This window comes from Pongo abelii, chromosome 13 (genome assembly GCF_028885655.2).
Source record: "Pongo abelii isolate AG06213 chromosome 13, NHGRI_mPonAbe1-v2.0_pri, whole genome shotgun sequence".
NCBI classification, from domain to species: domain Eukaryota; kingdom Metazoa; phylum Chordata; class Mammalia; order Primates; family Hominidae; genus Pongo; species Pongo abelii.
In genome coordinates, this window is record NC_071998.2 from 72,372,218 (window position 1) to 72,516,396 (window position 144,179).

Below are 144,179 nucleotides of genomic sequence, written 5' to 3' on the forward strand. Positions count from 1 at the left end.
AACAGATTTTAAGAGGGGGATAGGAAAAAAAAACTATGAAGACATTGATGCTAAGAGTGGAAAGGAAAAGTTACCTAAGAGGTGATAGAGTACCAAAAATAGCTTTTCATTACTTCTCAAATTTGTCAGCATTTAATGAACAAAGTGAATATTCTTAACCATACAACTACTTTAATTTTAATATTAGGGCATACTTTTTACTTTAATAAATTACATATTAATATTGTGTAAACTAGAAGCATTATGAATGTAGAGAATTTATTCATTATGGCTCTAATATTTACTACTGTCTGATTTAGAGAAGTCACTTACCCTCTCTGGGCTTTGGTTTCATTCATTGATAGAATAGGCACATGAGGTCAAGGGCAGAGCCCGTGGCTTACAGATGCTTGTGTCTCCTAGTTTCCAGCAGTAAATATTTATGAGATGAAACTTGGCTGAGTCTGCATATAAAAGAGAGGAGGAAAGGGCATCTCTTGGCAGATTTTATCCTCAAAGCAGGTTACCTGCTCCTGCATAAATGAAAGGAGACCTGGCCTGGCTTGAAGGCTGTCTTAACGTTTCAAAAGAGATCAGTAAGAGTGGTGGCCCGTGGGTAACAGTGGTGACCCATGGGTGTCTAATAAAGAGCTTTATAGTATAAAAGGAAACTTCAGACAAATTAAACTTAAAGGAGTATAACTGGGCAATGAAAGATTTGCGAATTAGACAGCCCCCAGAATCACAGCTGATTCTCAGAGACTCCAGGCGTGCCTCGTGGTTAGAACAAATTTATGGACAAAAAAGGCAAAGTGACGTACATGAATCAGAAGTGAGGTACAGAAAGAGTGAGATTGATTACGAGTTGGCGTTTGCCTTATTTGAACATGGTTTGAACATTCAGCAGTTTATGAGTGGTTGAATTATGGCCTCCGGGACTGGCCAACACTCAGCTATTGTTACAGGTGCATACTGTTGAGTTAGGTTTTCAATTTGTCTAACTATTAGGCTAGGTTACAATTCATCTGCAAGGACTCAAATATAGAAGCATGGAGTCCTCCTCAGGCCCTATTTGTTTGCTTTAACAATAGTTTAAGAAAGACATGAGAAGTTAAGAGCCAGTTCAGAAGACAGCTGTCATGATAAAGAGTTTAGAAAAGAATGTGTAGGAAGATGGGTTAGGGGTGGAGGATACTGGGATCATTTAAACCTGACAAGAGAACTTTCAGACCTCCCCTTTCCTTCCAGCAATCAACTATTAATTCCAGAGGCCACTCCCTAAACCTTTTCTAATAAAATGACCACATGAAAGCCAGCACAGGCGACAGGTTTGAGCTGGACTCCTGTCTCCTTGTTGGTTAATTTACAATAAAAACCTTCCTTTCCCCAAAAAACCAAATTGGGCAGTGAGATCCTTTTCCTTGATAACATTAGTTGTAATCATTTGAGTCAGTCCCTCTGATTGGAAATAGTAAAAACTGACTTCAAAACAAAAAATTTAATGTTCAACATTCACAAAACGAAGCAAGTATAAAGGAAGTTTAAGTTTTATATCTGCATTTATGTAAGGCAAAAACATTCTCTAGATAAGATGGATTTGAGGACATATGTGATCCTGAGAGTAGCAAAGCCTGGGTATAACAAATATTCCAGGAAGTATTTCAGGTTTTCAAGGCAGTGTAGTTGGTGGGGTCCAAGTTAAGGGCTCCAAACAGCAATGCAGGACTTGGGTAATGCCTGGTTTACTGTTGGAACAAAAAAAAATTCCACTAAGATGAATATATTACATGAAAAAGGATGGAGTTGGGGAATGGAGTGTCAGGGCAGGGCAGAGGGACCTAGAGGGCCCAGGAGAGTCGGCTGGGCTGGTGGGGTTGGGGCTGTGGACACATCTTCCTCCTGTTGCTCCCTCCACCCTCAGAAACCCTCTGTGACTCTTCCATGCTCTGTGATGCTGGTCTGGGCTTATAGTTAAGCCTGGGCACCCTCAGTGATCAGTTGCTTCAGGCAGCTGAGCTATTCAGACCATGGAGAATATCCTCTGTTTTCTGAACAGCTATACTGAGACAGGGCTGAGCCCTAACTCACATTGCTTGGATATTGACCCCAACTTCATCTGCTTGAGTAGGTTGGGGTTGTTTATACTGTACTTGTTCTACATGGCATTGACCCTGTATTCATCACCCACCGAAAAAAATAATGACATCCAAAAGTTAAGGAACTGTGGGTGAACACCCAAGAGAGATGCCCTGTTGTTTCTGAATCCTATTCCCACATTTCTAAAAAAGTTTGGTTGGTACAGAGACATGTCTTAGATGGGAAGTCTGAAGAGAGGATAGAACTTCACTCTTCTATGGAAGAGGTTGGGCAGACGTAGGGGTTCAGGAGGACTAAGGTTTCCATCTGTAGCTCATAGACTACCTATCTGGCTGTGGTGGAGAGTTCCAGGATAAAATCCCAAACACAGTAATTCTGTGGTCCCAGATGGGATTATTTAGAGAGTGTGGGCTCTGAAGGAGAATAGTCTCTGCTGAAATTTGATCATGAGTCAGATTCTCATGTCACCTGTCATTCAACAAAGCCTTCCTTCTTTTTGGGCTAAACAAGGGAGTGATGCTGAAAGTCTCTGAGCAGGGGCTGGAGCCAGAGTTCTGTCTCTGGGATACTTGTCCTGTGAGGGAGCACAGATGTGACTGTTGACCTCTGAGTCTGTGCCCTGGATGAGGACTTCAAATTGAGCACATCAAGTGAGGCTCTCACAGAAGAAATTCTCTTTCAGCTTTTCAGAGAAGGGAAAATGGGAAATATTTTATCACCTTCAAAAATTGACAACAGGAACATATTTCTATTAATAATAGTGTCATATCGTTCTTGTATAATGAATGAATGAATGAGCTTCATAGAGAGTGAGAGAAGTGAGTCCCAGCCTGTCATTATCTTTCTTTTATTCTCAGCATCAGGGCAGAACCAAGAGGAGAAGGAAAGGTGGGACATTTAAAGATAATGTCAACCTGCTCTATCTGAGCTTCAGGGTGACCCTTCCTGTTTCTTTCATGAGGACTCAGTCCCATGATTTCTTAGAATGTCAGTTACTAGATAGTCTCAGAAAACAGAGCCCTCAGAAGACAGGCTCATGGGAAAGCAATCAGACCTGAGACACTGCTCATGGGCCCTGCTCTGCCCATTCATGCGCATGACAAAGTGTGGACCTGAGTAATGGGTGTTGCCCAATTGGTGGCCAACTGAGATATCGAGGAAGGACTACTGGTTGGCTTGGAGTCAGAGCTTCTGTCTCACAACTTTGCATAAGTACTTTGACTTACTTGATGCTCTAATTACTCCTGGAGGTAACCGCTGATGTCTGTATTTCACGTGGTGGTTTTGAGCATCACATGGGGTAATGTATATGAAAAGACTTTACTAATGATGCCACATACACATGTGAACTTGTGAATATTATCAATGACTCTTTGCCCTTTTCTACTGATTCTTGGGACTATCAGAGTTTAATATCTCAAGGGTCTTCCACTTCTGTATGAGCCCTGTGCCTCTATCTTCATTGCATATAACATACTGTTCTGGTTTCCCAGACTGGAAAAGTTTCCAGAAGGAAGCAGAAGAGGAAAGGAAGCTACATTCTATTCTGAAAAAGTGATTAATCATTCCCCTTCTGTCCTGTTCCCACCCACCTCCTTTTTTTTTTTTTTTTTTTTGGAAGGTTCTATTCATTTCAGGGATTCCTTGTAGGCTGCTGTAGTTTTGGGAGTGGGTAGCCATGGGAATGGGTATGTGAATGAATGCTTTGGGGAGAGGTTATAGTGAGGTCATGTGACCTCATATATGGTGAGGTCATGGGTGGGGGGCAATGTGAAGTGGGTAGCAGCATTCAGGGGACCCACCCCTGCCAGGCTAACAGATCCTCATTTCCTTGTTCTGGTCCTGGCTGCAGGTTTCGACCTCTTGTTTCCTGCAGTCCCCTGGGCCAGCATCATGATACCACCTGCTTTCGTTGACTGTTATGCCCAGACCCCGTCTGTCAGGTGTGTAACAGAGCAACTGCTGATATCCAGCGACTGCTGTCTTGCGAGTCCCTGAAAGATGCTGCTCCCTCTGTGTCCCCTTTGGCTTCTTCAGCTTCTGCGACTGAGTCATCGTTCACTCTGGCTTCCACCCCCTCAGCAACCCCTCCAGAAGAGCTAATATTGTCCCCTGGGCCTAAGCCCTCTCCACCACCCCCCTTAGTTCTCTCACATGACTTGATCACCCCCTTAGCTGACTTATTTTCACCGCCCCCCCCCCCCCCCACTGAGGCACCCTCTGCCACCACAGCCTGTTTCTCCCTTGGATTCCAAGTTTGTCATAGACCATTCCCCACCCCAACAGCTTCCCTTTCGTCTTCTCCCACCACATCACATGCAGAGAGTGCAGCCCAGTCTCCAACCTGAGGCCAGTTTGTCTCTGAACACCGTGTTTTCATTTGACCCCACCTTATCCCAATATATAAACCCGTTACCAAATGTTTCCCAGGCCATGACTCCCACTGATCCATGTGCTCATCATCGAGCACCACCAACCCCATCTGCTTTTCCACTGGAAGATTGCACTGTGACTCGGTCTTAATCAAGTCTCACCATCTTGAAGACTTTTCCAGAGATGTTATCTCTAGGTGGCTTTGGTGGGTCATCCACCCGTGCTCCAACAATCAAAGGCATTGACCATTCATGCCCTGCATCTTCAGAATTCTCCTGGTGGCAGCCTCATGCCAAGGACTCTTTTTCCTTCAATTTTGTACCATCTGATTTTATGGAGGAGATTCTTACCCTTCATTCTTCCTCTGAGGCCTCTTTAGGGGGGCACTCTGTAGGCAACATCATACAGCCTGTTAACATCTCTTTTCTCAGCCATGACATTCCGGCACTCCTGGAAAGACAAGTCAAAAAAAGGGGTGATTTCCTAATGTGGAAAGAAAATGGAAAGAAACCAGGATCATTCCCAACACAACTTAGGCCAAACTACCAACTAAATTCTTCACAGAAAATGTCAACCTCAATTGCTGATAAGCATGACTTGGCAGCCTCCCTTCCTTTTTGGGCCAGTAAAATCAAACTAGAATGGCAGCACATCAATCAGCAGCCCCCATATTTTAAGTGCTTTGAGGACCACTTAGAGCAAAAATATGTCCAGCTCTTCTGGGGTCTCCCATCTTTGCACAGCGAGTCTCTGCATCCTACTATTCTTGTCCAAAGTGGCCGTTCCTCCATGTTTGTATTCTTCAATGGCATTACAAATACAACTATATCCCATGAATCCCCAGTACTTCCCCCTCCCCAACCTCTGTTCTTGCCTAGTACCCAACCTATACCCTTGCCTCAAACCCTGCCCCGAGGTCAGTCCCCACATCTCACTCAGGTCCAGTCCCAGGCTCAATATCAATCTCCACTCCCAGCCCTACTACCTAGTCCTCTATTCCTGATTAGGGTGTGTGGAGTGTGTTTTCATAGACCCCAGAATGAGGCACAGTCTCTTATGCCATCTGAAATTAGCCATCTGGGTGGAATGTGTTGCAGAAAGTGCAGGAAAGTGTGTGGGGTTTACCCTCTGTGGTTCAAAAATCCCAGGAAAACTTTTGTCCTCCAGCTCCCAATCCTGTATTGGTCAGAAAGTCCTTCAAGGTCCATGTTCCCATCTCCATCATTCCTGTAGATTTTCCACTCAGCTCTGAGGTAAGGAAGAAACTAGGGCAACACATTCGAAAGAGGCTCATCCAGCGCAGATGGGGCCTGCCCTGCAGAATCCATGAGTCTCTGTCATTGCTATGTCCTCAGAGGAAAATTTTGGAGATATCTGTGTCAGAGAGCAATCATGGACCCTTACATAGCTCTTTGGTTGAGGGTCAGAGCCGCCATGTTCTAAAGAAGTCTGGATCAAGCATTCCTAGAAGCTTCCACGAGAGGACCTCAAATATGCTTTCCCTGGAGAATTATCAGGGATACATCCAAGAGACTGTCCCAAAAAATCATCTCTTGCATAATCCGGGGACATCTTCAGATGAGGATCTGAGGTCTAACTCTGAGAGAGACCTAGAAACTCATATGATGCATCTGTCAGGAAATGATTCAGGGGTGAGACTAGGTCAGAAACAACTTGAAAATGCCCTGACAGTACATTTGAGCAAGAAATTTGAGGAAATCAATGAGGGTCGAATGTCTGGGACTGTGCATAGTTCATGGCACTCAGTCAAGCAGACAATGTCTCTTCCTGAGAAATCCCAAAGCCAAGTTAAACATCGAAATCTGGTAGTGTTGGTGAGTGAGGACCACTGCGTTGATACTTCCCAGGAGATTTCCTTCCTTAGTTCCAACAAACAAAAGATGTTGGAAGCCCATATTAAATCTTTCCGTATGAGGATGCTGTGGGGCCTTCCCCGCAAGGTCCTTGAATCCATAGAAATCTTCAAATCGAAAGAGGATCTTTCCAATTGCTTTTCCCATTTCGACCTTCCCTCCTCAGCCAGCTTTATTTCTCAGGGAGATTCCAAAGATGTGGTCTCTAAGTCTCATAGACGAAGCACTTTTCAAGGAGAAAAGTTGGGAACAACAAGCTCAGTCCCTCTCCTTAATCATTCTCAGCCTGTGTCCTCACCTATTGGCAAAGAAGGGCAGGCGACCCTAAGAAGACAATTTTCTGATACTAACCATGACCTTATAGAGACAGATTCCAAAGATGGTGCCTCCACTCCCCTTAGAAGAGGCACTACAGATTTTCAAGGAGAAAAGTTAGAAACAACAAGCTCATTCTCCATCCTGGGTCACCCTCACCTCGTCACCTCACCTGTTGATCAAGAAAAGCAGGGAACCCTTAGAAGAGAATTCGCTGATACTGACAAGGATCTTACAGAAAGTGTCCGGACAACTGAGGATGGCAGACAGACTTTTCTGCCCCCTACACACAGCATCATAGACGAAGTCAGTCAGAAACAGACTGTACTTGCCAGTAGATGCAGTGCAGAGCTGCCCATACTGCAAGCTGGAGTTGGCCGTGATTCAAGGGATAAGAGAGAGAGTGCCAGTAATAATGTTAACAGGCTTCAGGGCAGTAGAAAGACCTTTTCTGTCACCAATGGGTCGAAGGAGATGTTCAAGGAAGAGAAGATCTGTGGTCTTCAATCACAAACTAGGAACAGCTTGACATCCAGCAAGTCAGGAAGTTGCTCAGTGACAAATGTGAAAACAAGCACTTCTCATGAAACTGAAATTTTCCCACCAAGAATACCAGTTCCCCAAGATCCTAAATCATCATATCTTAAAAATCAGATGTTGAGCCAGTTAAAGTTGGTTCAGAGGAAGCACAGCCATCCTCAGAGCCATTTCACTGACATGTCTCTTGCCTTAGATAACTTGAGTTCCAAGGACTTACTGACTCATGCCCAGGGCATCTCAAATCAGGACATGGGAGCTTCCCAGGTGCTGCATGTCCACTTGGAGGGCAGAGGAATCCGTGTGGCACAGCAGCAGGAGCCCAGGGTCCCTATGCATGTCTTACAGAAATGCCAAGTTAAGAATTTTTCACCAGCTACAAAGAGAGTGAGCCCTGTAAGACCCAATGGAAGAGAGGATGGTGGAGGGGATGCAGGGTTGGGGACATCCCAACTCAGGAGAAAGAGCCTCCCTGTTCATAACAAGGCATCAGGAGAGGTGCTTGGGAGCAAATCTTCCCCAACCTTGAAAACACAGCTTCCTCCTGAAAACCTTTTCAGAAAATGGATGAAGACCTTTTTACAGTGGTTTAATAAACCCAGCATAATATATGAAGAACAAGAAAGTTCCTGGGAAAAGGGTAGCTCCCTGTCATCATCTGTGCAGAATAGAGGTTGAGTTAAAAGTAGAGCTGCTTTTACTGGGACTACTGAATTTCAGACAATTAGGAAAGACACTGGGGAGTTCCTAGAAGAGAAGCAGGGGCATAGGCATGGGATAGATATCACCTGTCCCCAAGAACCGTTTTCCTCCCCAGTGGAGCTTGGGAAAGCTCAGCACAACCCAGAAGTGCAGGTCAGAGCAGAGCCTGTCCAGGGCTATCCCTGCAACTACATGGCTCCCTCCTGCAAAGTGACATGTACCAAATCTTGCAGCCAACAAGCTATCTTTGTTGGCCAGAATTATCCTAGAAGGATTAGACAGATCATAGACAAGGACAGACAGCCCCAGGAAGTTGAGGCATTTAAGGGGAAGATATTGTATCAAAGGCATCCCCAATCCATGCCCCACAGGGAGCCTGTGCCACGTCTAAACCCCACTTGTCAGCATCAAGTCACCCTGGTGTGTCCAGCTGTCCCAGCTAGTGCCAAAAGCACTGTGTTCAGTGATGTGCCTTTACTAACTGGACACAAAATGCGTTGGAAGCACTTGCAGGGAGGTAAATCTCCCCCCACAAAATAATTCACTCCTTGTTGAGAATCTTGATTCTCCCTAATAAATGTTCTAATAAGATTGGTGTCTTTTCTGTGTATTGTGTTGGGAGGTATAGGTTTTGGGTAACACAAGCTTGTGCTTAGGGAAAGGTAGGAGTTAGCTCAGCTCTTACCGACTCTCTCTTTTGACTTTTAAAAGGTGACCAATCCCCTGGAACTAGTGTGGAGGAATGAGTATCACGTGCCTCCAAAAGCCCCTTTTCTCCCTGATGAAGTCTGAGGAGATGGGCTCTTTTCTACCTCTTTGCTTTGGACTTACTGATATCGTATGGCAGCCTGCACCTTCCTCCCTATTCACTGCTTCATATCCTTTAGAGCAGTAAGGAAGGCAGGCTTTCCATATTTGAAGAGAGGGTCAAGGACAGATACATTTTTCAGAAATAGTGGGTTAATCACTATTTAAAAAAAGTTGTCACTGAACACAGGATCATATAAGTTGGTGGGAGTGTTTGGGGTATTGCTGGTTGGGGTAGGGTGTCAGGAACACTGTGGATGCTGCTTAGGAGTTTGACACACAGGGCATGCTCATGATTTAGGGAAGCATATTTTGACCTCAAGGTGGAGGTCTTCCTACTAATAAGTCACTTGGGAAAGTAGTTCCCCTCCCTGTGTATTTCTCTATGCTACCTGGATTGATGACATTTTTACAGAGCAAAAAGATCAGCTAGCTGTCTGTGTCAGGAATGTTGAGCAGACAACCACCTACCTCCTAGGGTAAAATATAGCTGAGAGTAAGGAAAAATGCCTTAGAATGAATGAGAAAGTAAGAAAAAAGTGAAGCTAGGAAAGGATGACCATGCTGGTGGAAAAAGGTTTATGCCCCATCATGCCCATATCATGACCCTTTCTCAATCTAGATCTAGGCACCACCCCCTTGAGGTTTACCAGGGCACTGAAGAGCTGACAGATGCCATTTTGGCAGAAGTGTACATGGGGCTGTTCTTTAAGGACTAAAACAGTATCTGCAAGGCTGTTGTCAACATGGCATCCCTCTCTTTAGGGAAGGTGATCTTTGTGTCTTCTTTCTAGCCATGTTGATGGTAACATGCAAGATCTTCCCTTAATGTATACGGTGCACTTATCAGAATGGAGGTGTCACCTCTGCTCTTCATGGGGTTAGTGGAATATAATAAATATTGTGTAGAACACCTGCAGCTCATGATCCAGACGTGAGTCCTTGACTACGCATGAGGGCGAGAGATATCTGGAGGCTCATTATGAATCTTTACAGAATGCTACTTATGGCTAAGAGTGTGCACATACACACCCTTAAAATATTAGAGGTCTGAAGAGAAGGCAACTCCACTTATACAGACTGAGACTAATAAATGAGGTGAGTTTTCTAGAGGTCACTTGAGGTAGGTTTTCCAGAAAAATTTGTGAATGCTTGGTGTCAAAACAAAAGCAAAACAAAACAAATCAGAACAGATGTCCACTGCAGCTCCCTCACTCAACCATCCTTCTCTTTTCCTGTCCATGCCTATGCCACTGACCCTGCAGTGTCTGAAGCTTGGGGTTGCAGAAATAATTCAGATTTCAGGAAGGCTTTAAGAAGGACAAAATTGGGATGAAGCCCAGGGCAAAGAACTTGTGGAGGTGGAGAATCAGTGACCCATGGATGCCTGGGGATTCTCCATGTTCTTCCCTGTAAGCCTGTCCCCTAAGTCTTGTAAGGCTGGCAGCCATGCTAACTGTTTTAAAATGGCTGAAGGGGGCCCAGTATTTGGTTTGATTTGGTTCTAAAATGAAGGCTGAGAGCCTTGAAACGAAGGGACAGAGTTGGAGTCCGCTCCTCTACTCACCCTGTTGATGAAGGTTGTACCTTGGTATCAGACATGAGCCCCCAGTTTGAAGGGGCTACAATATCTGGGGTATATGTCTTGGCGTTCATCATCTTGTGCCAGGAAAATTTAGAACACAGACACACACGAGGAGTTTAGGAGCAGAGGTTTAATAGGCAGAAGATAAGAGAAAGAGAAACAGCTCTCTCTACAGACCAAGAAAAGTCTCCAACTGGAAAAGACTGGCTGGCAGCAAATGCACCAGATTTTATAGCCAGGTTTGAGGAGGCAGTATCTGATTTCCATAGGGCTTACAGATTGGTTCAATCAGGTATGATGTTTACGTAGTGTACGGGCAAGGCTGGTTTCCCCAACCTAATCTTATTACACAAATGGGCTTTCCAGTTGATCGGTGCCATCTTGTCTGCTCCTTACGGTACATGTGGCTGACAGAGAAAAGAAGATGGAGCCACCATCTTGAACATGTCTAGTCTCCTAGTTCCTGCTGGCATTCACTTGTGCAAGCTCCCAGCTTGCTTATCTATGTCTGCAGCTCGAATTTACAGGCTGCTCTTTGTTAGAAAATGATTTGGGGCTGATTCTCATTAAAAAGAGAAGATTTACTAAGGACTCCCATACCCTTATTGTCTGCCTGGGTAATTTCTTCTTAACTACTGTATCAGCAGCATTATAGCCCCAAAGTGAAAGCAACCCAAATGTTCACCAACTAAATCAATAAATAAACAAAATGTGATATAGCCATACAATGGGATGTCATTTGTCCATAAAAAGAAATGAAGTATTTATACATGCTACAACATGAACGGACCTTGAAAACATCATGATAAGAAGCCAGACACAAAAATCCACATATTGTATGATTTCATTTAGATGAAATGTCTAGAAATGAAAAATAGATAGAGACAGAAAGTAGATTACTGGTAACATAGGGAGGAATGCAAGTATTGAGGGGTGAAGGCTAAGTGAAGCAGAGTTCCTTTTTGGGGTGATGAAAATGTTCTAAAATTGATTGTGGTGATGCATGCACAACACTGTGAATATGCTAAAAACTGCTGAATGGTATACTTTTGGTGAGTGAATTGTATAGTAAATAAATTATGTTTCAATAAAGAATTTTTAAAAATGAAAGTGTATATAGTAGCTTTAAGCATAATTGGCAAAATTAGAAGCTACAGAAATGTCTTCCAGTAAGTAAACTTTTTGGTATATCCAAAAATGGAAAATTATATGCCATTGAAAAGAAATAAACTGACAAAACATAAAAAAGGAGGAAAACTAATTGTGTATTATTAAGTGAAAGAATACAATCTGAAAAGGCTGTATGATTCCAACTATATGACATTTGAAAATGGGCAAAACTATGAAGGCAGTAAAAAGGGCAATGGTTGTCAGGGGCTAGTGGGGAGGGAGGGATGAAGAAACAGAGCACAGAGGATTTTTAGGGCAGTGAACTATTCTACATGATAGTACAATAGTGGGTACGGGTCATTATACATTTGTCAAAACCCACAGAATGTACAAAATCAAGAGTGAACGTTAATGCAAACTACGGACTTTGGATAATAGTGATGTGTAACAAATGTACCACTCTAGTACGGGATGTCGACAATTGGGGAAGCTGTGCCTGTGTGGGGATAGATGGTATATAGGAAGTTTCACACTTACTTTTGCTGTCAACATAAAACCTCTGTAAAAAATAAAAGTCAGTTAAAAAAAAGAAGAGGAGGAGGAGGAGGTTGTTTATATCTCACAAGGCCCAACATCAGAGAGTTGGCATCAACTCTCTGAAGTATTCCCTGAACCCTGTTTTCCCTTCCTCCTGGCAGAAGAATTTTACTTCTTTATCTATCTTCCCATTGTGTATTATTTTTGCTTGTCTTACAGCTTTTTGTAGCATATTTTATTATACTTGTTTGCAGGTCTCACTTTCTGTACTATGACCTGTCCAAGGGCAGAGGCAATGTCTTATTTTACTGATATTTTTACAGTAGTAGGAATACTACGTAGTAAAGTTCAATAAATATTTGTTGTGTGAATGTATGAAGAACATCTTATACCTACTGTTTTATTATTTTTATTTTTTTGAGACAGAGTCTCACTCTGTTGCCCAGGCTGTAGTACAGTGGTGTAATCTCGTCTCACTATAACCTACCCTTCTGGGTTCAATCTAATCTCCTGCCTCGGCCTCCCAAGTAACTGGGATTACAGGTGCCTGCCACCACGCCTGGTTAAGTTTTTGTATCTTTAGTAGAGACTGGATTTCACCATGTTGGCCAAGCTGGTCTTGAACTGCTGACCTCGGGTGATCCACCTGCCTTGGTCTCCCCAGGAGCTGGGATAAAACTACTCTTTAAAAATACAATTATAAAGGATTTTGGCTCAGAACCTGTTCTCCTTCAGGCTTTTGGGGATCCTGAAAACAGCTGCCTCCAAGTGACTTATTCCAGGGACAGTGGTCAGGATGTGAGGGTGTGAGCATTGAGGAAACTTCCTAGGAAATTGGGAAAATATGAAAGTCCTAAACTAATAGTTTGTCTATACTGAGCATCCTCAAGTGGTAGCATATTACTCTAAGAGCTTTTGGAAAAGATTCCTCCTTGGAGATAATAAAACCAAGTGCAGTGTGAAATCCAAGACCAGACTTCTGGGTGGCGGTGTAGGTAAAATGGGGAGATGTCATGGGGCCAATGGTGAGACAGTCCATCCTACCAGAAGCCACCTCTGCCACCTCCCAAACCTGCCTAAAATGCTTTGGTAAGAGCTTTTTACAAGGCATGGGGGTAGATATACGTAGAATGTGTGAAATGTTTTCCTGGGAGGGATGACATTTTAAACTTTTATTTTCTACGTTACCGGGAGTCATATGTAGATTTTAAGAGGGGGCTAGGAAAAAAAAAAAAAACGATGAAGACATTGATGCTAAGAGTGGAAAGGAAAAGTTATCTAAGAGGTGATAGAGTACCAAAAATAGCTTTTCCCTTACTTCCCAAATTTGTCAGCTTTTAACGGACAAAGTGAATATTCTTAACCATACACCTACTTTAATATTAGGGCATACTTTTTACTTTAAGAAATTACATATTAATATGTGTAAAGTGGAAGCATTATGAATGTAGAGAATTTATTAATTAGGGCTTTGATATTTACTACTGTCTGATTTAGAGAAGTCACTTACCCTCTCTGGGCTTTGGTTTCATTCATTGATAAAATAGGCACATAAGGTCAAGGGCAGAGCCCGTGGCTTACAGATGCCTGTCTCCTAGTTTACAGCAGCAAATATTTATGAGATGAAAACTTGGCTGAGGCTACATATAAAATAGAGGAGGAAGGGGCATCTCTTGGCAGATTTTATTCTCAAGGCAGGTTACCTGCTCTTGCATAAATGAAAGGAGACCTGGCCTGGCTTGAAGGCTGTGTTATCCTTTCAAAGGAGATCAGTAACACTGGTGGCCCATGGGTAACTGTGGTGGCCCATGGGTGTCTAATAAGGAGCTTTATAGTATTAAAAGAAACTTCAGAGAAATTAAAGGAGTTTAACTGAGCAATGAAAGATTTGTGAATCGTCCAGCCCCCAGAATCACAGCTGATTCACAGAGACTCCAGGGGTGCCTCGTGGTTAGAACAAATTTATAGACAAAAAGGCAAAGTGATGTACATGAATCAGAGGTGAGGTACAGAAAGAGTGAGATTGATTACAACTCGATGTTTGCCTTTTTGAATGCAGTTTGAACATTCAGCAGTCTATGAGTGGTTGAATTATGGCTGCTGGGATTGGCCAACATTCAGCTATTGTTACAGGTGCATACTATTGAGTTAGATTTTCAATTTGTCTAACTATTAGGCTAGGTTACAATTCATCTGCAAGGACTCAAATATAGAAGCATGGAGTCCTTCTCAAGCCATATTTGTTTGCTTTAACAATAGTTTAAGAAAGACATGAGAAGTTAAGAGCCAGTTCAGATGACAGCTGTCATGATAAAGAGTTTAGAAAAGAATGTGTAGGAAGATGGGTTAGGGGTGGAGGATATTGGGATCATTTAAACCTGACAGGAGTCGCCTGAATAAAGTATGACAGGTAGTTGGCATTTGGACACTTGCAGAAATGATTATATAGAATATAATGCAGGTGTTCTCAAGTTTTTTTGGATGCCAAGGCACTCAGGAAAAGATCACATGTACATGGCCCACAGTGTAGTCAGGTGAGGTTGCTTAATGACTACATTCTGCTCTAAGGCTTTGACACACCTAAGTCTCACTCTGCTACCAAACACTGATGGGATCAGTAGTATCATCCAAAAGACCACCAAGATGGCTAAATTGTAGAAAGGAGAGCCTTATTGCTCTCATCAGTTTGCAAGCCAGGAAGGGAAAGCATCCAGTGTGGAATGAAGGCACTCTCTGTTGGAATAGGGGAAGGACAGTTTGGGTTTTATATTCACATTCATACATATTCAACAAGTTTGGGGGAAAAGCTATATATATTTATGCGGGAGCCAAGCACACCATAATGAGTAAACATATGTAACATACATCCCATGTTCACCTTGATTTTAGCACTAAAATGAGGTAGAATTTGGCGCTTTACATCATAAGGTGAACTACAGGACAGAGGCAGTTTGTGTGCCGCCTCTATAATCTGGCAGAAACTGGAAATCTCTAATATTAGTAGCTTATCAGAAAGGAACGTTTGTAAGGTCGGTCCTCTGTCCAATCAGAGCTGATAGCTCATTTGGTTAGAGGGAATTTAGTTATAGAAAGTTAGAAATTTGCCATGCCATAGGTATGGCACGAACCCTTGACCCATAGGTAACTTTGTTTCCTTAACCTAAGGGTCTGTCTTAGTTAGTAAAAGGGCATCTATTTTGGTCTCTTAGATCACAATAGCTTAGGGCACTGTAACCTATCCCTGCTTTAAGGGAGTTGCATACTTGTCACCAAATTGATGTGGAGGGTTGGGCCTGGTTGTGTTTGAGGGAGAGTTAGAAAATGTGGGGTCAAAATGACAAATAAGAGATTAAAATAAAAGGAGGAACTAATTGATTCTGGATTTGAAAATACTGATTGATTTGTCATAGGATGGGTGTGTGGGTGTGTTTGTAAAGAAAAGAACTTTTATCTGAGGCATGTGAGTCCTTTTAAGTTATCAGGCCTAGAGAGACATTAAAATGAGACAGAAATCACAGCCCTATTTCCTCCTTGAGCTACATATTCATCTCTTGAAACTGCTTGCTATTGCCACATGGAGCTATATAGTAACCCAATAATGCCACACCTGACAGTATAACCCACTCCCTATAGCTTAATAATGTATAGCCAATCACTAATCAATGTCACTTCTGTAAACCAATGAGAATCCCTGATTACAACTTTGTATCAGCCGACTCCTTGTCCCCTTTTTTGACTTTAAAAATCCACTCGTAACTACTGGTAATTGGAGCGTATATTTAGGCTGACATGCATCTGTGTTCCCAGGTTGCAATCCTCAAGCTTGACCCACATTAACTCTCTACTTATAATAATTTTCCATCAACTTCTGCCTTTTAGGTTGATGTGTATGTGTGTTTGTGTACAGAGTATGTTCCAAAAGTGCTTGAATAGTTTAAACTTCACTAACTTCAGAAAAATAAGTTCTATAAATTTACCCCTAAGGTCCCTGGAAGTTTCAATTATATACATTTATTGTACACTTATTTTCATTTTGTAGATGTTAAATAATGAATTATTAGTGAAACCATGTCCCAGAGAGTTGAAGAAAACAATGACTAACAAAATTAATCAGTTTACAAGATAGGAGATCAAACAACAACAGTAACTTGCTAAAATGCCGAAACACTTCCTGCTTCTGAGATTTAAAAACTGGCTAAAATGGATTAAAACTATTAAGGCCAACTGGAGTTTGCACAGAATAAGCTGGCTGGTGTCACAGCCCAAATTTCTGCCACATTTTAACCGACTCCCCACAAATGTGCACATGGAATACATGAGGCAGCGTTAAACAAAACTGTGCATGCCGAGGACTTTCAGACCTCCCCTTTCCTTCCAGCAATCAACTATTAATTCTAGAGGCCACTCCCTAAACCTTTTCTAATAAAATGACTGCATGAAAGCCAGCACACAGGACTGATTTGAGCTGGACTCCTGTCTCCTTTTTGGTTAATTTACAATAAAAACCATCTTTTCTCAAAAAAACCAAATTGGGCAGTGAGCTTCTTTTCCTTGATAATGTTAGTTTTAATCATTTGAGTCAGTCCCTCTGATTGGAAATAGTAAAAACTGACTTCAAAACAAAGAATGTAATGTTCAACATTCACAAAATGAAGTAAGTATAAAGGAAGTTTAAGTTTTATATCTGCATTTATGTAAGGCAAAAACATTCTGTAGATAAGACGGATTTGAGGACAAATGTGATCCTGAGAGTAGCAAAGCCTGGGTACAACAAATATTCCAGGCAGTATTTCAGGTTTTCAAGGCAGTGTAGTTGGTGGGGTCCAAGTTAAGGGCTCCAAACAGCAATGCGGGACTTGGGTAATGCCTGGTTTACTGTTGGAACAAACCGAAAATTCAACTAAGATAAATATATGGCTTGAAAAAGGATGGAGTTGGGAAATGGAGTGTCAGGGTAGAATAGAGGGGCCTAGAGGGCCCGGAAAGGTGGAGTCAGCTGGGCTGGTGGGGTGGGGGCTGTGGACACACCCTCCTCTTGTTGCTCCCTCCACCCTCAGAAACCCTCTGTGACTCTTCCATGCTCTGTGATGCAGGCCTGGGCTTATAGTTAAGCCTGGGCACCCTCAGTGCTCAGTTGCTTCAGGCAGCTGAGCTATTCAGACCATGGAGAATATCCTCTGTTTTCTAAACAGCTATACTGAGACAGGGCTGAGCCCTGACTCACATTGTTTGGATATTGACCCCAACTTCATCTGCTTGAGTGGGTTGGGGTTGTTTATACTGTACTTGTTCTACGTGGTATTGACCCTGTATTCGTCACCCACTGAAAAGAATAATGACATCCAAAAGGTAAGGAACTGTGGGTGAACACCCAAGAGAGATGCCCTGTTATTGTTTCTGAATCCTATTCCCACATTTCTAAAAAAGTTTGGTTGGTACAGAGACATGTCTTAGATGGGAAGTCTGAAGAGAGGATAGAACTTCACTCTTCTATGGAAGAGGCTGGGCAGACGTAGGGGTTCAGGAGGACTAAGGTTTCCATCCATAGCTCATAGACTACCTATCTGGCTGTGGTGGAGAGTTCCAGGATAAAATCCCAAACACAGTAATTCTGTGGTCCCAGATGGGATTATTTAGAGAGTGTGGGCTCTCTGAAAGAGAACAGTCTCTGCTGAAATTTGATCATGAATCACATTCCCATGTCACCTGTCATTCAACAAAGCCTTCCTTGTTGTTGGGCTGACCAGGGAAGTAACGCTGAGTCTCTGAGCAGAGACTGGAGCCAGAGCTCTGTCTCTGGGATACTTGTCCTGTGAGGGAGCACAGATGTGACTGTTGACCTCTGAGTCTGTGCCCTGGATGAGGACTTCTAACGGAGCACATCAAGTGTGGCTCTCACAGAAGAAATCCTCTTTCAGCTTTTCAGAGAAGGAAAAATGAGAAATATTTCATCACCTTTAAAAATTGATAACAAGAACATATTTCTATTAATTAGAGAGTCATATCATTCTTGCATAATGAATGAATGAATGAATGAATGAATGAATGAGCTTCATAGAGTGTGAGAGAAGTGAGTCCCAGCCTGTCATTATCTTTGTTTCGTTCTCAGCATCAGGGCAGAGCCAGGAGGAAAAGGAAAAGCGTGACATTTAAAGGTAATGTCAGCCTGCTCTATCTGAGCTTCAGGGTGACCCTTCCTGTCTCTTTCATGAGGACTCAGTCCCATGATTTCTTAGAATGTCAGTTACTAGATAGTCTCAGAAAACAGAGCCCTCAGAAGACAGGCTCATGGGAAATCAATCAGACCTGAGACACTGCTCATGGGCCCTGCTCTGCCCATTCATGGGCATGACAAAGTGATGGACCTGAGTAATGGGTGTTGCCCAATTGGTGGCCAACTGAGATATCAAGGAAGGACTACTGGTTGGCTTGGAGTCAGAGCTTCTGTCTCACTTTGCATAAGTACTTTGACTTCCTTGATGCTTGGATTCCTCCTGGAGGTAACCACTGATGTCTGTGTTTCACGTGGTGGTTTTGAGCATCACATGGGATAATGTATATGAAGGAATTCTACTAATGATTCCACATACACATGTGAACTTGTGAACATTATCAATGAATATTTGCCCTTTTCTACTGATTCTTGGGGCTATCAGAGTTTAATATCCCAAGGGCCTTCCACAGAGTTACTTCTGTATGATCCCTGTGCCTCTACCTTCATTGCATATAACATACTGTTCTGGTTTGCAGACCGGAAAAGGTTGCAGAAGGAAGCAGAAGAGGAAAGGAAGCTACATTCTATTCTGAAAAGGTGATTAATCATTCCCTCTCTGTCCTGTTCCCACCCCCTCCTTTTTTTTTTTTTTTTCGCATATTCATTTCAGGGATTCCTTGTAGCCTGCTGTAGCTTTGGGAGTGGGTAGCCATAGGAATGGGTATGTGAATGAATGCTTTGAGGAGAGGCTATAGTGAGGTCATATGACCTCATATATGGTGAGTTCATATGACCTCATATATGGTGAGTTCATGGGTGGGGGGCAATGTGCAGCAGGATTCAGGGGGCCCCACCCCTGCCAAGCTAACAGATCCTCATTTTCTTGTTCTGGTCCTGGCTGCAGCTTTGGACCTCCTGCTTCCTGCAGTCCCCTGGGCCAGCATCATGATACCACCCGTTTTCGTCGACTGTTATGCCCAGACCCCGTCTGTCAGGTGTGTAACAGAGCAACTGCTGACATCCAGCGACTGCTGTCTTGGGAGTCCCTGAAAGATGCTGCTCCCTCTGTGTCCCCTTTGGCTTCTTCAGCTTCTGCGACTGAGTCATCGTTCACTCTGGCTTCCACCCCCTCAGCAACCCCTCCAGAAGAGCTAATATTGTCCCCTCGGCCTAAGCCCTCTCCACCGCCCCCCTTAATTATCTCACCTGACCTGATCACCACCTTAGCTGACTTATTTTCACCCTCACCACTGAGGGACCCTTTGCCATCACAGCCTCTTTCTCCCTTGGATTCCAAGTTCCCCATAGACCATTCCCCACCCCAACAGCTTCCCTTTCCCCTTTTCCCACCACATCACATTGAGAGAGGGGAGCCCAGCCTCCAACCCGAGGCCAGTTTGTCTCTGAACACCATCTTTTCATTTGACTCCACCCTATGCCAAGATATTTCCCAGGCCGTGAATCCCACTGATTCATGTGCTCATCGTCATGAACCACCAACCCCATCTGCTTTACCACTGGAAGATTGCACTGTGACTCAGTCTAAATCAAATCTCACCGTCTTGAAGACTTTTCCGGAGATGTTATCTCTAGGTGGCTCTGGTGGGTCATCCACCTGTGCCCCAACAATCAAAGGCATTGACCATTCACGCCCTGCATCTTCAGAATTCTCCTGGTGGCAGCCTCATGCCAAGGACTCTTTTTCCTCCAATTTTGTGCCATCTGATTTTATGGAGGAGCTTCTTACCCTTCATTCTTCTGAGGCCTCTTTAGGGGGGCACTCTGTGGCCAACATCATAGAGCCTGTTAACATCTCTTTTCTCAGCCATGACATTCTGGCACTCCTGGAGAGACAAGTCAAAAAAAGCGATGATTTCCTGATGTGGAAAGAAAATGGAAAGAAACCAGGATCTTTCCCAACACAACTTAGGCCAAACTACCAACTAAATTCCTCACGGAATATGTTAACCTCAATTGCTGTTAACCATGACTTGGCAGAATCCTTTCCTTTTTGGGCCAGTAAAGGCAAACTAGAGTGGCAGGACATCCATCAGCAGCCCCCATATTCTAAGTGTTTTCAGGACCATTTAGAGCAAAAATATGTCCAGCTCTTCTGGGGTCTCCCATCTCTGCACAGCGAGTCTCTGCATCCTACTGTTCTTGTCCAACGTGGCCGTTCCTCCATGTTTGTATTCTTCAATGGCATTACAAATACATCTGTATCCCATGAATCCCCAGTACTTCCCCCTCCCCAACCTCTGTTCTTGCCTAGTACCCAACCTCTACCCTTGCCTCAAACCCTGCCCCGAGGTCAGTCCCCACATCTCACTCAGGTCCAGTCCCAGGCTCAACCTCAATCTCCACTCCCAGCCTTACTACCTAGTCCTCTATTCCTGATTAGGGTGTGTGGAGTGTGTTTCCATAGACCCCAGAATGAGGCACAGTGTCTTATGCCATCTGAAATTAACCATCTGGAGTGGAACGTGTTGCAGAAAGTGCAGGAAAGTGTGTGGGGTTTACCCTCTGTGGTTCAAAAATCCCAGGAAGACTTTTGTCCTCCAGCTCCCAAGCCTGCATTGGTCAAAAAGTCCTTCAAGGTCCATGCTCCCATCTCCGTCATTCCTGGAGATTTTCCACTCAGCTCTGAGGTAAGGAAGAAACTAGAGCAACACATTCGAAAGAGGCTCATCCAGCGCAAATGGGGCTTACCCCGCAGAATCCATGAGTCTCTGTCATTGCTATGTCCTCAGAGCAAAATTTCAGAGCTATCTGTGTCAGAGAGCAACCATGGACCGTTAAATATCTCTTCGGTTGAGGGTCAGAGGCACAATGTTCTAAAGAAGTCCGGATCAATCATCCCTAGAAGCTTCCAAGAGAGGAGCTCAAATATGCTTTCCATGGAGAATGTGGGGAATTATCAGGGATACAGCCAGGAGACTGCCCCAAAAAACCATCTCTTGCATGATCCGGAGACATCTTCAGATGAGGATCTGAGGTCTAACTCTGAGAGACACCTAGGAACTCATATGATGCATCCATCAGGGAATGATTCAGGGGAAAGCCTAGGTCAGAAACAACTGTCAAATGCCCTGACAGTACATTTGAGCAAGAAATTTGAGGAAATCAGTGAGGGTCGAATGCCTGGGACTGTGCATAGTTCATGGCACTCAGTCAAGCAGACAAGGTCTCTTCCTGAGAGATCCCACAGCCAAATTAAACATCGAAATTTGGCAGCATTGGTGAGTGAGGACCACCGCGTTGATACATCCAAGGAGATTTCCTTCCTTAGTTCCAACAAACAAAAGATGTTGGAAGCCCATATTAAATCTTTCCATATGAGGATGCTGTGGGGCCTTCCCCGCAAGGTCCTTGAATCCATAGAAATCTTCAAATCGAAAGAGGATCTTTCCAATTCCTTTTCCCATTTTGACCTTCCCTCCTCAGCCAGCTTTATTTCTCGGGGAGATTCCAAAGATGGGGTCTCTAAGTCTCATAGACGAAGCACTTTTCAAGGAGAAAAGTTGGGAACAACAAGTTCAGTCCCTGTCCTTGATGGTCCTTATCCTGTCACCTCACCTGTTGGCAAAGAAAAACCAGGGACCCTGAGAAGACAATTTTCTGATACTGACCGTGACCTTATAGAGACAGATTCCAAAGATGGTGCCTCCACGCCCCTTAGAAGAGGCACTACAGATTTTCAAGGAGAAAAGTTAGAAACAACAAGCTCATTCTCTATCCTGGATCATCCTCACCTCGTCACCTCACCTGTTGACCATGAAAAGCACAGGAATCTGAGAAGAAAATTCTCTGATACTGACAATGATCTTACAGAAAGTGTCCGGACAACTGAGGATGGCAGACAAACTTTTCTGCCCCCCACACACAGCATCATAGATGAAGTTAGTCAGAAACAGACTGTACTTGCCAGTAGATGCAGCACAGAGCTGCCCATACTGCAAGCTGGAGTTGGCCATGAGTCAAGGGATAAGAGAGAATGTACCAGTAATAATGTTAACAGGCTTCAGGGCAGTAGAAAGACCTTTCCTGTCACCAATGGGTCGAAGGAGATGTTCAAAGAAGAGGAGATCTCTGGTCTTCAAACACAAACTAGGAACAGCTTGACATCCAGCAAATCAGGAAGTTGCTCAGTGACAAATGTGAAAACAAGCTCTTCTCATGAAACTGAAATTTTCCCACCAAGAATACCAGTTCCCCAAGATCCTAAATCATCATATCTTAAAAATCAGATGTTGAGCCAGTTAAAGTTGGCCCAGAGGAAGCATAGCCATCCTCAGAGCCATTTCACTGACATGTCTCTTGCCTTAGATAACTTGAGTTCCAAGGACTTACTGACTCATGCCCCGGGCATCTCGAGTCGGGACATGGGAACTTCCCAGGTGCTGCATGTCCACTTGGAGGACAGAGGGATCCCTGTTGCACAGCAGCAGGAGCCCAGGGTCCCTACACATGTATTAAAGAAATGCCAAGTTAAGAATTTTTCACCAGCTACAAAGAGAGTGAGCCCTCTAAGACCCAATGGAGGAGAGCTTGGTGGAGGGGATGCAGGGTTGGGGACATCCCAACTCAGAAGAAAGAGCCATGCTATTCATAACAAGACATCAAGGGAGTTGCTTGGGAGCAAATCTTCCCCAACCTTGAAAACACAGCGTCCTCCTGAAAACCTTTTCAGAAAATTGATGAAGACCTTTTTGCAGCAGTCTAATAAACCCATCACAACATATGAAAAGCAAGAAAGTTCCCGGGAAAAGGGTAGCTCCTTGTCATCATCTGTGCAGAATAGAGGTCGAGTTAAAAGTAGAGCTGCTTTTACTGGGACTATTGAAGCTCAGAAAATTAGGAAAGACACTGGGGAGTTCCTAGGAGAGAAGCAGGGGCATAGGCATGGGATAGATATCACCTGTCCCCAGGAGCCCCTTTCCTCCCCAGTGCAGCTTGGGAAAGCTCAGAATGTGCCAGAAGTGCAGGTCAGAGCAGAGCCTGTCCAGGGCTATCCCTGCAACTACATGGCTCCCTCCTGCAAAGTGACACGTACCAAATCTTGCAGCCAACAAGCTATCTTTGTTGGCCAGAATTATCCTAGAAGGATTAGACAGATCATAGACAAGGACAGACAGCCCCAGAAAGTTGAGGCATTTAAGGGGAAGATATTGTGTCAAAGTCATCCCCAATCCATGCCCCAGAGGAAGCCTGTGCCACAGCCAAACCCCACTTGCCAGTGTCAAGTCAACCTTGTGCCTCCGGACATCCTGACCAGTGCTAAAAGCACTGTGTTCAGTGATGTGCCTTTAGTAACTGGACAGAAAATGCTTCCGAGGCATTTCCAAGGAGGAAAATTTCCCCCCACAAAATAATTAACTCCTTGTTGAGAATCTTGATTCTCCCCAATAAATGTTCCAATAAGAAGGCTGTCTTTTCTGTGTATTGTTTTGGGAGGTATAGGTTTTGGTAACACAAGCTTGTGCTTAGGGAAAGGTAGGAGTTAGCTCAGCCCTTACTGACTCCCTCTTTTGACTTTTAAAAGGTGACCAATCCCCTGGAGCTCTTGTGGAGGAATGAGTATCATGTGCCTCCAAAAGCCCCGTCTCTCCCTGATGAAGTCTGGGGAGATGAGCTCTTTTCTACCTCTTTGCTTGAAACTTACTGATATCGTATGGCAGCCTGCACCTTCCTCCCCATTCACTGCTTCATATCCTTTAGAGCAGTAAGGAAGGCAGCCCTTCCATATCTGAAGAAAGGTTCAAGGACAGGTACATTTTTCAGAAATAGTGGTTTAAGCACTATTTAAAAAAAGTTGTCACTGACCACAGGATCATATAAGTTGGTGGGAGTGTTTGGGGTATTGCTGGTTGGGGTAGGGTGTCAGGAACACTGTGGATGATGCTTAAGAATTTGACAAGCAGGGCATGCTCATGATTTAGGGAAGCATATTTTGACCTCAACGTGGAGGTCTTTCTACTAATAATTCACTTGGGGAAGTAGTTCCCCTCCCTGTGTATTTCTCCATGCTCCCTGATTGATGACATTTTTACAGAGCAAAAAGTTCACCTACCTGTCTGTGGCAGGAATGTTGACCAGGCAACCACCTACCTCCTAGGGTAAAATATAGCTGAGAGTAAGGAAAAGATGCCTTAGAATGAGAAAGTAAGAAAAAAGTGAAGCCAGGAAAGGATGACCATGCTGGTGGAAAAAGGTTTATGCCCCATCATGCCCATATCATGACCCTTTCTCAATCTAGATCTAGGCACCACCCCCTTGAGGTTTACCAGGGCACTGAAGAGCTGACAGATGCCATTTTGGCAGAAGTGTACATGGGGCTGTTCTTTAAGGACTTAAACAGTATCTGCAGGCTGTTGTCAACATGGCATCCCTCTCTTTAGGGAAGGTGATCTTTGTGCCTTCTTTCTAGCCATGTTGATGGCAACATGCAAGATCTTCCCTTAGTGTATACAGTGCACCTATCAGGATGGAAGTGTAACCTATGATCTTCATGGGGTTAGTGGAATATAATAGATATTGTCTAGATCACCTGCAGCTCATGGTCCAGAGGTGAGTCCTTGACTACACATGAGGATTACAGACATTTGGAGGCTAGCTATGAATCTTTACAGAATGCTCCTTATGACTAAGAGTGTGCCCATATGCACCCTTAAAATATTAGAGGTCTGAAGAGAAGGCAACTCCACTTATACAGACTGGGACTAATAAAAGAGTTGAGTTTTCTAGAGGGCACTTGAGGTAGGTTTTCCAGAAAAATGTGTGAATTCTTGGTGTGAAAACAAAAACAAATCAAAACAAGACAAAACAAAACAAAACAGATGTCCATTACAGCTCCCTCACCATCCTTCTCTTTTCCTGTCCATGCTTATGCCACTGACCCTGCTGTGTCTGAAACTTAGGATTGCAGAAATAATTCAGATTTCATGAAGGCCTTAAGAAGCACAAAATTGGGATGAAGCCCAGAGCAAAGAACTTAAGGAGGTGGAGTATCCATGGAGGGCCCAAACATCCATGTGGATAGGCTTGCCAATAACCTGGCCTCCTAATTCCCCTGTCATTCCATCTTAGGTCCTTTACCTCCATTCCAGTTCAGCTACTGCCACACCCAGAAGCTATCATCAGAAACATCTAAAAGTTATCATCAGAAACCCTCTGTTTTTGGAGGCAGAGTCTTGTTCATTCACCCAGCCTGGTGTGTAGTGGCATGTTCTTGGCTCACTGCAACCTCCACCTACCAGGTTCAAGTGATTCTTCTACCTCAGCCTCCTGAATAGCTGGCATTAAAGGCACATGCCATGATGCCAGGTTTTTTTTTTTTTTTTTTTTGTAGAGACAAGGTTTCACCATTTTGGCCAGGCTGGTCTCGAACTCCTGACCTCAAGTGATCTGCCTGCCTTGGCCTCTCAAAGTGCCGGGATTATACATGTGAACAAATGCTCTCGGCCACCTTCCAAGGGTTTTATCTTCAGAGGAATTATACGTCCTGAAATGTCTCTATTGAGTGGTAGCTAAACTCTAGTCCTGATGGACTGATCCATTCTTGCCTTGTAATAGGTACACAGTATACACTTTAGATGGGTGAATTTTGTGGTTCGTGTACTATATTGCAATAAAATTGAAAGGATTTAAAAAGAAGAAGTGCTTGAGGATAATAAGAATACAATAGGATACACCAAAAAGGAGTTAACACATTTTTGGAAGATGAAAACCTGGTGGAGGAGAGAAAGCTGATTTAGCAAAGTAGACAAAGCACCAGCTATGCTTATTCCTGCTTCCTTCTCTTCATGAGGCACTGAACATGTTTTATTTCTTAAGTCCTTTCATTGAAGAGATGGTTAAACATACACAAGAGCAGGTAGAACAATATAACTCCCCATGTACCCACCACCTAAATTTCACAATTATTATTTGGTATGGATGATGCATCCCATGTTTTACATATGATTAAAGTGCAAAAGTCCATTTAAACATCTTGCCATCCATCTCTTAGAAGATATGCCATGTGCCATATGTCAATGCTGTCACATTCCTTTGATACTTATCACACGAGGAACACACTTATGTACAACAGATGTACACAGCATTGGTGACAAACACATTGAGCTTTAGTGGCCTTGTCAATCAGTTCTCCTTAAACTTCTCCTTTAAGTCAACCCCAAGGAGTCATTTGAATTTTTACCCATAGTCCATACAAGAAGCAACCTTACAGAGCAAATTCAGTGCACAATATTGCAAGCCCTTAATCATACAGTAACTATAACACGAAAATAACAGTAGAAAACTGTGCATGTTGCTAAAAACTTGAGATTGCCATATAAGTGTTTTCAAACATTTAAAAGAAATTTTTTCTATCACATATTTAAATTGAGTATTCATGTTTCCACTTATATAAATTAGATCAAATATACATGTTTATCCACCCTCCTTCCCATAGTGCAATTAAGAGTAAAAGATTATATGAAAAGAGGCTCAACATCATTAGTCATCAGAAAAATACAAATAAAAATCACCATGAGATAGCACTTCATGCCCACTAGGATGGCTGGAATAAAATAGACAAGTGTTTGAGATAAGTTGGAGAAACTGGAAGCCTCATACACTGAGAGTGGGCATGGGAAATGGTACAGCTGCTTTGGAAAACAGGCAGTTCCTCAAAATGTTGGCATATAACCCAGCAAATCCAATCCTAAGTATATACCAAGAGAAATGAAAATATGTGAGTGCAAAGAAACTTGTACACAAAGGTTCATCGCAGCATTATTCAAATAGCCAAAAAATGGAAACAATTCAAATGTCCATCAACTGACAAATGTATAAACAGAATGTGGTATATCCATACAACAGATTATTATCTAGCCATAAAAAGGAATAAAGTATTGACACATGGTATAACATAGATAAACCTTGAAAATTTTATGCTGAATGAAAGGTCAGTCACAAATAACCACATATGATTCCATTCTGATGTCCAGAATAGAGACATTACACAGAGATAAAGTAGACTTAGAACTAGGTTAATGAGGTGCAAGAAATGTAATAGCTAAAGGATATATGGTTTCTTTTCGCAGTCATAAAAACGTTTTTGAAATGACTGGTAATGGATGCACAACTCTGTGAATATAAAAATCACTGAATTATACACTTAAAATGGGTGACTTATATGGTATGTGAACTGTATTTCAATAAAACTGGTTTAAAAACTGAAGGATTTAAAAAATAAATGCTTGACATGACAGGCACAGGAGAGGATACAACAAAAAAGGTCAACTCATTTTTGGAAGCTGGAAATCTGGTAGAGGACAGGTAATTGACTTAGTGGCTGCAAACCAATTCACACCATGTATTAGTCCATTTTCACACTGCTATAGAGAACTACCTGAGACTGGGTAATTTATGAAGAAAAGAGGTTTCATTGACTGATAGTTCCACAAGTTGTTCAGGAGGCACGGCTGGGGAGGCCTCAGGAAACTTACAATCATGGCAGAAGGCAAATGGAAAGCAAGCATGTCTTCACATGGCACAGGAGAGAGAAAGCTAAGGAGGAAGTACTACACACTTTCAGACAATCAGGTCTTGTGAGAACTTGCTATCACAAGAACAGCAAAGGGAAAATCTACCCCATGATCCAATCACCTCCCACTGGATCTCTCCCCCAACACTGGAGATTACAATTCAACATGAGATTTGGGAGGGGACAGAGAGTCAAACCACATCACACCACAAGACTGCAGAATACAAGTGACATGATGGAACCAAACAAGAAATTAGGCATTGCATGCCATAAACAACGTTCATTGAAATTTTGATTCTTTTTTGTTTTACATTGTATATTAGTCTGTTCTCATGGTGCGGATAAAGACATACCTGAGACTGGGTAATTTATAAAGAAAAAGAGGTTTAATGGACTCACAGTTCCATGTGGCTGGGGAGGCCTCACAATCATGGCAGAAGGTGAAAGGCACAACTTACATGGCAATGGACAAGAGAGAATGACAGTCAAATGAAAGGGGAAACCTCTTATAAAACAGTCAGATATTGTAAGACTTATTCACTACCATGAGAACAGTATGGGGGAAACTGCCCCCATGATTCAGTGATCTCCTACCAGGTCCCTCCCACAACACATGGGAATTATGAGAGCTACAATTCAAGATGAGATTTGGGGCCAGGTGTGGTGGCTCATGCCTGTAATCCCAGCATTTTGGGAGTCTGATGTGGGTGGATCATGAGGTCAGGAGATCAAGACCATCCTGGCTAACATGGTGAAACCTCGTTTCTACTAAAAAATACAAAAAATTAGCTGGGCGTGGTGGCAGACAGCTGTAGTCCCAGCTACTTGAGAGGCTGAGGCAAGAGAATGGTGTGAACCTGGGAGGCAGAGCTTGCAGTGAGTGGAGATTGCACCACTGCACTCCAGCCTGGGCGACAGAGCAAGACTCCGTCTCAAAAAAAAAAAAAAAAAAAGATGATATTTGGGTGAGGACAGCCAAAGCCAAACCATATTATTCCTCCCCTGGCCCCTCCTAAATCTCATGTACTCAGATTTCAAAACCAATTATGCCTTCCCAACAGTCCCCCAAAGTCTTGACTCACTTCAGCATTAACTCAAAAGTCCACAGTTCAAAGTCTCTTCTGAGACAATGCAAGTCCCTTCAACTTATAAGCCTGTAAAATCAAAAGCAAGTTAGTTACTTCCTAGATACAATGGGGTTACAGGCATTGGGTATATACAGCCATTTCAAATCAGAGAAATTGGCCAAACCAAAGGGGCTCCAGGTCCCATGCAAGTCCACAATCCAGCAAGGCAGTCAAATCTCCAGAATTATCTCTTTTCACCCCATGTCTCACATCCAGGTCATGCTGATGCAAGAGGTGAGTTCCCATGGTTTTGGCATTTTCCTTCCACATTTCCCTAGCAGAGGTTCTCCATGAGGTCCCCACCCCTGCAGCAAACTTCTGCCTGGACATCCAGGAATTTCTATAGATCCTCTAAAATCTATGCAGAGGTTCCCAAATCTCAATTCTTCTGGGCACCCACAGGAATACCATGTAGAAGCTGCCAAGGCTTTGGGCTTGCAACCTCTGAAGCCACAGCCTGAGCTGTACCTTGGACCATTTTAGCTATGGGCAGAGCAGCTGGGATGCAGGGCACTAAGTCCCTAGGCTTCACAAAGCAGGAGGACCCTGGGGCTGTCCCATGAAACCATTTTTTCCTCCTAGGCCTCTGTGCCTGTGATGGGAGGGGCTGCTGCAAAGGTCTCTGACATTCCCTGAAGACATTTTCCCCATTGTTTTGAGGATTAACAATTGGGTCCTCATTACTCATGCAAATTTCTGCACCTGACTTGAATTTCTTCTCAGAAAATGGGTTTTTCTTTGCTATCACATTGTCAGGCTGCAAATTATCCAAACTTTTATGCTCTGTTTTCTTTTTAAAACTGAATGCTTTTAACAGCACCCAAGTCACCTCTTCAATGCTTTGTTGCTTAGAAATTTCTTCTGCCAGACACCCTAAATCATCCCCCCCAACTTCAAAGTTCTGCAAATCTCTAGTGCAGGGGCAAAATTCTCCCAGTCTCTTTGCTAAAACATAGCAAGAGTCACCTTTATTTCAGTTCCCAACAAGTTCCTCATCTCCATCTGAGACCATCTCAGCCTGGATTTCATTGTCTATATCATCATCAACTTTTTGGTCAAAGCCATTCAACAAGTCTCTAGGAAGTTCCAAACTTTCCCACATTTTCCTGTCTTCTTCTGAGCCCTCCAAACTGTTCCAACCTCTGCCTGTTACCCAGTTCCAAAGTTGCTTCCACATTTTCAGGTATCTTTACAGCAGCACCCCATTACTCCCAGTACCAATTTACTTTATTAGTCCATTGTCACACTGCTGATAAAGACATATCTGAGACTAGGTAATTTATAAAGAAAGGTTTAATGGAATCAGAGTTCCATGTGGCTAGGGAGGCCTCACAATAAGATGGTAAAAGTCACGTCTTACATGGCGGCAGACAAGAGATAATGAGAGCCAAGTGAAAGGGGAAATCCCTTATAAAACAGTCAGATCTCATGAGATGTATTCACTATCATGAGAACAGGATGGGGGAAACTGTCCCCATGATTCAATTATCTCCCACCACGGCTCTCCCACAACACATGGGAATTATGGGAGCTACAATTCAAGATGAGATTTGGGTGGGGATATAGCCAAACCATATTGCAGTGTATAAATTTTTTATACATAATTAAAATCTTTTTTTTTGGAGGAGCTCTTTTTCAGTATATTGTAAAACCCTGTTGAAATGTTAGCATGCTTCATATGTGGAAAGGGTATCCCAGGTTCTTGCCTGGAACAGAACCTGAAACAAGTGTTTTAAAGTTGGCATGGCATACTACTTTGGTGTATTAGTACACCATGCCAACTTTGTACACTACTAGGTCTAGGTGTGGTGGTGGCAACTGTGGGAATCAAAGCCAAAAATCTCAAAAGTTATATAAAAACGTAGTCAATGGTCCTTTAAAAAATGTATTTATTTGAAGTTTAATGTAATTAAACTTGCAGAAGAGTTGCATGGATGGTAAACAACAATATATTGGTTCATTTGCATTGCCATAAAGAAATACCTGAGGCCGGGTAATTTATAACAAAAAGAATTTTATTTTGGCTCACAGTTCTGCAGGCTATACAGGAAAGGTGGCACCAGCATCTGCTTCTGGAGAGGGCCTCAGAAGATTTTTAATCATGACGGAAGGAAGACTAGAGCCAACATGTCACATGGTGGGAGAGGGATCAGGAGAGAGAGTGGGGGAGGTGGCACATTCTTTTAAACAGCCAGATCTCATATGAACTCATAGGAAACTCATTGATTACCATGGGGAGGGCACCAAGCCATTCATGAGGGATCCACCCCTTTGACACAAACACCTCCCACTAGACCCACCTCCAACACTGGTGGTCATATTTTAACATGAGATTTGGAGGGAATGAAACATCCAAACCATATCACAACAGTGTAACTTTTATCCAGATTTGCCTATTCACATTTTGACCCATTTGTGATCTCTCTCCTACATCCCTCCCTCCTACCTCCTCTCTTCTCTCTCTCTCTCTCCACACACACACACACACACACACACACACACACACGAATTCCTGGACATCTGAGAATACATTTCATACATCATCCACTTTCTTCTTGACTATTTCATTGTGTATTTCTTAAGAAAAGAATATTCTTTTACATAGTCAATTATCCCCTTCAGTAAATTGAGCATTGGTGTAAAACTTTTAATTAATCTCTTATCCATATTCCATTTTTGTCAGTAATATCCTTTGTGGCTTAAAAATAACCTCCATTACAGGATCCAGTCTAGAATTATGTATTGCATTTAGTTCTCATGTGTCTTTAGTCTCTAATCTAGAGCAGTTTCTCAACTTTTTTTTATGGCATCACCCTTTTTGAAGAATATATTCAATGTGTAATTTTTATAATCCCCTCTTCTTGGATAGTTTATGGTGGAGCTTATCTTGCTCTGGCTGTAAAGGACATTTTTACGTTTGTGAGTTCTAGGGACCATACAGGCTGTTAGGACCAGACATTATAAACAAACAGAATGAAGCCAAACATACAAAACAACAAAAACCATCAGAGATGCAAGGCTATATGGAGATATATTTTTCCACAGAGAGACCTCCTGTAGTCAAGGCAGGGTACATGTGAGGAGGCAGGCTTAGAGTTTACCTCCTTTTGGGTAGACAAAATGGAGAAGCTGTGGATACAGAAGACAGGCAAAGGTGTCATCACTGGTAAACCCTCGTCAGATGAAAGGGATTGGGTGCCTGGGGTCAAGATGCTGTCATCAGACTCAGTGAGGGAATTTAGGCAAGCAGTGTAAGGCAATGACACAAGGCTTAATTTCAGCAGTTCGTAATCTAAGTAGAGAAGCTTCAAGGGTTGTAACTGTTAAATGACTGGCTAACATGGGGAGATAAATACATATATACTATAAACAAAATCGACATTGTTTTAAAAAAGTATAGAGGAGCCATAGGAATTGGGGTGAAAAGTTAGGAAGTAGATGGAATAATAAAAACTTTCATAAAAGAAGTAATCATAGGCGTAATTCAAAACAAAATGCTATGCTAAGTTTCAATTGTGCTCATTATAGGTTATATTACACTAAGGAGAAATATGCTTCCTAAATCAGGATAAGTTTGGTTATGTGGGTTGTGGTTCAGCACAGTTGCTCTGTGAAATTGAGGCAGAATTTTAAAATGCTGGGAAGAAGAGAGGGGATTTGGTAAAGAGAAGAAAGAAGGTGCATAGGATAGAACACTGTATAGGTAGAGGGCGCTAGATTTGAGAGCCCTTAGGGGTGAATAGCCTAAGAGAGATTAGAGGAGAAAAAAATTACTAAGAGAGTTCCAAATTTTTTGCCAGAGATGGGCCATGCCTTTGTGTCCCTCTTTGTTGTACAGGTTACTCTGTTCTCTAATGGCTTTTGGTAAACATGGATCTTTTTGAAGAAATATGGAGGGGATAGGTTGCTGCTGAGTATATTCCTGGTTTTGTACAGGTGAAAAAAAAACATTGTGTTTGTGGGGAGGTTATAGTTGAGGACAGAGTAGATCTTGAAGGTGTAAATCCATGGCCACATCACTTTCAAAGATAGTGGGCTCCAAAGGCGGATCATGAAGCAGTAAAAGATAATAGGTGGAATAAATAGAAAATGTTACTAATGTAAACATATAGTATCATGAAAGGGTGCAGTTGGAGGGTAAGATGGAAGATCTAAAAGGACCCAGGGCAATGGACAGGTCAGTTGGGCTAGATGATAGGGGGAAGAACTGTGGGTTCATCTTCCATTTGTTGTCCCCGCCCCACCCTCAAGAACTTCTGGTGTCTGTGTTAAAGTTTCATGATGTAGGCCTGGAACTCTGATCTGGAATGGGGACTCAGCACTCAGCTTCTGATAATGAAGACTACCTTCTTTGTCTCAGAAGCCTTACTGCACCATGGCTGAGCTCCAGCTTGACTTCCTGGGTATTCCTATCCTTGCCTTCCTGTGTAGGATGGGGTTCCTCCTTCTGTCTCTGTGCTACCTAAAGAGTAATCTGTGCTTTCCAATATTTTGGAAACAGAGAGACATCTGTCAGTTAAGTGAGCCAGAGCTGTACAGAGATTTTAGGTCTTTATTGTTTTCTAATATGTGTATTTAATGCTAGAAATTTCCTTCTAAACACTATTTTTGCTACAATTTTGATTTTGCAGCAAATTTTGATTTTTCCATTTTCATTTAGTTTAAAATATTTTAAAATTTCTATTGATACTTCTTCTGTGCCCATGTGTGTTGTTTAATCTTCATGTATTTTGGGATTTTCTGGATATCTTTATGTTATTGATTTCTAGTTTTGCTACATTATACTCTAAGAGTAGACATTATATAGTTTCTTTTATAGTTATTAAGGTATGCTTTATGGCCCAGAATGTGATCTACCTTAGTTAATGTTCCATGTGAGCTTGAACAGAATGCTGTTGAATGAAGTATTCAATATATGTCAATTAGATCAAGCTGATTACTAGTGGTGTTCTGATCAACTATATCTTCACAGATTTTCTGCTTTATCTGTCAATTACTAATAGAGACATTTTGAAGCCTCCCACAATAATAGTGGATTTATCTATTTCTCCTTGTAGTTCTACCACTTTTGCCTCATATGTTTTGACATTCTTGTTGTTAGATGTGTACACATTAGGAATTATTATGGCTTCTTGGAAAATTGACCCCTTTGTTATCATGTAATGCCCCTCTTTATCCCTGACAATTTTCCTTGTGCTGAAATCTGACTTGTTTTAAATTAATATAGCTACCTCTATTTTCTTCTGATTACTGTTAGTATGGTATGTTTATCTCCATCCCTTTGCTTTTAATTTATCTGTGCCTTTATATATTAGATGGCTATCTTGTGGGCCGGACATGGTGGCTTACCTGAGGCGCAATCCCAGCACTTTGGGAGGCCGAGGCAGGTGGATCACCTGAGGTGAGGAGTTCGAGACCAGCCTGGCCAACATGGTGAAACCCTGTCTCTACTAAAAATACAAAATTAGCTGGGCATGGCAGCAGGTGCCTGTAATCCCAGCTACTCACTGGGGCTGAGGCAGAAGAATCACTTGAACCCAGGAGACACAGGTTGCAGTGAGTCAGGATCATGCCATTGTACTCCAGCCTGGGCAACAAGAGCAAAACTGTCTCTAAATAAATAAATAAATGGGTATCTTGTGGACAACACATAGTTGGGTCTTATTTTTTAATCTACTCTGACAGTTTGTCTTTTAATTGGTTAATTTAGGCAATTTACATTTAAAGCAATTTTTAAAATACAGTTGGATTAATATCTACCATTTCTGCAACTGCTTACTATTCATTGTACCAGTTATTTCCTTTTTATCCCTCTCTTTTTTGCCTTCTATGGTTTTCAACAAGAATTTTATACAATTTATTATTAATTATTTATATTTAAGGTGTAAAACATGATGTTTTGATAGACATAGTGAAATGATTACTATAGTCAAGCCAATTAACATTGCCATCAGTTACTTTTTTTTGTGGCAAGAGCATCTAAAACCTACTCTTTTTATTATTATTATTATTATTATAGTTTAGGTTTTATGGTACATGTGCGCAATGTGCAGGTAATTTACATATGTATACATGTGCCATGCTGGTGTGCTGCACCCACTAACTCATCATCTAGCATTAGGTATATCTCCCAATGCTATCCCTCCCCCCTCCCCCCACCCCACAACAGTCCCCGAAGTGTGATGTTCCCCTTCCTGTGTCCATGTGTTCTCATTGTTCAATTCCCACCTATGAGTGAGAATATGCGGTGTTTGGTTTTTTGTTCTTGCGATAGTTTACTGAGAATGATGATTTCCAGTTTCATCCATGTCCCTACAAAGGACATGAACTCATCATTTTTTATGGCTGCATAGTATTCCATGGTGTACATGTGCCACATTTTCTTAATCCAGTCTACCATTGTTGGACATTTGGGTTGGTTCCAAGTCTTTGCTATTGTGAATAATGCCACAATAAACATACGTGTGCATGTGTCTTTATAGCAGCATGATTTATAGTCCTTTGGGTATATACCCAGTAATGGGATGGCTGGATCGAGTGGAATTTCTAGTTCTAGATCCCTGAGGAATCGCCACACTGACTTCCACAATGGTTGAACTAGTTTACAGTCCCACCAACAGTGTAAAAGTGTTCCTATTTCTCCACATCCTCTCCAGCACCTGTTGTTTTCTGACTTTTTAATGATTTCCATTCTAACTGGTGTGAGATGGTATCTCATTGTGGTAAAACCTACTCTTTTAGCAAGCTTCCAGTATACAATACAGTATTATTAACTAAAATCATGTTGTACATTATCAAGTCTCTAGACTTTTTTATCCTACATAACTACAACTTTGTACCTACTTCTTCCCCACTTCCTTCCTTCACTCCCACTGCCCCCACCCCGGTAACCACTGTTCTACTCTGTTTCTATATATTCAACTTTTTATAAAAAAAGATTCCACAAACAAGTGAGACCATGTAGTATTTTTCATTCTGTGTCTTGACTTATTTCATTTAGCATAAGCCCTCCAGGTTCATGCATGTTGTTGCAAATGACAGGATCTCCTTCTTTTTTAAAGGCTGATATATATATCTCACAATTCCTTTATTCATCAACTGATGAACACTGGTTGTTCCTATATCTTGGCTATTGTGAGTAATGTTGCAATGAACATGGGAGTGTAGGTATCTCTACACGGTACTGATTTCATTTTCTTTTGGTATACATTATATCTATTTTGTCTGATATAAGTATAACCACTCCTGCTCTCTTCTGGTTACCATTTGCATGAAATATCTTTTTCCATCTCTTTACTTTCAGTCTATGTGTGTTCTTAAAGCTAAAATGAATCTCTCATAGGCAGTATAAGAGTTAGTTATATCTTTATTATTATTATTATTTACTTTTTAATTTATTTATTTTTGAGACCAAGTTTCACTCTTGTTGCCTAGGCTGGAGTGCAGTGGCACGATCTCAGCTCACCACAACCTCCACCTCCCAGGTTCAAGCTATTCTCCTGCCTCAGCCTCCCGAGTAGCTGGGATTACAGGCATGCGCCACCATGCCCGGCTAATTTTGTATTTTTAGTAGAGACGGGGTTTCTCCATGTTGGTCCGGCTGGTCATGAACTACCAACCTCAGGTGATCCACCTGCCTCGGCCTCCCAAAGTGCTGGGATTACAGGCGTGAGCCACCGAGCCTGGCTAGTTATATCTTTTTTTAAAACCCAGGCACTCTATGTCTTTTGATGGGAGATTCACATTTAAAATAATTATTGATATGTAAGGATTTACTATGGCCATTTTATTAATGTCTGTTTTGTAGTTCCTTTGTTCTTTTTACCAACTTCCTTTATGATTTGGGATTTTTTTTTTTTTTTTTTTTTTTGAGACAGAGTCTTGCTCTATCGCCCAGGCTGGAGTGCAGTGGTGTGATCTCCGTTCACTGCAAGCTCTGCCACCCCTGGGTTCATGCCATTCTCCTGCCTCAGCCTCCCGAGTAGCTGGGACTATAGGTGCCTGCCACCCCGCCCGGCTAATTTTTTTTGTATTTTTAGTAGAGACGGGGTTTCACCGTGTTTGCCAGGATGGTCTCGATCTCCTGACCTTGTGATCCGCCTGCCTCGGCCTCCCGAAGTGCTGGGATTACAGTCGTGAGCCACCGCGCCCGGTTGGTTTGAGGATTTTTTTTTAAACAAGCATTTTATATGATTCAATTATTCTCTTTTCTCTTAGCTTGTAAATTATATTTGATTATTTTTGATATGGGGTCTAGCTCTGTTGCCCAGGCTGGAGTACAGTGGGATGGTAATGACTCACTGTAGCTTTACCTCTTGGGTTCACAAAATGCTCCCACCTCAGCCTCCCAAGTAGCTGGGATAACAGGAATGTGCCACCATGCCCAGCTAATTTTTAAAAAACCTTTTTGTAGAGTTGGAGTCTCACTATGTTGCCTAGGCTGGTCTTTAACTCCTAGGTTAAAGTGATCCTCCTGCTTTGGCCTCCTAAAGGGCTGGGATCATAGGTATGAGCCACTACGCCCAACCATAAATTACATTTCTTAAAAAAAAAATTAGTGGTTGCCCTAGTTTGTAATATATTGCATTTACAGCTAATCTTAATTCACTTTCAAATAACACTATACTGTTTCACAGTGTAGTAGCACAGGTACCTTGTAATAAAATGTTTCCAATTATTTCTTCCTCTCACTTATAACATTATTGTCATTCATTTTACTCATCCATGATACTATAATCACAAAAATGTTGTTTTTGATGTCATTCTTATTATGGCAATTAATAATAAGAACAATGAAAGTTTTATTTTACCTTCATTTATTCCTTTGTTGGTGCCCTTCCTTTTTTTAAAAAAAAGATATATATATATATATATATATAGATAGATAGATAGACAGATAGATAGCTAGATAGATAGATCTGAGTGATCATTTTCCTTCTCTCTGAAGAGCTACCTTTAAATTTCTTGTAGGGCAGATTTGCTGGTAATTAATTCCTCCTGTTTTGTTTGTTTGTTTGTTTTGGCCAGGGAAAGTTTTTACTTCTTCTTCACCTTTGGAAGATAATTTTGCTGGATACAGAATTCTGGGGGTGGGGTGTGGGGTAAAGGGAATGGGCTTCTAGGCTTCTAGTAACACTTTAAATATTTTACACTATTCTTCCTCCTTGCATTGTTTATCATGAGAAATCCAAAATTTTTATTCTGTTCCTCTATAGGTAAGGTGTTTTTTACCCCTCTGGATTCTTTCAAGATTTTTTTCACTGGGTTTTCTGCAGTTTGAGTATGATATGCCCAGCTGTATATATATATATATATTTTGAGACAGAGTCTCACTCTGTCACCCAATCTGGAGTGCAGTGGTACAATCTCCGCTCACTGCAACTTCTGCCTCCTGGGTTCAAGCGATTCTTCTGCCTCAGCCTCCCGAGTAGCTGTGATTACAGGCACACGCCACCATACCCAGCTAATTTTTGTATTTTTAGTAGAGACAGGGTTTTGCCATGGTGGCCAGGCTGGTCTTGAACTCCTGACCTCTGGTGATCCATCCACCTTGGCCTCCCAAAGTGCTGGGATTACAGGTGTGAGCCACCGTGCCCAGCCCCGGATGTAGATTTTTAAAGTATTTATCTTGCTTGGTGTTATCTGAGCTTCCATGATCTATAGCAGTCTGTCATCAATTTTGGAAAATTCTGTCATTATTACTTTAAATATTTCTTCTGCTTCATCCTCCCTTTTCCTTCTGGTATTCCAATGATATGTTATGTTACACATTTTGAAACTGTCTCATAATTCTTGGATAATTTGGGTTTTAAAATTTATTTTTTTTCCCTTTGCATTCAGTTTGGGAAGTATCTATTGATATATATTCAAACTCACTCATTCTTACCTTGGTCAAATGTAGTCTCCCGATGGCCCATCAAAGGCATTCTTCATGTCCATTGTGATTTTTTTTATTTCTAACATTCCCTTTTGATTCTTAGAGTTTCCATCTCTTTATTTACAGTTGTCATCTGTTCTTGCATGTTGCCTACTTCTTCCATTAGAACCCTTATTAATCATAGTTTTTTCTATTCCATGTATGATAAATCCTAAATTGGTGCCATATGTGAGTGCAGAACTGACGCTTACTTTGTTTATTTAGAATTTTTTCCTTGCCTTTTGGCATGCCTTGTGATTTTTAGTTGAAAGCCAGACCCAATGTATTGGGTAATAGGAAATGAGGTAAATAGGCTATTAGTGCTAGGATTTATGTTAATGTGGCTAGTACTTGAGCTGTGTTAAGTGTTTGCTGTTGTAGTATATGACAGAGCCTCCTGAATTTTCTCCAGTTTCCTTGTTTTTGTCTCCTCTGGTATCATTAGCTTTCCCTAAGATTACCTTCTTAAACAGAGTCTACGCCTTGTAGCTCTTTGCGCCATCATCCCGTTACTATACTGGAGCTCTGTTAATGTGGTGCTAAGGTATGTAGGAGGTGATGCAATTAAACGTCAGTCTTTTAGTCCTGTGTCCCTGGGCTGTGATGTTCGCAAGTGTTTCCAAGCCTTTTTCCCCCCACCTCTTAGGTGAGATACGAAGGCTAGAGAGGGCTGGAGTTGGGTAACTTCCCTTTCCTCATGTGGGATCATGTTCTGGTAGCCTTTTTCCCTAATGAGTAGGCCTCTATTATGAAGAACACTCAGTATATTTGAAAATGGTAACCTTTCCCTTGTCCCTGCCAGGAGCATGAGAGTTTTCTCATTGTTATTCATTGTGAGAACCTGATGGGTTTCCCAGAGGTAAAACCCATGAAAATGTAGGGGATTCCCTAAGACTGTGACCCCAGGAATGTTCTCACTCTCATACTAGTTCACAAACATCCTCCAGCAATTTGTCAAAGTGTCCATTTAAATGTTCCTACCAGTTTATGGCTTCAGTGGCTTCTGCTCCAGGTAAGCTGATCTCAATTATGATTCTCTTTATTCATCTTTCTGAGGATTTTAGGAGGGTTTTCCCTACAACCTCAATTCCCCAGTGGCTCCAAGAATAGTTACTTTCAATTTGTTCAGCTTTTTGCTTCCAAAGATGGGAGTGGTAAGTTTTTTGAATGTCAGAGTTGGAACCAGAAGTATCCCCTCAGAAAATGATTCCTTATTTTCCTGTTCTTCTTCCCAAATTTATAAATGAGTTTGGTTGGCTTAGAGAGACACTTGACATGGGAAGTCTGAGGAGAGGCTAGAATATCACTCTTCTAAGGGAAGATGTCAGACAGGGGTAGGGGTTCAGGAGGACTAAGGTTTCCATCTGAAGCTCTCAGACTACCTATGTGGCTGTAATGGAGAATTCCAGGATAAAATCCCAAACACAGTGATTCTGTGGTCCTGGATTAAATTATTTAGAGACTGGGCTCTCAAAAGAACAGTTTCTCCTTACACTTGATCATGAGTAATATTTCCATGTCACGTGTCACTCGACCAAAACTTCCTTCATGTTGGGCTGACGAGGAGGGCGATGCTGAGAGCCCTTGAGCAGAAGCTGGAGCTGGAGTGCTGTTTCCAGGACACAGGTACTGTGAGGGAGCAAGATGTGACTGTTGGCCTCTGAATCTGTGCCTTCCTTGAACTGAGGACTGCTAACTGAGAACATCAAGTGTAGCTCTCACAGACAAAACCGTCCTTTGAATTTTTGAAAGGGAAAAATTGGAAATATTTTATCACCTTTAAAACTTGAAAAAAGAAGAGTTTTTTTTTTTTTTTTTTTTTTTTTTTTTTTGAGACTGAGTCTCGCTCTATTGACTAGGCTAGAGTGCAGTGGCATGACTTGGCTCACTGCAGTCTCCGCCTCCCGGGTTCAAAAAATTCTCATGCCTCAGATTCCCGAGTAACTGAGATTACAGGCTTCCGCCATCACAGCCTGAAGAAACACATTTTCTTTTCTTTTCTTTTTTTTTTTTTTGAGACGGAGTCTTGCTCTGTCGCCCAGGCTGGAGTTCAGTGGCGCCATCTCGGCTCACTGCAAGCTCCGCCTCCTGGGTTCACGCCATTCTCCTGCCTCAGCCTCCTGAGTAGCTGGGACTACAGGCGCCCGCCACCACGCCCGGCTAATTTTTTGTGTTTTTAGTAGAGAAGGGGTTTCACCATGTTATCCAGGATGGTCTCGATCTCCTAACTTCGTGATCCGCCCATCTCGGCCTCCCAAAGTGCTGGGATTACAGGGGTGAGCCACCGCGCCCGGCAGGAAGAAACACATTTTTATTAATTAAGATAGATAGTCATATTATTCTTGTATAATGAATGTCTGAGCTTCCTAGAGGAGTGAGAGAAGTGATTTCTGGCCTCGCATTATTTTCTTTTTATTCTTAGCATTAAGGCAGAGCCAAGAGGAGAAAGAAAAATGGAACATTTAAAGGTAAGATTCTGCCCATTCAACCTCAGCTCCCCAAGGATGACCCTTCCCGTCTCTTCCATGACGTCTCAGGTTCCCAATTTCTGAGGATGTCAGTTACTAGATACAGTCTGTCTTAGAAAACAGTCCTCACAGGAGAGGCTCACGGGAAAGCAATCAGACCTGAGACACTTCTGGGAGTCTCTGCTCTGCCCTTCCACACACATGAAGGAGTGATGAACCTGGACAATGGGTGTTGCCCAGTAGGTGGCCATGTGAGATCTATTGTGGAAGGACTACTGGTTGGTTGGTTTGGAGTCAACTTCTGTCTCTCCACTTTGTATAAGTACTTTGACCTCCTCCTCTTTGAGATAACCACCAACATCTGTACTTCATGTGATTTATTTTTATTATTTTTATTTTATTTTTTTTGAGACAGAGTCTCGCTCTGTTGCCCAGGCTGGAGTGCAGTGGTGTGATCTCCACTCACTGCAAGCTCCACCTCCTGGGTTCACGCCATTCTCTTGCCTCAACTTTTGAGTACCTGAGACTACAGGTGCTGGCCACCATGCCCGGCTAATTTTTTGTATTTTTAGTAGAAACTGGGTTTCACCATGTTAGCCAGGATGGTCTCAATCTCCTGACCTTGTGATCCTCCCGCCTTGGCCTCCCAAAGTGCTGAGATTACAGGCATAAGCCACCGCACCTGGCCCCATGTGATAGTTTTGAGCATCACATGGAATACTGTATGTAAAAGTACTTTATAAATGAAGCCACTTACATATGTGAACCGTATTAATATTATCAATGACAATTTGAGCTTTTCTACAGATCCTTGAGGTTCTTCAAGACCAGTCAACTAAGGGCGCCCCTAAGGGGCATTCTACTCAGGCTCCTATAAGATCTCTTTGCTTCTAACTTCATCACTATCCTGTTACTCAACCTACTGGCTTGTCAGGTGGGAGAACTTGCCAGAGTGAAGTAGAGGAAGAGAGGAAGCTGTTTTTAATTCTGCAAAGGTGACTCAACATTATTCTTCTTTCCTGTATCCCTCTTTTTAGTAGAGTTCATGTAATTATAGGGCATCACAAAAGCCTGGGGTTGAAATTGGAGGAAAAATCCAGTGTCAGAATGTAAGAGCCATAGGGAAAGGGGTAAAAGGTGTACTGTGAGATAAGGAAAGTGGAGGGGGGCATATGAAAAGACAGCACGCATTGTGAAGTCTTAGCTTTGAAAGACCTGTCAAGGTCACATATGTTTGGCTGCAGCTTTGTACCTCGTCTCCTGTAGTCCTCTGGGCCAGCATTACAATACCATCTGTTTTCGGCAACTATTATGGCCAGACCCCCTCTGTGAGGTGAGTAATAGAGCAAGTGCTGAGGTCAAGTGACTGCTGTTCCAGGAGTCCCCAGAAGATGCTGCTCCCTCTGTGTCCCCTTTGGCTTCCACAGCTTTTGTGACCAAGTCATCATTCACTTTGACCTCTGCCCTTCCAGCAACCCTTCCAGAAGATCTAATACTGGCTCCTCTGCCTGAGCCTTCTCCACTGCCATGCTCCATTCTCTCACCTGACCTGAATATCCCCTTAGCTGACTTATTTTCACCCTCACCGCTGAGTGACCCTCTGCCACCACAGCCTGTTCCTCCCTTGGATTCCAAATTCTCTGTGGACTATTTCCCATCCCAACAGCTTGCTTTTCCCCCTCTCCCACCACAACACACTCAGAAGGCAGATATTGATCTCCAACCCAAGGCCTCTCTGTCTCTGAACCCCACCCTTGACCCCACCCTTTCCCAAGTTATCAACCCCTTATCAGATGTTTCCCAGGCAATGAATCCCACTGATTTACGTGCTTGTGATCATACACCACCAACCCTGTCTGCTTCACCACCACAAGACTGAACTGTGACTCAATCTAAATCAAGTTCCAGCTTATTGAAACCTGTTTCAGAGATATCCTCTATGGAAAGTCCTATTTGGTTGTCCACTTATGTTCCAACAATCAGAGGCATGGACCTTTCCAACTCAGAATTCTCATGGTGGCAGCCTCACGTCAGGAACATGTTCCTCCCCAGATTACCATATCCTTATTTTCAGCGGGAGCATGTTTCCGTTCCTTCACCAGAGACCTCTCTCTGGGGAGACTCTGATACCGAGCACTTGGAGGCCACTAGCCATTCATTTTTGGCCTTAAGATACAGGCACTTTTGGAAAAACAAATAAAAAAAAGGATGGCTTTCCAGATTTTGGAGAAGAAAGAAAAGGAGAAGGGATTATTTTCAAAATAAATGTGGTCAGAATACCAACTGACATCTTCAGGAAATTTATTGCAGTCACCTGTTGATGAGCAGGACACCACAGCCCCCCAAACCAGCTGGAACATCAAAGGCACACCAGAGCAGCTGCACCTTTGTCAGCAGCTCCTGTCTGTCAAAACTTTGGGGGGAAATTTGCAACAGAAATATAGCCAGCTCTTCTAGGGTCTTCCCTCTCTGCATAGTGAGTCCTCAGTGGCTACTCTCCTGGTCTCTAGGGGCAGCTCCCCACTAGTGTCTTGCTTTATTGTATTCAGTACAGTCCAAATGCATGATCAAGAATCTCTACCACTTCCTCAGTTCCACCATCATCCCCTCACCCCTATACATCCCCAATCCTTTCCTCAAACCAACCACCAACCCCAGATCCTACCTATCACTCAGGTCCATTCCTGGGCTCACCTTCACTCCTCACTCCCTACCCCTATCATCATCTTCTCCATCCCAGGTTAAGGATTGTGGAATATCTTCCCATATACTCCAGAATGAGGCTGACTCTCACACCTCAAATCAACATCTGGAATGGCATGTGTTGCAGAAACAACAGGAAGGTTTGTAGGGTTTAGTCCCTTTGCTCCAAAAATCTTAAGAAGCCCTTCATCCTCCAGCTCCTAACCTTCCATTGGTCAGCCAGTCCTTCCAGGCCTATGTTCCAGTCTCCACCTTTCCTGGTTATTTTCATATCAGAAATGATCCCCAAGAGAAATTGGAGCTCCATGTTCCAAAGAGGCCAGTCTTACACTGGTGCCTCCATACCTGCAGGAATCTAGGATATCTAGCACTGATGAAGCCTTGGTGCAAATCAACAGAAATATCTTAGCAGAATTGCAGACATACTCACTCACAACCCCTTGAGCTTCAGGGCCACAGTAGCAAAAATCTAGGGAAGACAGAATTGAGTCTCCCAGGAAGTTTCCATGAGAGGTCCCAACAAAGTTTCAGCTATGAAATGACATGGCAAAGAATCTTGGGTATATCTTAGTGAAGTGTTCATTACACAACCCACCAATGGTCTCAGAAAACTACCTGGTGAAGGGTTTGAGGGCTGTCTCTGACAGAAAAAGTAACTGGGTAGATCACTCAAGGAATGAATTACTAAGTGTATCAAGGAGGAACTTAGACCAGAATCAAGTGAAAACCATTCTTCAATTACATTTGAGGAGGGTTTTGGCAGGTCACTTTGGATAGGATTCCTATCAGAGTATGTTGTTCATGGCTGGCTAACAATACATTGCCTCTTTCTGGGAGTTCCCATATCAATAAGGAAAACAGAAATGTGGCACCACTGGTGGGCAGGGTGTACTGCAAGATTACCACTCTGGAGCTTTCCTTTCTTGATTCCAAAACCCATCAGGTGTTAGAGGCTCATATGATGAGGGTTAGGATAAGTCAGAGGTGGGCTCTACCCTTCAAGTTTCTTGAATCCATAAAATTCTATATGTTTAGAAAAGCCAAAACATGGCCTCTTCCCCAACTTAACTTTCCTTTGTCTGCCACCTATATTTCTAGGATGGTTTCTAAAGGTATGGTTTCAAGGTCTCTTGAGGGATGCTCTAATGCTTTTCAGGGAGACAAGTTAGAAATGACAAATCCAGTTCCCAGCTTGGATTGTCCTCTACCTGCCACTTCATCTGTAAACACAGGACAGGGAGCCTTGAGACAATCACCCTCTGCTACTTGCCATAAACTTACAGAGAATGCCCAGACAATTGAGAATGGCAGATAGACTTTTCTTCCCTCTACACACAGCATCATAGACAAAGAGAATCAGAATGAGACTGTACTAGCCAACAGACACAGCTCAGAGCTGTCCACAAGGCAAGATGGGGGTAGAGATGAATCAAGGAATGAGAAAGTGAGTCCCAGCAATAGTGTAGAAAGGCTTCAGGGCAAACAAAATCGTAGCAGAGACTTCAGAACATTTTTCTATGTCCAACGTGTCCAGGGAGATAGAGGAGCTCTGTACTTTTCAATCACAATCTAATGATATCTTGACAACTAGTGAATTGGGAAGCTCCTCAGTGATGAACGCGAATACAAGTAAAGAAGAAACTACTCTGACCACCAAATACTCCCCACCAAGAATATTGATTGCTGAAGATCCTAAATCATCAGACTTTAAAGGACAGCTGGTGAGTTAAAGTTTAAATTGGAGAGTGGGGAGCATAGTCAGGCTCAAGGCTGTCCCTGCGACATGTTCTTTACTTCAGATAGCTTGATTTCTGATTCCTCACTGGCTCACTCCCTGAGTGTCTCCAGTGAGGACAGGGCAGCTTCCCAGGTACAGCATATCCACCCGGATGATGGAGGGATCAGCATGAAGCAGTTGCAAGAGCCCCAAGTCTCTAAGTATGTCTTGTGGGAGTGCCAGGATAAGAATTTCCCATCAGCCAAGAGGGGACCCAAAGCAAGAGCCTTTTGGGACCCAAAGCAAGAGAATGTGGGAGCGAGGACTTGGGATTAGGGATATCCAAAGCCACAAGAAAGAGCCATCTTGGCAAGGACAGGAAATTAGAGGAGACTTCAATGTCTCTGTCACAGAAAGAACCATTTAGTCCTGAAAGTTACTTTGGAAAAAAGATGAGGCATTTTCTTCAGTGGATTGATTTCAAGAGAAAAAGCAATGGACAAGAAAGTCCCACGCAAAAAGACAAGTTAATGCCAGCCTTTCTATAGCACCAAGAGCTAGTTGAAGGTAGACCTGTCTTTATGAGGACTCGTGAAGCTCTTGAGCTCATGACAGCCATTGGGAAGATACTAGAAGAGAAACTGGCATGTAGGCAGGAACCTGAGGACTTGGAATTAAGTCAGCCGAAGAAGAGCCACAGACTCAGGCAGAGCCTGACAACAGACAACCCTCCAACTATGGGCTTCCCTCTGAACAGTGGCAAAGGGAAGGGTCAAGTACCAACCCTTATAACCAAGAAGCTGTCTCTGCTGGCCCAAGTTATCTTTCAAGTGTTAGATGGATCAGGACTATGATTAGTCATCTTCAGAAAGTTGTGACATTTAAAGGCAGCTATTATGCCAGAGTAATCCCACTTCCCTGCCCTCTAGTAATCCTGTGTCCCATCCAAGCCCCACCTGCATGCAAGTATGCCAGGTGCCCCTGGCTGACATTAAACCAGCTTAAGGCACTGTGTTCAGAGATTTGACCCTTCTTTGCAAACAGAAAATGCTTCTCCAGCACTTACAGTAAGGAAAAATTTTCCACGAAGCATAATCCAGTTCTTGTAGAGCCTCTCAGTTTTCATGATAGTATATCCTCTGATGAGAGCAATCTCTTTTTAGCACAACCAAGAATATTGACCCTCCGCAATAAATGTTTCTTTTAATATAGAGTGGTGTTCTCCATGTACTGCTCTGGAGGTGTGGATTTTGGGTATTCCAGAGCTTGTGCTCAGGGAAAGGAAGGAATTAGTTTAGGTCTTACTGTTTTTCTCTTTTGGCTTCTAAAAGATGACCAGTCCCTTGTAGGGAGCCTGATAATGGCCTCCTCAGTCTTATCCTAGGGTCTTTTGATACTTTTCAGATGTCCTGTAATTAAAACACTATTATTTCATAAAAGTACAACAAGTTTACTCTAAAACCTTTCAAGGCTTTTCAAAGTGAGAAAAACCCTTTGAAAAACCCAAAGTCCAGAATTTGGCTCAAATCATCCTTTTACCAGCTACCTGGCTATCTTAAACTATATACAGCTGTACAGTACAGTGAGTTACTTTGGCATAATAAAGCCAGAAATTCCCTTGCTGCCTCCAGGAAGTTCTTTCTTTCTTTCTTTTCTCTCTTTCTCTCTCTTTCTTTCTTTTTCTTTCTTTCTTTCCTTTCTTTCTCTTTCTTTCTTTTTTTTTTTTTTTTCCCTGAGTTTTTCTCTTGTTGCCCAGGCTGGAGTGCAATGGCATGATCTCGGCTCACTGCAGCCTCTGCCTCCTGGGTTCAAGCGATTCTCCTGCCTCAGCCTCCTGAGTAGCTGGGAATACAGGCATGTGCCACCACACCTGGCTAATTTTGTATTTTTAGTAGAAACGGGGTTTCTCCATGTTGGTCAGGCTGGTCTCGAACTCCTGACCTCAGGTGATCTGCTCACCTTGGCCTCCCAAAATGCTGGGATTACAGGCATGAACCACTGTGCCAGGCCTTTAGGAAGTTTTAGAGTTGGAAGTGTGGGGGTTTTTAGGCCCTGAAATCGGTGAAAGGGAGAAATCTTTTTCTTGGATCTCTTGGTGAGGAATACATATTCCTCACCAAGAGCCAGCCCTTCTCTCCCTCATGAAGTTTGGGGCAATGTGCCATGTTCCCCATCTCCTACCTTACCCTAATGAAAATGAAAAATGGGTAGTAGTACATCTTTTCCCTTTCTGTACCCTTTTGGTAGCAGTAGTGGGGATAGAAAGTGCATCTCTGAAAGAGGCCAGGAATAAAAATAATTTTCTGAAAACAGTGGTTTACTTTCATTTTTAAAAAGCTACTGACTCCAGAGCATCAGACAGGTGAGTGGTCATTGTATGAGGCATGAATGGGTGGATTTTGCTATTGTGGACACTTATTTGGCTGAGGTATGGTCCAGGCAGTGGGTGGGTCCTGCTGAAAAATGTGTTATATGTGGCATGTTACTCTGTCTAAAAAGAACATTTTTGAAGTTGACCATAAGGTCTCTTTGCTTATGAGGTTATCGTGAGGAAAGAGAAGACTCCCTTCCCTAGGGAATCTCTTCAAGATGCATGGCTTGATAGCACTCTTACAAGACCAAGAGATCGCCTGGCAATGACTTGTAGGAATGGTCACCAGGCAGTTACTCAGAACTTGGGAAAAAAGGAGACAGAGACCAAGAAAAATGTAATGGGAGAGTGAGCGGGCAAGGGAAAAAAAAAGAAGAGGGAAAAGTATAACCTCATCATCCCTGCTCATAACTCCATCCCGGCATCCACTGCACCCAACACTCCTTTACCTAGGCCTCACTTCCTAGAGTCTAATAGGGGATTTTTAGAGCACAGTGATTCCACTTCAGTATAAGAGTATGAGGAATGATCTTTGAGCATAAAGACAATATTTGCAGGGATGTTGTCAGACACAATATCATCCTATTTGTAGAAGGTGATCTTGGTCCCTGCCTTCCAGCCATGCTACTACATCTTACACCAAGGTTATGATGATTTACAAGTATGTTAGATATGTATTGCTGTGTAATAGATACCTCAAAATTAGTGGCCTAAAAATATATATTTATTATCTTACAGTTTGTGGATCAGGAATCCAGGCAAGGCCTAGCTGGTTTCTCTGCTTCAAGGTCTCTCACAAGGCTGCAATCAAGATGTCAGCTGGGGCTGGGGTCTCATCTGAAGGCTTTACTGGGGAAGGATACACTGCCATGCTTACTTGTGTAGCTGTTGGCAGGATTCAGTTCCTCAAGGTCTATTGGACTCAGGTCCTCAATTCCTTGCCGACTGTTGGCTGGAGCTAGCTGGAGGCCACCTTCAGGTCCTTATCATGTGGGTCTCTCCAATGTGGCAGCTTGCTTCATCAAAGCCAGGAAAGGAGAGAGTCTGCTAACAAAACAGAAGTTACATCTTTTGTAAACTAAAATTGAAAATGATATCCCATCGTCTGTATCTTTTTTCTACTGGTTAGAAGCAAATCAGAAAGTCCAGCCCACATTTAAGGGGAGGGATAATTACACATGTGTCAATACCATGAGGGAGAGTCACTGGAGACTTCTTAGAAGACTTCCTAACACAAGGGTCTCTTCTTGGCCATCCCATTGAGTTCACTGAAGCCAAAGTGGCCAAAGGTGCCAAATAGGTCGTCATCCTGATCCATATTCAGATTATCAAGGTGGAAGTTGTTTAACAGCTGTGTGGAGTGGTGGATGGTTAAAAACACACACATACACACACACACACACACACACACACACACACACACACACAACCCACAAATATCAAAGAAGTTGTAGCATCCAAAGAAAAAGAGAAAGTTGGTATGAAGGTAGAAGTGGTGCCGTAAAGTGAAAGGATCCCTTAGAACCACCTGAAATACCACTGCCAGTATTCAAACTTAGAGAAGAAATTAGGGGCAAAAAGTCTGGAAGTAAGACTGTCCCTAGGCAGGAGGGTTCATACAGGGACTCAATTAATTTCCTCAGCTTTCATTTCTATCCATGTCTTTGCTCTGTGTTATGAGTTGGCTTCATTAAGACTTTGTGTCTGGCCAGTTCATAGCTATATTCTTCAGGCTTCAAGTGCAGATAAAAATAGGTTGCCTCTCTCACCAGTTCCTTCAAAAGTTCCATTAGTACCCTACTGGCTCCAGTTGGGTCGCATGCCCATTGCTAACCAATCACTATCGCCAAAAACGTGGAATGATCTTTTTGGCCAAGTCTGAGTTACATACCATCCTCAAAATAGGAGTGTTGGGAAAGGCAACTCCACCTGCACATAGACTGAAACTGAAATTGGGGTTAGTTTCCCATAAGGCAATAGAGGAAATATTTCCAGAAGGTGAGTAAATTCTGAGTGACAAAAGTAAAATGGATTTACTAAAGCCCTCTCTCTTACTGCTCCATTTCTTCCATCTTATTCAGAGTGATGTTATTGACCAAAGGTTAGAGGTTCAGGAAGAATGGTAATTCTGTGGATGTCTTGGGAGGGGAAAAAGTTGGGATTGGGGTTCAGGGTAAGGAACCCACAATGTGAAGGAAATCAGTTGAAGGCCTCAACATCCAGGTGAATAGATGTCATCTTAAAGCCCTTTACCTTCATTCCAGTTCAGTTACTGCCATACCCTAGAACTACCAGGAACATCTCTGCTTTTTGAAAAAATAGGTGAAATTTTTCAAAAAAAATAGGTGAAAACCTTTTTTGAAAAAAGGGTGAAAGTCTGACATTCCACCCTTTGTCCTTCTCACTTATGCCCTCAGTATGCCAATTCTTCAACCAATTCAGAAATTGCAAGCTACTTTAAACTTTCTCCTTGTCAGTCCAATACCCTTTTAATTTCCTTCCTCTCCAAGAAAAACTTCACGATCCACACTTAACCACAAACCTGGTTAAGATCTGGACTTTATGGTCTACTCCAAACAACCTATCCCAGTGTCTTTTCATCTTTCCTGCGTGGGAAAATCCAACTTGCTACCTTTACTAGACCTGTCTTCTAAAAACAAGCTGATTCTTTTTGGATAAAATCACACAATTAAGTGTTTGGTGCCACCATTAATTCATTATCTACAACTAATGGCCAGTTTCTAACACTGCCTGAAAATAATCCATTCATTCCTCCAATGAGTACTTTATGCTAGGCAGTCTTCTAAGCACTTGGGACACACCAGTGAGGAAGAAAAGTTCTCTATCTTGTGGAGTTTATCTTATTATTTTCTTAGTAAATTTCTTTGCTTATCTACTCAAAATTACAATTTCACTTTCCTAATTTTCTCCACCCCACTCACCCATTGAACATATGTGCTGGACCACATATATTACAAAGGAATGAGAAGACAACAGATGGGAACCTTTCATCATAAAACTTAAAAATATCCCAAACACCTTGAACTCCCATCAAATACCTTTGCTCTTTCCTTCCATTATACTGAAAGAGGTTTCCCTCAGATACCTGCCTTGATCCTCCCAAGCTGTGATCCAACCTTGGTTTTCAATTCACAACACTCTCCACAGTGTTTTGGAATATTTGGCTTAATAGTCTGTCTTCCAGACTGAGATCATGTCTCCCTCATCACGGCTCTGTGCCCAGCACTTGGTAATTAGATAGCTCAGAAACTTCTGGAGGAATGAAAGAGCAATAGGAAAGATTTCAGACAGGAGGCATACTACAGCATCTGTATAGCAAATTTGTATAGCGTCCTTTGGGGCCCAACCTTGCCTGGGGGTGGAGCCACGGCCAGGGGTAAGGCTTCATCCAGAGACCCGGCCTGAGAGGAAGCGCTGCTGGGCTTCCTAAAGGCGGCAGCGTTGGCCACAAATCTCACCTCAGGCTTCTGGATTCTGTCTCCATCGCTTCTGGAAGACAAGAGCTGAGATTTGCTTCAAAGACATGGTCCTGGAAAAGGTCTGTGGTCACCGAGTGCCCTTCTTCCCTTCCCTGCCTGAAGGAGGATCTCTTCCTTCGTCCGCCAGTTTCTTTTTTTTGAGATGGAGTCTCGCTCTGCCGTCCAGGCTGGAGTGCAGCGGCGCCATCTCGGCTTTCTGCAAGCTGCGCCTCCCGGGTTCACGCCATTCTCCTGCCTCAGCCTCCTGAGTAGCTGGGACTACAAGCGCCCGCCACCAAGCCTGGCTATTTTTTTTTTTTTTTGTATTTTTAGAAGAGACGGGGTTTCACAGTGTTAGCCAGGATGTTCTCGATCTCCTGACCTTGTGATCCGCCTGCCTCGGCCTCCCAAAGTGCTGGGACCACAGGCGTGAGCCACCGTCCCCGGCCTCATCCGCCATTTTCATCCCAACTGGCAGCGCGCCTCGCGGCCTGGGAGCCCCCAAACGAACTCAACGGCCGCGCCAGGGTGTGAGGCCTCAGAAACCGCTCAGAGCCGTGGGCGCCGGGCTGCAGCTGCCAAGGATACTCGATGGAACTCGAGGGAGATGATGGTATAATAATTAGAGTAACAATGTTGACCGCTATTAAGGCTTCCCTTTGCATTGGCTGCCTGGCTTTGAATCTCATATTTACGTATTTTTTGAGGAGATACTGATATCTGCTAGTAGAGTTGGCCCTGAGTACTGCAATGAACAAGTAAAGAACTTTGTTCAGTTAAGGGCCGAAGTTAAGGGCTAAGGGCCCTGATGCAGTTACAACATGGGATTTTTCAGACACCAGAGAGGCCAGTGCCTTGGAAATAAATGCCTGCGCTGGACAGAAGGACAGTGTAAGATGTCAAAATGCTGGTCCACACACAAAATTAAGAGATCATCATCCCTCTCTGTAGGATCAGTAACTGGAAGAAGGATGCTGTCTCTACACGCTGTTTTTCAGAGGCGTCAACAAGTGCTTTTTCCCCTTCTCTGAGGGAGCCAGAAGTGTGTCTGGTAGGAACCGTGGTTGGGAACCCCAGGTAAAGGTCTACCAAGGCACAGTGCCAGTGGACAGAGATTAGGTGTACTCCTGAGAGTGGAAGCACAGCCATTTGTCACGCCTTTCAAGATCCAGGACAGCAAGACAGGAGGCTCTCCAGCAGAGAGGACTGCAGGCTTTTGCAGGACAGAAAATCTCAGGTAACTGTCTTTAATTACACAAATATTGATATATTCATGCATTTATTGAGAGCCTACTACGTGTCGTGTTCCTTGTAAGACAGGAATATCACTATGTTTGCCCTCATAAGAGGTGAGAGGGCATCCTTTTTGTGACTGTTTCCCTTTTTAGAAAGTAGTACAGGCCGGGCGCGGTGGCTCATGCCTTTGTAATCCCAGCACTCTGGGAGGCCGAGACGGGCAGATCACGAGGTCAGTAGATCGAGACCATCCTGGCTAACATGGTGAAACCCCGTCTCTACTAAAAATGCAAAAAAAATTAGCCGGGCGTGGTGGCCGGCGCCTGTAGTCCCAGCTACTCGGGAGGTTGAGGCAGGAGAATGGTGTGAACCCGGGAGGCGGAGCTTGCAGTGAGCCAAAATCAAGCCACTGCACTCCAGCCTGGGTGACAGAGCAAGACTCCGTCTCAAGAAAAAAAAAAAAAAAAAAAGAAAGTAGTATACGGACAGTCCCTGACTTGGTGGTTCTACTTATGGTATTTTCAACTTATGATGGGTTTAATCAGATGCGACCCCCTTGTAAGTCAAGGAGCATCAGTATAGCAAATTTGAAAGATACAGAAAAGTAGAAGGCAGAACCCCGTAGATTTCCGTCCTTAAAACAATTATTCTTAGCATTTTGATGTTTATTTCCAGATTTTGCTATGAAAAATTTTTTTACATTGCTTAAATAAGTACTTAAAAACACATCATGTACATTTTATGTGATTATAAACGTTCATAATCTTTTTATAATATATTAAATGGTAGAATATTAATTTTACTTTTTGTTGATGTTTGAGTAGTTTCTAGTTTTTTAAAATATAATTTCAACTTTTATTTTAGATTCAGGGGGTACATATGCAGGTTCATTACTTGGGTATATTGCATGATGCTGAGGTGTTGGATACAAATGATCCTGTCACCCAGGTACTGAGCATAATACTCAATAGTTACTTTTTCAACGCTTTCCCCTTCCTGCCCCCCTCTAGTAGTCCCTAGTGTCTATTGTTGCCATCTTTACGTCCATGAGTACCCAATGTTTAATTCGCACTATAAGTGAGAACATGCCATATTTGACTTTCTGTTCCTGCTTTAATTTGCAAAGTGTAATGGCTTCCAGCTGCACCCATGTTGCTGCAGAGGACATGATTTCCTTGTTTTTTTATGGATGCATAGTATTCAATGCTGTATATGTACCACAATGTATTTATCCACTTCACCATTGATGGACACCTCGGTTGATTCCATGTGTTTGCTATTGTGAATAGTGCTGCAACGAACATATAAGTGCATGCGTTTTTTTGGGAGAGAGAATAATTTTGGATATATACCCAGAATGAGAATGTGGGATAGAATGGTGGGTCTGTTTTAAGTTCTTTGAGAAATCCCCAAATTGCTTTCCACAGTGGCTGAAGTAATTTACATTCCTGACAGCAGTGTATAAACATTCACTTTTTTTCTGTGGCCTCACCAGCACCTGTTGTTTTTTGACTTCTTAGTAGCCATTCTGACTGGTGTGAGATGGCATCTCACTGTGGCTTTAATTTGCATTTCTCTGATGATTAGTAATGCTGAGCATTTTTTCATGTTTGGCAGCTTGTATGTCTTCTTATGAGAAATATCTGTTAATTTTACTTTTTGTTGATATTTGAGTAGTTGCTAATTAAAACATTTTAAAAAATATTTTGCTTACTGTGTTTGTTCATAATTGTACTTGCTTATAAACTGTCCTATTACAAACTGCAGAAAGCTTTTTTCTAAATGTTTATTTTCTTACTGCCCTTGGTCTACTACTTTTCTTTTTTTTCAGTTTCCTTAGATAAGTTATCCCCTCATGTACTTAACTATTTTAGCACTAACTTAATTCTTTGAATTTTAAGCCAGTGAAACCAACTGATTGCTAAACATCCTCAAGGTAAAATCTTACGAACTGAACTATCGTCTTCTGTACCAAGCTGCTTTTCCTCTGATATCCCCATTATTAATTAGTAGCACCAGGACACCCAAGCTAGAAACAGCCATTCTATACTTCTCTCTTCATTTTCTCCATAGCTAGTCTACTAATATGTGGATGAGGTGGAAATATATACTGGGCAAAGAAATCCTAGAATTCTCACTGTTCACTATGCTTCCCCCCAATAGACTTTAAGAACCTTCAGATCATCAGCTGTACTTTGAAGTACATTTTTAATTATATTTGTAATACATGTTCACAATCTGAGTCAAAATTAAAATATTCTCGTTGAGGTTAAATGTCCCATTCCAAAACAAAAACAGATACGCAATTCCACATAAAATTTTCTGTCTGTTACTTTATATCCATGTAGATTCTTGTTTTCTTACTGAATCCAATTCAGTCTGTTACTATCAATATTTATTTTGATGCCCAAATTGTCATAGATTTAGCTAGTTACTTCAATTTGACTTCTGTATTCTTTAGATATATCTCTGTTATTTCTAACTTTCTGATACAAAAAGATGTTTCAGGCTCATCGTATACTTTTGCTGCATCAGTCCTGGGTTCAGCCATTTCTCTTAGTACCCCTTGTTCCTTTATTGGAGAATGGTATTTAGAAGTCAAGGTCGGGGTGCTACTTGTGTTCATTATTATTAATCTTAGGTGGTGTTGGTTTTAGGCCCTCTCAATGGACAGAGCTAGTATACACACATGTTCACACATTTAAATCTCAACCGATTTCTCTACATACCTGTGTATCTTGAAAATCATGAATTTACATCAGTACCTCTAGTTGTAATTTAACACTACAGGGTTTATTCTAGTTTTCTTCCTTTCCACGTTGGTGACTTCTTTCTCCAACAATGAGAAATCTGGTTCCCATTAGCCTAAACATATTTGCTTATTTAGTCAGTCCTCCTGTCTGTAAGCAATCTCTCATCACCACCATGGCCCTTCAGGTATGGCTGTCCTCTTCTACCCACTTGGGCTTAGACCTCTATGTGCCCAGCAGCTGTGTTATGTAGGCACCCTCCTCAACTCACTGGATATCCAAAACCTGGAACCAGGCAACCTTTCTATGATAAATGCCTATTCACCCTGCTTCGGCTCTTACACTCTGCTCTGGGACACTGCAACAGCTCCTAACTGCTTCCTTCCTCCCCTTTAGGTTTGGATGCCTATTTTGCTTGACTTAACTAATGATTATAAGATTGAATTAGGAAGGGAAGAGGAAGAGACATACTGTATTCCCTCCCAGCACCCTACCCCTTATTTTATTGAGGAGTAATTGACATGCAAAAAATGCATGTATTTAAAGTGTACAATTTGAGGAGTTTTGATATACATGAATATGTACATGTTAAATCATTACACTCAAGATAGCAAACACATCCCTATTCCCCCATTCAGTTTGAGGTTTTTTTTTGAATTAAACTTTTTATGTTGAGATAAATATACATTCACATGTGGTTTTAAGAAATAATAGAGATATCTCATGTACACTTAATCCAGTTTCCTCCAGTGGTAACATCTTATAAAATTGTATGATATCACAACCATTGACCTTGACATTGAAATAGCCAAGACACAGAACATTTCTCTCACCATGAGAACCCCTCATGTTGCCATTTTATAGACATGCCCACTTCCTACCTCTCTCCACTCCATCTAATCTGTTTTCCAATGTTACATTTTTGCCATTTCAGTAATATTATATATATATATGTACACATGAAATACATATATATATATGGAATCATATAGTACATAATTTTGGGGGAATTTTTTTCCCCCTCAGCTTAATTCTTTTGAGTGTCATTTAAACTGTTGGATTTATCAGTAGTTTATTATTTTTATTCCATGGCATGGGCGTACTGCAATTTGCTTTACCACTCATTAAATGACAATTGGGTTGTTTCCAGTGTTGAGCTGTTATGAATAAAGCTTTCATAAACATTTCTGTACAGTTTTTGTGTGAACATAAATCTTCATTTCTTTATGATAAATGACCAGGAGTATGATTGCTGAGTTATATGATAGTTGCATGTTTAGTTTTTTATGAAGCTGTCAAACTGTAGCTGTACCGTTTTACATTTCCGTCAGCAGTGTATGAGTGAACCAGTTTCACCTCATCTTTGTCAGCATTTGGTGTTGTCACTATTTTTTAGAAACAAAATTTGTTGCTCTGACAAGTGTGTAGTGATATCTCACTGTGGTTTTTAATTTGCATTTTCTGAATGGCTAATGATGGTGAACCTTTTCCATCTGTATATCTTCTCTGATAAAATGTCTCTTCAAGTCTTTTGTCCATGTTCCAGTAGGATTGTTTGCTTTTTTTATTGTTGAGTTGTCAGAGTTCTTAACATATTCTAGATATGACGCCTGTGTTGGATAGATGATTTGTTAAGAGTTTCTCCCAGTCTGTAGCTTCTTTTCATCTTCTCAATAGAGTCTTTTACAGAGCAATAGTTTTAAAGTTTGTTGAAATTCAACTTAGCCATTTTTTCCTTTTATGAATCGTGCTTTTGTTGTCATGTCTAAGAACTCTTTGCCTGGCCTTTGATCCTGAAGACTTTCTCTTTTTTTTTCCTAAAAGTTTTATAGTTTTGTATTTACATGCAAGTCTGTAATTCATTTTGAATTAATTTTTGTGTAAGGTGTGAGACTTAGGCAGAGGATTTTTTTCCCCCTATAGATATCCATATGCTCGATACTACTGAATTGAATTGAATATGTTTACTCCATTGAACTGTTTTTTGTACTTTGTCAAAAATTCATCGAGCATATTTGTGTGGGTCTATTTCTGGGTTTTCCGTTCTGTTTCACTGGTCTGTGTATCTCTGTTAACACTACAGAGTCTTGATTCCTGTAGTTACATAGCAAGTCTTAAAATTAGATAGACTGATTTTTTCTATTTTATTCTTCTTTTCCAAAATTGAGCTGTTCCTGTTCTTTGCCCTTTCTATATAATTTGTAGAATAATCTTGTGTATAAAAATATGCTGAGATTTTGATAGCAACTGTATTAAACATTTGTATAATTAGGGGAGAACTGACATCTTTATATATTAAATCTTTCAACCCATGAACATGCTATACTAGAGCTTTCCATTTATTTAGGTCTTTTGCATTTCCTTCATTGGTATTGTGTAGTTTTTAGCATACAAGTCTTGTACATGTTTTATTAGATTTACACTTAAGTTTTTTTTAGTTATTCCATATGATACTGCACTTTTAAATTTCTTGCATATGTACTGATTGATAATATATAGAAACAATAGGACTTTGTCTTTATTTTGTATCCTTTGACTTTGCTGAACTACTGTATAACTTCTAGGAGTGTTTTTGTAGATCCCTTGATATGTAAAAGGGAGGTGATCCACCCACGTTGGCCTCCCAAAGTGCTGGGATAAAACTACTGTTTTAAAATACAATTATAAAGGATTTTGCCTCAGAACCTGTTCTGCTTCAGGCTTTTGGGGATCCTGAAAACAGCTGCCTCCAAGTGGTTTATCCCAGGGACAGTGGTCACGATATGAGGGTGAGAGCACTGAGGAGACTTCCTAGGCAATTGGGAACATATGAAAGTCCTAAACTAGTAGTTTATCTATACTGAGCATCCTCAAGTGGTAGCATATTACTCTAAGAGCTTTTGGAAAAGACTTCTTGGAGATAATAAAACCAAGTGCAGTGTGAAATCTAAGACCAGACTCCTGGGTGGTGGTGTAGGTAAATTGGGAAGATGTCATGGGTCCAGGGGTGAGACAGTCTCATCCTACCAGAAGCCACCTCTGCCACCTCCCAAAGCTGCCTAAAATGCTTTGGTAAGAGCTTATTACAAGGCTTGGTGGTAGAATGTGTGAAATGTTTTCCTGGGAGGGATGACATTTTAAACTTTTATTTTATACATTACTGGTAGTCATACGTAATATAGTTCTTAAAAGCAGATTTTAAGAGGGGGATAGGAAAAGAAAACAACCTATGAAGACACTGATGCTACGAGTGGAAAGTAAAAGTTATCTAAGAGGTGATAGAGTACCAAAAATAGCTTTTCGTTACTTCCCAAATTTGCCAGCTTTTAATGGACAAAGTGAATATTCTTAACTGTATGACTACTTTAATTTGAATATTACGGCATACTTTTTACTTTAAGAAATTACATATTGCTGGGCGCGGAGGCTCACGCCTGTAATCCCAGCACTTTGGAAGGCCAAGGCGGGCGGATCACGAGGTCAGGAGATTGAGACCATCCTGGCTAACACGATGAAACCCTATCTCTACTAAAAATACAAAAAATTAGCCGGGCGTGGTGGCGGGCGCCTGTAGCCCCAGTTACTCAGGAGGCTGAGGCAGGAGAATGGTGTGAACCTGGGAGGCGGAGCTTGCAGTGAGCCGAGATCGTGCCACTGCACTCCAGCCTGGGCGACAGAGCGAGACTCCGTCTCAAAAAAAAAACAAAAAAACAAAAAAACAAAAAACAAAAGAAAAGAAATTACATATTAATATTGTGTAAAGTAGAAGCATTATGAATGTAGAGAATTTATTCATTAGGGCTCTAATATTTACTACTGTCTGATCTAGAGAAGTCACTTACCCTCTCTGGGCTTTGGTTTCATTCATTGATAAAATAGGCACAATATTCAGAGTAAGATCAAAGTGCCTGTTACAATAAAAACAAATATTAATAATGAAAAAAGAATAGGTATAATACCTGACCTGCTAACCTCGTAAGTTGTGAAAATGCACTGAGATAGCTGGAAGTAGAATTCTTTATAAAGTAGACAAATTTATTATTTATAGTTGGTGCTAGTGCAGAAAGGATAAGTGGTGTGAAACACTGCCACTCAATGTCAATGGAATTTACTGTTGGTGGTAGAGAAAAAGAAAATAGATATATCTCTAGTCTCTTGTTCCTTTACATTTTGAAGGCGCTTCTACCAGGTTCAGAAAAAGAATCTTATTAGCATTTGGGGAAAAGCCTTTTTACTGAAACTTCTGGTAGGTTTCAACTGTAGGCATACACATGTTTGTAAAGATATCTAGCCAATGAATGACATTTTAAAAGAGAGAAGCTGTTCTTTGACCATCTCCTCAAAGAATCATTAATCCATATCAGAAAATTGGAGAGAGTGCACATGCAGGGATTTTTTTGCTAAAGAGCATGATGTGTCTGAGGAGTTATGACTCACAGTATCTCTGTTCCAGAGATCACTTGGCGACTGTAAATGCTGGAGGCGGGGGAACCTCTCCTCTGCATTTGTATACCTCTTGAGTTGTGTAGAACTAATCGCTCCAACTGCACCAGGAGGTAAAGGGTAGAGCCCATGGCTTACAGATGCTTGTGTCTCCTAGTTTCCAGCAGTAAGTATTTATTAGATGAAAACTTGGCTGAGACTGCATATTAAAGAGAAGAGGAAGGGGCATCTCTTGGCAGATTTTATCCTCAAGGCAGTTTACCTGCTCCTGCATAATTGAAAAGAGACCTGGCCTGGCATGGAGGCTGTCTTAGCCCTTCAAAAGAGATCAATAAACAGTGGTGGCCGATGGGTGTCAAATAAAGAGCTTTATAGTGTTAAAAGAAACTTCAGACAAATTAAATTTAAAGGAGTTTGAGCAATGAATGATTTGTGAATTGGGCAGCCCCCAGAATCACAGCAGATTCACAGAGACTCCACGAGTGCCTTGTGGTTAGAACAAATTTATAGACAAAAAAGGTAAAGTGATGTATAGGAATTGGAAGTGAGGTACAGAAAGAGTGAGATTGGTTACAGCTTGGCGTTTGCTTTATTTGAACACAGTTTGAACATTCAGCAGTCTATGAGTGGTTGAATTATGGCCGCTGGGATTGGCCAACACTCAGCTGTTGCTACAGGTGCATACTATTGAGTTAGGTTTTCAATTTGTCTGACTATTAAGCTAGGTTACAGTTCATCCCCAAGGACTCAAATATAGAAGTATGGAGTCCTTCTTAAGCCATACTTATTTTGCTTTAACAATAGTTTAAGAAAGACATAAGAAATTAAAAGACAGTTTAGAGGACAGCTGTTATGATAAAGAGTTTAGAAAAGAATGTGTAGGAAGATGGGTTAGGGGTGGGGGATATTGGGATTATTTAAACCTGACAAGAGTCGCCCGAATAAAGTATGACAGGCAGTTGGTATTTGGACATTTGCAGAAGTGATTATATAGAATATAGAGCAGATGTTCTCAAGTTTTTTTGGATGCCAAGGCACTCAGGAAAAGATCACATTTACATGACCCACAGTGTAGTCAGGTGAGGTTGCTTAAGACGACATTCTGCTCTAAGGCTTTGACACACCTAAGTCTCACTCTGCTACCAAACACTAATGGGATCAGTAGTATCATCCAAAATACCAGCAGGATGACTTAATAGTAGAAAGGAGAGCCTCATTGCTCTTATCAGTTTGCAAGCCAGGAAGGGAAAGCATCCAGTGTGGAATGAAGGTGCTCTCTGTTGGAATAGGGGAAGGACAGGTTGTGTTTTATATTCATATTCATACATACTCAACAAGTGTGGGGGAGAAGCTATACATACTGTGTGGGAGCCGAGCACACCACAGTGAGTAAATATATGTATCATACATCCCGTGTTCATTTTGGAATGGGGTTTTAGCACTAAAATGAGGTAGAATTTGGTGCTTTACATCATAAGGTGAACTATGGGACACAAAGGTGGTTTGTGTGCAGCCTCTATAAGCTGGCAGATACTGGCAATCTGTAATATTAGTAGCTTATCAGAAACGAATGTTTGTAAGGCCGGTCCTCTGTCGGATCAGAGCTGATAGCTCGTTTGGTTAGAGGCAGTCTATTTATAGAAAGTTGGAAATTTGCCATGCCATCCAGGCCCTGAACCGTTGACCTATAGGTAACTTTGTTTCTTTAACCTTAGAGCCTGTCTTAGTTGATAAAGGGGCATCTATTTTGGTCTTTTACATCATAATAGCTTAGCACACTGTAACCTATCCCTGCTTTAAGGGAGTTGCATACTTGTTACCAAATTGATGTGGAGGGCTGGGACTGTCTGTATTTGAGGGAGAGTTAGAAATGTGGGGTCAAAATGACAAATAAGAGATTGAAATAAAAGGAGGAACTAATTAATTCTGGATTTGAAAATACTGATTGATTTGTCACAGGATGGGTGTGTGGGTGTGTTTGTAAAGAAAAGAACTTTTATCTGAAGCATGTGAGTCCTTTTAAGTTATCAGGCCTAGAGAGACATTAAAATGAGACAGAAGAGACAGAAATCACAGCCCTATTTCCGCCTTGAGCTATGTATTCATCCCTTGAAACTGCTTGCTATTGCCACATATATAGTAACCCAATAATGCCACATCTGACAGTATAACCCACCCCTTATAGCTTAATAATGTATAGCCAATCACTAATCAATGTCGCTTCTGTAAACCAATGAGAATTCCTGATTACAACTTTGTATCAGCCTACTCCTTGACCTCTTTTTTTGACTTTGAAAACCCACTCATAACTGCTGCTAATTGGAGTGTATATTTAGGGGGACTTGCATCTGTGTTCCCAGGTTGCAGTCCTCAAGCTTGACCCAAATGAACTCTCTGTTTATAATAATTTGCCTCAACTTCTTCCTTTTAGGTCAATGTGTATGTGTGTTTGTGTACAGAGTACGTTCCAAAAGTGCTTGAACAATTTAAACCTCACTAACTTCAGAAAAGTAAGTTCTATAAATTAACCCCCAAGATCCCTTGAAGTTTTAATTATATATATTTATTGTACACTTATTTTTATTTTGTAGATGTTAAATAATGCATTATTAGTGAAACCATGCCCCAGAGAGTTGAAGAAACCAATGACTAACGAAATTAATCAGTTTACAGGATAGGCGATTAAAAAACAACAACAACAATAACTTACTAAAATGCCAAAACTCTCCCTGCTTCTGAGATTAAAAAACTGGCTAAAATGGATTAAAACTATTAAGGCCAACTGGAGTTTGCACAGAACAAGCTGGCTGATGTCACAGCCCAAATTTCTGCCACGTTTCAACCAACTCCCCACAAATGTGCACATGGAATACGTGAAGCAGCGTTAAACAAAACCGTGCATGCGGAGGACTTTCAGACCTCCCCTTTCCTTCCAGCAATCAACTATTAATTCCAGAAGCCACTCCCTAAACTTTTTCTAATAAAATGACCCCATGAAAGCCAGCACAGGGGACAGGTTTGATCTGGACTCCTGTCTTATTGTTCGTTAATTTACAATAAAAACCTTCTTTTCTCAAAAACCCAAATTGGGCAGTGAGCTCTTTTTCCTTGATAACATTAGTTTTAATCATTTGAGACAGTCGCTCTGATTGGAAATAGTAAAAACTGACTTCAAAGCAAAAAATGTAATGTTCAACATTCACAAAACGAAGCAAGTATAAAGGAAATTTAAGTTTTATATCTGCATTTATGTAAGGCAAAAAGATTCTGTAGGTAAGATGGATTTGAGGACATATGTGATCCTGAGAGTGGCAATGCCTGGATACAACAAATATTCCAGGCAGTATTTCAGGCTTTCAAGGCAGTGTGGTTGGTGGGGTCCAAGTTAAGGGCTCCAAATAGTAAAGCGGGACTCGAGTAATGCCTGGTTTACTGTTGGAACAAACCAAAAATTCCACTAAGATAAATGTATGACATGAAAAGGGATGGAGTAGGGAAATGGAGTGGCAGGGTAGGGCAGAGGGACCTAGAGGGCCCAGGAGAGTCTGCTGGGCTGGTGGGGTTGGGGCTGTGGACACACCCTCCTCTTGTTGCTCCCTCCGCCCTCAGAAACCCTCTGTGACTCTTCCATGCTCTGTGATGCAGGCCTGTGCTTATAGTTAAGCCTGGGCACCCTCAGTGCTCAGTTGCTTCAGGCAGCTGAGCTATTCAGACCATGGAGAATATCCTCTGTTTTCTGAACAGCTATACTGAGACAGGGCTGAGCCCTGACTCACATTGCTTGGATATTGACCCCAACTTCATCTGCTTGAGTGGGTTGGGGTTGTTTATACTGTACTTGTTCTATGTGGTATTGACCCTGTATTCGTCACCCACCGAAAAAAATAATGACATCCAAAAGGTAAGGAACTGTGGGTGAACACCCAAGAGAGATGCCCTGTTGTTGTTTCCCAATCCTATTCCCACATTTCTAAATAAGTTTGGTTGATACAGAGACATGTCTTAGATGGGAGGTCTGAAGAGAGGATAGAACTTCACTGTTCTATGGAAGAGGTTGGGCAGACGTAGGGGTTCAGGAGGACTAAGGTTTCCATCTGAAGCTCATAGTTTTCCATCTGAAGCTACCTGTCTGACTGTGGTGGAGAGTTCCAGGATAAAATCCCAAACACAGTAATTTTGTGATCCCAGATGGGATTATTTAGAGAGTGTGGGGTCTCTGAAGGAGAACAGTCTCTGCTGAAATTTGATCATGAGTCAGATTCCCATGTCACCTGTCACTTGACCAAGTCTTCCTTATGTTGGGCTGACCAGGGGAGTAATGCTGAAAGTCTCTGAGCAGAGGCTGGAGCTATAGGCCTATCTCCGTGACACTTGTCCCATGAGGGAGCACAGATGTGACTGTTGACCTCTGAGTCTGTGCCCTCCTTCAGAATTGCTAACTGAGTACATCAAGTGTGGCTCTCAAAGAAAAAATCCTCTTTGAAGATTTTTCAGAGAAGGAAAAATGGGAACTATTTTATCACCATTAAAAATTGATAACAGGAACATATTTCTATTAATTAAAGAGTCATATCATTCTTGTATAATGAACGAATGAATGAATGAATGAGCTTCATAGAGAGTGAGAGAAGTGAGTCCCAGCCTGTCATTATCTTTCTTTTGTTCTCAGCATCAGGGCAGAGCCAGGAGGAGAAGGAAAGGTGGGACATTTAAAGGTAATGTCAGCTGCTCTATCTGAGCTTCAGGTGTGACCCTTTCTGTCTCTTTCATGAGGACTCAGTCCCATGATTTCTTAGAATGTCGGTTACTAGATGCAGTCTTAGAAAACAGAGCCCTCAGAAGACAGGCTCATGGGAAAGCAATCAGACCTAAGACACTGCTCAGAGGCCCTGCTCTGCCCATTTATGGGCAGGACAAAGTGACGGACCTGAGCAATGGGTGTTGCTCAATTGGTGGCCAACTGAGATATCGAGGAAGGAGTACTGGTTGGCTTGGAGTCAGAGCTTCTGTCTCACAACTTTGCATAAGTACTTTGACTTCCTCGATGCTCGGATTCCTCCTGGAGGTAACCACTGATGTCTGTGTTTCACGTGGTGGTTTTGAGCATCACATGGGGTAATGTATGTGAAAGGACTTTACTAATGATGCCACACACACATGTGAACTTGTGAATATTATCAATGACTCTTTGCCCTTTTCTACTGATTCTTGGGGCTCTCAGAGTTTAATATCCCAAGGGTCTTCCACAGATTGACTTCTGTATGAGCCGTGTGCCTCTATCTTCATTGCGTATAACATACTGTTCTGGTTTCCCAGACCGGAAAAGTTTCCAGAGAGAAGTGGAAGAGGAAAGGAAGCTGCTTTCTATTCTGAAAAGGTGATTAATCTTTCCCTTTGTGTCCTGTACCCACCCCCCTCCTTTTTCTTTAGTATGTTCTATTCATTTCAGGGATTCCTTGTAGCCTGCTGTAGTTGTGGGAGTGGGTAGCCATAGAAACGGGTATGTGAATGAATGTGTTGGGGAGAGGCTATAGTGAGGTCGTATGACCTCATATATGGTGAATTCATGGGTGGGGGGCAATGTGCAGCAGGATTCAGGGGGCCCCAACCCTGCCAAGCTAACAGATCCTCATTTCCTTGTTCTGGTCCTGGCTGCAGCTTTGGACCTCCTGCTTCCTGCAGTCCCCTGGGCCAGCATCATGATACCACCCGCTTTCGTCGGCTGTTATGCCCAGACCCCGTCTGTCAGGTGTGTAACAGAGCAACTGCTGACATCCAGCGACTGCTGTCTTGGGAGTCCCTGAAAGATGCTGCTCCCTCTGTGTCCCCTTTGGCTTCTTCAGCTTCTGCGACTGAGTCATCGTTCACTCTGGCTTCCACCCCCTCAGCAACCCCTCCAGAAGAGCTAATATTGTCCCCTCGGCCTAAGCCCTCTCCACCACCCCCCTTAATTCTCTCACCTGACCTGATCACCACCTTAGCTGACTTATTTTCACTCTCACCACTGAGGGACCCTCTGCCATCACAGCCTATTTCTCCCTTGGATTCCAAGTTCCCCATAGACCATTCCCCACCCCAACAGCTTCCCTTTCCCCTTCTCCCACCACATCACGTTGAGAGAGGGGAGCCCAGCCTCCAACCTGAGGCCAGTTTGTCTCTGAACACCATCTTTTCATTTGACTCCACCCTATGCCAAGATATTTCCCAGGTCATGAATCCCACTGATTCGTGTGCTCATCATCATGGACCACCAATCCCATCTGCTTTACCACCGGAAGATTGCACTGTGACTCAGTCTAAATCAAGTCTCACCGTCTTGAAGACTTTTCCAGAGATGTTATCTGTAGGTGGCTCTGGTGGGTCATCCACCTGTGCTCCAACAATCAAAGGCATTGACCATTCACGCCCTGCATCTTCAGAATTCTCCTGGTGGCAGCCTCATGACAAGGACTCTTTTTCCTCCAATTTTGTGCCATCTGATTTCATGGAGGAGCTTCTTACCCTTCATTCTTCTGAGGCCTTTTTTGAGGGGCACTCTGTGGCCAACCTCATAGAGCCTGTTAACATCTCATTTCTCAGCCATGACATTCTGGCACTCCTGGAGAGACAAGTCAAAAAAAGGGGTGATTTCCTGATGTGGAAAGATAATGGAAAGAAACCAGGATCATTCCCAAAACAACTTAGGCCAAACTACCAACTAAATTCTTCACAGAAAATGTTAGCCTCAATTGCTGTTAAGCATGACCTGGCAGAATCCTTTCCTTTTTGGGCCAGTAAAGGCGAACTAGAACGGCAGCAAATCCATCAGCAGCCTCCATACTCTAAGTGCTTTGAAGACCATTTAGAGCAAAAATATGTCCAGCTCTTCTGGGGTCTCCCATCTCTGCACAGCGAGTCTCTGCATCCTACTGTTCTTGTCCAACATGGCCATTCCTCCGTGTTTGTATTCTTCAATGGCATTACAAATACATCTATATCCCATGAATCCCCAGTACTTCCCCCTCCCCAACCTCTGTCCTTGCCTAGTACCCAACCTATACCCTTGCCTCAAACCTTGCCCCTAGGTCAGTCCCCACATCTCACTCAGGTGAAGTCCCAGGCTCAACCTCAATCTCCACTCCCAGCCCTACTACCTAGTCCTCTATTCCTGATTAGGGTGTGTGGAGTGTGTTTTCATAGACCCCAGAACGAGGCACGGTCTCTTTTGCCATCTGAAATTAACCATCTGGAGTGGAACGTGTTGCAGAAAGTGCAGGAAAGTGTGTGGGGTTTACCCTCTGTGGTTCAAAAATCCCAGGAAGACTTTTGTCCTCCAGCTCCCAATCCTGTATTGGTCAGAAAGTCCTTCAAGGTCCATGTTCCCATCTCCATCATTCCTGGAGATTTTCCACTCAGCTCTGAGGTAAGGAAGAAACTGGAGCAACACATTCGAAAGAGGCTCATCCAGCGCAGATGGGGCCTGCCCCGAAGAATCCATGAGTCTCTGTCATTGCTACGTCCTCAGAGCAAAATTTCAGAGCTATTTGTGTCAGAGATTAATCATGGACCTTTACATAGCTCTTTGGTTGAGGGTCAGAGCCGCAATATTCTGCTGAAATTCGGATCAAGCACCCCTAGAAGCTTCCACGACAGGAGGTCAAATATGCTTTCCCTGGAGAATGTGGGGAATTATCAGAAATACAGCCAGGAGAGTGCCCCAAAAGATCACCTGTTGCATGATCCGGAGACATCTTCAGACGAGGATCTGAGGTCTAACTCTGAGAGAGACCTAGAAACTCATATGATGCATCTGTCAGGAAATGATTCAGGGGTGAGACTAGGTCAGAAACAACTGTCAAATGCCCTGACAGTACATTTGAACAAGAAATTTGAGGAAATCAATGAGGGTCGGATGCCTGGGACTGTGCATAGTTCATGGCACTCAGTCAAGCAGACAGTGTCTCTTGCTGAGAGATCCCACAGCCAAATAAAGCATCGAAATTTGGCAGCATTGGTGAGTGAGGACCACTGTGTTGATACTTCCCAGGAGATTTCCTTCCTTAGTTCCAACAAACAAAAGATGTTGGAAGCCCATATTAAATCTTTCCATATGAGGATGCTGTGGGGCCTTCCCCGCAAGGTCCTTGAATCCATAGAAATCTTCAAATCGAAAGAGGATCTTTCCAATTCCTTTTCCCATTTCGACCTTCCCTCCTCAGCCACATTCATTTCTCAGGGAGATTCCAAAGATGGGGTCTGTAAGTCTCGTAGACGAAGCACTTTTCAAGGAGAAAAGTTGGGAACAACAAGCTCAGTCCCCATCCTTGATCGTCCTCACCCTGTCTCCTCACCTGTCTGCCAAGAAGGGCAGGGGACCCTGAGAAGACAATTTTCTGATACTGATCATGACCTTATAGAGACAGATTCCAAAGATGGAGCCTCCACATCCCTTAGAAGAGGCACTACAGATTTTCAAAGCGAAAAATTAGAATCAACAAGCTCATTCCCCATCCTCGGTCATTCTTACCTTGTCACTTCACCTGTCAACCAAGAAAAGCAGGAGACTCTGAGAAGAGCATTCTCTGATACTGACAATGATCTTACAGAAAGTGTCCGGACAACTGAGGATGGCAGACAGACTTTTCTGCCCCCGCCACACAGCATCGTAGACGAAGTCAGTCAGAAACAGACTGTACTGGCCAGTAGATGCAGTGCAGAGCTTCCCATATTGCAAGCTGGAGCTGGCTGTGAGTCATGGGATAAGAGGAAGAGTTCCTTTGATAATGTAGACAGGCTTCAGGGCAGTAGAAAGACCTTTCCTGTCACCAATGGGTTGAAGGAGATGTTTAAGGAAGAGGAGATCTGTGCTCTTCAATCACAAACTAGGAACAACTTGACAACTAGCAAGTCGGGAAGCTGCTCACTGACAAATGTGAAAGCAAGCACTTCCAATGAAACTAAAATTTTCCCACCAAGAATATCAGTTCCTCAAGATCCTAAATCATCATACCTTAAAAATCAGATGTTGAGCCAGTTAAAGTTGGCCCAGAGGAAGCATAGCCAACCTCAGAGCCATTTTACTGACGTGTCTTTTGCCTTAGATAACTTGACTTCCAAGGACTTACTGACTAATTCCCAGGGCATGTCGAGTGGGAACATGGGAACTTCCCAGGTGCTGCATGTACACTTGGAGGACAGAGGAATCCGTGTGGCACAGAAGCAGGAGCCCAGGGTCCCTACCTTTGTCTTACAGAAGTGTCAAGTTAAGAATTTCCCACCAGCTATAAAGAGACTGAGTCCTGTGAGACCCAAAGGAGGAGAGCTTGATGGAGGGGATGCAGGGTTGGGGACGTCCCAACGCAGGAGAAAGAGCCACACTGTTCATAACAAGACATCAGGGGAGGTGCTTGGGAGCAAATCTTCCCCAACCTTGAAAACACAGCCTCCTCCTGAAAACCTTTTCAGAAAATGGATGAAGACCTTTTTGCAGCGGTTTAATAAACCCAGCATATCATATGAAGAACAAGAAAGTTCCTGGGAAAAGGGTAGCTCCCTGTCATCACCTGTGCAGAATACTGGTCAAGTTACAAGAGCTGCCTTTACTGGGACTACTGAAGCTCAGAAAATTAGGAAAAACACTAGGGAGTTCCTAGAAGAGAAGCTGGGGCATAGGCATGGGATAGATATCACCTGTCCCCAAGAGCCCCTTTCCTTCCCAGTGGGGCTTGGGAAAGCTCAGCACAACCCAGAAGTGCATGTCAGAGCAGAGCCTGTCCAGGGCTATCCCTGCAACTACATGGCTCCCTCCTGCAAAGTGACATGTACCAAATCTTGCAGACAACAAGCTATCTTTGTTGGCCAGAATTATCCTAGAAGGATTAGACAGATCATAGACAAGGACAGACAGCCCCAGAAAGTTGAGGCATTTAAGGAGAAGATATTGTGTCAAAGCCATCCCCAATCCATGCCCCAGAGGAAGCCTGTGCCACATCCAAACCCCACTTGCCAGTGTCAGGTCAGCCTGGTGTGTCCAGCCGTCCCAACCAGTGCTAAAAGCCGAGTGTTCAGTGATGTGCCTTTACTAACTGGACAGAAAATGCTTCTGAAGCATTTCCAGGGAGGCAAATTTCCCCCCACAGAATAATTAACTCCTTGTTGAGAATCTTGATTCTCCCCAATAAATGTTCTAATAAGAAGGATGTCTTTTCTGTGTGTTGTGGGGTATAGGTTTTGGGTAACCGAAGCTAGTGTTTAGGGAAAGGCAGGGGTTAGCTCAGCTCTTACTGACTCCCTACTTTGACTTTTAAAATGTCACAACCCCCTGGAGCTCTTGTGGAGGAATGAGTATCATGTGCCTCCAAAAGCTCCTTCTCTCCCTGATGAAGTCCGAGGAGATGAGGTCTTTCCTACCTCTTTGCTTGAGACTTACTGATATTGTATGGTGGCCTTCACCTTCCTCCCCATTCACTGCTTCATATCCTTTAGAGCAGTAAGGAAGGCAGCCCTTCCATATCTGAAGACAGGGTGAAGGACAGGTATATTTTTTAGAAATAGTGGTTTAAGCACTGTTTAAAAAAAGTTGTCACAGACCACAGTATCTATAGGTTGTTGGGCGTGTTTGGGATATTGCTGGTTGGGGTAGAGTGTCAGGAACACTGTGGATGCTGCTTAAGAATTTGACAAGCAGGGCATGCTCATGATTTAGGGAGGCATATTTTGACCTCAACGTTGAGGTCTTTCTACTAATAAGTCACTCTGGAGAAGTAGTTCCCCTCCCTGTGTATTTCTCCATGCTGCCTGGATTGATGACATTTTTACAGAGCAAAAAGTTCACCTAGCTGTCTGTGGCAGGACTGTTGACCAGGCAACCACCTACCTCCTAGGGTAAAATATAGCTGAGAGTAAGGAAAAGATGCCTTAGAATGAATGAGAAAGTAAGAAGCAAGTGAAGCTAGGAAAGGATGACCATGCTGGTGGAAAAAGGTTTATGCCCCATCATGCCCATATCATGACCCTTTCTCAATCTAGATCTAGGCACCACCCCCTTGAGGTTTACCAGGATGCTGCAGAGGTTACAGATGCCATTTTGGCAGAAGTGTACATGGGGCTGTTCTTTAAGGACTTAAACAGTATCTGCAGGCTGTTGTGAACATGGCATCCCTCTCTTTAGGGAAGGTGATCTTTGTGTCTTCTTTCTAGCCATGTTGATGGCAACATGCAAGATCTTCCCTTAGTGTACACAGTGCACCTATCAGGATGGAGGTGTCACCCATGATGTTCATGGGCTTAGTGGAATATAATAGATATTGTCTAGAATACCTGCAGCTCATGGTCCAGAGGTTAGTCCTGAACTACGCATGAGGGCTACAGATATTTGGGGGCTTACTATGAATCTTTACAGAATGCTCCTTATTTCTAAGAGTGTGCACATATGCACCCTTAAAATATTAGGGGCCTGAAGAGAAGGCAATTCCACTTATACAGACTGGGACTAATAAATGAAGTGAATTTTCTAGAGGGCACTTGAGGTAGGTTCTCCAGAAAAATTTGTGAATGCTTGGTGTCAAAACAAAAACAAAACACAACAAAGCATAACAAAATACAACAAAGCATAACAAAACAAAACAAAACATGTCCACTACAGCTCCCTCACCATCCTTCTCTTTTCCTGTCCATGCTTATGCCACTGACCCTGCAGTGCCTGAATCTTAGGATTGCAGAAATAATTCATATTCTGTGAAGGCCTTAAGAAGCACAAAATTGGGATGAAACCCACGGCAAAGAACTTGTGGATATGGAGAATCCATGGAGGACCCAAACATCCATGTGGCTAGACTTGCCAATAACCTGGCCTCCTAATTCCCCTGTCATTCCATCTTAGGTCCTTTACCTCCATTCCAGTTCAGTTACTGCCGCACCCAGAAGCTATCATCAGAAACATCTAAAAGTTATCATCAGAAACACCTCTTTTTTTGGAGGCAGAGTCTTGCTCAGTTGCCTGGGCTGGTGTGCAGTGGCACGTTCTTGGCTCACTGCAACTTCTGCCTACCAGGTTCAAGTGATTCTCCTGCCTCAGCCTCCTGCATAGCTGGGATTAAAGGCACATGCCATGATGCCCGGCTGTTTTTGTTTTTGTTTTTTTTGTAGAGATAAGCTTTCACCATGTTGGCCAGGCTGGTCTTGAACTCCTGACCTCAAGTGATCCTCCTGGCATGCCTCTCAAAGTGCTGGGATTACAGGCATGAGCCACCATGCCCGGCCTCATCAAAACCGCCTCTACATCTGTAATAATACAGTCTAACATTCCACCCTTTGACCTCATCCTACTATCCTTCCAGCCTAGCCCCTCAATTTGTCAAATTTTCATACTGCGTTATTAATTTTCTACTTATGTGTCTACCAAGTTTTTGACTTAATTTCCTCCTTCTTCAATGCAGGTTTTATGGTCTATCCTATAACCAATATTTAACAAGCCCTACTTGAAATATGCCGTATCTAATTCCCTATAATCCTCCTGTCTGACAAAATCCCATCTCTGTGCCTTTTCCATAAATGTCTTCCCTTAAATGACCAATCACTGTTGGATTAAATTTCACAATCAAGTCTACTGACACCATGATAAATGCATGGTCAGTCTTAGCACTACCTGGAAATAATTCACTCATTCGTCCAAAAAATACTTATCCTGTGCTTACTAACAGAGAACAATACTAATGAAGCTTTGGTCATTTTTCCTTAGTCCACTTTCTCACCCATGTATTTCAAACCTTCTGCACTTTTCTCAAGTTTAGGCCATCTCCACTTGCTCAGCAGATGTGCTGGCCTCACCGTTCAGAGAAACTAGAATCCATTGGATGGAAACATTTCATAAAAAATTCTTCAAAAAACTATATCCATCCCTCCTTTGTTTCCTTCCAAGGTTTCTTCATTTTTTTTGAGACAGAGTCTCGCTCTGTTGCCCAGGCTGGAGTGCAGTGGTGTGATCCCGGCTCACTGCAACCTCTGCCTCCTGGGTTCAAGTGATTTTTCCCAACTCAGGCTCCTGAGTAGTTGGGATTACAGGTGTGCACCACCACACCTGGCTAAGTTTTGTATTTTTAGTATAGATGAGGTTTCTCCTTGTTGGCCAGGCTGCTTCTGAACTCCTGACCTCAGGTGATATGCCTGCCTTGACCTTTCAAAGTGCCGGGATTACAGGTGTGAACCATCATGTTCGACCACCTTGCAAGGTTTCCATCCTGAAATGTCTCTGTTGAGTGGTAGCTAAACTCTAGTCTTGATGGACTGATCCATTCTTGCCTTGTAATAGGTGCACAGTATATGCTTTAAATGGGTGAATTTTGTGGTATGTGTACTATATTGCAATAAAACTTAAAGGATTTAAAGAGAAGAAGTGCTTGAGGATAAGAAGAATGCAAGAGGGTACACCAAAAGGAGTTAACACCTTTTTGGAAGATGAAAACCTGGTGGAGGAGAGATAACTTACTTAGCAAAGTAGACAAAGCACCAGCTATCCTTATTGCTGCTTCCTTCTCTTCATGAGGCACTGAACATGTTTTATTTCTTAAATCCTTTCATTGAAGGGATGGTTAAACATACACAAGAGCAGGTAGAACAGTATAACTCCCCATGTACCCACCACTTAACTTTCACAATTATCATTTGGTATGGATGATACCTCCCATCTTTTATACTATGATAAAAGTGCAAAAGTCCATTTAAACATCTTGCCATCCATCTCTTAGAAGATGTGCCACGTGCCATATGTCAATGCTGTCACATTCCTTTGATACTTATCACACGAGGAACACACTTACGTACAACAGATGTACACAGCATTGGTGACAAACACATTGAGCTTTAGTGGCTTTGGCAATCAGTTCTCCTTTGACTTTAAGTCAACCCCAAGGAGTCACTTGAATTCTTACCCACAGTCCACACAAGAAGGAATCTTACAGAGCAAATTCAGTGCACGATATTGCAGTCCCTTAATCACATAGTAACTATAAGTTGAAAAAAATATGAGTAGAAACCGTACATGTTGCTGAAACCTTGAGATTGTCACATAAATGTTTTCACATATTTAAAAGAAATGTTTTCTATCACACATTTAAAAGGAGTTTTCATGTTTCCACTTAAATAAAGTAGATAGAATATACTTGTTTATCTACCCTCCTTCCCAAAATGCCATTAAGAGTAAAGGATTATATGAAAAGATGCTCGACGTCATTAGTCTGATCAGAGAAATACAAATAAAAATCACTATGAGATAACCACTTCATACCTACTAGGATGGCTGCAATAAAAAAGATAAGTGTTTCGGATAATTTGGAGAAATTGGAAGCCTCATACATTGAGAGTGGGAATGTAAAATGGTGCAGCTGCTTTGGAAAACAGGCAGTTCCTCAAAATGTTGGCATATAACACAGCAAATCCACTCCTAGGTATATACCAAGAGAAATGAAAACATGGGCATGCAAAGAAACTTGTACGCAAAGTGTTTGGTGTGTCTATTGTTTTCCCCAATGGTTAATCTTTGGCCCTTTGACAGTGGCTTGTTCATTTGCTCTTTTGTGCTTTTGAGGAAAGTCCTTTGTGTAGCTACTTCTCTGCCCTGAGAAAGTTCTGAGTTAGGTGAAACAAATGCAAGCCCCTTGGATCAGTTCTTCAGGGACTTCCCAGACAGATCAAAACAGACAAACTGAACTACTTAGAACAAGGTTTGCTCTGCTTTTTCCTCTGGAACCAAGTACCCACACTCTGTACAGGGTCTGATATCTTCAAGGTTGCCACTGGGCTGGGAGTGAGGGGGAGCGATGGTAAATTAAAATGCTACAATGCTTTGTACAGTGTTTTCGTGGTTTTTCTCCTTGTTAGCCTTTGTTTGGCTGCAGTAAACCTTTGGCCATCTTCCAGAGTTTTGACAAGGTTGATTCTGACTGTGTTTGCCAGGTTTCTTTGTGTATCTGAGGAAGGTCACCTTCTCAGAATTCTCTAGTCTGCCATTTTGCTGACATCACTCCCCTATGTCCAGCTTTCTTTTCATCAAGATAGTTTATCTTTTCCTATTCTTTTATTGCATACAATTCATTTCTTTATATTTAAAGTGGTTTTCTTTTAGGCATCATATAGTTAGGTCTTACTTTTTAATCCAGCTGACAATTTCTGACTTTTAATGAGTGATTAGATCATGATAGGCACATTGCTAGTCCCCTAAAGATGTCCATGTCCCAATTTCTGGAACTTAAGAATATGTTACTTTACATGGCATAAGGGAATTAAGTTTTCAGATGGAATTAAGGTTGCTTATCAGTAGATCTTAAAATAGAGAAGATTCTGAATTATCCATATGGGCCCTACCTAATGATATGAGCCCTAAAATCCAAAACTTTAGAGAGTTTTGAAGACAGAAGAGGCAGGAGCAGTTTAAACTGTGAGAGAGTCTCTGAATTTCTCTTGCTCGTCTTGAAGATGGAGGTAGGGGACCATGACCTAAGGCAGGAGGCAGTCTCTAGAAGCTCAAACAGCCTGACAGATAGCAGGTAAATGGAAACATCAGACAATGAATTCTACTAACAACCTGAATGAGCAAGGAAACAGATTCTCTTATAGAGTCTCCAAAAAAGAATTGTGTTCTCACCTTGCTTTTAGCCTAGTAAGACCAGTACCAGACTTCTGACATACAGAACTGTAATATAATAAATTTGTGTTGCTTTAAGCCACTAAGTTTATGGTAATTTATTATGGCAGCAGTAGAAAACTAATGCAGACCATTTATATATACTGTGATTATTGATATAGTTGGGTTTCAATCTACTTTATAGGTTCACAGGAAAATTGTATGGAAGGTACAGAGATTTTCCATACATCCTCTGCCCTCACACATGCACAGCCTCTCCCATTATCAACATCCTCCACCAGAATTGTACATTTGATGGAACTACATTGACACATTATTATCATCCAGAGTGTGTAATCTACATTAGGGTTCATTCTTGGTGTTGTGCATTCTGGATCTTCTATGATCTAATTTTTCTCCTTTTGGGAGGCTTATTAGCAATAACTTTCTTCAGTGGTTGTAGTGGTTGTTTTAGACTTTACAGTACGCATCTTTAATTTATAACAGTTTTTGTTGTTGTTGTTATTTTTTGTTGTTGTTGTTTTTTTGAGACAGAGTCTAGCTCTGTCGCTAGGCTGGAGTGCAGTGACGCTATCTTGGCTCACTGCAACCTGTGCCTTCTGGGTTCAAGCAATTCTCCGGCCTCAGCCTTCCAAGTAGCTGGGATTACAGGCACACTCCGCCACGCCCAGCTAATGTTTGTGTTTTTAGTAGAGATGGGGTTTCACCATGTTGGCCGGGATGGTTTCAATCTCCTGACCTCTTGATCCGCCCACTTCAGCCTCCCAAAGTGCTGGGATTACACGCGTGAGCCACCTCGCCTGGCCAACAGTCTAATATATCACTTCCCATAGTGTTTCTCTCACATTCACTTGGCTTATTCTCTTGAAAATACCTGTTTAAGTGTATGTCTCCCTGGATTTGTTAGAACTTTTTTGGATGCAAGTTGATAGAATTCCAACCCAATGTAGCTTAAATGGAAAACAATGATGTGATGGCCTTGTACTGAGTATTTGCTAATCCCTGAAACAAAAAATGTAGCCTTGGGCCAGATTGGGTTGTGGACTTATCTCTAGGATAGGAAGGGCACCGGGTTGAATGCCCCCAAAACAACATGAAGTAGGGGTATAACTCCTGGAAGATCAGGATAGTTGGACGGGAGAGCATGTCTGAGAAATACTAGAGTTCTCATTGTCCATATATTCCTGAACTCAGTTTCTTAGGACAGGTGTTATTTTCTTTTAATTATTTTTTCTCACGTAAGTAACGCATCATTATATTATCTGAGTTTAAAAAAATAAAACAGTCTCCATAAGTCTAAACACCTCCGCTGATCGTCCCTTTCTAGGAGGTAAACTCTTTATTTATTTATTTTATTATATTTTATTTTTTGAGACGGAGTCTCGCTCAGTCACCCAGGCTGGAGTGCAGTGGGGTGATCTTGGCTCACTGCAACCTCCGCCTCCCGGGTTCACGCCGTTCTCCTGCCTCAGCCTCCCGAGTAGCTGGGACTACAGGCGCCTGCCACCACGCCCGGCTAATTTTTTGTATTTTTAGTAGAGAGGGGGTTTCACCATGTTAGCCAGGACGGTCTCGATCTCCTGACCTCGTGATCTGCCCGCCTCAGCCTCCCAAAGTGCTGGGATTACAGGCGTGAGCCACTGCGCCCGGCCCTCTTTATTAGCATGATTTTCAGTGTGGTGTGCATTGCATTCTGTGCTGTGCATTGCATTTTGTGCTGTGTATTGACCTAGAATATTTATAGTTTATTTATGTATTTTACATAAAAAGAGATCACATTATGCATGTTACTCTGCAGTATGGTTCTTGTATTCAACAAATATCTTGCCATTCTATGTATAATAGTGCATATAGATATACTTCATGGTTTTTAACTGCTGTGTAGTATTTCTTTAGATGAATAGTTCATATTTTTTGATTGTTGAATATTTATTTCCTATTTTTTATTATTAACAATGCTGCCACGAACATCCTTCTATATGCTTTATTGTGCATATTTTCAAGTGCTTCTCTAGAGTATACGCCTAGAAATGAAATTTCAGTGTCAGACTTCACATTTAAAAAACATGTATTATTATTTATTTAAAAAATATATATAGTTTGAATAGGAAATAAATGCACATGGTAAAAGAAGAAACACTGAAAAGTTGTGTTACGAAAAGTAGTCTCCCTCAATCTTGAACAGACTCAGTTGGTGATTTACTTTCATTACGTGTTAAATATTACAAGCCAGCTATTAATATTTTAAATATATCCTTCAATTTATGTTTGTCTAATATTTCTTCATGTTTAGTTTCAGGATATATGCCTTTGGTATAAATAGCATACCAGTTAGTCTGACTTCTTCTCATTTTATACTGTCAGGTGATACATGGTTTATAATCCTATTTCTGATGTTTTTCAGTTTAATTTCTTGTTAAGTGTTGTCTGCCAGACTTTAACATTGTAAAGTTCTCTCTTCTTTTTTGTAATTACTGTTTTGTATACTTTGAGATTGTATAAATATTTTGTTATTCGTCAAACTTTTCATTCATTCATTTATATTCCTATGAACTCACGGTTTTCAATTTTATTTAGTTAATTATAATCTGTTGCTATCATTATTTATTTTGATGTTCATATTGTCATAGGTTTGAATAGTGGGAGCCCCTTCAAACTGACATCTGGGTCCTTTTGACATATCTCCATCATTGTTTGAACATTTTGTTACTTTGCTATCCAGCAATATGTATTCGGGCCATCTTGTATTTTTCCTGCACAAATCCTAGAATTCGCCATTTCTCCAAGATACCCTAGTTCCATTTGCTGGAGAATGATATTTAGAAGCCAGTGTGTGGATACTAAGTGTGTTCATTGCTATTGGGGTATCAATGCTCCCATGCTTTCTCAGTGTACAGATTTATCTATCTATCTATATATAATATGTATCTATATTATATTTATTTCTGTACCTATCTATATACATTGAAAACTATGAATTCATACCCATACCTTAAATTCTTACCAAATATCCAACACCACAGTGTTCATTTTAGTTTTCTTTCTCTCCCCCTCTTCTCTCTTTTTCCAGCAGTGAGAAATCTAGCTCTTATTCTTCTTAAAACAGGGAACACTTGTGATGTTTGATAGACTGATATTAATTCTTTCGCTCACTTGGGGTATACTAGTGGCAGTAATCATGCAACATGAAAGCATGGATGATAGAGCTTTATTTGACAGTTGAATCTGAATGTATCCTCTTAGAACATAACAAAAGGAGTAAAATCTCTAGTTTCACATTTGTAGATATTTATACTGTGTTATCACTACCAAGAGAAGCAAAATCCTAATTTGATATCTCAGGAGATAATTATATTATTATGCTTTTTAAAGTATAATGATGAAAGTGAATTATGTGATATGAAACTGTCTGTAAAACATCTTAGTGACTTTACATCTTTAATGACAATCATAGCAACTGATTTCAAGGTTCAACTATGAGCAACTCTGAGGGTATATTTTAAGCATTTATTTAAATCATTTTCCCTTTAATTGGAAAGTGTTTTTGATAATTGTTTAAGTGACTGTCTACCATTTTACTTTCCAAGATTTATGGTTAATATTAGAATCAGATATAAAACTTTATATACTTTTCACATTTATATGTTTTTAAATTAAATAATCTTTAATTGAAGGTGATATTTGATTCATTGATTATCTTATATTTCTTCCTAATAACTGCAGAGATTTTAAATGCAATATCAACTATTCTTTTTCAGGTTTTTGGCCTGACATTTCTCCATTCACACACTTGCCTTTTCACATTTTTAAATACTATATATTAATATATGTTGATGAGGCTGGATGTCTCTGAACTGAACTCCAACTTTGTATATCAAACAGTCTATTTCTATATTCATTTTAGATGTCAAATAGAAAGCAAACTTAATATGTGCAAAACCAAAACCCTGTGTTTGTTTCTTTTTAAAATCAAACCTTATTCTCTCACATTTTCCCCCTCTCAGTAAATGGCAACATCCTTCTTTGAGTTTCTCAGGCCAGAAACTCTGGAGTCAGCTGTGACTTCTTTCTCATTCTTATACTCTGTAATTGGTCCATCATCAAATTCTTTATAGTATATCCAGGATCTGTCCAATTCTATTTCCTTCTCATCTGTTGTAGTGGATCAAGCCACCATCATCTCTTGCCTGAATTCTTGTAGTAGCATCTTAATTGTCCTCCTGGTTCCATGCTTGCCTTTGGGTCTTTTCTCCACCTTGAAGCCAGAGTGATCTTTTTCAAATATATATTGTATTATGCCACTTCTCTGCTCAAAACTTTCAGAAGCTTTTTTCAACTCAGAAAAAAGCCCAATAGCCTTTGAGTACCTTCTATATGATCTAACATCTCTCTATTTCTGTAGACCCATTTCCAGAATCTTTCCTTTACTTATTCTACTGTAGTCTCACTACTGGCCTTCTTGCTATTCTTTTAAAGTACCAAGCATTTGCTTACCTCAGGGCCCTTGCAGTCGTTATTCCCTGAGGCTAGCATGCTCTTTACCATGATATCTGCCTGGCTAGATCCTTCCATTTTGTTCAGATTTCTATGCAAGCATCACCTTACCAGAGAAAGCTTTCCTGACCACCTAAAGTAAAATAGCACCTACCTTTTCACACTTCCTATCTCTCTTATCAGGTTTAATATTTCTCCATAGTACTTGTCACTGTCCAACATATTTTAAATATAATATGTTATATATATAGTTTATATATGTATATATATAATGTATAACTATATATATAATATGTTATATATATACTATATACTATATACAGTATGTTTACTTATAGCCCACACTAGATTATAAACTCCATGCAATCAGGAACTTTGATTTTCTTAATACGTGCCTCCTGTGTTTAGAACAGTGCCTAGAAAGTGATTGTTGTTCCAGTAATATTTGTGGAATAAATAAATAAATTAAAACTCTTTGTGAGAGAAAGAATCCATTGTGTTTGGATTTCAATAGTGTCAATCAAGTTAAGACATTTTCTGGTACTTCCTTCTCCTCTCTTTGCCTGACTCCATCCTGGATGAAAGCAGAGGCAGCTTTGTGTGCGGAGATGGGATTGGATGGGTAAGAAATTGCAAAGTGGGCAAATGGAGGAAAAAGGTCATATCCTCTCCTCATCCACTCTAGGTCTCCCTGCTTAAAAGCGCTACCAATCTGGTTGAAGGAAGACATTTTAACTTAAAGTGAAGTTGGTGTTTTGATGGATACATTGTACAGGACATTTTAATTACTGAGCTAGATTATTCTTGGCACTATGAATGACTTAAAAGAAGAATGTTTAAGAACAGTCTGGGACCTTCCATCACCTAGTATTTCCTTCACAGGGCAAGAGAAAAATGAGTCTCCAGATTGTTTATGAAGGGTCTGTGAGCGGAACACATGAAAAATTTTCCCCCTGCATCCTATGGAGTTCTGCTTATTTGTTTAACCTAATGATTATCCTTCTATGTGGTCTTTATCACAGTGCTTAGCAATCTACTGTTTACCCTCTGTCTGCCTTACTAGACTGAGAGCTCAAGAAGACAGGGGCAGCATTTTTATTAATCCTGTTAATCCAAGACCAACTATGGTACTTGACATGTAGCAACCATTTAGCGTTTGTTGAATAACCTCTCTCCCATCATCTTGATGCAAGAGTTACTTGAATGCCAAAAGTACTTTGAGTATGAGAAATTCAGTATTTCATGATACAAAGGAGGCAGAATGCTTAGGTATATAAAGAGATATTGTGTTCCAAGATTTAGATCCATTTACCCAATGAAAATTTACCATCACTCCATTCTATGGGAAAACACTTTACTTCTGAACTGTATCACAGTGTTGGCTTTATCCTTCCCCTCTTTTTCAAGCTCCCAGCTACCTAATCTTTCTCCCCTATTGCAGCAGGCCAAGTGGGCTTTCATGAAGCCCAGTGTTTGGAATAAATGCTAAAAATAATCCCCTTTTCTCCACATCTTATACTTCTTTAAAGGCAGAGCCTGAATCCTTGCTGTTTAAAAGTCAACATCTCCTGTATTCTTGTGGCAAATGCAAAAAATATGACAATGTTTTGAAAGACTGTGGAGAGGGTTTGTTTCAGTATAAAAACTATAGCATTACTATCACTGTGATCCAGAGATGAAAAGTTATAAAACATTTTGACTCAAACAGATGCCACATGAATTTAATAATTTTCATGTGGATAATCATTTTTCAAACAAACTGTAGTCATGACTTAATCCCTCCTAGAAAGACAGGAGTGTATCTTCAAACAAACTGCCTAAGCTGTTTGTTCACAGTTTGCTTTTTGATTCAGCAAGATGGATTATGAGGGGTAACAACCAGAGCTGTGACAGCTCTGGCTAAATCCCACCTGGCGTTCCATCCGTCTCTCCTTTAAAAATCTCTCCAAGTTTATAATTCTACAAAAGGCTTAACAGTGTTCACTGGAGGAATGCCTTGGCTTGGGAGTAGGGGTAGGGAGTGGGGATTTAATATGCCAATTAAAAAATTTATTGTTAATAAAAAATTCTTGGGTTGTTTCATTTGCAACCCAAGTGTAAATCCTATGTGAACAATGCAAGCACTGGGCTGACGATGAAGTGAAATAAACACGTAGAGCCTATCCCTAACTGTTTCACTAACTTTAGTGAATCTTTTCTGGTCAGTGACAGCCCAGTGAACTTTCTTGAGGGACAGTGAAACTGCCATTTTTCTGGCCTCTGGACATGGTCTCGTCTATAGCACACATCCACAATCATATTGCTTATACAATACATATATGAAACTTCCTTCCTCTTATTATTAGTCAACCTGTCTCCTTTCTACTGTGATTACCATCAACTTCATTTCCCTCACCATGGCTAAAACTGTCAGTAGGGAGGAAATAAAAATTATGATAATGTTTTAATACCTGTTCTCACATGTATTAAAAGAGAAGAGTTCCAGAGAGAAGAGTTCTCAAATAGGAGACTAAATGGCAACTATGTATTCTGTCACTTCTGTGATATCATACAAGATACTTTATAGCCTTTTGGTTAGAACAGGCAAGTTAGTTGTTAATTGTTTAATGCCAGGAACTGTCCCCTTTGGACTGTTAACATATTGATCAGTCTTCATCACTCATGAACTGTGTAGCAGATAATTTGCCATTAATAATTAAAATGCGGATGTTTAAGAATAAATTATTTTAAAAATGAGAGCTCAGTCAAAGCTGGCGTTACAGTAAAATAATATTTCATTTACTTGCATTGAAACAGCAGAAAAGAGGGTAGGGTAAACATGGAGAATCCCATATTTCCATAACGGTATGATGTTTCTGGGAGTATAAAAAATGTTAAGAACTACTGATTTAGGCCAAAAGGTCCCCAAAAGTAGAAGCAATAGATGGCAATATTAGTATAGACTCCCTCATTCCTCGTCATCATTCCCTGAATGGGATGGTAATTCTGGACTTCATACTTTCTTCTTGACGTTATTTTTGAGACTTGGTTTCTAATATATAAGTATTTAGCATACATTCAATCACACATGCTAACAAGAAAGGGACACTATTAGTAAAAAACTATAAATCAAATTTTGCTTTGAGAATGAACTTTGGATTTCAGCCTACTCTGTCAGACTTTATTCCTGTTTTGTTATTAAATGCCAATATTATTTACATCTAACTTTCTTTCCCTTTATCACACACATATGATGGAAGTGCTAAGCAGGAGTACAGGGGAACAAGTTCTGGTAACCTATGGGGAAAAAATTTAAATCTGGCATTTGGTTCCTGGACCATTCAAGAGTAGCAGTCTATCTAAATATTGATGTTTGTATACGTTAGAATAAAAGTGTCATCTCTTCAGGATATTCCATTAACAACAGGTCTTTGAAATTTAGTGGGCTTGATATTCAAGAAAAGCATAAAATGAGAATATGGAATTATACAAGTCTTTTTCTTTCTTTAGATCTTTGACGGGTATGTGCAATCAACTTAAAGCCTTTATTTGTCCTTTGATTATTCAATTTAATTATTATATTCCTTTGTTTTAATATTTTTCTGTGGTTTCTATGTTTTGCACATTTCACACCATTATTTCACTTCATTGTATTTTAAGATCTGAGATTCAGGTACAATTTGTTGAAACTGTTACTTTTTTTTTTTTTTTCCTGCCTGAATCAGGGAGACCCAGGATGCTGTTCAGGCCTTATCCCAATCAAATTCCCCTCTTCACTTTGCAGGGCCCATCTTAGTCAAATGTGCTAACTTCTAAAATAATAAATAGCACTAATTCAAAATTTTTGGACTCTTAAATTAGCTACTTGCCGGTTCTTGTTGAAAGGTATATAATATTGCATTGTAAAGAAATTTAAAATATTTATGGGTATTTGTGAAAAGCTGCATTATGTTAAATAATATTACATGTAAAGCTATTTAAAAGAATTTTTTTTGTATGTTTTGTAACAAAAATTGCTCAGAAGCATGCTAAGCCTGAGGCCAAGTTGTTTCTTAGTATGACTTTTTAAAAAAACATCTGCTGAGTAGCTACAGGGCCAAAGACTTGGAGAGCTTGTTTCTGTTGCATTTGCATATCTTTTTAAAAAAAATTTTATTATTATTATACTTTAAGTTTTAGGGTACATGTGTACAATGTGCAGATTTGTTACATATGTATACATGTGCCATGTTGGTGTGCTGCACCCATTAACTCGTCGTTTAGCATTAGTTATATCTCCTAATGCCATCCCTCCCGAAACTGTTACATTTTTAACATTGCTTTAGGAATATACTGGAACCTGTTATAATTTTTTTATTAACTTCTGTTTGCATATTTATTAATGTGAATGAGAAAATATAGCTTACATACACAGTTATCTATATGTAACACCATAAATGCATTTATAAATATACATATTGAAAGCATATTTCTAGCATCTATAAATGCCTATTTTTTAGTGTATACACATATGAAAACAATTTTCAGTGTACGTATAGTCACAAATGTTTTCTATTGGCATTTGAAATGAAATTTAAATTCCATTTTGTTTTTCTAAAAAATTGATCAATATAATTGATTAAATAATCAGCTTTCATCTTTTTGTGTATGAAATGAATGTTTTTTGCTTTTACCTGATATGGTCTTTTTAGGGTAGTTAGAGTTTGGGGAAGGGGGAAGCAGCAGGGAGCTCTTAGAATGAAAGTGTTAATTTCCTGAAGAAAAAGAATTGAGAAGCAATGTAGTGACAATTGCTTGGCACTAGTCTAACAGAAGCAAGTTTTAACATGCAAATCCTGTTTTGTTGCTCTTGTTTTCCTGGTACGCAAACAAAAGCAAGATAATCATTTTTACCCCACCCACAACTACTCAAAATGGGCTCTAATTCAATAAAAAAATAAAGACACTTTTCTATTTGCTTTTGAGAGTCCGAGTTCTTTGGAAAGGGGCTGAAAACAGGGAGGAAAACAAATATTTGTTAAGTGATAAGAGTGTGCCTGAATTATGCTAAATGATATCAGATACAAAAGAAAAATGCTAACATTTCTATAAACAGGGACCCACAAACAAGGCACATAGAGGAGACAATGAATAAACAAGGCATTGTTTATCTACAAGATTGGCATTGTACAAAATTTGGGGTCATAGACCCCTGATAATCTATTGAAAGAATAATACACAGTCACACATAATTTGTACACAGTTTTGGCAGGGGAAGGTCCAAGGAAAAACCCTAACATAGAGAACAGGACTATAATTTTAGGTCACCATTTCTTCATTATTTATTCAGAGGAGTCCTAGATAAGAACATATACGACTCTTATGTTCTTTCATAACACCGTATGTCTCTCCTTAGGTTTTCATTGTTATAAAATAGTATATATTTGAATAATTATTTGCTAAAGCCTGTACCCTCGACTATAAGCTCCATGTGGGCGGAAATATCCTCACTCATCATTTAATTCCCCAGGATGAACACAATTCCTGCTACATAGTAATCACACAAATATTGGTTGAATGAAACAATGAATGAATGTGGATTTGACATGAAATATGGAAGCAGTTAGAGAAGACAGCATTACGTGTGCTAGAGTTGTTGGTAAGTTTCATACAGGATGAGTCACCAGTGCAATCCATGATTCTTCAGGACCTATCATGGGCATGGCCTTGAGCTATTCATGCGGTAGAGCTTGTTTTTGAAAGGAAGTATTGATGGTCTCACAGGCAGGGAAGAGGCATCTTGGATTAGGGGAAATAGGCTAAAAGAGTAGTGTGAAATAAGTACAGTGCATTAGAAAACTAGTTCTTCTGGTGGATGATGGATAATTATAGAAAACTTGGTGGGACCATGCATTGTTTTCATAAAGGTGTTGTATTAGTTTGGATTATTCATAAGCAGATCCTGTGGTGAGTATTTGTGAGCAAGTGATTTCTTAAGTAAGTGCTTCCAGAAGAGATTTATAAGCGAGTAGAGGGAAAGGGAAGAAGCCAAGCAAGCGTGTGTATGTTTAGGCAAAGTCTCAGTCTCAGCCTGATCCTGCCAGGGAGTTCTCAAGTATAAATGACACCTCAGAGTATGTGCAGACCCAGGCAAGGGAGTCACGTATTCATGCTTCCACTTTAGGGCTATTCCAGGGCATGTAAACTTCCAAGTCCTTCCTGTTTTCTCTCAAGAACAGGTATAAAGTAGCTCAGGAGAAAGTATCAGGTGCTGTGTGCCATTAGAAGCAAAACACGCTGATGCCAAAGGATGGACACACAGAAAGGTCAAAGTGGGGATGGGAAGGAATCTGGGCAGAGGACTTGTGGGGTCTGCTTCAGGAATTCTAGCCTGACTTGATAGGCAACAGAGATTTGTCACATGTTCGCAAACCTTGCTGCACATTAGAAGCACCTGAGGAGCTTTTAAAGAAAAATTAATTCATCTGGGCTCCAGCCCAGATGAATTAAATCAGAACCTCTTCAGGTACAGTTTAGGCATCAATGGTTTTTAAAAGCTTCTCCTGTGGAATCAAATGATTGCCTGGATTAAAGACTCTTGGGTAAGGAAGGATGTGGCAGGATGTAAATAGTATTTGAGGGAGATATATTGGTAGGGACTTTTAGACTGGACTGAAGGGAGAAGAAACTGGAGGAGGCAATGGAGTTTTGGCCAAAGATGATGACTTAGACTGTGATGGTGGCAGAGCAAATGGACATAAAGAAACGAATGTGAGGGATAGTTTAAGGAAAAATTCAAGACTTACTAACTGATTGAATGGGAGAGCTTGAGGGGATGGAGGAGTCAAAGATGGCTTGAAAATGTCCAGGCTGGGAGTCTGGCTTTGAAGCAATGTCTTTGAAGTACTGTGACTCTCAGACCATGTGGAAAATTATATCAGCATAGCCCTTTGACATTTTCAGTTGGAAAAGGAAAGATGCTATTATTAATGAGGAAGCTTCTCTCAGGGACTAGATTATTCTTTGGTCATGAATTAGACATTCTGTTAACACATTCAGGCTAAAAGTGACTGTTTAATCATATGATCCTTAATATAACAAAACTAAATATACCTTATGTGGCCTGAAAAATTTGTTCCCAAGGAACTTGGATTTTGGGTATCATAAAATGGTGTTCATAATTCCATCATACTGTGCTAGTGTCAATATTCCAGTTGAAAGTATTGGCATTGGTTAGTTCTGCTATTAATTTGGCTAAATATACAAGTTTACAGTCATCTATCTTTTCCTTTATAGTAGTGATAAATTGTAACCCTTGACACAACATATATGACTAGACATAACTTTAGCATTTTATGCTTTTTTAATATGGTAATGTGCTTTTTATGTTTGGGGAGTGGTAAAGATAATAACCTTTATCTCAATACAACAATTATACAAGCATTGAGAGTTGCATATTTTACTTAACTGTGTAACATTTCTTTGTAGGGACAAAGTAAAAGATAACTATAAAACTAGTAATGGTACTCTTTTAACATAATGCTTTCTCAACAATTCACATGAAGAATTCTGTAGGATAGTAAAGAAGGTACTGTAATCATTTGTACCTTACAAATGAAATAGCTGAGGCCCACAGACTATGGTTGCTCAGCACAAAAAGTGGTGGAAAAGAGACTGATGTCAGAACATTTGTTTCCCAAGTGAAATGTCTTTCCTTTATGGACTAGCAGTGATGTCATTCTGAAGCACTAAAAAGTGATTCTTCTGAGTTCTGCTTCTCCCAGGTAACGATCATTTAGATTTGGTTGTCTTGCTTCCTGTATATGAACTGTGGCATTTTATTGGGAGCAGCAGCAGCAGCAACAGTTATCAGTTTGACACTATCAGATGTTAGACATTATTACTGGTACTTTGCAAACATTTTCTTTAATCTTCTTAAAAACCCTATATGGTAGATAAATAATAACCTCATTTTGCGAATAAGAAAACTGAGGCTTAGAATAATGTTTTTCTTTGACAAAAACAGTGTATTTTTTAGGCATTATGGTTCAAAGTAAAGAAGAAAAGAAAAAGTGTATTCCTGATTTAAAGTTTACACTACAAACAAATATGGGCTGGGCGCAGTGGCTCACATCTGTAATCCCAGCACTTTGGGACGCTGAGGTGGGTGGTCACTTGAGGTCAGGAGTTTGAGACCAGCCTAGCTAACATGGTGAAACTCCATCTCTACTAAAAAAACAAAAATTAGCTGGGCGTGGTGGCGGATGCCTTTAATCCTAGCTATTTGGGAGGCTGAGGTGGGAGAATCACTTGAACCTGGGAGGCAGAGGTTGCAGTGAGCCGAGATCGTGTCACTACACTCCATCCTAGGCAACAGATGGAGACTGTCTCAAAAAAAACAACCACAACAACAACAAAACAAACAAATATGTATTGAAACCATACTCTTCAAATAGCTTTCTTATATGCATGTTTAATGTTTTACTTAGAAGGATTTCTCTTTGATTAGTTTCTAGTCCTGGGATGTTTAGAATAATTTTTTCTGACTTCCCCTAAGACTCCCATTATTTTTTAAAGTATGAATACTATTAGGTAATGAGGTAATATTTATGACCAATTGTGGACAACTGTGGCTGCCGGTTATGGCTGTCCTTCATGTATATTGTTCTAGCTTTCTTCTTATGGCTCCTTCCAGGAACTTCCTCTTTAGCAGCCTGTATTTTCACCACTGAGATATAAACATGATCCAGTTTGGCCAATCAGATTATTTGATTAACCAAGCCTTAATGATTAATTATTTTAGGGATGGGCAAGTAGGGCTGTGTAATAAAGAACTTGGCCTCAGCTCAGACAGAGGTCTGGCTGGCCTTTGATTCCAGTTCCTGGGAGGTAACTTCTAATCCTTTGCATTTCCTGCTAAGATTTCCTTTGTTATTCATGGTGGGCACCTGGGACCACAACTGGTAGTTTATGTTAACAAGGTGACTTCTGTAGGTCTTTCAGGCCATGTGATGTCAGACTGACATCTGGAGAGTGTGGAGGGCTGGAAATTAAATTAAACTATGTGGATAATTATTTACTCAATTGGGCCTACATCATGAAACCCCAATAAAAACTTAGGACACAGAGTTTGGGTTTTGTCATATATTAGTGCTGCTGGGGTAATGCACCTCTAAGGATGATGGAAGCTTCACATCTGGACCTCTCCCAGACTTCACGCTGTGCATCTTTTCTGTTGGTTGGTTCTTACTTGTATCCTTTTATTATAATAAGAATGTAATCATAAGTATAATACTTTCCAGAGTCATGTGAGTTGTTCTAACAAATTATTGAACCTGAGCTGATCATGGGATCTACCAAATTTGTAGCCAGCTGGTCTAAAGTGAGGGCGGTCCTGGGAACCCCCAAACTTGTGGCTGGTGTCTAAGTGAGATCAGTCTTGTAGGAACTGTTTCTTCTCACTTTGCACTTTGGCAGACTCATTGCAGTTGGTGTTTTGATAGACTTGGTAGTCTGGAGGACTGTGCTCTTAACCTTGAGTTTGACCAACATTGAGTAAGGGCCAAGCAGATTATTCCATAGAATTGAACAGAGTATTCCATGTGGACTTAGAGAGGGAAATTCTGTTTTTGGAAATATTAAGCTGGAGATTTTAAGCTGGAAAGGTGTGGTTGGTTTGCTGGTAGCTATCTTGACTATCATGTGATGATAGCCTGTGTGTAGATTGTAGCTTGGTAGAGTAAGAATGATGAAATGGAGAGAAAAACATCCCTTATGGTATTGTCTGAGCCCATTGATCTCGCTGTGCTAAAAGCTGTATGTATCTATGGTTTCCTGATTCAGCAAATCATTAAATATCCTTTGTGCTTACACTAGTTTAGCTTCCACCACTGCAATCAGAGAGTTTTGTCAATATCTGTTGTTTGGACCTCATGTTTCTCCTGGAGGATCACATGTATTAGTGAATAAAATTTTGATTGAGAGTCTTCTTATTTTTATGTAATTGATATAGTTTGCATATTTGTCCCTGCCCAAATCTAATGTTGAATTATAATCTCCAGTGTTGAAGGTAGGGCCTGCTGGGAGGTGTTTGAATCACAGGGGCATATCCCTCATGGCTTGGTGCTATCTTTGTGATAGTGAGTTCTCATGAGATTGGGTCATTTAAAAGTGTGGCAGGCACCCTCCTTCCCCCTGGCTCACCACACACACAACTTTTTCCTCTCATGCTCCTGCTCTGGCCATGTGACCCGCCTGCTCCCTCTTTGTCTTTTGCCATGACTGTAAGCTTCCTGAGGCTTCCCCAGAAGCTGAGCAGATGCCAGCCCCATGCTTCCCGAAAAACCTGCAGAACCACGAATGAATTAATCCTCTTTTCTTTATGAATTACCCAGTCTCAGGTATTTCTTTCTTTTTTTTTAATTATACTTTAAGCTTTAGGGTACATGTGCACAATGTGCAGGTTAGTTACATATGTATACATGTGCCATGCTGGTGTGCTGCACCCATTAACTCGTCATTTAACGTTAGGTATATCTCCTAATGCTATCCCTCCCCCCTCCCCCCACCCCACAACAGGCCCCGGTGTGTGATGTTCCCCTTCCTATGTCCATGTGTTCTCATTGTTCAATTCCCACCTATGAGTGAGAACATGCGGTGTTTGGTTTTTTGTCCTTGCGATAGTTTGCTGAGAATGATGGTTTCCAACTTCATCCATGTCCCTACAAAGGACATGAACTCATCATTTTTGATGGCTGCATAGTATTCCATGGTGTATATGTGCCACATTTTCTTAATCCAGTCTATCATTGTTGGACATTTGGGTTGGTTCCATGTCTTTGCTATTGTGAATAGTACCGCAATAAAGAAACGTGTGCATGTGTCTTTATAGCAGCATGATTTGTAATCCTTTGGGTATATACCCAGTAATGGGATGGCTGGGTCAAATGGTATTTCTAGTTCTAGATCCCTGAGGAATTGCCACACTGACTTCCACAATGGTTGAACTAGTTTACAGTCCCACCAACAGTGTAAAAGTGTTCCTATTTCTCAACGTCGTCTCCGGCACCTGTTGTTTCCTGACTTTTTAATGGTCACATTCTAACTGGTGTGAGATGGTATCTCATTGTGGTTTTGATTTGCATTTCTCTGATGGCCAGTGATGATGAACACTTTTTCTTGTGTCTTTTGGCTGCATAAATGTCTTCTTTTGAGAAGTGTCTGTTCATATCCTTCACCCACTTTTTGATGGAGTTTTTTGTTTTTTTCTTGTAAATTTGTTTGAGTTCATTGTAGATTCTGGATATTAGCCCTTTGTCAGATGAGTTGATTGCCAGGTATTTCTTTATAGCAAGGCAAGAACAGTCTAATACAGTAATCCTGATAATCACATAGAACATCATTTTAAATAAACTTTAAATGTTTAAATTTTATTTATAAAACAAAAAATCTTTATATCTGTGAAAACATTTCGTTAATAAGTGCCCAAGTTTATTTCTCTGAGTTACATTATCTATTTACTTATATATCTATCTAACTGTATTTTTGGTGTGCAAATGAAGAGTAATGGGCAAAATGTAAAGTCAAAAAGATTCAGGAAATAGACATACTTGCTAAATAGTCTTTGTTGAGCTAAGCAAATAATGAATAAAAATCTGATATTCTAGCTGCTCAGGTTTGAATTCAGGAGCAAAATCTTTTGGATTAGAATTATATTATGTCTAAATTCCCATATCCAGAAATTATCCTATTTACAAATGAATGGACAGAATTTATTCAAGTATAGATTATACACATGTGCACACTTTTTAATGATGCTGAAATTTGCCCCATTAGAAAATAAACACTCATTTTAGAAAATGGGAAAAATAAAAATGTTCATTAATTAAGATGTATTTATTTAGCACTTATTATATATGAGGCATGCTCAAAATATAGCAGTGAACAAGACAGATGTACTTTTTGCTTTCATGGAGATTAAATTTTAGTGGTATACAAAGAAAACAAAGATTAACCGTAATTCCGCCTCTCTGAAAGAACATGGTTAATATTTCAGTGCATTTCCTTCCAGAGTGTGTGTGTGTGTGTGTGTGTGTGAGTATGGTGTGTGTGTGTAACACAATTGGATTCATGTCTGCATACATGTCTGGATTCTTATTTTTTCTTTTAGCTTTTTATCTTGAATCTAACCTTAAGCCATTTTTTTTCAAAACATTATTCTTAATGGTCATTAATAGTAAGTTATATTTATGTACCTCAAATTTTTTTTATTATAATACTATGACGAGTAGTTTTGGCAATAAATATTTTTCTAGACCCTGATTATTTCATTAAGATACACTCTTACCAATGAAGTGAATGGTCAAAAAGACAGGAACATGTTAAATATTTTAAATAAATACCAAAAGTTTTTTTCCAGAAAGAGTGTATTATAGTAGATTTCTTTCCCTTTTCTTTGTTTTGTTTTGTTTTGTTTTATTTTGAGACAGGGTCTTTCTCTGTCATCCATGCTGGAGCACAGCAGCATTATCATGGCTCACTATAGCCTTGACTTGGGCTCCAGTGATCCTCCTACCTCAGCCTCCCCAGTAGCTGGGACCACAGGCACACGCCACCACACCCTGCTAATTAAAAATTTTTGTTTGTTTGTTTGTAGCGATGAGGTCTCCCTATGTTGCCCAGGCTGGTCTCAAACTCCTGGACTCAAAGGATCCTTCTGCCTCAGTTTCCCAAAGTGTTGGGATTATAAGGTGTGAGCCTGCCAAAGAAGAGTTAGAAAATGCTTATCTCACTTAACCTTTGTCATCATTAAATATTGATGTACATTGCTTCTAGCATTGTTTTATACTTTCGTTTGTGTTAAAGGATATCATTCTCCAGTATACATTTTAATTGATTATTTCAGGTTTATAAGAAATCAGTTGATATTTTCTGTGTAATGCCCATTCTGCAGCAGTGGTCCTGGGTTTGAAACAACAACCAAACTCACAAAACACAATAGGCTTCACTCAGCTTTCAGTTAATTTAGCATTAGGAATAGATACAGATGGAGAAGAAAACAGCATGCACAGTAACAACACAGAAAAGGTTTTGTGATTTCCAAGCACAGATTTGAATTTGTCAATTACTTCACACTTAATACATGCATGGTGATGAGAGATGAAGCTAGGTGGATAGACCATCTCAAATTAGGGAGTCCGTCAGCCTCAGGATCCCTTCAACTTTTACATAGCTTATCAAGTAGCCTCTTCAGGGATACAGGAGAAGCACCTCTTCTTTGTGCAGCTGCATCTTATCAATATATATTCCTCATTTCTTGATAAATAATTTAAAGAATTTTAATGATAAGGTACAAGTCTTGGTCTAGTACAAATCCTTGGCTAGAAATTCTTATTTATCATAGAACCATTATAGATATACTCCTAACTATTCTTTGAGTTAGTCATAGGCATCAGTGAAGCTAGAGGAAAGAAAGCAATTGTTAACCTTTTCCTTTAATCCTGTGTCTAAAATTTTCATTAAACATTCTTTGTAATTCTAAGACTTTTACAGTTTATTAACTTGTGTATGTGTGTGTGTGTTGTAAGTAAATATTTATTTCATGTACTAGTTATGAAAGAGACTGTGTATGTTGAGACTATGGGTCTCTGGAATCAGTTTGGGCGCAAATCTCGATTCCTGCCCTTACTTAGGTTACTTGAATTTTCCTTGCCTTACCTGCAAAATGAAGATAATAATAGTATCTACGTCATAGAGTTGTTTTATAGAGTTTTATATGTGAGTTTTAATATATGTAAGTTTTAATGTATGTAATGAGTTTTAATATATGTAATGAGTTTTAATATATGTAAGGCAATTAATTCCGTACCTAACAATTGTATATGCAATTTTATATTCTTGCTATACGAGACAATGTTATAAATTTAATGTAATTTAATTTAATTTAATTTAATTTAATTTTTTGAGACAGGGTCTCACTTTCTCACCCAGGCTGGAGTGCTGTGGCATGATTTCGGCTTACTGCAACCTCAACCTCCCAAGCTAAAGCAATCTTCCCACCTTTCCCACCTTTGCCTCCCTAGTAGCTGGGACTACAGCCTTGCACCACCATGCCTGGCTAATTTTTTGTACTTTTTGTAGAGATGGGGTTTTGCCATGTTGCCCAGGCTGGTCTCAAACTCCTGAGCTCAAGCTATCCACCTGCCTCGGCCTCCCAAAGTGCTAGGATTACAGGCATGAGCCGTTGCACCTGACCTGTACATTTTTTTTCAACTATCAAACTTAGTTTAGAAGACTCAAGAGAAGAAGGAAAGTCAATTGTATTTACCCATGTTGTTGCTTACTCTTTTCTTTTTTCCTTCCAGGTATTCCATGATTCCTACTTTTGTCATTTGATTTCTGTTTAGAGAACTTCTTTAGTCATTTTCTTTTGTTAAGGATAGATCTGCTGGCAACAAATTCTCTTAGTTTTCCTTCATCTGAGAATGTACTGATTTTCCCTTCACTCTTGAAGGATATTTTCACTGAATATAATATTCTGCTTTCAGAAGTATTTTATTTCAACATTTGAAAAATGTCATACCACTTGCTTCTGGTCTTCATGAGTTCTGATGAGGAATTAACTATCTTGGATTTGTTTTTCCTGTAAAGGTAAAGTGTCATTTCTTTAGTTGCTTTGAATATTTTTCCTTTGTTTTTAACTTTTCAAGAAGGTTTTGTCCATAATTTGTCTCGATATGGATTTCTTTTTTCTTTTTTTTGAGACGGAGTCTCGCTCTGTCGCCCAGGCTGGAGTGCAGTGGTGCAATCTCGGCTCACTGCAAGCTCCGCCTCCCGGGTTCACGCCATTCTCCTGCCTCAGCCTCCCGAGTAGCTGGGACTACAGGCGCCCACCACCACGACTGGCCAATTTTTTATTTTTTTTTGTATTTTTAGTAGAGATGGCGTTTCACCATGTTAGCCAGGATGGTCTCGATCTCCTGACCTTGTGATCTGCCCGTCTCGGCCTCCTAAAATGCTGGGATTACAGGCGTGAGCCACTGTGCACGGCCTTGATATGGATTTCTTTTCTTGATATGGATTTCTTTTTTGTCAGCAGAGCAAGACAGCAGAGGGCAGTGTCTTGCTCTGCTGCCCTCGCTGGAGTGCAGTGGCACAGTTACTGCTCACTGCAGCCTCTACCTCCTGGGCTCAAGTGATCCTCCCACCTCAGCCCCATGAGTAGCTGGGACCACAGGGGCGCGTCACGTCTCTTGGCTGATTTTTCTTTTATTTTTTGTAGAGGCGGAGTCTCATTGTGTTGCCTTGGCTGGTCTTGCACTCCTGGGCTCAAGCGATTCTCCTTTCTCAGTCTCCCAAAGTTCTGGGATTATGTGTGTGAGCCACTGCACCTGGTCTTGACATGGATTTCTTTTTTATTTACTCTGTTTGAGATTTGCTCACCTTCTTAAGTTTATAAATTTGTGTCTTTTGCCAAATTTGGGAAGTTTTAGCTATTATGTCTGTAAGTACTTTTTCAGCCTCACCTTTTTCCTCCTCTTCCCTGGGACTTCTATCAGGCAAATGTTAGATTTTTTTTTAATAGTCCCACAAATCCCTGAGGCTCTGTTCACTTTTTTTTTTCAGTCTATTTTGTCTGTTGTTCAGTTTGGGTAATTTCTATTGTACTATTTTCAAGTTCACTGATTCTTTCCTCTGTCACTTGCATTCTAATGTTGTACCCATACATTGAGTTTTTTGTTTTGGTTATTGTATTTTTCAGTTCTAATATTACTACTTGATGGTTCTTTATATCTTTTATATCTTTGCTGAGATTTTCTGTTTATTTGCTGAGACTCTCAATTCTTTTATTTGCTTCAAGTGCCTTTGTAGTTACTTGCTGAAGTATTTTTATGATGGCATTTTCAATTTTTTGTGAAAAAATCCTATCATGTCATCTTGGTGTTTGTATGTATTAGGCATTTTTTGTTTTCATTTAATTTGAGTTTTTTCTGCTGTCTGGCATGTTGTGTTTGGCTCTAGTGAAGCTATTATTATACACGCTTTGTGTCTTGCAAGGCTACCCCTTTTCTGGTACTTTAACTAAAGAGAGTAGGTTTTTTGGGGGGCTTTTTTTTGGCAGGCACCCTTTGGCATTTTCCGGTTTTCAATTGCTTCAGCTGCAAACTCGGGATATATGAAGCAATAGGAAAACAAAGGGAACTCACCACCACTTGTCTTTTTCCTTGGGTCTTAAGGTGTCTAGCTAGTCTGTCTTCTTTTCTCCATTTCTCGGAGAATAGAGAAAAGGTTTGGTGTAGTGGCTCACGCCTGTAATCTCAGCATTTTGGGAAGCTGAGGAAGGAGGATCGCTTGAGCTTAAGAATTTGAGACCAGCCTGGGCAATACAGTGAGACCCTGTCTCTACACAAAATATTAATAAAAGAGTCCTCTTATATTTGTTTAATAGAAAACATCCAGGGCTTTTAAATTGTACTTAGCGGGAGAAATAGGGAAAAGTATAACTACTTTAGTTTCCAGTAGTGGAAGTCCACTGGCTCTAATTTTTTTTTTTTGAGACAGAGTCTTGCTCTGTCACCCAGGCTGGAGTGCAGTGGCACTATCTAGGCACACTGCAACCTCTGCCTCCCAGGTTCAAGCCATTCTCCCTGCCTCAGCCTCCTGAGTAGCTAGGATGACGGGCTCCCGCCATCAAGCCCAGCTAATTTTCATAGTTTTTTTAGTAAATATGGGGTTTTGCAATGTTGGGCAGGCTGGTCTTGAACTCCTGACCTCAGGTCATCCACCCACCTTGGCTTCCCAAAGTGGTGGGATTATAGGCATGAACCACCGTGCCTAGCCCATTGGCTCTATTTTGATAATTATTTTCTTTATGCCTTCTTGAAAGATAATAGCTATCTTTGACCTACTACTTGCCAACATGTATATGTGAAGATAGTTTCCTCTATTGTCTGCTTGAGAATGTATGGAGACCATTTCTAGCTGAAAGGTGGGTAGACGTACTTAGTTCTTAGCATAAATTCTAGTAATTAATATTTATAGGCATTTACCAAGTTGATTCTTCTAGCTAAACAATGGTAGTATCACTTTTTAGCCCCAAGTCTGATTCTTTGGCAGTCTGAGTTAAGGGGGCATAGATTGGTCTCCTAAAATAAACTTTTAAAGGCTTTCCTAGTGTGTTTTCCTTACCTTATAAAATTATGGAATCATTCTACCTAGGATACATTATATGAATTCTGATCCTCATGTACTCTTTGACTATTCTGCCTTTTTATTTTTGGGGACTTGGAGGATATAAAAAAATGTTGAAGAGTCAGAGGAGGAGAAGTATTAAGTATTATGGCTCTCTCACATTACCTTCCATTCAGTTGAGAAATGACCACTTATTTTTCTTCTGATCGGATATAAGCATGTCTCTCCAAGCCAAAGGGGTAGAGAATGGGTGAAAAAGACAATTCTGTAGCCTTCAACTAGGCCATCTTCATTTTCAGAGTGATGCATGGATCAGCCATTGCCTTCTTTGCTCATTTCAGCTCCATTGCTTTAATAGTTAAAGGAAATTCCTTCCAGATTTAGACAATAGTTAGTCAGTTTTTAGCATTGCTGTTTTTAATCTCTTTTTCTGGGTCCGTATAGGTATTTTAGGATAAGGGAGCGGCAGCCAGCCAGAAGCCATTTAAAACTAGAATCTCCCATAAGCTAAACTAATCTTAAGGGAAATTTAAAAGTGAGTCTAAGTGAAAGCAAGTTTTCTCAAAATCGAATTGAACAATTAAGTTGCTAAAATAATCTCTTCATTTAAAAATCAATGACATACAAAAATAATTTTATTGTTTGAGTTTTTAAACTTTTTCGAATCTGTGAATCAAGCTCCTCTTGGTGCTTGAATAGGTGCCATCTGCTGAGTTGTAACTGAGCCAGTACTTGCATTTGGGCCTAGATTTAATATTTAATTCTGATAGATGAAACATGCATTTTTAAAAGCAGTGAGCCATTTGTAGATTTTTAGTTTAATATTGCCTAAAACTTAGATTTACTTCTTAGTAGTAACTTACATAGATACATTTCTTAAATACACAGATGCTTCTCAACTTATGATGAGGTTACATCCTGATAAACCTATCATAGGTTGACTTATGGTGGTTTGACTCATGATTTTTAAAATTTATGATGGTATAAAAGCAATACACATTTAGTAGAAACTGTACTTCAAGTACCCATACAACCATTCTGTTTTTCGCTTTCAGTATAATATTCAATAAATTAAATGAGATACTCAATAATTTATTATAAAAAAGGCTTTGTGTTAGATGATTTTGCCCAAATGTAGGCTAATGTCAGTGTTCTGAGCATGTTTAAGAGAGGCTAAGCTAAGCTATGATGTTTGGTAGGTTAGGTGTATTAAGTGCATTTTTGATTTACAGTATTTTCAGCTTATAGTGGGTTTATTGGGATGTAACCCCATTGTAAGTTAAGGATCATCTGTACTTGCTTATACATAACCTATCCTAGGTATCAGTTAGCTATTATTGTTTTTTTAAAAAAAATAATTGATATGCTTGGAACAATAACCAGAAGCTTAGAACAGTTGAATCTATAACTCAACTGGGTGGTTTCTGCTGACTTGGACTGGATTTGGCAAAGCTCACTCACGTTTCTCTGGTCAGCTGTAAATTGGCTAGGTGACTTTGCTGATCTTGGCTACACTTAATTATTTGTCTGGAGCTTTGCCTGGGACACTAGACTGACTCACCTCTGTTTCATGTGTCTTATCCTCCAGCAGGCTAGCCCAGGCATGTTCTTGTGATGAAGGCAGTGGAGAGTGGAGAAGAAAGAGAGAGTGAATAAGAGAGAACAAGTGAACACAGAAAATGCACTACACACCTTGAGGCCTAGGCTTGGAACTGACAAAATGCCACTTCCTTCACATTTTATTGGCTAAGCAGGTTGCAAGGTTTCATGAAATAGACTCCATCTCTTAATGGGATGAACTGCAAAGTAACATTTGAAAGGTTGCTGATATACAGAGGGGTGAATAATTATAGTCATTTCTACAATCAATACACTATTTTAGGAAAGGACGGAATAGGACTAGAACCCTATTTTATGCCTCTAGACCTGATTTCTTTTTACTGCACTAGCAATCTTCCTACTTACCTATACCATGAGTCTGAATGTTTCTGAGGAAAATAAAAAGCATTTCTGTTTTCAGCATAATCTATATTGAAATGTTACCAATATAGAGAATCTTTTGAAAGTTAAGAAGGATTTTTTTACATTGCTTTACCCGTTTATTTCTTTTGACTATAAGTCTCAGGAAACTAGAATGATAATATTAGGGTTATATAACCCTAGTTATCAGGGTTTTAGGTTCACTTCACATCTTATATTTTTTATCATTAGTATCATTAGTATTTGTGGCAGATTCTTTTTGGAAATCAAGTTATAGGATAAGACATAAAACTTCAGGGTGTGTTTTTTCTCACACTGAAATTTTTATCATAGCCCACTCACCCCTTGTTATTGCCCTTGCCTTTGTGGACCTGGAGACAGATGAAAAAGATAAAATTGTTATTGAGTTGTAGCAGCTTCAAGCTGTCCTGTTTGTTTGTCCCCAGATCTTTCTATGCCAATTCCAAATTCCCTCTTGCCAAAATTAGGTTTGAAAAAATAACATATTTCGTATATGACATATGTTTGAAATTAGCAGGAAATGGAGCCAAGATTTGGAAATTAACAAGGAAAAAGTTATTTCTGAAAACAGTTGGGAGCCAAAAAAGAGTGTTTGGCTTAAAACATTAGGGTATTTCATTGTTTAGTAAATTAAATAATTCAAAAAAATCCAAGAAGGAACAACACAGCATTTTTTTTTCAATATATGTGGATTGTTCTTATTTAAAAACCTTTTAGATGGAAATTAAATGAGGAATCTAAATGTACCATCTACAGGATATATAATCTTCTAATATCTAGTAAATCTAATTCTTCATGAATTTTTTTGAAATTAAGTCACATACTTCTGTTTGCCCATATGTGAAAAAGAGATTTACTATTGATCTGCTACTTACAAAATAAACAGGAATAGTTGAGAGGACCCAGAACAAGAATCAGATCTTCCCTTTCCAATATGAAGGACTATTTAGACTTGACTTCTTGATAAACACATTATCATTTCTGTATTAAATGTTGAATTGTCTCCTCTAGCAATTTATCTCTTTGAATTAATTTAATTCAAGGTAAGGAACATTTACTAGGCATTGACTATACAGGGGAGTAAGATGGTAAGGAGGCATGTAGATTGACAAACTGTGGTCCTTAACCACAGGAGACTTAAAGTCTAATTGAAGAGAATAGGATTATTTAATGTAAGGTATTGTTCTTTTCAGGGCCCCATTTATAGAAATGTGCATTCCTTTAGAGTCCTAGATCAATTTATAAGAAGGTGAAGGCCTGTCTGGGCTAAGAATCTCAGAGTTGTTGATTTCATGAATCCTGGCTGAATTCATGAAAATTATACATTTTGAATACACTTTTATAATCAGAGGAAAACCTGTTTTGTTATTACAGTGTTTTGCAATGTCTTCCTAGTTTGTTTCTTTGCATGATTATAAGATGGGGCATTATCAAGGAGGTGTCAACCTGGCACTATGACCTTTGCCCCTAAAATAGAGATGTTTGTTCTGAGAAGTTACCTCCTGTATCTTATTAGTTCTCAGCATTCTGTGTCATTGAGATGGGATCCAGCATTAATAGATCAGACAAATCATTAGAATTATGTAGACATTAAATGTCAACTAGAGGAATGATGAATTGGTCTCAGCCAACAAGATTTCAGAGTATGGCTTGTTGATAGAGGAGGAAATTCAAGATACTAAAGACCTTAATATTGTCTAATTCTGGAGCACAATGTAGAAGAAATACTGACCACTTGGCTTTGCCTGCCACATTAGAAAGTGAGTACTCCTTGTTTTTATTGATGATACCATTAGCAAGAAGCAGTGACTGGGATTTACAGACTGGATTAACTGGTTACTATTGTTTGACATTCATCAGGCCCCTTAGCTCTCTAATTTCTTTGATTTGTAAAATAGAGCTAATAAAAATAACCCTCAGAATTCCTCTGAGGACTAAATGAGAAAATACATTAAAACTTGTCAGCCAGGAGTGGTGGCTCATGCCTGTAATCCCAGCACTTTGGGAGTCCAAGGTGCACGGGTCACAACGTCAGGAGTTTGAGACCAGCCCAGCCAACATGGTGAAACCTCATCTCTATTAAAAAAATACAAAAAAAATTAGCTGGGCATCGTGGCGTGCGCCTGTAATCCCAGCTACTCGGGAGTCTGAGGTGGGAGAATTACTTGAACCCGGGAGGCAGAGGTTGCAGTGAGCCGAGATTGTGCCACTGCACTCCAGCCTGGGCGACAGAGGAAGACTCCATCTCAAAACAAACAAACAAACAAAACCAACAAAACAACAACAAAAAAAACCCATGTCTTTAAAGATACAGCATTATAGATACATCAGTTATTTTTATAGTACAAGGAATAAGTAGAGCCATTTTGCAAAAAGTTGAAGAGCCCAAAGGCTGAAGGCCTAACTTAGCCAGTGTTTCCTCTGGAATGGTTATGTACAATGTACTTTGTGCTCATAAATACTCTGACTCTCAAAGAGCTTGCTGTCTTATAGGAAAATTACTAGAATAATATGAATATCTGAAACTTCAAATGTAAAGTGACAAATGACATGAGGAAATTATTAGCAAAGATTTCAAGAGTACAGAAAATCCAGGGATCACTTTTTGCTGAGGCCATTTTTGAGAGGCTTCTTTGTCAGGCAAAACTTTATTAGGCAATTTAAGGTGAGCCTCAAAGGACAAGGTGGATTTCAACAGGTGAAGATAGTAAGGGGAAGTAGAAGGGCATTCCATGCATGGGGATGGATATGAATAGGGCTGAGTAGATGAAGGTGGTGAATGCAGACTCTTTTAAAGGTCAAAAGAAAGACAGCTATGGTTTGTGGTGGTAGCAGTCCTGAGATCCCTTGTTTGGGAAATCTAGGAATGGAGTATAGGTAGGAGGGAAGGAAAGAATGAAGCTTTGAAAAAAGAGGCAAAATGGAATAAGAAGTGAGAGGAGAGGGGGACCAAGAACATGGGTAAGGAGTATCAAAGAATAAAACAAACATCAAAGGAACTTTAAGAGATAAAGCTGAGTCTTTTTTTTTTTTTTTTTTCAGGCAGGGAACACATACTAGTCAAGAAATTCACTGAGTGGACACGGAGTGGGAAATGTGTTGTAAAGGGGGTCTCATGATGGCTGTGTTGATAAAAATTGAAAACTAGTACTCTGGGTAGAATAGAAGAGTTCTTTGGTCTGCATATGGCTGATTCAAATAAATCCTGTTATTCATTGGTCAGGAAAGAGTCTTTCATTAGTCTAGAAGGGTCTGGCATCTCAGGGTCATTCAGAGTTCATGGTCATTTATCAACTTCAGTTCCTTGGAATCAGTTGTGATAAAACACAATGTTCAATTTTATATCATTTAGGCAAGTGTAAGCAGAAAATTTTCTTTGACCTAGTTAGCCAGAGAAAAGATGAGTGAGATAACTTGATATGGAGAGAAACAAGATTTTTGGCTTGTCCTTTTTGCCTTCTCTTGCCTCATGATACATCTACTTCAATTCCGCACCATTATCTGAGTGGCCATTATTAAATTCTATGCTCCATGCATTCTTTTTAAAGAAATATATTTATTGAGATATAATTAACGTACTATACAATTCACCCATTTAATGTGTAGAATTCCGTAGTTTTAGTATATCCACAGATATGTGAAACCAACAGCAGTCAATTTTAGAACATTTTCATCACCTCAAAAACCCCATGCCCTTTAGCTGTCAGCCTGTAATCTCATTAACCCCCTTACCCCCAGACCTAACCAAACATGAACTTTCTTTTTTTGACTGTCGCCTAGTCTGGAGTGCAGTGGAGTGATCTTGGCTCACTGCAATCTCCGGCGCCCGAGTTCAAGTGATTTTCTTGCCTCAGTCTCCTGAATAGCTGGGATAACAGGTGTGTGCCGCCACGCTTGGCTAATGTTTGTATTTTTAGTAGAGAAGGGGTTTCACCATGTTGGCCAGGCTGGTCTCAAACTCCTGACCTCAGGTGATCCACCGGCCTCAGCCTTCCAAAGTGCTGGGATTACAAGTGTGAGCCACCACGCCTGGTCTCTACTTTCTATCTCTGTAGATCTCTCTGTTCTGGACTTTCATATTATTATATAGAATTACATAATATCTGGTCCTTTGTGACTAGTTTCTTTTACTTAGCATAATGTTTTCAAGATTTATCCATGTTGTAGCATGTATCAGTACTTTATATGGTCAAATAATATTCTATTGTCTAAATATATTGAATTTTATATATTCAGATATTTCAGTTCTTTCCACCTTTTAGGCATTATGCATAATGCTGCTATAAAAATTTGTGTACAAGTTTATATGTGAACACATTTTTAAAAAATCTTGGGTATATACCTAGAAGTGGAATTGCTGGGTCATATAGTAGCTATGTGGTAACTATGTAATTGTGTGAGGACCTGGCAGGCTGTTTTCCAAAGTGATTATGCCATTTTTCATTCCCACCAGCAGTGTATGGAGCTTCCAAATTCTCTAATTCTTGGCAACACTTGTTATTATCTGACTTTTTGATTCTAGCCATCCTGGTGGGTGTGAAGTAGTATCTCATTGTGGTTTTGATTTGCATTTTCCTGATGGCTAATGATGTTGAATATCTTTTCATGTGCTTATTCATCATTTGAATATCTTCCTTGGAGGAATGTTTATTCTCATCCTTTGCTCATTTTTAAGTTGAGTTTTTTTATTGCTGATTTCTAAATAGTTTTTTATATATTTCGTTAATATATATTTTTATGAGATGTGATTTGCAAGTACAATTGATTCTCATTATTTGTGGATTCCATATTTGCAAATTTACCTACTCATTAAATGTATTTGTAACTTTCAAATCAGTACTGGTGGCAGTTTTGTGGGCATTCAAGGACATATAGATGTGCAGATTGGCAAAAAGTTTGAGTCATCTGATAAGTTTTCAGCTGAGGTGGAACAAGTCAATGCTCTACCTTCTTATTCCCAGCATTCTTCCTGTAAACAAATTTCCTCTTTTCAATCTATTTAGTGTTATATTTTTCATATTTTTGTGCTCTTTATTGATCATTTTGCTGTTTAAAATAGCTCTCAAGTGGAGCACAAAACTGCTGTCTAGTGTTCCAAAGCACATGGAGGCTGTGATGTTCCTTTTGGAGAAAATACATGTGTTAGATAAGCTTCATTTGGGTGTGAGCTATAGTGCTGCTGGCCATGGGTTCAATGTTAATGAATCAACAATATATATTCAATAAACTATCTTTAAACGGAAACACACATGAAACAAGGTTATATGTATGGACTGGTTGAACAAAAATGTGACCAGATGCACACAGGAACCTAATCCTGTATTTCCCCTAGGGGAAACAATTCAGTATTTGATAAGTCAGTGTTTGCAGTGACTTTATAGAACATAATTACTGTGAATAATGAGAATCAACTGTATTTTCTCCTGTTATGTGGGTTGCCTTTTCACTCTCCTAATGGTGTGCTTTAAAGCACAGAGGTTTTAAATTGTTATGAAGTCCATTTTATTTAGTTTTTCTTTTGTTGCTCAAGTTTTTGGTGTTCTGAGAATCCTTTGCTAAATCAAAGTTGTAAAGATTTACCCCTATATTTTCATCTAAGAGTTTTATAGTTTTAGCTCTGGCATTATTTGATCCATTTTGAGTTAATTTTTAAATATGATGTGAAGTAAGGGCTCAACTTCATTCTTTCGCGTGTGGCTATCCAGTTGTCTCAGTACCATAGAGAAAAAAACTATTGAAAAGACTGTCTTTCCCTCATTGAATGGTCTTGGTACTATTGTTAAAAATCAGTTGACCGTAAATGTAAAGCTTTATTTCTGTACTTTCAGTTCTATTCCATTGATCTATATGTCTGTTCTTATGCCAGTGCCAGTGTGTCTTGATTACAGTTGCTTTGTTAGTAAGTCTTGAAACTGGGAAGTAAGAGTTCTACTTGGTTCTTCTGTTTAGTTTTGGCTATTCTAGCCCCTTGCAATTGCAGATGAATTTTTGAATCAATTTGTCAATTTCCGTCAGCTGAGATTCTGATGAGATTGCATCGAATCTATAGATTTAGTGAATATTGCCATCTTAAAAATGTGAAGTCTTCTGATCCATGAATGTGATATTTTTTCTTATTATTTAGATCTTCTTTAATTTCTTTTAGCAATGTTATGTAGTTTTTGGAGTGTAAATTTTATACTTATTTTCTTAAATGTGTTTGTAAATATTTTATTCTTTTTGATGTTATTGTAAATGAAATTTAATTATTCGTTTTCTTATAGTTTATTGCAATCCATCCATTGTTAATTGTCTATCATCTCTCAAACATGCTCTGTTGTTTGAGCATGTTTGAGCATACCTCTAGGCCCTCATAAATTCTGTTCCTTCTGCCTAGAAAGTCTTCCCCCTCCAAGTCTCATTGTTGAATTTTTTTATTGTTGAATTCTTACACACTTTTGATGAGAATGTAAATTGGTATATCCACTATGGAAAATAGTATGGAGATTCCTCAAAAAATTAAAAATAGAACTACCAAGTGATCCAGCCATCCCACTTGTGGGTATATATCCAAAGAGAATGAAATCAGTACCTCCAAGAAGTATCTGCACTCCCATGTTCATTGTAGCATTACTCACAATAGCCAAAATATAGAAACACCCTAAGTGTCCATTGATGGATGAGTGGATAAAGAAAATGTGACCACACACACATACACACACACACACACACACCAGAATATTATTCAGCCTTAAAAAAAGAAGGAAATCCTGTCAATTTTGACAACATGGATGAACCTGGAAGATATTATGCTAAGTGAAATAAACCAGGCACAGAACAACAAATCGTGCATAACCTCACTTGTATCTGGAATCTTAAAAAGTTCAGCTCAAAGGAACAGAGAGTAGAATGGTGGTTACCAGGGACTGGAAGGTGGGGGAAATGGGGAGATGTTGGTCAAAGGGTGAAAAGTTTATACAGGATGAATAAGTTATGGAGATCTAATGTAAAGAATGGTGACTATAGTTATAGATATGTTAATTAGCTCCATTGTGGTAATCATCTCACAATGTAGACCTATATCAAAATGTTATGTTGTACACCTTAATTACATACAGTTGTTTTTGACAATTATACCCCAATAAAGCTGGAGGAAAAAAGGCTCAGTTTTTCCTCTATAAAGCATTTTATGGCTGTTTTTGCAACCTTTCCTAAAAACAAGGAGACAAACAAACAAATAAATAAAAGACAGGAATTAAGAGTTAATAACAGTTTCCTTTATCAAATTTCACATTAAGATAGCCTAACTCAGTGATTAAGAGCCTGGATGTTTTAATTGGACAATTCTGAGTCTAAATCCCAGTTCTACCATCACCTTTGACATGACTTTTGATTTTGAGCAAGTTAGTTGACTTCTCTCAATTTCAATTTTATTATCATACAGTGAGGGAAAGGTGTGTAACTTTTTGCAACAAATTTCTTATCTCATAGGCTTTTTGAGAGGATTATATTTGTTAATATGAGTATAGCACTTAGAAGAGTTTTTGACCCATAGTAATGCTTTCTTATTTTTATCTACCCAGTTTTAAAATCCATGCTATTTTCACCAATCCATACCACTCACATAAGCTGTGCTTGATAAATATTTGTTACTGGGAAAACTATGGTGATGGTGGTGGTGACAGTTAGGGGGGCAGCTGTTTTAGTTGGAACTTAGTCCTGAAGGGAAACATCAAATGCCTTTCTTTTCTAATGAAAGTATCAGGATAAGATCCAATTACTTGATCATAAGCCAAATGTCAAGCTTTTCCATCCATCCTCTGAGAGCTGCCTTATTGGAAATGACTGCCCTTTTATTAAATACACTTTTATGCTACAATTTCTTGATTTAAAAAAATTGTCAGCTGTACTGAAAATTCAAATGGCTATTGCAAGTCAGTAAAATCTGCAGACCATAAATGCTTTCTTTAAGGTCTAGTTCTGAGTATTATTCACTTTCTATGACTACTTTAGCACCTAGTAGTACCATGGACACAATGAGATTAAAATGTGTGATGATGATTTAAGTAAAGAGCTCTAAGTATAAAATTCTTAGAATATTCTCAAAAGCATATGATTAGAGAGTACATAGGGACTTGGAAAATATACCTTTTCATAAAGGAAATCAAATTTCTTTCATGGTTTTAAAAATCATTTCATTTTTCAATAAACCTAAGACCTCAGAAGATGTTCTATGTCCCTGTTCAAATGAGCAAGTTGCTGCAAAAATTATAACTGATTATGCTCATTTATAAAATGTACTTGATTTACACTGACCATGCATGATTTATACCAACAGCTATCGAAAGTGACTTTGCCTCTTCTTTGGACAGAAAACCCTAAGAATGTGCCAACATGGATCTTATTATTATGTGCTACAAATGTTGTGGAAAACTTACTATAGAAATGATCTAAAATAATGTTGACCTTGGAACCAAATTCAAAATATTTTCTCCCGTGTGTTCATAAATCCAATAAATAAATTTAGGCAAACATTTGTCCACTATTTTTTTAAACCAGGATACTATTATTATACCTCTATGGTTGGCTAGAGTCCTGTGGATGTAGAAGATGGATTATATTCATGCAAACCAGTTGAGACTATATGTTTCTAGAGTATTATATCACTGGGAGCTTGAATCTTGTGAGTGCTATAAGCAATGTAAGTATCTTTTCCACCTGTGAGATGTATTCATTTCCTCCCCTGGTACTCACTTCCACTCATGTACACATCTGCCAATTTAGGTCTTTATTCTTCTTCCTCACAAAATGTTCTGATACACCTGGACATCCTATCTTGTGACATTTTATCTGTTCTTTTTTTTTGTCCAAAAGGTCATTTTGTAATGATCAGATTAGGTCACTTTTCAAGATAAATGTTTGTATACCTAATTCCATTTCTTACAAGAGTGTTAAGTGCAGTGATAACTAGATTGTTCACTTCCGCCTTACAATTATTCTTGCACCCTGGAACAATGAGGGAGTTTCTGTGATGCAAATTTCATTCATTCATTCAATGATTCTCCAATCAAAAATAGTTATTGTTGCATACCATCTTAGGTATTCTGCATACCTCTTAATATACACTGATAAATGAGAACGAAAACCTGTTTTATTTAGTTATTTTCCCTAAGGCTCTGTCTCCCTGCTAGACTATAAATATTACGATGTCAGAGACCATATTTGTTTTGTTCCTTCTCATATGTCCTGCACTTGATACCTTCACTTAATAATTTGTTGATTGAATGATTAGAGGTTTCATGGAGATATGCTAAGGAACTGAAAAAAAAAGTTATTCTGTAACTTATTAGGAAGAAGGGCACTTTGGGCCTAAAATGAAAATAATTCTATTTATACTCATCTGTTAAACTCCACAGTTATCTTCAGTAAAAAACAGAAAATAATATTAGAATATCAGCTGATTATCAATAATCAACTGATAAAATTCCTCCCTCCATTTTCAGTGAGGCTAGAAAAATTAAAGGGATCAACCAAGTTCCCACAATTGTCATGCAACAGATCTGGGACTTTAATCTGGGTTTTAAGAGTATCAGATCTTAGATCATTTTTCTACACCGTGACATTATGTGAGGATTACCTGAAGGCAGTGATTCTGTGTTTTACACTCAAGACTTCAGACACCAAGGTGAAATTACATCACCCTAGATAAAGATCTTAACCTTGGAGAGAGTTATTTAAGCAAATCAAGATAATCAAATGAGGCAGGTGTTAGTTGGCATCACATTTCAGGAAAAAATAACTTGAGTTGGCTGAGTCCTAAAGCTTATCCTTGTCTCTTGCATGAAAATGTTGCATGAAAATGTGTTGGGGCTTTGACATGTGTGGCAACCAATCCTCAAAAGAGTGAGTCACACCTCCTCCTACTCTGCAACTGTCAGTACTGGCTTCCGGCAAAAGGTTGGAAACACTGCAGTCATGTGGCTTGGCTTGCTGCGAGAGAAGAGTCCATGAGCCAGGAGAAGGCAGCACTAGAGGAAAGTCAGGATGAATATGGGACAAAATGAGTGTAAAAATGGAGCCCCCAGAGAAGGGGTCTGAGCATTGGATATAGAATCTAAAAAGGAATCAGGCTAATCTGGAGCATTTTATAAGATCCACCAGCTTCAGTTCCTGCAAAGAGGAAAGGGAGATACAATTTTGAAGACGCTGAGATAAAGGATTTCTGAGTGGGTTGCATTATAAGGGCTGATAAGGGAGACCATAAGGTAGAATGGGTCAGGCGAACAGGCTCCACGCTCCTTGAGAAACAAGATAGAGCTTCTCTTAGGGAATAGCGCTTAGGATAGGCTTTCACTGGAGGGTACCTTGGGAGTGCCTGGCTATCCCTCTGCCAGCCAGAGGCAGTGAATTCATTTTACTCTTGCTATGGGGCATACTGTTAGGCTACTGCTGCCAGGTTTCTCACTGGTTCTAGAGTAGAATTGTGGCAGGGGTATTCATGCCAAACAGCTGAGATAGGGCTCGGGTATTATGGGAACTGACTAGCTCAAATAAGAATCTTGGAATATTTTGGAGTGAGGGAGGCTTCCATGACTCCTGATTTATGAGGTCCTCTGAGTTGTGATCTTCAAGGAAGGTAAGAGTTTTTGAAAATGTAAAAGCTGTGTGCAAAGAAAATTTATATATATATATATATATATATATATATACACACACACACACACATACCCCCCCCCACACAGGAGCAAGTAGTAATAGCAGGTTAATTGACATGAAGTATGGGTGGGGCTAATGGAAAAGGAGTAAACAACCAAAAGGCAGCCACTATTCATATGCAGAGTAAACTGTGTTCTGACTCAGGCAGGAGCATGTATTTCTGAGAATAAGTGGTACATACATATGACTTCCCATATGGAGGAGGAGCCAGAATTATGAGACCGGATACATAATGTGAAAGTAATAATTCATCTCATTTGTATAGACTTTTAGTGTTTGAAATTGCTTTCAAATGCTTTTTTTGCTTTTTCTTGTACAAAACATGAGAACAGGTATTATTTTATTCTTATTTCACGGATGAGGACATTGAGCCTCAGAGTCTCATATAATTGCAAGTCATGCAAATAGTGAATCAGGGACTAACCTTAGATCTTCTGATCCCCAATTCTGACTTTTTCTTCATAGATTATATGGCTTAATTCCCGTGAAGTACATGCATTGCTCTAGATGATCTTGGTGAGGTCCATGGCTCTCTTGGTCACCACTGTGTCCACAGTGCCTAGTCTGATGCCCCTGGCATGCAGTAGGCACTCAGTAACTATATTTAAGGGAAGAGTAAACAAAAAATGGGTTAATAAAAATAGATGATGTTTAGTGATGACATGAATTTTATAATGATGTATTAGATTTACTCCAGTAAACTCTACTTCTAGATATAGTGCCTTTTTACCTACACCAGTGTTGACTACTTGACTCTCTCCTTCTCAATTACAATGAGAAATATAACACAAGGAGGGGTATGGGAAATTAATCCAGAGTTCAACTAGTAACTGAGTAAAGTTTTGGATGAAACACTGCTCCATATTAAGCCAGATCATGGATCAACATCATCCATCCTACATTAAATACTGCTGGTATAGCACACCTACCCAGCCCATAATATTTTTGTTGTTTTCCTCTTGCCCTCATCCTCTTTCCCAGTGAAATAGAGTGATAGCTTTTACTAATACCTTTCTCCTACTTTGTTTGTACTGAGTATTCCTTAATATTATTGTATAATAATATGTGTATTTTTGGCATTTTTAAAGTTGTTCTAACAGTATTGAAATCTCCTTGGAAAAAGGCAGGCTGTTTCATACTTTTTCCATTTCTCCTATAATGCTGAGTGCATTGCTAAGTATTTAATTGACACTTAGTAAGTACTTGCTGATGGAGTAATTTTCTGAAAAGAAAGTCAGTATTCTCCTTAATTTTGCTCTTGTCTGTCACTGCATAGTAAAAGTTGTACATATCATAGAAGTATGACTTTGCTTGTCACGGAAAAAAATCTGGTTTTGGTATCAGACACAACTAGGTTTTCATCCTTGCCCAGCATTTAAATAGCTGTGAGACTTTCGGTAAGTTTTATAATGCTTGATGCCTCAGCATTATCATCTGTGAATGAGAATAAATGATTTTTATCTCATAAGGTTATCATAATTATCTGAGCTAAGAACTCTCTATAATACTGTATAACATATAGCAGGCAATTCCTCTTCCTTCTGTCTGTCTTTAAATAATATTCCATGGGAAAGGCCAGTTTTAACCTTAGCTCCCACATTTATGAGATGTATAATTCTGGACAAATGACTCAACCTCTCCAAATTCAGATTTCTGCAAAATGAGATGAATAGAGAGGATCAAACATAATGAGAATCAATTTTGTGAACTATAAATTTGTATACAGAAGAAAGCTATTTATTGCCATCCATGGTTTTATTGACCATGATAAGGCATTAAGAAAGGAGATTGTGTTTTTAATTTTCTTTCTTTTTTCAGTAGAAGAAACTTGCTCAGTGACTTAAAGGTTGTCCAAACTAACCTATTTTAGGAGACCTGGCCTCATAGTAGAGTATTATCCTTTATCTCTTGACCACAGCAGTCTAATTATGATGGAATACTAGTTGTTATATACATTATTCAATAGAAATGTTAAATATGATTTTCTTCAGTTTGCAGCTAATGCCAGCCTTTTTTTGCTGTTAGATATACTATTAATCTATTGATATCATTCTAGAACCACTTTTTCTCTCCCCCTCACCGTATTTTCTAAAAATGACTTTTTATAGTTGATCATAGTAATAGACACATTATAAAAGCTAACAGACATCAAACACATTATCAAACACATGCATTTGTAAGCTTTAACTTCAGGAATGGAATGAGCAACACTCAGAACAGTCATAGCAAACATGGAAAGAAGGTGAATACACAATGCACCTTTCTTAAGGCATTACAGGTAAGGCTTGTCGATGATGCAAATGTAAGGTTAGTATTAGGATTAACTCTCTTTCTGAACTACAGTGGCAATGTGACTATTTGGCTTCCATTCATTGAACTTCCAGAACCTCCTTAGTAAGATTTATCTTTTCACATGGGAGCATTAATCAAGACAAATTCCATCACAACTGTTGTCACACATTTCTTGCCATGTGCTATGTAGTTAGTTTACCCGGAGCCTACTTCAAAGGACTGTAATTTCAGTATTTCATCATTTCAGCATTTCATCTGTCATTCTGGCAATATTTGATGCCTCTTTTATCCTTCAGTTTTTTTCTCCATATGAACTATTAATATATATGAAAATGCATGTGTCTCTCTTAGGCTCTCATTACCATCTTGCCTGCTCTGCTAGTTTTGCATGCATACTGCAGTAAATTCGGGGTGGATGGTCTAAGTAAGTTATGGGAAAACCAAATGTGATTGGACAGATTCATAAAATGTAGTCAGATCATACGTTACTGAATATATATTTCTTTCTTCTTTCTCTAAACCTACACACTAGGCAGCGTGGCTGCATGTATACATGGTCCGGGAACAAGTCTTGGCCACACATAAACAAGTTGATGAAGTCCAGGAGTCACATAGCACTTACCAGACATTGAGTTGCAGCTCATGAATCAGCTAGAGTTAACTATAAATAAACGGCTATGGGCTCATTACTGAACTGGTTATGGGCTTTTCCAGTGATTGGTTTTTAATCTAAAAATAGGGACCAGTGGGCTGTTTCAAATATTTCGTGTCAAGGGAGCAAATGCCCATAATCAGCTGCTCCATTTTTTTACTTCTTGAATCGGGACTCATTGTTAATACATAATGGCTAGGGAGAATGGTTGGCTACAGGATTTCTAGATTGTAATTTCACCTCAGATGCCACAGAAGAAAACCTATGTGACCCTATATTTCTGATTTGTCATCCCTGTGTTCCTGTTTACTAATTTTCTGAAATGAATTTAAAATCATGTCATAAAATTAATCTCAGTTGATTAGCTGGTTGGTTTACTTTCTGGGCACCCATTGCATTTTTCATCATTCTTAATTTCTTCTTTCTTGTGCAGTGTTATTTGTCAGAACTCTTTTGGTTGCAAGGGGACAGAAATACAATTTGAATTGGTTTAAGCAAAAAGATAACTGATTGACTTACATGCTTCCTGACCTTATGGTGCTTTAACCAAGAACACGGTTTTGAAGAGCAGACATGTGAAATTTCCTTCTTGTTACAAAGGAGAATTTTACTTATTCTTCTTGAAATTTCCCTTTTCTAGACTCTGCCAGGTCTTCTGGTGGGTTCTCCAGAGCTTTTATCCCAGAATACCCAGGGTGTCTAAGCCCTTCATATGAGAGCTTTCAGCCAGAAAAAACAGATGGCAGTGGGAGAAAGATTTTCCTTGCTTCCTTCTGTGGGAGGAAACGAACCGTCCTTCCATGTTATATCAAAGGCCTTGTTGGGCTTAACTCAGTTAAGCTTATTAGGCATGGTCTGCAAGGGACTAAAATGTGGTACTTCTCTCCCCGCCCCTGCCTTTTAAAAAAATGACATAATCAGAATTCTAAAGAATATGCCAGTTCTATAAGACTATGTTGTTAGACTTGATTTTACACCTCTCAGAATTTTGTTTCCTGCTTACTTTGTTTCCAGGACAATTCTACAAGCCCCTGATATATATCGTTTGATGAAAGCAGTAATTTTGGTGACTGATACATATTTATACTCCCTATTACCCTCTTCTCTTCCCATATTATTTTCAGATTCTGTCACAATATTATCTGGTTTATGATGACAGATTGACAGATGGAAAACATGCCACATGCTTGTCTTCTTTGGGCTCAGCGTCCTTTGCCAGCAAAGAAAAGGCCTTTGCCTCCTTCCTACAGCTACCAGTGTTAAGATGTCCCCAACAACTGCCCTCTCATTGTCTTTTTGGTCAGGGATCACCATATGTATCCCCAACCTGGGAATCCTTCTAGTATTGATGGCTCTTCATAGAATTATTTTCTACTCACCCTTTAGCCTACAGTTGCTTCAGGTTTGGACTTCTCTATATCAGAGACCAGATGGTCTCAGGTGGGATTTGCTTAATTTCCATTTTCCTTGTGTAACGGGGTCTTTAAATTAATTGAAGTAGGGAATCAGATTTATCTGGGAGATGTCTAATGAACTGGTGGGGCAGACTGCCAGGAGATTATTTAGATGAACCAATTTGCACCTGAGTTCCCATTTTGTTTGTTTATTTCCTTGGCTAGAGGAGGCTGGAGAAGTATATACTTGAGATGGGAGTAGGGAATGAGGGAATGAGGATTATAGCACAAGTCTGTTTTTTTCAAATTAACCTCTGGGTCTGACCACATTAATGTTTATTTGAGCATCTCAAAGAGAACAGAATAGATGTGAAAGCTGAGGAAGCCCTTTTCTTAGAGGTTCTGTGAAATGCACGGGCACATACTTCATTACTTTAATCCTCTTGTGGTAAATGGTGTCAGAAAGTGGGGAAGAAGCACAGCCTTCCCACTTCTGCATAAATGGCAAGGCTGTGTCAGAGCATTGAGTCTTCTGGGGAGAAGTAGTATCGTTTTTGTCTTAAGGTTTTGCAGGCAGCTTTGCAAGCAACAGGAGGCTATACCTTTCCACTACCATAGACATAGTTATACTGAGCTGCTGCTGTGCTGAATTTAATAAATGCCTCATGTTATTTCTCCAGCTGCAGACATCATTGAAAGGGGTTAGAATGGAAAGAGCATGGTGGAACCCACTTGGTAATAGGGAGGACTGTTCATGAACTCCTGTAAAACACACCTGAGGGACTCCTAGGAATTACTGTGTAAGACTTGAGATCCTATGTGAACAGTCTGAGCTAATAGTCAGTGAAATGAGGTATTATTTTTAATTGAGCTGCAGTTATATTTGATGAGGCCTGGCCAGTTTACTCTTGCAAAGAGTTTGACTTCATGGTTCTCTTAAAGAGATATTATAAGAATTGATATAAATATCTTGAGGGTAAAGACTTTAAGTAAATGTGGAATTACTGTTGTCACCTTATTTCTTAGATAAACTTTGTGATACATCAAAGGCATATATATCTCAAATACATAAATATACATTTGAGAGACAGTTCATTTTAAAGAATGGTTGAGGGAGGAGAGTGAAGATGGCCGAATAGGAACAGCTCCAGTCTACAGCTCCCAGTGTGAGCGACGCAGAAGACGGGTGATTTCTGCATTTCCAGCTGAGGTATCGGGTTCATCTCACTAGAGAGTGCCAGACAGTGGGCGCAGGACAGTGGGTGCAGCGCACCGTGCATGAGCTGAAGCAGGGCGAGACATTGCCTCACTCGGGAAGCGCAAGGGGTCAGGGAGTTCCCTTTCCTAGTCAAAGAAAGGGGTGACAGACGGCACCTGGAAAATTGGGTCACTCCCACCCTAATACTGCGCTTTTCCGACGGGCTTAAAAAATGGCGCACCAGGAGATTATATCCCACACCTGGCTCGGAGGGTCCTACGCCCACGGAGTCTCGCTGATTGCTAGCACAGCAGTCTGAGATCAAACTGCAAGGTGGCAGCGAGGCTGGGGGAGGGGCGCCTGCCATTGCCCAGGCTTGCTTAGGTAAACAAAGCAGCCAGGAAGCTCGAACTGGGTGGAGCCCACCACAGCTCAAGGAGGCCTGCCTGCCTCTGTAGGCTCCACCTCTGGGGGCAGGGCACAGACAAACAAAAAGACAGCAGTAACCGCTGCAGACTTAAATGTCCCAGTCTGACAGCTTTGAAGAGAGCAGTGGTTCTCCCAGCATGCAGCTGGAGATCTGAGAATGGGCAGACTGCCTCCTCAAGTGGGTCCCTGACCCCTGACCCCCGAGCAGCCTAACTGGGAGGCACCCACCAGTAGGGGCAGAATGACACTTCACACGGCCGGGTACTCCTCTGAGACAAAACTTCCAGAGGAACGATCAGACAGCAGCATTCACGGTTCATGAAAATCCGCTGTTCTGCAGCCACCGCTGCTGGTACCCAGGCAAACACAGTCTAGAGTGGACCTCTAGCAAACTCCAACAGACCTGCAGGTGAGGGTCCTGTCTGTTAGAAGGAAAACTAACAAACAGAAAGGACATCCACACCAAAAACCCATCTGTACATCACCATCATCAAAGACCAAAAGTAGATAAAACCACAAAGATGGGGAAAAAACAGAGCAGAAAAACTGGAAACTCTAAAAAGCAGAGCGTCTCTCCTCCTTCAAAGGAACGCAGTTCCTCACCAGCAATGGAACAAAGCTGGACGGAGAATGACTTTGACGAGCTAAGAGAAGAAGGCTTCAGAAGATCAAACTACTCCGAGCTACAGGAAGAAATTCAAACCAAAGGCAAAGAAGTTAAAAACTTTGAAAAAAATTTAGATGAATGTATAACTAGAATAACCAATACAGAGAAGTGCTTAAAGGAGCTGATGGAGCTGAAAGCCAAGGCTCGAGAACTACGTGAAGAATGCAGAAGCCTCAGGAGCTGATGCGATCAACTGGAAGAAAGGGTATCAGTGATGGAAGATGAAATGAATGAAATGAAGTGAGAAGGGAAGTTTAGAGAAAAAGGAACAAAAAGAAATGAACAAAGTCTCCAAGAAATAAGGGACTATGTGAAAAGACCAAATCTACGTCTGATTGGTGTACCTGAAAGTGACGGGGAGAATGGAACCAAGTTGGAAAATACTCTGCAGGATATTATCCAGGAGAACTTCCCCAATCTAGCAAGGCAGGCCAACATTCAGATTCAGGAAACACAGAGAACGCCACAAAGATACTCCTCGAGAAGAGCAACTCCAAGACACATAATTGTGAGATTCACCAAAGTTGAAATGAAGGAAAAAATGTTAAGGGCAGCCAGACAGAAAGGTCGGGTTACCCACAAAGGGAAGCCCATCAGACTAACAGCAGATCTCTCGGCAGAAACTCTACAAGCCAGAAGAGAGTGGGGGCCAATATTCAACATTCTTAAAGAAAAGAATTTTCAACCCAGAATTTCATATCCAGCCAAACTAAGCTTCATAAGTGAAGGAGAAATAAAATACTTTACAGACAAGCAAATGCTGAGAGATTTTGTCACCACCAGGCCTGCCCTAAAAGAGCTCCTGAAGGAAGCACTAAACATGGAAAGGAACAACCGGTACCAGCCACTGCAAAATCATGCCAAATTGTAAAGACCATCGAGGCTAGGAAGAAACTGCATCAACTAATGAGCAAAATAAGCAGCTAACATCATAATGACAGGATCAAATTCACACATAACAATATTAACTTTAAATGTAAATGGACTAAATGCTCCAATTAAAAGACACAGACTGGCAAATTGGATAAAGAGTCAAGACCCATCAGTGTGCTGTATTCAGGAAACCCATCTCATGTGCAGAGACACACATAGGCTCAAAATAAAAGGATGGAGGAAGATCTACCAAGCAAATGGAAAACAAAAAAAGGCAGGGGTTGCAATCCTAGTCTCTGATAAAACAGACTTTCAACCAACAAAGATCAAAAGAGACAAAGAAGGCCATTACATAATGGTAAAGGGATCAATTCAACAAGAAGAGCTAACTATCCTAAATATATATGCACCCAATACAGGAGCACCCAGATTCATAAAGCAAGTCCTGAGTGACCTACAAAGAGACTTAGACTCCCACACAATAATAATGGGAGACTTTAACACCCCACTGTCAGCATTAGACAGATCAACGAGACAGAAAGTCAACAAGGATACCCAGGAATTGAACTCAGCCCTGCACCAAGCAGACCTAATAGACATCTACAGAACTCTCCACCCCAAATCAACAGAGTATACATTTTTTTCAGCACCACACCAATTCCAAAATTGACCACATAGTTGGAAGTAAAGCTCTCCTCAGCAAATGTAAAAGATCAGAAATTATAACAAACTGTCTCTCAGACCACAGTGCAATCAAACTAGAACTCAGGATTAAGAAACTCACTCAAAACCGCTCAACTACATGGAAACTGAACAACCTGCTCCTGAATGACTACTGGGTACATAATGAAATGAAGGCAGAAATAAAGATGTTCTTTGAAACCAACAAGAACAAAGACACAACATGCCAGAATCTCTGGGACACATTCAAAGCAGTGTGTAGAGGGAAATTTATAGCACTAAATGCCCACAAGAGAAAGCAGGAAAGATCCAAAATTGACACCCTAACATCACAATTAAAGAACTAGAAAAGCAAGAGCAAACACATTCAAAAGCTAGCAGAAGGCAAGAAATAACTAAAATCAGAGCAGAACTGAAGGAAATAGAGACACAAAAAAGCCTTCAAAAAATTAATGAATCCAGGATCTGGTTTTTTGAAAGGATCAACAAAATTGTAGACCGCTAGCAAGACTAATAAAGAAGAAAAGAGAGAAGAATCAAATAGACACAATAAAAAATGATAAAGGGGATATCACCACCGATCCCACAGAAATACAAACTACCATCAGAGAATACCACAAACACCTCTACGCAAATAAACTAGAAAATCTAGAAGAAATGGATAAATTCCTCGACACATACACCCTCCCAAGACTAAACCAGGAAGAAGTTGAATCTCTGAATAGGCCAATAACAGGCTCTGAAATTGTGGCAATAATCAATAGTTTACCAACCAAAAAGAGTCCAGGACCAGATGGATTCACAGCTGAATTCTACCAGAGGTACAAGGAGGAACTGGTACCATTCCTTCTGAAACTATTCCAATCAATAGAAAAAGAGGGAATCCTCCCTAACTCATTTTATGAGGCCAGCATCATCCTGATACCAAAGCCTGGCAGAGACACAACCAAAAAAGAGAATTTTGAACCAATATCCCTGATGAACATTGATGCAAAAATCCTCAATAAAATGCTGGCAAACCGAATCCAGCAGCACATCAAAAAGCTTATCCACCATGATCAAGTGGGCTTCATCCCTGGGATGCAAGGCTGGTTCAATATATGCAAATCAATAAATGTAATCCAGCATATAAACAGAACCAAAGACAAAAACCACATGATTACCTCAATAGATGCAGAAAAGGCCTTTGACAAAATTCAACAACCTTCATGCTAAAAACTCTCAATAAATTAGGTATTGATGGGATGTATCTCAAAATAATAAGAGCTATCTATGACAAACCCACAGCCAATATCATACTGAATGGGCAAAAACTGGAAGCATTCCCTTTGAAAACTGGCACAAGACAGGGATGCCCTCTCTCACCACTCCTATTCAATATAGTGTTGGAAGTTCTGGCCAGGGCAATTAGGCAGGAGAAGGAAATAGAGGGTATTCAATTAGGAAAAGAGGAAGTCAAATTGTCCTTGTTTGCAGATGACATGATTGTATATCTAGAAAACCCCATCGTCTCAGCCCAAAATCTCCTTAAGCTGATAAGCAACTTCAGCAAAGTCTCAGGATACAAAATCAATGTACAAAAATCACAAGCATTCTTATACACCAATAACAGACAAACAGAGAGCCAAATCATGAGTGAACTCCCATTCACAATTGCTTCAAAGAGAATAAAATACCTAGGAATCCAACTTACAAGGGACGTGAAGGACCTCCTCAAGGAGAACTACAAACCACTGCTCAATGAAATAAAAGAGGATACAAAGAAATGGAAGAACATTCCATGCTCATGGGTAGGAAGAATCAATATCGTGAAAATGGCCATACTGCCCAAGGTAATTTATAGATTCAATGCCATCCCCATCAAGCTACCAGTGACTTTCTTCACAGAATTGGAAAAAACTACTTTAAAGTTCATATGGAACCAAAAAAGAGCCTGCATCACCAAGTTAATCCTAAGCCAAAAGAACAAAGCTGGAGGCATCACGCTACGTGACTTCAAACTGTACTACAAGGCTACAGTAACCGAAACAGATGGTACTGGTAGTAAAACAGAGATATAGATCAATGGAACAGAACAGAGCCTTCAGAAATAACACCACATATCTACAACTATGTGATCTTTGACAAACCTGAGAAAAACAAGCAATGGGGAAAGGATTCCCTATTTAATAAATGGTGCTGGGAAAACTGGCTAGCCATAAGTGGAAAGCTGAAACTGAATCCCTTCCTTACACCTTATACAAAAATCAATTCAAGATGGATTAAAGACTTACATGTTAGACCTAAAACCATAAAAACCCTAGAAGAAAACCTAGGCATTACCATTCAGGACATAGGCATGGGCAAGGACTTCATGTCTAAAACACCAAAAGCAATGGCAACAAAAGCCAAAATTGACAAATGGGATCTAATTAAACTAAAGAGCTTCTGCACAGCAAAAGAAACTACCATCAGAGTGAACAGGCAACCTACAAAATGGGAGAAAATTTTCGCAACCTACTTATCTGACAAAGGGCTAGTATCCAGAATCTACAATGAACTCAAACAAATTTACAAGAAAAAAACAAACAACCCTATCAAAAAGTGAGCGAAGAACATGAACAGACACTTCTCAAAAGAAGACATTTATGCAGCCAAAAAAACACATGAAAAAATGCTCACCATCACTGGCCATCAGAGAAATGCAAATCAACACCACAATGAGATACTATCTCACACCAGTTAGAATGGCAATCATTAAAAAGTCAGGAAACAACAGGTGCTGGAGAGGATGTGGAGAAATAGGAACACTTTTACACTGTTGGTGGGACTGTCAACTAGTTCAACCATTGTGGAAGTCAGTGTGGCAATTCCTCAGGGATCTAGAACTAGAAATACCATTTGACCCAGCCATCCCATTACTGGTTATATACCCAAAGGACTATAAATCATGCTGCTATAAAGACACATGCACACGTATGTTTATTGTGGCACAATAGCAAAGACTTGGAACCAACCCAAATGTCCAACAATGATAGACTGGATTAAGAAAATGTGGCATATATACACCATGGAATACTATGCAGCCATCAAAAATGATGAGTTCATGTCTTTTGTAGGGATATGGATGAAATTGGAAATCATCATTCTCAGTAAACTATCGCAAGAACAAAAAACCAAACACCGCATATTCTCACTCATAGGTGGGAATTGAACAATGAGAAGACATGGACACAGGAAGGGGAACATCACACTCTGGGGAGTGTTGTGGGGTGGGGGGAGTGGGGAGGGATAGCTTTAGGAGACATACCTAATGCTAAATGACGAGTTAATGGGTGCAGCACACCAACATGGCACATGTATACATATGTAACTAACCTGCACATTGTGCACATGTACCCTAAAACTTAAAGTATAATAATAATAAAATAAAATAAATAAAGAATGGTTGACCATAGAATGATGCCAAATGCAGAGTATTTTAATGTACTTTCATTGCTTTATTTACTATTTCTTAGAGACACATAATTTACATAATCACAGATATTTGGAAATACTGCTATTTACTGAGACTTGCATTGTAGTCAACTTTTTTATTTTCCATAAAGGAAATAAGCTATGGGTGCCCCAACGAATATTCTCTATTTCTCTAATAAGTAGGAATGCTTGGTAAGGTGAACCACATATGTAAGATCTTCACATGACTGGGTTTTGGGTAAGAGGAGCTTATTTTTGCTATTTTCCCACTGAGCTGAGGTAAGGTGATTGTTTCTAACATCTACCTGAATCCTTTCCTTTTTTAGGGGAAAACCATTAATAAAAAACTGATGGCATCAGTGTACTCCATAGCTTCATTTGCTGTATCCAGTTGAGAATATTTAATTCTACTCACTAGAAGTGCTTGATTTGCTTTTCTAAACATATCTGTACTAACCCATCTTGTAGCAGCTCTTTCCAACACATTCTTGGGTTCCCATTTAGTCAGCCCATTAACTAAGTCACATTTGAAGCCTGACTGATGTTGTACAATGTTAGCATGTCATCTTCATTATTTATTTACTATGGAAGGTCCATGAGAACATGATATTTTTTCTGTGGTTGCCTGGAGTTTGTGTTTGGACACAGTTAACTTGTTTCTACTTCATTGGCTGTGACTTACTTACATTTATGTAAAATTTTTTGGTCAAATATTTTAAAGATTTATATAAATACAGCCAAGACAAAGCCTTCCTTTCTTGAAGGACATCCTTTAGGAATAGTAATATTTATGCTTTAGCGTATTCTCCTCTCTTCCATGGTAGTATGGTGACAGCCATGAGAAATGTGTTTTCTTTAGAGGGATCAGATGTCATTCTTCTCAAGTCATCAGAGCCACCTCCTGCAGAACTTTGGCTCCTATGCTTACCTTGAATTTCCCATTGATATTTCATTTAACTATAACTAGGTCAAGCAAAGCTGACTGGGTCTAGACAGGACTTCATTTTTTCCCTTCTTTGGCATACCTACTTTACAAGTTTTCATTAAAGGTTATTTTCAATCCTTCTCTTGTCTCTTTAAGCCTTAAGATCATATGTATCTTTTAAGAGATGTAAAAACAAATAGGAAGAATGAAAAAAATATATATTTAGTGAAGTTTGGAATCTATTCAGAAATGGAGAGCTTGACACAAGAAACCAAAACCAGTCTTCCTATATTAAGAGATTTTTGCCCATGATAAAATGTGACTTCCTGTTTACAAACCTAATCCAAGTTCTTGAAAATTTACTTGGTTATTGAGGGCTCTTGCCAAACTGTTTTTTAGGTAATGTAAGTTCAAGTAGTTAAAAAATATGGTCACAGAAAGTCTTATTTAAATATAGAACTGGAATATTGAAATATTTTTTGATGAGGCCAGGCATGGTGGCTCATGCCTGTAATCCCACTTTGGGAGGCCAAGGTGGGCGGGTCACCTGAGGTCAGGAGTTCGAGACCAGCCTGGCCAACATGGTGAAACCCTATCTCTACTAAAAATACAAAAATTAGCCAGGCGTGGTGGTGCTCGCCTGTAGTCCCAGCTACTCTGGAGGCTGAGGCATGAGAATTGCTTGAACCTGGGAGGTGGAGGTTGCAGTGAGCTGAGATCTTGCCACTACACTCCAGCCTGGGTGACAGAGTGAGACCCCATCTTAAAAAGAAGAAAAAAAAAGAAATATTTCTTGATGAAGTATAATTAAACAAAAAGTCGCTTCTATGACATACTCAAAACAAATAGGGCACATGTGTTTAACATTCTATATAGAAACCCTATGTTTAATGTAAAAAATTATAAATAAATACTTTAAAAAGTATGTGATTGTGAATATCCATAAATTGACAAGTTTGATTTTCCTGTGGAATTTTTATATTCGTAGGCTGGAGTGATCACAGGGAAACCACATCCAACTGACCTTTGGAAAATAGTATACCTAAGCATTTTGCAGAAGGCAGATGACCTTCTGGGGGCAGGCAAAGGGCTCCTGGAATGTTGGGAGAGGTCAGTCTGTCAGGATAATCAGGTGCATAGAGACATAAGTGTACTAACATCTGAGGGTCTGATTACCTTTGTACAGTTTCATACTTTTTAACCAGCTGGAATGAATTTCTGTTTATGGGGCAGAGAGTGGGGCCCAAGATTAGCCAAGGCCACGGCAGAAGCAGTGGGAGTGAGGATGGGTGAGATTTTGCAGGCTCTTACTAGGAAGAAAATCTACTTTCTGCTTTAACCTTTTCTTACCCTGCCCCATTCACATGTTTTTCCTTTCATCTATTTAGCCTTTTCAAAACTCTGGTAAACAGACTCATACGTTAAATAAAGATGGTATATCTTTAACTTCTAGAAGAAACATGTTATAAGAAAATGACATTGCAGATAGTTTAAAAAGTAACTATTGGAATATGACTTAAGTCAGTATGAATTTTTTATAAAAACATATTTATTGAGATATAATTCATATACCATAACATTAACTCATTTAAAGTATACAATTCAGTGGGTTTTTTTTAGCATATTCACAGGGCTGTATAATAATCACCTAAGTATAATTTTAGAATATTTTCAACTTATTTTCCCTAAAGAAATTCTGTACTTATTAGCAGTCACTCTCCATTCCCTCATCTCCTCCCCACCATCCTTAAGCTACCATTAATCTACTTTCTGTCTCTATAGATTTGCTTATTCTGGGTATTTCATATATATAAATGGAATCATATAATTTGTAGCCTTTTGTGATGACTGGCTTCTTTGATTTAGTACAATTTTCCAGTTTAATCCCTGTTATAGCACATATTAGTACTTCATTTTTTTGCCAAATAATATTCCATTGTATGATATACCATATCTTGTTTACTCATTCATCAGTTGTTGGACATTAGGTTGTTTCCTTCTTTTGGCTATTGTGAATAGTGTTGCTGTAAACTTTCATGTACAAATTTTCATTTGAACATCTGGTTTTAATTCTAACATCACCTGTGTTTGTAAATAAAATCTTATTGTAACACAGCCACACCCTTAGGCATGTAGTTCACTCTTTGTTCTAAATAAATCAGTCCCGTCAAGCAGAGTTGTAGAGCATTTTGCTCCTATTTTCTGCCTTTGTACATGGTCAGAACCCCTGAGCTGCTGCACTAGGTATAAGGACCAGGACTTGCTTGTCCACAGTGACCCTTTCCCCGCTACCGTATCCGTGTGCAAGGGGAGGTGGCAACCACTGTTATTTTTACATAGAATCTCCATTTTATGAGTGAGCTGTGGTGTGGTGGTTGAGGCCCCAGTTTTCTTGGCCTCTTGCTCCTGGGGTAGCGCTTCCACCCTAAGAGTAGGGGCTAGTTGGGAAAGGGACCTGCTCCTCTTCACTGTACCAGCTAAAGAAGAATTTCTGAAACATGGGGCTAAGGGATATGAGAAACACTAGCAGCCTGCATGGGATGCAACTGTAGCCCTAGACTGGAAGCTAGGGGAGAGGGCACATAATGGAGTGAGTCCCGGCTTAAACCCAACAGACTCTTGCAGTTCTTACTGAGATTTAGTATATTTTCTTCAATGAATATTTCTCTGTTTGCTTATGCCCCTGGGACAATTTGCAGAAACTTTCAGGAATTACTTTTTAGAATTTTCACTAGTTAAATTGTTTTTTTGCTGAGGAGTGGGTCTCCTGAGCTAATTCACCATTGTGGATTCTCTGCCTCCTCCATTCACATTTAAGTTCAAATATTTGAGTAATGCTGATAAAATGAAACTTACACATGTCATTCATCATTGCTTTTTGGATTTTAAAAGAGTCTTTCTTTTTATTTTTTTCACATTTTTTGATGCATGCAGCCCAAGGGTTTGTTATTTTAAAAAATTGATTAATTTATTTATCTTAAACATTTTTCTAGCTGTTTTGAGGAATAACTGACAAAGAAAAATTGTATGTACTTAAGGAATGCAATGTAATGTTTTGATTATATCTACATTGTGAAATGATTAACCCTATCAAGCTAATTAACATATCTATCACCTCACATAGTTATTTTGTGTATGTGTGGTGAGAACATTAAGATCTACTCTCTTAGAAAATTTAAACTGTTTAATACAGTATTATTGACTGTAGTCACCATGCTGTACATTAGATTTCTAGAACTTAACACATCCTGCATACCTGATACTTTGTACCCTTTGACCAATTTCTCTCTATTTCCCCAACCCCCAAGTCTGGCAACCAATATTCTACCCTCTGCTTCTATGAGTTCAACTTCGTTAGATTCCACATGTAAGTGAGATCATGCAGTATTTGTCTTTCTGTGCTTGGCTTATTTCACTTAGCACAGTGCTCTCCAGATTCATTCATGTTGTTGCAGATGGCACAGTTTTTAAAGGTGGAATAATATTTTGTTGTTTGTATATACATTTTCTTTGTTCACCCATCAACAGACACTTGGATAGTTTCCATATCTTGGCCATTGTGAATAATGCTGCAATAAACATGGAGTGTAGATATCTCTTTGACATACTGATTTCATTTCCTTTGGATATATACCCAGAAGCAAGATTGCTGGATCCTATGGTAGTTCTATTTGTAGTATTTTGAGAAATCTCTATACTGTTTTCCATAAGGGCTATACCAATTTACTTTATCATCAATAGTGTATAAGGGCTTCTTTTTCTTTACATCCTTGCCAACACTTGTCATCTTTTATATTTTTGATAATACCCATTCTAATGGGTATTATCACCTTAGATGTGAGGTGACATCGCACTGTGGTATTCATTTGCATTTCTCTGTTGATTAGTGATGATGAGCATTTTTATATACCTATTGACCATTTGTATGTCTTCTTTTGAGAAATGTCTATTCAGGCCCTTTGCTCATTTTAAAATCAAGTTGTTTTCTTGCTATTGAGTTATTTGAATTCTTTACGTATTTGTGATATTAACCGCTTATCAAATGTGTGGTTTCCAAGTATTTTTTCCCATTTTATAGGTTGTCTCTTCATTCTTTTGATTGTTACCTTTGCTGTGCAGAAGGCTTTTAGTTTGATGCAATCTCATTTGCTTATTTTTGCTTTAGTTGCCCATGCTTTTGGGGTTATATCAAAAGAATCAATGCCAAGACCAGTGTCAAAATATTTTTACATATGTTTTCTTCTAGTGGTTTTACAGTTTCAGGTCTAATGTTTTAATATATTTTGAAATCAGATAGTGTGATATCTCTAGCTTTCCTTTTCTTGCTTAAGATGGCTTTGTTGATTCTGGGTCTTTTGTGATTTCATATCAATTTTAGGATTTTTTTTCTACTTCTGTGAAAAATGCCATTGGGATTTTGATAGGGATTGTGTTGAATCTGTGGATCACTTTAGATAATATGGACATTTTAACAATATTGATTCTTTCAGTCCATGAACATGGATAGCTTTCCATTTATTTGTCTTCTTTAATTTCTTCAATCAATGTCTTATAGTTTTCAATGTATAGATCTTTCATCTCCTTGGTTATATTTATTCCTAAGTGTTTTATTTTTTGATGCTATTAATAAATGTGATATATTGGGATATATCACAATATATAAATGGAATATTTTCTTAATTTCTTTTTGGGATAGTTTATTTTTAGTGTATAGAAATGCAACTGATTTTTGTATGCTAACTTTGTATCTTACTGAATTTATTAGTTCTAACAGTTTTTGTGTGGAGTCTTTAGGGTTTTCTGCATATAAGGTCATGTCATCTGCAAACAGAGACCATTTTACTTCTTTTCCAAGTTAGAGTTCCTTTTGTTTCTTTTCCTTGTCTGATTCTCTCATTAGTACTTTTAGTACTATGTTGAATAAGAGTGTTGAGAGCAGGTGGGCATCCTTGTCTTATTCCTGATCTTAGAGGAAAAGCTTTGAGCTTTTCACTGTGGAGCATGATATTAGTTGTGGATTTGTCATATATGACCTTTATTATGTTGAAGTACCTTCTTTCTATACCTAATTTGTTGTGAGTTTTTTTCATAAAAAGATTTTGGATTTTGTTAAATGTCTTTTCTGCATCTATTGAGATGGTCATGTCATTATTGTGGTATATCACATTTATTAATTTATGTATGTCGAACCATCTTTGTACCCCAAGGATAAACTCCACTTGATCATGATATATGATCCTTTAATTGTGCTGTTGAATTTAACTTGCTAGTATTTTGTTAAAGATTTTTCCATCTGAGTTCATGAAGGATATTGGCCTGTATTTGTTTATTCTTGTAGTGTCTTTGTCTGGCTCTGGTGTCAGGGTAATGCAGGCCTCATAAAATGAGTTTGGAAGTATTCCCTACTACTCAGTTTTTGGAAGAGATTGAGAAATATTAGTGTCAATTATTCTTTAAATGTTTGCTTGAATTCAGCTGTGAAGCCATCAGGCCCTAGGCTTTTCATTGTTGGGAGGTATTTTTTATTGATTCAGTCTCCTTACTTGTTATTGGTCTGTTCAGATTTTCTATTTCTTTGTTATTCAGCCTTGGTAAGTTGTATGTTTCTTTTCTTTTCTTTTTTTTTTTTTTTTTTTGAGATGGAGTCTCGTTCTGTCACCCAGGCTAGAGTGCAGTGGCATGACCTCGGCTCACTGCAAGCTCAGCCTTCCGGGTTCACGCCATTCTCCTGCCTCAGCCTCCTGAGTAGCTGGGACTACATGTGCATGCTACCATGCCTGGCTAACTTTTTGTATTTTTAGTAGAGATGGGGTTTCACTGTGTTAGCCAGGATGGTCTTGATCTCCTGACCTTGTGATCTGCCTGCCTCGGCCTCCCAAAGTGCTAGGATTATAGGCGTGAGCCACTGCGCCTGGCAGTAAGTTGTATGTTTCTATGAATTTATTCATTTCTTCTAAATTATCCACTTTATTGGCATATAATTGTTTTAGTAGTCTGTTATGCTCTTTTGTATTTCTGTATATCAGTTACAATGCCTCCTCTTTCATTTATTTATTTAAGATGGAGTCCCACTCTTGTCACCCAGGCTGGAGTGCCTTGGCATGATCTTGGCTCACTGCAACCTCTGCCTCTCAGGTTCAAGAGATTCTCCTGCCTCAGCCACTGGAGTAGCCGAGATTACAGGTGGGCATTACTATGCCTGGCTACTTTTTTTGTATTTTTAGCAGAGACTGGGTTTTTCCATGTTAGCCAGTTTGGTCTCAAACTGCTGACCTCAAGTGATCTGCCCCTCTTGGCCTCCCAAAGTGCTGGGATTATACGCATGAGCCACTGTGCCCGACCTCCTCTTTTGTTTATAATTTTGAGTCCTTTCTCTTTTATCTTAGTTTAGCTAGAGGTTGTGTCAATTTTGTTTGTATTTTCAAAAAAATCAAGTCTTAGTTTCATTGATCTTTTCTGTTTTCCTAGTCTCTATTTCTGCTCTTTTCTTTTATTATTTCCTTCCTTCTGTTAACTATGGGCTCAGTTTTTTCCTCTTCTTCTTGTTACCTGGAGAGTATAGTTAGGCTGTTTATTTGAGATCTCTCTTTTTTCTCACTGTAGACACTTATTATTATAATTTTCCCTTTTAGAACTGTTTTTGCTGGATCTCCTAAGTTTGGTATCTTGTGTTTCCATTTTTATTTGTTTCAAGATATTTTTCCTTCTTTCTCTTTTTGATTTTTCATTTGATCTATTGGTTGTTCAGAAGTTTGTTTAATTTTCACATTTTGTGAAATTTTCCAATTTTACTACTGTTATTGATTTCTAAATTGCATACTGTTGTGGTTGGGAAAGATACTTGATATGGTTTCCATTTTCTTAAATTTGTAAAGAATTGTTTTGTGGGGTAACATATAACCTATCCTGGAGAATGACTCATGTATGCTTGAAAAGAATGTGTATTCTGTTGTTGTTGGATGGAATGTTTAGCATATATCGTTTAGGATCATTTAGTCCGTAGTGTTCAAGTCTGCTGTTTCCTTATTGATTTTTTTGCTTGGGCAATCTATCCGTTGTTGAAAGTTGGATATTGAAGTTTCCTACTATTATTGTATTCCTGCCTATGTATCCCTTCAGTTCTATTAATATTTGCTTTATTTACCTAGGTGGTTTGATGTTGGGTGAATATATGTTTATTATTGTTACATCTTCTTGAGGAATTGACCCCTTTATCATTGTATAATGGCCTTCTTTGTCTCTTGTGACAGTTTTTGACTTAAAGTTTATTTTGCGTGATATTAAGTATAGTTACCCTGGCTCTCTTTTGGTTACCATTTGCATTTTTCCCATTTCTTCGCTTTTATCCTATGCATGTCATTAATACTAATGTGAATCTCTTGTAGGCTCTCATTAGTTGGATCTTTTCATTTTTTTTAACCATTCAATTACTTTATGTCTTTTAATTGGAGAATTTAATTGATTTACATTTAAAGTAATTATAGATAGGTAAAGACCTGCCGTTGCCATTTTGTTAATTGTTTTCTGATGATTTTGTAGATTCTTTGTGTCTTTCTTCCTGTCTTGCTGTTTTCTTTTGTGATTTGACAGTTTTTTATAGTGTTATGATTTCATATCTTTCTCTTTGTTTTTAGTGTACCTACTATACATATTTTCTTTGTGGTTACCATGAATTGTACATAAAACAACTCATAGTTATAACAGTCTATTTTAAGCTGACAACAACTTCAACTGCATATGAAATCTCTACACTAACTTTTTCTCTCCCTGCATTTTATATTATTGATATCACAATTTACAATCTTTTTTTTTTTTTTGACGGAGTCCTGCTCTGTCACCCTGGCTGGAGTGCAGTGGCGCAGTCTTGGCTCATCGCAAGCTCCACCTCCCAGGTTCATGCCATTCTCCTGCCTCAGCCTCCTGAGTAGCTGGGACTACAGGCACCTGCCACCACGCCCGGCTAATTTTTTGTATTTTTAGTAGAGATGGGGTTTCACTGTGTTAGCTGGGATGGTCTCGATCTCCTGACCTCATGATCCACCTGCCTCAGCCTCCCAAAGTGCTGGGATTGCAGGCATGAGCCACCATGCCTGGCCCAATTTACATTTTTTTATACTGTGTATTTCTTAACAAATTTATGTAGCTGTAGTTATTTTAATATTTTTGTCTTTTAACCTTTATCCTAAAGTTAAAAGTGATTTAGGCACCACCCTTAAAATATTAGAGTATTCTGAATTTGACTATATTCTTATCTTTTTTTTTTTTTTTTTTTCTTTTGAGACAAGATCTGTTCTGTTGTCCAGGCTGGAGTATAATGATGTGATCACAGCTCACGCCAGCCTCCAGCTCCTGGGCTCAAGCAATACTTCTGCCTCAGCCTGCTGAGTAGCTAGGACTACTGATACACATTATATGGCCCAGATAATTTAAAATTTTTTTTTGTAGAGACCGGATCTTGCTTTGTTCCTCAGGCTGATCTTGAAGTCCTAGCTTGAAGCGATTCTCCTGCCTCAGCCTCTCAAAGTGCTGGGATTATACATATGAGCCACTGTACCTGGTCTATATTTTTACCTTTACAGATAATTTTGTACTTTCGTATGTTTTCATGTTGTTAGTATTCTTTCATTTCAACTTGAAGGACTCCTTTTAGCATTTCTTTAAGGCATTTTGAAACCGCAGTTCCGTAAGGACCCCTGTTTTTATGGATCTGAGTGTCTGTTCCTAAGCAGTCAATCAGCATTCTAAAAGGCTGAGCAAGTAATGTTTTCTCTGGTCTTACATTTGAGATTATTGTCCATTTATTTTACTGCACTAGAATTAGACATCTGCCAATGATCCTGTTTTAGAATAAATATTATATCTCTTAGTACTTTTTACCCTTCTTATGAATGCTTTCAAAATATTTTATAAAAAGATGAACCCATTTTATCCTTAAATGTGAGCTTTTTTAAAGAGATAAAGCTGCCCATGAACTTTGGGGAAGATTCGCAGATACCCGTGGTTAGTTTTGCCAGTGACTACAGAAGAAGTGTTCTGGAGTTTCCCTCGGTTCTTGGATTGAGAGGGGTTTAGGATTACAGAAGGTAATAGAAAAGGTAGTAGATGGAATTCTAGCAATTTTTGTTCTGGTTGTGTTACTATACTCTCTCTATTGTCTTTCTCCAACCTGGGAATGTCTATTTATTGAATAATTTCTATGTTCAAGATGGTCCATCCATATGTATGTGCATCCTAGTATACTATTTTATTTATTTAATCCTGAAAGATAGCCAGGGAGGGAGGTGTTGCTTTTGCATTAAGAGAAGTTAGCTTGAGCATAGCCACACAGAGCACAAGTAGCAAAACTATTTAAACTCGATGTCTTATTCCAAGTTGATGCTCTTTTCAATGTACTGCAGAGCATGAATGTGGGAGACAGTAACATCTGTGGGATGTAGGGGAGACCAATAGGAGGAGAAAGACTGCACGGGTTTTAGGAAATGAGAGCAAGGTAAGGTAAGCATGAGGCAGAGGAGAAAGGGTCTTCCCTTTTCTTTTTGGCATAAAATGTACCCCACTTAGGCCCCAAAATTTTAGTTTTCTAAATTCCCTGTAAGCAAGTATTTAAATAGTTTACTAATACTTATATTTCTTTAGGTTATAAAGATTAGGAAAATTTACCAGACTTAGGCTGGGTGCGGTAGCATAAGTAAAATATACTATCTACCTCATTGTGTTGTTTGAAGATTAATATATGTAGATATATATGTAAAGAAATTGGAATTATTGCATGTACAGAAATGAATGGTGCCTGGCACACTATAAGTACTCAATAAATATTACTATTATTTAAAATTAGAAAATTTGAATGGTACTTATTAATTTTCAACATCTAAAATTACCCACAAGGTATATATGACTTAATTGTAGTTACAGAATGAAATTGAAATGTTAACAGTCTTATGAAAATGCATCTATCAGAAGCTGGGAGGCAAAAGAGGAAAGGACAGGTGGAAAAAAGGGTGAGAGTTTAACATAAAGTAGGGAGTCAAGAGTTATGGTCTAAAATTAAAAAATAAGAAATAGAGGTTATATGAAAATGTATATATTTATAAAGGAAACAAATGAGAAATCATAATAGTATTATCAAAAAATTAGGAAGATGGGGAGAAATAAAGGTGGGAAATGCAGTAAAGGAGCTCAATCCTTATATCCTCTGTTATCTGTCACACTAGGAAGAATACATGTACAAATAAATTTTAAAGGTTAAAAACTCAAGAATTTTTGGTGTATACATGTTTACTTAGAGATATAACAAGAAACATATAGGTTGCCTCTGCAGAGAGGCTAGGATGGGAAAAGGTGAAACAATGCAATTTCTTTTATTATATTAGTTCTGTTACCTATTTACACATGACTTTAATAACTTTTCTTTTTTATAAAAGTAAGAGACAAAAAGATTCCCCAAACCAACTGTACTTTAGGTCAAAAATACAGTGTTTTTCAAAAACTAAGTCTGGTAAATTTTCTTTTTTTTTTTTTTGAGATAGAGTCTCCCTCTGTTCCCCAGACTGGAGTGCAATGGCGCGATCTCAGCTCACTGCCACCTCCACGTCCCAGGTTCAAGCAATTTTCCTGCCTCAGCCTCCTGAGTAGCTGGGATTACAGGCATGCGCCACCATGCCCAGCTAGTTTTTTTTTTAAGTTTTAGTAGAGATGGGGTTTCACCATGTTGGTCAGCTGGTCTCGAACTCCTGGCCTCGCGTTGGCTTCCCAAAGTGCTAGGATTACAGGCATGAGCCACAGGGCCTGGCTGACAGCAACCATTTCTTTACTTCACAATTTCATGGGCCAAAAATTTGGGCTGGCCTTAACTGGCAGTTGTTCAGGTCTTGGCTGTGCCCATTCCAGCATCTGGGTGTAGCTGGGCAGTTATGCTTCTGGAAGGTAGGTGGACATTGGTTGGGGTTAAGCAGGAGAATGGGCCATGTGTGTCTTATCACCTAGCATGCTACTTTGGTCTGTTCACTAGGCTACTGTCAGGGTTTGAAGAAAGAGAGCAGAAGCGGGCCAGGCCTCTTGAGACCTGGGCTTGGAAATGAATGGCACACTGCTACTTCGGCTGCATTCCTTGGGTCAAAAGGACTCACAAAATTAGCCCAGATTCAAAAAGAAAGGAAGTAGACTCCATTCTTGTTATGAATGGTTATAAAGTTACATTGTCGTGGTGTGCTTTTAGAGGAAGGTGGATTGTCATCTTTGCATTCTATCACAATTCCCTTGACCATTGCACATATTGCCCCTTTATTATGTAAATATTACACTGGCGAGCCAATATGTGTTCATTCTATATAGTTCCAATATCATCACTCAGTATGAAAAAAATTAATAAAAACGAGATCTCTTTCAGAATTCATTTGTTCCAAAGTTAGATTTTATTTTACTTTTATATTAGGCCATTGCTTTTTTGAAAGTTTTTTTTCCTGGGCATTATTATTGCCCTCTTGCTTTTTTGAGCAGAAATACGTGCTTACTTTACAATACCTATAATATTTTATGGCTCTTTAGTTTCTTTAATAAATGTATTCCATTTTTTTTCATAAAGTTATCCTGGATCTAAATGACTTTGGTTATAATTTGCACAGATTGCTTTGCAGGCTGTCATCCTGGGATTTCTTTTCATGCATATTTTGGTTTGTTGCACAGTTCTTTGTACCTTACATCTTTTCTTGATTTTTACCATTGTTTTGCTGGGGGATAGCTTTACCATCTTCTGCAGAATATAAGTAAATTTTCTGAGGTTTCAAATGTCAGAAAATAGATTTATTTTCCTTCTATGTTTACCAAAAATTTGTCTGGATATAGAATTCCAGGATCAGAATATCTTCCTTCAGTACTTAAAAAATCTTGCACAACCATCTTCTAGTTTTTACCACTTCTAATGAAAAATTTGAAAGAGCATGACTTTCTTGTTCCTTTGTAGATTCTGTATTTTGTTTATTCTCTTTCTAAGATGTAGGATTTCTCTATCATTTTGCTTTGAAATTTCACAAAAATGTCTTTAAGCACGGATTTTCTGTTGATATTTCTTGGATCCTTTTAAAGTTTCTGTCTCTCAAGCTTTGGGAAATTTTCTTTTATTGCTTTAATAGTAATCTTCCCTTTCTTTTCTCTGTTCTTACTAGAATTTCTGTTAATTCGATATTTTACTTCTTAGGTTGATTCTCTCTCTGTTTTTCTTTCTTTCTCTCTCACTCTCCCTCCTCTATTTTTCTTTCATTCTCTCTCACTCCACATCCTGGAAGATTTCCTTAGCTTTACTTTTTAAACTTCTGATTGAATTTTAAAATTTTTGTTATGGATTCAAGGGAGTATATGTGCAAATTTTTTGCATGGATATGTTGTGTAATGGTCAGGTTTGGGCTGCTAGTATACACATCACCCAAGTAGTGAATGTTATTCCCAATAGGTAAGTTTTCAACCCTTTTCCCCCTTTCTCCTTCCTCCTTTGGAGCTCCCAGTGTCTATGATTTCCATATTTATGTCCATGTGCACCCATTGTTTATCTCTCACTTATAAGTGAGGACATGCAGTATTTGATTTTGTGTTTCTGAGTTAATTCAGTTAGGATGATGGCCTTCAGCTCCATCCATGTTGCTGCAAAAGACATGATTTCATTCTTTTTTATGGCTGCATGGTTGAATTTTAGATTTTTTAAATTATGCTTTTAATTTTTGTTTTTTAATTTTTAGATTTCTCTCCATACATTACTTTTCAAAAAAGGAAAAAAAAATCTTAACTTTATATTCTTTGCCCATGAGGAATATTCAGTCTTCTTTAATTGATCTTCTTTCATGTGTTAACATCTATGTTTGCTATATCTTCAGGTCTTTTCAGCTAATAGCTCTTGAAAAGAAAGAAAGATGCTGTTTATGGTTTAACATTTAGTGGGGTAGCAATGAAATACTCATATGGGATATTACTACATTATCCAGATGTCACTATATTACAGAATATGGTAAGACTGTTATATTCTCCTCTCCCAGCTGTCCTTAGATTGTGTGATATATGGGACAGGAACTCTTACCATACATGTATATAAATATGCTTAATTAACATAGACAGATTTCTTGTCAGTGGTTGGTATATTAATCTGGCAAATCCTCCTTCTCCTGTCCTGCCAAATTTTGGATCTTTTGAAAGTCTGCCAATCTAGTTTTTAATGGCTCTAAATATGGGGAACCCTTTATTTGGGCTTTCTTGAAACAGGTGCCTGCCTTCTTGCTGCTCTTGTAGTAAGTCTTTTGGGTTGTTCTATTTTTTGCTCATCCCTGTTCAAAATTCCAGAAAGTTGCTCTCTTCCTCAGTGGATAGATTTGCTTGGTTGACTCTCAAACTCAGTTCATATTTTAATAAGCCCTTTCTGAATTCTCTAAGGGCCATGGTTTCATGTTGTCATCTTTTGTTTTTCTCCTGTGAATACATCCAGCTGTGTACCTTCACCATCAGCAGAAGTGTCCCCTAGACCCCCCTTGAGAGTTTCCACCCACACTTTTTCCTGTGATACTTTTCCCCGTCCATGATGAGACAGTGTTTTCTTTGCTATTTATGGTAGCCTTTTGGAAACACACAGATTAGGTAAATAAGACGAGACCTGAGAAATCATTTAGACTTTCACTTTTTTTTGGGGGGGGGGAATCAATGTTCAGGATTTAATATTTTTTTAAACAAGTCTAAAGTATCTTATTCAATGAATTTTACCTGTGAGAACATTCATTCATTTAAGAATATACATTGAATCATTCTATGTGACAACCATTTTCTGGGTATTTGGTGATCAGAGAACAGATGTGTATTCGATTCAGGTATTAATAAAATAATCACACAAATAAATGTAAAATTACACAAGAACTGTGAAGAGGAGGGAAAATGCCATGATAATTAATCATGGTCTTGTAGAGTGAGGAAAGGTAAAATAGACAAGACTTAATGATTGGTTAAGTAATGTCAAGGTGGGAGAGAAAGAAAGGTATCAAGGTGGGAGAGAAAGAACAATGTCCAAAGTAATTTCAAGGATCAAGGCATGAGCAGATAGATGGACTTGGGTGGGTAACACTGGATGGGGGCCAAGTTTGACAGGAAGAAAGAAGACTATGTGTCGAATTCTGGACATGCCAAATTTGAAGAACTGTTTCAACATTTGAGTATAGATATCATATAGACAATTAACTATACAGTAGCTTCCCACTTATCTATGCGGGATATGTTCCAAGACCCCCAGTAGGATGCCTGAAACTGTAGAAAGTACTGAACTGTATATATTCTGTTTTTCCTATACATATATACCTATGATAAAGTTTAACTTGTAGGCACAGTAATGTGTCCGGAATTGGTGGGTTCTTGGTCTCACTGACTTCAGGAATGAAGCCGTGGACCCTCACGGTGAGTGTTACAGTTCTTAAAGGTGATGTGTCCAGAATTTTTTCCTTCTGATATTCGGACATGTTTGGAGTTTCTTCCTTCTGGTGGGCTCATGGTCTCACTGGCTTCAGGAGTGAAGCTGCAGACCTTCGCGGTGAGTGTCACAGCTCTTAAGGTGGCACGTCTGGAGTTGTTCATTCCTCCTGGTGGGTTTGTGGTCTCGCTGGCCTTAGGAGTGAAGCTGCAGACCTTTGCAGTGAGTGTTACAGCTCATAAAGGCAGTGTGGACCCAAAGAGTGAGCAGCAGCAAGATTTATTGCAAAGAGTGAAAGAACAAAGCTTCCACAGTGTGGAAGGGGACCCAACTGGGTTGCCACTGCTGGCTGGGGCAGCCTGCTTTTATTCCCTTATCTGGCCCCACCCACATCCTGTTGATTGGTCCATTTTACAGAGAGCTGATTGGTCCATTTTACAGAGAGCTAATTGGTCCGTTTTGACAGGATGCTGATTGGTGTGTTTACAAACCTTGAGCTAGACAAAGTGCTGATTGGTGTATTTACAATCCCTTAGCTAGACATAAATGTTCTCCAAGTCCCCACCAGATTAGCTAGATACAGAGTGCTGATTGGTGCATTTACAAACCTTGAGCTAGACACAGAGTGCTGATTGATATATCTACAATTCCTTAGCTAGACATAAAGGTTCTCCAAGTCTCCAGTAGACTCAGGAGCCCAGTTGGGTTCACCCAGTGGTTCCTGCACCAGGGCCACAGGCGGAGCTGCCTGCCATTCCTGTGCCATGCACCCGCACTCCTTAGCCCTTGGGCGGTCAATGGGACCAGGCACTGCGGAGCAGGGGGCGGTGCTCGTTGGGGAGGCTCGGACCACGCAGGAGCCCACGGCGGTGCGGGGAGGCTCAGGCATGGCAGGCTGCAGGTCCTGAGCCCTGCCCCGCAGGGAGGCAGCTGAGGCCCAGCAAGAATTCCAGTGCAGTGCTGGTGGGCTGGCACTGCTGGGGGACCCAGCACACCCTCTGCAGCTGCTGGCCCAGGTGCTAACCCCTTGACTGCCTGGGGTTGTTGGCTCTGGCCAGCCGCTCCAAGTGCAGGGCCACCGAGCCCACGCCCACCCAGAATTTGCGCTGGCCTGCAAGTGCCGCGTGCAGCCCTGGTTCCTGCCCACGCCTCTCCCTCCACACCTCCCCGCAAGCTGAGGGAGCTGGCTCCGGCCTCGACCAGCCCAGAGAGGGGCTCCCACAGTGCAGTGGCAGGCTGAAGGGCTCCTCAAGCATGGCCAGAGTGGGCGCTGAGGCTGAGGAGGCGCCGAGAGCGAGCGAGGGCTGCGAGGGCTGCCAGCACGCTGTCACCTCTCAGTAAGAGATTAACAACAGTGACTAATAATAAAATAGAACAATTATAGGCCGGGTATGGTGGCTCACTCCTGTAATCCTAGCACTTTGGGAGGCTGAGGCAGGTGGATCACAAGGTCAGGAGATAGAGACCATCCTGGCTAACATAGTGAAACCCCATCTGTACTAAAAATACAAAAAATTAGCCGGGCGTGGTGGCAGGCACCTGTAGTCCCAGCTACTCAGGAGGCTGAGGCAGGAGAATGGCATGAACCTGGGAGGCGGAGCTTGCAATGAGCCAAGATTGCATCACTGCACTTCAGCCTGGGTGACAAAGCAAGACTCTGTCAAAAAAAAAAAAAAAAAAAAGATTTTAAATTGTGATATCAATAATATAAAATAGGGTGACCTGGTCAGTGGGGATCTGAGCAGTGGGTGCCCATTCAGTGGGGCCTACTCACTAGGGTCATAGTCAGGGGCATCTGGTCACCTGGGGCCTGCTTAATAGGGGCCTGGTAAGTGGCAGCCTGTTCCCTGGAGGACTGGTCAGTGGGGCCTCATCTGTGGGGCCAGGCAATGGGGTCATGATCAGTGGAACCTGATCAATGAGGCCTTGTCAGTAAGGTCCTGGTCAGTAAGGTCCTGGTCTGTAAAGTCCTGGTCATTGTGGGCCTGGCAGTGGGGGCCTGGTTAGTGGGGTGTGGTCATGGGGTTCTAATCAGTGAGAGTGTGGTCAGGGAGGACCTGATGTCCAGGATCTGGTCAGCAGGGACCTGGTGCGGGGGCTGCTGAGCACTGCTGGGGGATATCAGGTGCAATGCACGTTATCAAAGGCCGTGTGGACAGCTCGGATGGGCCAGTGGTGCCCAAAGGCCCAGTCAAAATTGGACAAAGCAGGTGTTTGGATGGACCTGGGAGATCTTGTTCAGAGATTTTGACAGGACAAAGGCAAAGGAAGGGCCAGAGTGGCCGGTGAGATGGTCACAGTCTATGGGCTGCAAAGGATGGAGTGAGCCAGGGAACAGGCAGGGTGGGCAGCTGGGGTGCAGGGAGAGGCAGGTGCATGCTGGGAGGTCAGACCCTCTCAGTGCTGTGGGGGCGTCAGGTGGGGTGGGCTCCAGGTGCACCCTCAGTGCACTGGGCAGGTCTTGGCCCAGGCTCCCTGGACCCTGGCCGAGTGATGTGGTCACTCCCTGGGGGACTGCTGTCGGGCCCTGGCCACCCACCCTGGGCAGTGCTGTCCCATCTCAGGACTGGACTTTCTCAGATCCTGCAGAGGGCACAGCCTCCAGCCCAGGAGGGGCAGCCCCATGGTGCAGCCCAAGCTCTCCATGGGCCTGGAGCATCCTCTGCCAGCCCTGCGCTCCCTTTTCTCCCAGGTCCCACTTTTCCAGTGTCAGCCAGCAGGGAGGCCCCATCCTCCCTTCCCTATGTGTCTCCTGGGCTGAAACTTGCGGCGGATTGGGACAGGGATGGTGCTTCCCTCAGGCCCATTTAGGGAGGGGACTGGCTCCCATCCTGGCACAGGTCCTCAGCTCTGCCTTGGTTGCCTTAGAGTGAGAAGGATCAGTCAGTGCCCTGAAGGTAAATGTAAGAGACTGTCTGTGCTGTGTGGGAGGCTGGTCTAGGGATGGAGGACTTAACAGGTCCTCCCAGTCTGTCAGGCCTGGGCAATACTGTCCTATCTCAGGACTCAGAAACTCCAGTCCTGCGATGGGACAGTGCTGCCCAGGGTGGGTGGCTGGGGCCTGACAGCAGTCCCCCAGGGAGTGACCACATCACCCAGGCGGGGTCCAGGGAGCCTGGCCTGAGACCTGCCCAGTGCATTGAGGGTACACCTGGAGCCCACTCCACCTGATACCCCCACAGCCCTTGCAGGGTCTGACCTCCCAGCAGGGTCATTCACTCATCTGGGGCAGGGGAGTTCAGCGCCCTCAGCAGCCTCCATGAAGGCTGCCCCCCCAGACCCCCTCACCCCACCTACACATGCACAGAGCTGGAAGGTCTGTCCCCACCACCACTCCAGAGTGTGAGAAATGGAGAGGCAGTGGGATGGGGACTCTGTGCTTCGCATGTTGGTTGAGCTAAGAGGGCCCATCTCCACCCCAGCCTTTGTCAGGGAGAGAAGGGGCTTCCCAGGGGCAGACATTATCTATTCTCCACCAGGATATCCAGGGTCAAGACTTCTCCCACTTCTGAAATCAGGGTCCAGCACTGCCCCACCCAAACTTCCACTATTTTGTGACACATGAAGCTACTGGGCTGTGGCACTTCCTGGAGCCTGCATGGAGATGTTCAGACCTATGACATCTCTGTAAACCTTCTCCCTACAGCTGAATAAAGCTTGAGGTAGACAGTAAGTAGTGGAAAGATAGGTTGAACCTTATTTCAGAGTGGGATCTTCATAGGTTTTTCTCATCTTGTTTTTATAATTTTTTGGTGTTTGTGTAAAGACAGTATTATGGAAACGTAAGGTTTGGTGAAGGAACTCAGGATGAAAGTGGGCTTACAGCACCACTGTCAGCATCCCTCCATGTCCTGTCGCTTCTAGAAACCAAGCCCACACCAAGCGTGGCACAAATAAAAGCCATTACCCTCTTATGAATAAAAACCCATATATATTGTGGAATATTAAATGTTCTGCATGTACTAACATTAGAGAAAATACTTTTTGTCTACATACAGTGAATTTTTTCTTGGGGACTTGTTTTTCTCTAGGGAAGGCTAAAAAACAATTTGTGACTGACCAAATTAGATATCTCCCCGAAGAAGACAGTGGTGATGGTGGCTGGAGGCACCGGGTGTCTTCAGCTGGTGCTGAGGGGGACTGACTGGAGATACAGCTTTCTTGGGGAGCAAGAGTTGGGGATGTTGCAGGCCCCATTGCTCATTGTTGCACCGGACACTTTTCAAGGGCTGCTGATCTCTGATTTGCCTGTCTCTACTGGGACAACTCTGGCTCTTGGGAGTGGCTTGTTGACTGCTGGCTGCATAGCTCAGCATTCTGCTGTGTTCTGAGTAGAAGGGGTGCCTGTGGTTGCAGGGAAACCCACAGACTGGGGCTTGAAACTGCTGTTTTTGCTGATTTACCTTCAAGGCATGGCGCGCATGGCAAAGTGACATTTTCTCCTCCAGCATCTGTCCAACTGCTGTCATGAGCTCCTGAGCTTCAGCACTGCTGCTGTACATGCATGATCGGTTTTTTACTGTTTTTTGGCTCTCGGCAGTGACTGGTGCTAGCTTCCTTTTTTTCTTTGAAAAAACCCTCTGAAAAAATTGCTTGATGTTTTCTCCAAAGTGGTTTATTGAAAGAGGCTGTTTCTTTGATGGCAGTAGCTGGACGCCTTCATTCTGATGGGTGTCTTCTGTCTTCCTGCCCGGGGTAAGTTGAGGAGTCCTCAATCCTTGAAACATTTCTTCATGTTTTTCTAACTTGGGCTTCCTAGAGTTCTCACTCTTGTGAGTAGGGGGAAACATTGGGCTTTGGCTCTTGCATGAACCTTGACAGTTTGGGTTCCTGGACTCCTTGTGCCCCACGTTGCTCCTTATGGCTGCCATGAGGTCACATAGCTCCTGGGAAGCCCACATGTTCCCAGTAGGCATGCTCTGGAGATGGCCCTGGGGCACTCGAGAAGCCAAATTCTCTGAAGCATGGGGCAGAACAGATGCTTGCCCATCAGGAAGGAGCACAACAGTGGCAGAAACTTGAGGCTGGGTCTCTGACTTCATGGCCATTCCAGGCTCAAATTCACTAACAACATCCTCGATAAGACACAGCTTTCTGGGATCTTGGGAGACAGACATTCTAGGGAGTATAGAGATTTTGCTGGCCCCTGGAGCCTCGAAACCACGGACATTCTCACTTGTGGCTTGGAGGTTTGCCATCATACAGGTTGCCAAGGGGACTCTGGGTTGTGGCACTGCCTCCCTGGTCTCTCCAGCCCTTGAAGATTGGGCTCCTAAGCTCCTGCTCTGCTGGGTGCTGCCTGTGAGACTGTATGTGAGGGGCTTAGATGGCCACCTGCCCTCCTGTCCAGCTGTAGGAGCCTTCAAGGACCCATGATCATTCCAAGATGGGATCCCTCGCGGGGCCCTCTGGAACTGCTTACACGCAGGTGAGGAGGCCTGAAGACTCTCTGGCATATGAACAGATGCTTTGGTCAGCACCTGCTTTCTCAGACTTGCCATTGGTGGCTCTCTAAGGAACGTGGCCACCTCAACTTTTGAGCCAGCCCCAGATTCACAGGTGGCTGAGGAGGGACCGGCAAGCTGTATCAGGGACAAGGATGAAACATTTTCCAGTTTAAAGCACTGAATGGGCTTGAGGACCCTGAGGGGTAGACCCCACCTGTGTTTGGCCCAAAACCTCACAATATGGGCTCCCAGCACCTGCTGAGTACATGGCTCAAGGAAGGAAAGCACCTGGGCTGTGTTCACACAGGCTTTCCCACTTTTCAGGGCTGCTAGATTGCTGGTTTTCACGTGGGTGTTGGACACGGAAAAAGCCTGGTTGACAGCAAGTCAGGATCGATGCACACTCATGGGGCTCAAGCCCTCGTTGGTCTGGCCCAACTTCCTGCCCACGTGGGCTTTCAGGATGTTTTCTATATGATTCCTTTCTGTGCATCTTAATAAATCACTTCCCGAGTCACTCCTCAAGGGCTTCCTCAAGTTCCTTTCTGAATCCTCAGAGGTCACCCCCAGAACCGTACCTGGGAAGCTTTCCATGTCCCTGGATAGATTTTGCGGGGTCTCACCCAGAATTTGCCCCAGATGTGGGCACGGGTCCCTCTCTAGCTGGAACTTCACCTTCTGTGCCTCCTTGCTGCTTTTGCCTGTGGACATGGAGGCCTGCCAGGGCCTGGGTTTGCCCTTGGCCTGACTTGTCCCTGGCGATTCGTCCTGAAGCTGCATCAGATCCAGAGACGCTTGGATTCTTCCACGTTGCCCCATGTGTTACTCCAGTTGTCTCCGGAGTTCAGGACTGACTGGAAAGTTCTCAGGTAGAATGGATGTCAGTCTTTCCTGGGGAAGGTTAGGAGTGGAGACACTAAAGACGTCCTGAGATTTTTGGACCCTAGAGGGTAAAGCCAACCCATCTTCTAGTTGTTTCCTCAACAAAGGCCATTCAGGGTGCTGAGTTTCAGGTAGGGAGAGAGCTTGCACTTTATTCTGCGATGCAGGGCAAGCTACTCCAGTGTTCTTAATCGGGGATGGAAAAGCAGGAGATAGGACTGGGAAAGAGGATTGAAGATGGGCCTGAGCCTCGGCCTGAGCCCTAGGTGTGGGCCGGGATTGGGGTGTGGAGGAAATAAAGGGTTGGGACTCAGGCCCCAGATGGGACCGGGGCTGGGCCTGGAAAAGCAGTGGGGACATTGTAGTCTCCCTTTGAATTGGGCAGACATTGGAAACTTGATTGAAGAAAGAAGGAGACTGTAAAGTGCAAGACCGGTCAGTGACCCAGGCATTAGCCACCAGGGATTCGCTGTGCAGAGAGGGGAGGCCCCAGAAAAGCTGGCTATAATTCTTCTGAAAACTTTCCTGCAAGAGCCTAGGATCTGAGAACTTCTGAGGACTGGGCAGCTCTTTCAAGTTCTCTCCCTTGTTCCAGAAGGGTTTTGGGGTTGTGGTGTCCTGCTTAGCATCCAGTGATTTAACCAAATTCCCCAAAGAATTTAAGTGCTTTTCTGGGGTCGTTTGGTTTGTAAATGATCCATCATTTTCTTTTTCTTCCCAAATGTTGACCTTGGCTCTTTCTGTGACTTGTATCCCCACGACATTCTGGCCATCAGAGCTGAGCAAAAATGGGCTACCAGCTTCCATCTGACAGGTCTCTGGTGGGTGGTGGGAAAGATGATCTTGCTGGACTGGTGAATTGAAGACGCATGAGGTTCTGGTGGTCTCCTGTCACCAGGAGAAGGCAGAAACTTGACTGTTTGAGCCGCCAAGGCCTGAGATGGCTGGGACAGAAGCCACCAAATCCTCACGTGGAGACAAGCTTTGAGGGACAGTGCCCAGTGGAAGTGCCACTGAGTCACAGTGAGATGGAGTTATCAGAGT

The 144,179-nt window shown here is 40.7% G+C and overlaps 4 protein-coding genes and 1 long non-coding RNA gene across 8 annotated transcripts in view; 3 read left to right on the forward strand and 2 right to left on the reverse strand.

The window, feature by feature from the left end:
- The first annotated feature begins 1,996 nt into the window (after positions 1–1,996).
- LOC100434800 (spermatogenesis-associated protein 31D1-like) lies at positions 1,997–8,417 on the forward strand. Its single transcript, XM_024252463.2, is given in 7 exon segments — positions 1,997–2,191; position 2,420; positions 2,934–2,978; positions 3,560–3,630; positions 3,929–4,265; positions 4,267–5,527; positions 5,530–8,417. Coding segments are annotated over 7 exon segments (4,788 nt in total). The 5' UTR covers positions 1,997–2,006.
- Positions 4,353–51,899, reverse strand: LOC129047891 (uncharacterized). Its single transcript, XR_008509753.2, has 5 exons — positions 51,441–51,899; positions 51,068–51,234; positions 48,698–49,005; positions 19,689–19,974; positions 4,353–4,899 (listed from the first exon to the last, which is right to left on the reverse strand). It is a non-coding gene; the product is annotated as an uncharacterized LOC129047891 (long non-coding RNA).
- LOC100434428 (spermatogenesis-associated protein 31D3) lies at positions 17,046–23,554 on the forward strand. Its single transcript, XM_054520089.1, has 4 exons — positions 17,046–17,265; positions 18,026–18,071; positions 18,667–18,727; positions 19,035–23,554. The coding sequence occupies exons 1-4, from the start codon at positions 17,080–17,082 to the stop codon at positions 23,500–23,502; spliced, it is 4,761 nt and encodes a 1,586-aa protein (XP_054376064.1). The 5' UTR covers positions 17,046–17,079; the 3' UTR covers positions 23,503–23,554.
- A 10,541-nt stretch (positions 51,900–62,440) lies between the features above and the next one.
- Positions 62,441–70,023, forward strand: LOC112134929 (spermatogenesis-associated protein 31D1). Of its 2 annotated transcripts, XM_054520091.2 has the most exons (5): positions 63,735–63,749; positions 64,518–64,563; positions 65,165–65,225; positions 65,507–65,597; positions 66,046–70,023. In XM_054520091.2, the coding sequence occupies exons 4-5, from the start codon at positions 65,576–65,578 to the stop codon at positions 69,969–69,971; spliced, it is 3,948 nt and encodes a 1,315-aa protein (XP_054376066.1). In that variant the 5' UTR covers positions 63,735–63,749; positions 64,518–64,563; positions 65,165–65,225; positions 65,507–65,575; the 3' UTR covers positions 69,972–70,023. The 2 variants fall into 2 exon arrangements, with proteins under 2 accessions (XP_054376065.1, XP_054376066.1); XM_054520090.2 differs by having other exon boundaries at positions 62,441–63,749; positions 65,507–70,023.
- A 70,694-nt stretch (positions 70,024–140,717) lies between these two features.
- Positions 140,718–144,179, reverse strand: part of LOC129054742 (putative spermatogenesis-associated protein 31C1) — a 6,255-nt gene continuing 2,793 nt past the window's right edge. For all 3 annotated transcript variants that reach the window (XM_063714256.1, XM_063714255.1, XM_063714254.1), the window contains one exon: positions 140,718–144,179. This exon is cut by the window's right edge and continues 388 nt beyond it. In XM_063714256.1, coding sequence (XP_063570326.1) covers positions 140,871–142,307 — 1,437 coding nt within the window. In that variant the 5' untranslated portion in view covers positions 142,308–144,179 and the 3' untranslated portion in view covers positions 140,718–140,870.

Excerpts from the sequence above, each read along its gene's own strand:
- LOC112134929 (XM_054520090.2), top strand. The coding sequence starts at position 63,564 with ATGGAGAATATCCTCTGTTTTCTGAACAGCTATACTGAGACAGGGCTG. Across the intron at positions 63,750-64,517 it reads AAAATAATGACATCCAAAAG|CATCAGGGCAGAGCCAGGAG; the intron begins GTAAGGAACTGT and ends TTTTGTTCTCAG. Across the intron at positions 65,226-65,506 it reads CTGCTTTCTATTCTGAAAAG|CTTTGGACCTCCTGCTTCCT; the intron begins GTGATTAATCTT and ends TCCTGGCTGCAG.
- LOC100434428 (XM_054520089.1), top strand. The coding sequence starts at position 17,080 with ATGGAGAATATCCTCTGTTTTCTAAACAGCTATACTGAGACAGGGCTG. Across the intron at positions 18,072-18,666 it reads GAAAAGCGTGACATTTAAAG|ACCGGAAAAGGTTGCAGAAG; the intron begins GTAATGTCAGCC and ends TCTGGTTTGCAG. Across the intron at positions 18,728-19,034 it reads CTACATTCTATTCTGAAAAG|CTTTGGACCTCCTGCTTCCT; the intron begins GTGATTAATCAT and ends TCCTGGCTGCAG.